Source organism: Pan paniscus, chromosome 2, assembly GCF_029289425.2.
Source record: "Pan paniscus chromosome 2, NHGRI_mPanPan1-v2.0_pri, whole genome shotgun sequence".
NCBI classification, from domain to species: domain Eukaryota; kingdom Metazoa; phylum Chordata; class Mammalia; order Primates; family Hominidae; genus Pan; species Pan paniscus.
Window position 1 is genome coordinate 144,280,213 of NC_085926.1, and position 117,010 is coordinate 144,397,222.

Genomic DNA, 117,010 nt, shown 5'->3' on the forward strand with positions numbered 1-117,010 from the left:
CAACACAATATTCTCTGCTGCTTAAGAATCTTCAGGTTTGAATAAATATAACAAGTTATTTAATTTTATTAACTATGTGAAGTATGTTTAGTAGCTAATTTCCCAAATTATTATCTGGATGTTGGCTATAATCTGAGAAGTAAATTAGTAAGCACCTAAAAATTTTTTAAAAATTATTTTGAGTTTCAAAGTTTTATAAAAAGCAGAAACTGCATTAATGAACATTAATATAACATATTATCTATAATTAGTACCAGATTAGGTCATTGTCCATTTAAATAAAGTTTAATTTTCTCTGTCAATATTCTTTGAGATATTAAATAACAAACTTCTGATACCTTTAAAACTTGCCTTATAAGCTTCATAAACTTGTAGAGCTTTTAAATAAGGACACTGTGAATTAGTAATCCAATTTTTTTAAAAAAGCAAATAGTTACAATATTTTCATAATATTCTTTTATTTATCTTTAATCATATTCATTAATTATATATTATAAAAATCTAATAATTAACTAATTTTAATATGATATTAAAACTTTATTAATTACTTACATTAAAATTTAGATCCCCGAGACAGCTGAAGACCAACCATGGGCCTATAATTTTCATTACCTCCTCCTTATTCTCATTTTTTATTTTGAACTTTGGCAAGAATGGGTGAAAGTATTGATAAACATATCCAATTATTTCACCAGGTGGAGCTTCAACTTTTAGCTACAAAAGATTGAAAATATAATATTGATCCAACTGGATATGTTAGACTTGTAAGTAACACTTTATTTAGTTCTGTACTACCTCTTAAATGAGCTTTTTGTATGTTTTGACAGAACTTTCTGTATTTAAGGGATGCTTCATGTTTGAGAATCAACATAGAAGTGAGAAGACCAGGATTTAGATGTTAGAGCCCCCTGAGCTAAGACCTGACTTCACTGCTTGAAATGTGAACAAATCACTAAAGTCCTGAAATTTACTTTCCATTTGCAAAAGAGGGATAATAATAATTTCCTTTTTAGGCATGTATGAGAATTACTTTTTAAATTGCCATGCCCATGAAACACAACGAAACTTTAATCTCATCCAAAACTGCTTATTACTCAATATGCCAAGCACTTTCATAACTCTTTGCCATGGCAAATATAAATTTTGTCCCAATTTTTATTTAAAGCTCAGTTCATCAGACTCAACAGAGACTTGTTGAATAAATTATGGCATATCCGTATAATGGGTTATTATGCTACCATTTAAAGGAACAAAGAAGTTCTAAACATAGATGTAATCCTCAAATTATACAGTTATGTGTTTAAAAAGTAGAATAATATGCTACTAATTATGTTAAAACACACACACATATACACACATAGCATAAATATGCTGTATTTATGTAATACATTATACAAATATTCACAAAATAACTGTGGGAGAATACATAAGAAACTTATAATAGTAGTTGTATCTAAAAAGGAATGTAGGAGGCTTAGGAAGCAAGCATTTGAGAGAAATTGTTTCTCCTGAATATACTTCCATTATATTCTGTCCTTTTCTATTCTGAAAAGTAGAGAATTCTGGCCTTTCTTTCCTTCCTTCCTTCTTTCCTTCCTTCCTTCTGCTCTCTCCCTTTCTCTCTCTCTCTTTTTTTTTCTTTCTTTCTTGCCTGCTTTCTTGCTTGCTTTCTTCTTTCTCCTTCTTTCCTCCTTCCTTCCTTCCTTCTTTCCTTCCTTCCTTCCTTTCTTCCTTCCCTTTTTCTTACCATATATAAGTATTACCCATTAAAAGGTAAAGGAAGACTGCTAAGTCAATATGGTGGTAATGGTGGTATGGTTTGTAAATCTCCCCAAAAACTCTCATGGAAAAGGACAGAACAAGTATACTAGCAAAACAAAACAAAACCACTGTCAAATTCTTTAGACAAAATTAGATGGCAAAATTACATGGAAAAACAAAGCCTCAAGCCACAAAATATAAGTAGATGTAGTGAAATATGTGACAAGAACAAAATGTTTCTGAGATTTCCAGAATCCAGAGAGTAAATAAATACATACATTCATAAATTTATACATACAAATAAAAAGCATACAGATGACAAAGGAAGAAGTAAAATCTGTATTTTCATATCTATAATTGTAGGAAACTTTAGGAAATCTACAAAAAAGCTACTAGAATTTGTAAGTAATTTTTGGCAAGGTCAGAGTAAAGTGAAGGTATACACAGAGCAATAATTTTCTATATACAATATACTATATACAAGCAACAAAAAAGTAAAGTTTAAATAAAAATACTATTTATAATTGTATCTAGAAATATAAAATAATTAAATTTATTTGTAATATAATATTTGTAAGACCTAAGTACTGAAAATGACTATTACTGGGAGTTATTAAAGAAGATCTAAATAGAAGGAGAAATATGCCATAGTCATTGAGCAGAAGATTCAATATTAATAAGATATCAGTTCTTTTCAAATTAATCCATTGATTAAATACCATCAATATCTCAGCAGAATTTTTTAATATGATAGGTTTTTTTTTGTAAAATTTATATAAAAATGTGAAGGAAGTAAGAAAGCCAAAAAAGCTTTGACAAAAGCAAAACAAAATAAGAAGGCTTGTACTACCTGATATTAAGACTTACTCTACAGCTGGTATTATGCCAATATTATATTGTCCTGACGATCCTAGCTCCGTGTGTGTATATATATTTGTATGTATATACATAGGTAGAATGATGGAAGAGAGTAGACTCTAGATATATGTAAATATATACATTGGCAATTCATTTTCAGAAATGTTGCCAAATCAATCCAGTAGAAAAAGAATAATCTTCTACAAATCATGGTGTTTAAACAACTAAATATTAAAGTGGGAAAAAATGGATCTCAACACTTTCCTCACATGAATACAAGAATTAACTCAAAATGGAAGTAGATTTAAATATAAATATAGAGTTTCTGTAGGAAACACGAGGTAGAGTCTTTGCCACTTTACAATAGGCAAAGATTTCTTAGGTCACAAAAAGCCTTGGATGGATGCTTAGATAGTTTAGAATAGAAAACATCTAAAGATTTTATGACCTTCATTGCCTAGAAAAAATTTGCAATGTTGTGGATGATTCTCACCCTATAGTTATGTGGTACAAAAACACAATTATCTCTCTGACGTTTTCCATTTCAGACAATTCTTTGCAGCCAATCCCAATGTTTAGACTTTATCATACTGTCCGGCATTGAGGCTTTTTTGATATGATGGTATAAATATTTATTTACCTTTGGTAAGCTACATTTCAGAGCCTTATGCAGAGCAAGGACATTTCTACCTACATTATCATAAATTGTCATAGTAAAAGGGCTTGAAAATCCACAAAGGTGTCAAAGGAAGCAATTATTTCTCTCTTCTGCAAAATAAATTCTCTGTCCTTGATTGTTCAAGATTTCATATGTTTTACTAATTTCAAATTTTCTGAGGACTAGAGAATAAAATAATTCATTAATTTGTTAGTAATACTGATGTAAGATGTATGTAAACAGGTATCAAATTACCTTCAAATAGGAAATTATATTGGATAATATACTGCTTGAATTTAGTTAACTAACTTTAACTGGTATCTTAGTCTTCTTATGAAGAAAAATGAGAGATAGGCTAGGTACTCTCTGGCTCCATTTACTGCTAAAATTCTATGCATAGCTTTTTGGTATCCTTTTTGAACTTCAAAGAAGTTGACCCATTACTATTATGTTTTAAGTTATGTTAAATTTTATTCTTCATCTTTTCCTTATTATGGAATTTTTAAAGAATTTCATTAGAACTCCATTCTGGATAGTAGAAATTAAAAAAAATTGTACTTACACTAAATTGAGGGAAGTAGGAAATACTCTCATATATTATTTATACAAGATAATAATCAAATTTACCCCTTTTGCAAGTAAATAAGAATATTATTATCTTTTGTTTTAATAATTTTACTTCTGTTATTATACAAACAAAACAATCCTAAAACTTAAAAAAGAAAGTTTTAGGCATCAAATGTTCACTACTGCACTATTTAGAACAGAAAAAATAAAGTGAAAACAAAGAAAGTGTCCAATAAGAGGCAATACTTATTATCCCCTATTGAGGATTACTATGTAGCTCTTTAAAATGCTGGGTTTTTATGATAAAGAAAAAATAACATTAAGTGACTAAATATGAAAAATCGTGTGGACAGTAATTAAAAGTGATTTTTAAAAAACTCTAACAAAATAATAATTTTAAAAACCTCTTCAGAGGAAATTTATCAGTAGTTGTGCATGGATGACTTTTTTCTCTCACTGCTATTTTTGAAATGAGTATACACTTAATGAGTACATGTTAGTCTAACATACATTAAACATTCTGGTGTTTTGTTTTTTTCTTTTTGAGACGGAGTCTCACTCTGTTGCCCAGGCTGGAGTGCAGTGGCACAGTCTCGGCTCACTACAACCTCCGCCTCCCAGGTTCAAGTGATTCTCCTGCCTCAGCCTCCCGAGTAGCCAAGACTACAGGCGCATGCCACCATACCCAGATAATTTTTTGGTATTTTTAGTAGAGACGCGGTTGCACCATATTGGCCAGGCTGGTCTTGAACTCCTGACCTAATGATCTGCCCACCTCTGCCTCCCAAAGTGCTGGGATTACAGGCATGAGCCACTGTGCCCAGCCTAAACATTCTGTTTTAATGCTAAACTCTGAAACAGGTTGAGTATAGAATTTCTTCATTTTTAATGATTCTGCAGGCATTAAACATAATTATGTTTCTATCCTATGCCAACACATATAAAAGGTACACATTTTCATTTGATATTGAAGACTAAATCATGGTTCATAACTCATTAAAATAATATTTTCTAACTGCTTTAAAAATCAATTTTTAAGTAGAAATTACATATACATGGCACAAATTTTAAAAAAGCAAATGGGAGTATAAAATTAAAAATAATTTCTTCTTCCAGCTCTACCCTATCCCCATCCTTTTCCAATTTCATATGCATCCTTTCAGAGATATACAAAGCAAATAAAAAAATCTTCACATATTGTAAACACACACACACACACACACATGCACACTCCTAACTATATGCTCTACTTTGTAATTGTTGTTTATTCTTAGTGATATACTCTGAAAATATTCCCGGCATATCTGTAGGGCTGTCTAATTCTTTTAACTAACTCACGGTGTTAAATTATATGAAAGTGTCTTCATTTAGAGTGGTAGTTCTCAAATTTAAGCCTGCATCGAGGTCACCCGGAGGGCTTTATAAAGCAAATTATTGACGCCAACCTGTGGATTTTCTGAATCAACAATGGGTCTGTAATGGAGCTTGAGAACTTGCATTTCTAACATGTTCCCAGGTGATGCTGATGCTGCTGTTCCAGGGACCACACCTGGAGAGTCACTGGCTTGGAGAAATTGTTCCCTATTCAAGGATGTTTAGAGTCCCAATATTTTTGCTATTTTTGTGACTTCTTAAATTATGAGTTACTGTGGCTATTTCTCTCCTTTGAATTTCCACAATTAGTTTTTACCTGTCTCATTATTTTTATGACTCTATGCTATATATTTTATTTAAGTATTGTCTTAGTTTTTTTTGTGTCACTATAGCAGAATATCACACATTGAATAATTTATTTAAAAACCCGATTTATTTCTCACAGTTCTAGAGGCTTGGAAGTCCAAAGCTGAGGGGCTGGCATCTGGTAAGGGCCTTCTTACTACATCATGTTAAATATAAATTCTAAATTTCTCTTCAAAGAATTAATATGTCAGTATGTTCAATTCTTTGCCTTCTACTTTTAAACTTAACTTCCTCGTAAAGCAACCTTTTCCTATTACCTGCTCCACCATAACTCATTCTGCACCTTGACTCATTCCGATTACCTACTCCACCCTGACTCATTTCATAACCATTTTTCCCGCCAAACCACTCACCCCGTCACTCTCTTTAAACTAGTCAATTGGAATTAGTTTAGCCTGTGTTCTAACCCTAGCCAATAGAAGAATGGTACAGCAGTAGGGACCACATGCATCAGGGATAAGAACCCCTTTCCCTCCCTTGTCCAAGTGTGTGCTCACCATTGCTCCATCTGTAAGAGCGCACCCTTCTCTATATAGAAGTACCTTGCCTTGCTGAGAATTAAAAAGAAAATTTTATATTTGAGTGCTATTTCTTTTGCAGCACCAAAACTTTATAACAATCATAATATGATGGAAGGCATCATATGGTGAGTGAACATATAAGAGAAGGAAGGAAGGGGTCCAAACTCATCCTTTTATTAGGAATCCACTCCTTCAATAACAAGCATACTCCTGCCATAATGGCAACAATCTATGCATGTAGGAAGAGCCCTCATGACCTAATCACTTCTTAAAGGTCCCACATCACAACACTATCGCATTGAGAATTAAGTTTTCAGCACATGAAGTTTGGGGGATGCATTCAGACCACAGCATTCCACCTCTGGCCACCAAAATTTACATTCTTCTCACATGCAAAATACATTTATTTCACCCAATAGTCTCAAGGTCTTAACTCACTCAAGCATCAACTTAAAAGGTCAACGTCTAGAGTCTCATCTGAATCAGACATTGGTGAGACTCCAGGCACAATTTGTCCCAAGGCAAATTCCTTTCCAGCTACTAGCCTATGAAATTAAGTTATCTACTTCCAAAATACAATGGTGGAATAGGCATAGGACAAACATTTCCCTTTCAAAAGGAAGAAATAGGCAAAAAAAAAAAAAAGTGAGGGGGTTAACTGGTCCCAGGTAAGTCCAAAGTCCAATAGGAAAAATAACATTAAGTCTTAAAGCAGAATAATAATCTCCTTTGATTCTATGTCTTGCATCCTGGACATACTCAGGGTGGGGATGTTTGACCCTTAAGGCCTCAGGCAACCCTATCCCTATGGCTTTACTGGTTTTGTTGTACTTAAGCGAGTTAGAGAAAATGCCACACTCTGAGACGGATTAAGAGTCCGTTTATTTAGCTGGCAGCCAAGAGAAGGCTAACGCTCAAAATTCTCTCAGCCCTGAAGAAGGGGCTAGATTTTCTTTTATACTTTGGTTTAGAAAGGAGAGGGGGGTCTAGTTAAAACAATTTTACAGAAATAAAGTAGGCAAAAAGTTAAAAGGTTAAATGGTTACAGGAAAGTAAACAGTTCCAGGTGCAGGGGCTTTAAGACTATTACAAGGTGATAGACTCGGGGCTTTGGGTGTTATCAATCAGATGAATTCTTGGGAATTGCGGATATAGCTTGCCACAGTATCTTATCAGTTAATTGCATTCTTGGATGTGCTGGGAGTCAGCTTGCACAAGTTAAGTCCTTGAGGAAGGGGCTGCCAGTGAAAGAGCCAATACGGAGTCTGTCTGGCTCTCTTAGCTAAGGGAGAGTCAATTCAGGTGGAAACAAGGCTAGATGATTAAAGGAAAAGGGAGAGTCTAAAAACAGGGTTTGTAAAAACAAGGTTAGGCATTACGTTCCCCACTTGTGTTTTTGGGGAATCAAATCGTTGATTCCTCAGTTATAACAAGGAGATTACATTGAGTCTTAAGATACATAAGTTTGACAGAAGCTATGCATTGTTTTATACATTAAGAAACTAATTTAATATACAAGGCCTAAAAATTAGACTTAATGGTAGGATGGGGAGGGGTCTGGCCAACCTAGTGATTAGAGTAGCTAACCATGAGTTCCAGTTGAACATGCTTTGATACCAGGGGATGTTATTTTCTTGTTTTTGTTGGCACTTATCTAGATTTTTCTCGCACCTTTTAGAGTATATATTTTTTTTATGACTAAGAATGGTGGAGGAACAGTTAAATCAACTTTGTCAGGGTGTTCTGGAACATAGGGTCACCTAGATCAGTTAAAGGCCTGATTGGCTTGGGTGGGCTTCATGAGACCAGGATTTTTTTTGGATGGTGAACATAGTCTTAACATCAAATCTTGGGATATAAAATCTTAATCTCTATGATATGCTATAATACTATTGAGTTGAATTAGGGTCATGGACAGTTATAGTAAGAGGATTACAATTTTTTCTAGTACATAATTTAGGATGAGAAGCACGAGTTATGGAATGAAGATGTGGTTGATCTCTTAGAGCAGGCCGCTAAAGTTACACCTGTCTAATCAGGGCAGAAAAACTGAGAAGTATCTCGACAGCTAGCATCAGGGTGATTTCCAGGACAGAGGTAAAAGTCAACATTTTGGAGTCCTTTTTTCTGCACCTTTGGAGCTTCTACATCTAGTTTGGCTCCTGGAGCATCTAAATCCTGCTGCAAGGTCGATACTTCCTGCTCCTGGGACTGGCAGATTGTGTTGTTCTTCGTGGGTACGGGCTGGCTCTGGGAACAGTACACATAAATCAACTGCAAAGGAGACTTCCTTGGAGGTACTGGCCTTCTAAGTGGTGCTTGTAAATACATGTCCTGTTGTGAAAGAGGTGAGGAGAGGAGTAGGAAGGCGCAGAGGACATAACAGGCAAAAACAAACAAGTGAGGTAGATAAAAAGAATTAATCTAATGGCTTCACCTGACTTAGGTGCAGTTTTAAAGGGGCTTGACCTAGGCCTGGGGACCTATGTTTTTAGGTGGGCTCTGTTGGACTTTTTGATACAGGAGTGATGAATCTAAGCAGGAATGCCACCCACCTTCAGAGCTGTTGGCATTGTGAGGATGATGGTGTGAGGTCTTTTCTAAGCAGGAGTGAGTCCTTCTTTCTGGAACTTTTTAACAAACACTAGGTCTCTTGGCTGGAATGAATGGCAGGACCCCGTCTGGTCAGGAATTGGATTGGGATGGGCTCCTCGAACAAGTGGCAGGATGATGTCTTGTACCTGTTGGGGAGACTGTAGGTACTGTAATAAATTAGCTTGTGATATTTCTGCTAATTGGGCATCTCTTAGCTTAGGCAAGATAGGTGGCACCTTCCTATACATGATTTTAAAAGGTGACAACCTAGCTTAGTAAGGGGTGTATCTTATTCTAAGTAGGGCTAAAAGAAGGAGACTTACCTAATTTTCACCAGTTTTTAAGATTAATTTTGTAAGTGTTTTTTAGGGTGTGGTTTATGCGTTCTACCTACCTAGAGCTCTGGGGTCGATTGGCACAATGGAGCTTCCATTGAATGTTTAACGCCTTACTGACTGACTGAGCTATGGATGAGGTGAAGGCTGGTCTATTATCAGACCTTATGGTAGCAGGCAGCCTATGTCGAGGGATGATTTCATTGAGTAAAAACTTAACTGCTGTGCTGGCAGTTTTGTTTTTGGTAGCAAATGCTTCAGTCTATCCGGAGAAGGTGTCCACTAGTACTAGAAGGTATTTGTACCTAGCCCGGTGTGGTTTTACTTCTGTAAAGTCAATTTCCCAGTTTTCTTCTGGCAAGTTTTCTCGGAGACGGTGGCCTGGGCTGGGTTTAGGACCTTGCTTGGCATTTACCTGGGTGCAGGTTGTGCACTGGAGAGCTGCTTGATCTGTTAGGCTTTGAAAATGGGGCATTCTTCTTTGTTTTTGATTGCCTTTCTTGCTGAGGTGAGTAGCCTGCGTTCCGTACCTGGTGTCAGTGTCAACGTTAATATGTTTATCCTTACCTCATCGGAGAGCCTGAGTGAGGGCGATCAATTCAGCTTTTTGCGCTGAGGTGTTTGCTGGTAAAACCGGAGCCTACAACACATCTGTCTCTGTGGTAACAGCTGCACTCACCTTTCGTACTCCTTGCTCGAGAAAGCTGCTACCATCTGTGAACACGGTGGCATCCGCCTTCTCTAGGGGTACATCTTGAAGGTTGGGTCAGCCAGTTTCGGTGGTTTCTAACAGTTCTTGACAGTCATGGATAGTAGCTGGATTTAAACACCTTGTGGGAGAGAAAGTCAAAGGAGGCTGATCTAACAGTAAACTCTGATACTGCAGGATGCGAGCATTTGACATCCATTCACCAGAAGCACTTTGAAGTAAAGTCTCTACAGCATGAGGAGCCGTAAGGGTTAAATTTTGGCCTAGAGTCAACTTATCAGCCTCTTGGACTAGGCTTGCTGCAGCCGCTACAGCTCGCAGACAACTTGGCCATCCAGAGGCCACAGGATCCAGTCTCTTAGATAAACAGGCCACTGGGCAACTCTAGGGTCTTAAAGTCTGGAGTCTCGAGCCTTTTTAGCAACTCCTTGGCTTTCGTGGACAAACAGGTGAAACGGCTTTGAGATATTAGGGAGGGCTAAAGCAGGGGCTTCAGTTAATGCCTTTTTCAGGTTTTGAAAAGTCTGTTCTTCTGTGTCTGTCCAAATTAACGGGCCATTTCATCCTGCACCTCTTGGATAGCCACCATTTAGATTTTTTTTGTCTTTTGAATGCTTTATCAGCGGCCTTTTCAGCTGCCTGTGTTGCTTGTTTCTGTTTTTTTTTAAAAAACTTTCGATTGTCAGAAACCTTTTGGGCTATTTCTAAAAGCTGACTGATATTCATTCCAGCAAATCCTTCTAGTTTTTGGAGTTTTCTTTTAATATCTGGGGCTGCCTGAGCCACAAATGCCAAATTAAGAGCAAGGCTATTTTCAGGGGCCACCAGGTCAAAAGGGGTGTAAATCCGATAAGCCTCCTGGAGGCGCTCTAAAAAACGCTCCTGGTGACTCATCAGGCCCTTGGACAACTTCGGTCATCTTAGACAAGTTTATGGGTTTCCAAGTGGCTCCCTTAATACCCATGAGGAGATACTGGTGAAAATCATCTAAAGCTCTCCTTCCACTTAAGGAATCTGGGTCTCAGGCCGGGTGGAGGGAAAGACCTCCTCAAGGAGGTCTCTAGCTTCCTCCTCCAGTCTATTGGCTGATGTGAGGAAGTACTTTTTGGCCTCTCTTCAGATACACTTCCTCCCTTCAGAGGTGAAAAAGGGTTGAAAGGAGCTGTTGGCAATCATCCTAGGTGGGCCAGTGAGTCCGGAGTACGGACTCCATCAGAGAGGTCAAAACCTGGGGCTTTTCAGAGAAGGGAGGATTATGGGTTTTCCAATTATACAAGTCAGAAGTAGAAAAAAGGGACATAAACCAAGAAGGGGGCTGAGCGCTCGTCACCTGGAGGGACTTGTGCCTCTCTCAGTGGTAGTAGAGGGGCCATTTCCTCTACAGTCGAGAGGCAATGGGTGGCGAGCCCACAGGGGGTGTCATCGAGGAGATATGGGGTGACCCTAAGGGAGCAGGCTGGTTGTAAGGTGGTGGGACTGGGTGAGGGAGACTCTTCTCTTCTTCAGAGGGAGGCAGTACAGGGGGAGCCGAGCCAGCTGAGGGTGGAGGTGAAAACGCGGCCTGGCTTAGGAGGACTCTGGAGGTAGAATTATGAATGACACATGAGCGGAGCCATGGAGGGGGGCTTCTGACCAAACTCAACCATTGATTAATGTAGGGAAACTGATCAGGGTGGCCGGGAGTTGCGGTAACAACCCGCCACACAGCTTGAACAATTGTAGGATTCAATGACCCTTCAGGGGGCCACCTAACTCCTAACTTTGGCCATTCTATCCCGCAGAGTGTCTGGAGCTTGCCTTTTTTAAGGTGGACTTCATAATTCTCTGAAAAACCGAGAGAAAAATTCTGTAGCATACATTGGAGAGGGCTCCAACTCTTACAAGGCTGGGAGGAAGTGTTTCCTATTTTTATTATTATTATTTTTTAAAAGGCAATTTAACAGAATTTAAGCAGAGATATCAGATCCAACATGGACAGAAAAACTCACTCCCTGGGGGGCTGGAGTATTGGAAAAACAGAATTAACCAGAAAGAACAGAAAAACTACAACAGCTAATACCACTTACCACATTACTGTAGCTTTAAGATTGAGGGAGGAGGACTAGAGGCCAGCCCGAGATCTCCTGGGTCGGTTGGATCTAGGCGTTTTCCCTTCTCATTTTCCTTCTAGACCTGTACTCTAAATACCTTTGATGTCTCCACAACTCAAAGGCAAATAGCTCAAATTCAGCTTTTTTTTTTTTAAGGGTTCAAGGAGTGAGAGCACAGCCAAGTCTTGGAGACGCTGAACTTGCTGTCACACCAGAAAATGAGATGTGTGGGGTAGGGGGCAGGGGCGAGGAGGAAAAGGACTACTTGGATCATCCTTAAGATGAGAGAGTAGCCACGGAGGAACAGAGTAGGAATCTAAATGAAGTAAAGCAGTATGGGTGTAAGTTTCCTTACACAGTGTTCTATTTAAGGGCACAGGAAAATTACAGAATGACAAAAGAGGTGAGCAAGGAAATCTGCAGGGTGGCTGTTTTGAACCTACCACCGGTTTAGTTTAGAGGCGGTCCAATCACTTGGATGTGGGGTATGACAATCTAAATACCTACAATCTTCATGGTGCCAGAAATCCTAATCAGGTGAATGTTTTTCACACTCGTTCCTGTAACAACACCTGACTTGCGTCTGGCAGAAAAGACAGGACTGTGGTGACCAGCCTAAACGACTGATGAGAAATTTAACCTCTTGTGACAAAAAATCAGCACTAAGGACCTTGAAGAAGTTTTTACCTAGACATCTTGGGCAATACCAACGTCTTGACATGCAAAACCTTGACAACCACTAAACAAGACAATAGACACCGAACAAAACAATAAACATAAAACAAACAATTGACCCTAGGGCATCTAAACAGTTATAACAGTTTTCCTGTTTATTTTTTATTAGACAGCCAAGGGGAGGGGGTCCCATGATGGGATCATTCAGATGCCCACCTCGCCGCTCCCCCTGAGGGGACTTGGGCTCCTCTTGGCATTGGCAGGCCGGTATAAACCCCCGGCTCAGATCAAGCTATGCCCGATGCTGCCTTAAGCCTTATGAGGTCGCCACGGAACCGCAGGTGAGGGCCCACTCGAACTCCGTAGCTTTCGCTGTGGAGCTACAAACTGGAGGATAAGTGCAAGCCCTTGTCCTCCCCCATCCACACACCATTCACACAGAATTTATAACAGTTTTTTTTTTTTTTTCTTTCCCGGAGATTCTCCAAGAAACCTGAACAAAAGAAGGATGAGAGATAGAAAAAGGGAGAGAAAGAGAGAGAGACCAGTCTGCCAGAAACTAAGGCTTAGTTCCCCAGCGTCCTGGGACGTGAACTAAGTCAAGGGAGGGCCCCTGTCAGGACCACTTCCCACCCAAACCAAAACACAAAGGCACCTACCAGAAAACCAAGGCTCAAACCTCTAGCGTCCTAGAGTAAGGGGCTGAGTCAAAAGAGGGATGCCCTCATCAGGGCCGCTTCCCTCTTACCAGAATCGAAGTCAAATCTGACCTACCTGACCCCGGGGTCAGAAGCTGAGGACTCAGATGTTGAATTTTAGGGCACCCACATGGTAGTCAATCCGCTCTCCTCCGGAAGACGGTTACTCTTTGGGGACCTGAAAATTCTTAGGTGGCGCTCCCCCTCCGAGCCAGCCGTCCTTCCGGGGGAGCCTGGAGCAAAACCGACTCTTGCCTGGTGGCATTAATATCTCACTGGGGCCTCCAAATGTTGTACTTGAGTGAGTTAGAGAAAACGCCACACTTTGAGAGGAATTGAGAGACCGTTTATTTAGCCAGCGGCCAAGAGACGGCTAATGCTCAAAATTCTCTCGGCCCCGAAGAAGGGGCTAGATTTTCTTTTATACTTTGGTTTAGAAAGGGGAGGGGGGTCTAGTTAAAACAATTTTACAGAAATAAAGTAGGCAAAAAGTTAAAAGGATAAATGGTTACAGGAAAGTAAACAGTTCAGGTGCAGGGGCTTTAAGACTATTACAAGGTGATAGACTCAGGGCTTTGGGAATTATCAATTAGAGGAATTCTTGGGAATTGCGGATATAGCTTGCCACAGTGTCTTATCCGTTAATTGCATTATTAGATGTGCTAGGAGTCAGCTTGCACAAGTTAAGTCCTTGAGGAAGGGGCTGGCAGTGAAAGAGCCAAGATGGAGTCTGTCTGGCTCTCTTAGCTAAGGGAGAGTTAATTCAGGTGGAAACAAGGCTAGATGATTAAAGGAAAAGGGAGAGTCTAAAAACAGGGTTAGTAAAAACAAGGTTGGGCATTACAGTTTCAGTCCACCCAGTAGCTCTCTGGAGTTGCAGTCTCATGCTTGCACCTTTCTCAGGCTGGAGTTGCTTGCTAGTGACCCTACAGTAATGTGGTCTCTGGAGCTGCCCACTTTGACCACTCCACTGAGCATTGCCCTAGTGCAGGCTTTCTGTATTGACTTTGCTCCTGTGACAAGTCTCTCCCTGGGCCCCCAGGTTTTCTATGACATCCTTTGAAATCTACATGGAAGCTTCCATGGCTCCACAGCTCATTTGCTCTGCACATCTGAAGACTAAGCACCATTTGGATGTCACCAGTGCTTACCACTTGTGCCCTCTGGAGTTGCAGCATGAGTTGCACTTGGGCCTCCTCGAGCCATGGCTGAGGTAGCCAACGAGTACTTCAGTGAGGTATGGGGACTAGAGAACTGTTACAAACAAATTTTCGGTGCCACAAACGAAATAGCACTCGAACATAAATTTAATTTTCTCAGCAAGGCAATTTTACTTCTATAGAAGGGTGTGACTCGTGGATAGAGCAATGACAAGAGCACACCTGAACAAGGGAGGGGAAGGGGTTCTTATTCCTGATGCAGATAGCCCCTACTGCTGTGTTGTTCCCCTATTGGCTAGGGTTGGACCGCACAGTCTAAGCTAATTCTGATTGGCTATTTTAAAGAAAGCAAGGGTACGAGCTGGAGTGGTAGGGTGAGTAGTTTGGTGGGAAGGATGGTTACGGAACAGGTGACTCAGGATGATTCAGGTCAGAGCAGATGACCAGGGGAACAGATGTGAACTACTGATTAGAACTGGCAGGAAAGTTGTTTACTGAAATAGAGGCAAGGGGGTGAAGAGAACCAGGAAGTTAAACTTCAAAATGGAGAACAAAGAATAAGAGAGCTGAACATACTAACATACTGATTCTTTGAAGAGAAACATGGAATTCTTATATTTAACAGAACCAAGACAGCCCTGAGCAGTGAGCTTGTGGAGTGTTGTTTGTATCCATCTTCCAAAAACATTTGGTGCTCCTGGAACTCTGGGCCTAGGATGGGAGGGGAAGCCTCAAAGCTCTCTGAAATGCCTTCAAGGCCATTCTCCCATTGTCTTGATGAATAGTACCTGGCTCCCTTGTATTTTTACTAATCTCCTTAGTAAACCACTGCTTGGCTACACTTTTGATTTGTTCTCCTAAACATACCTTTTTACTCTTTATACGGCTACTCTGTGAAATCTCCACATTTTTCCATTCTGTTTCTCTTTTAATTATAAATTCCATTTTAAGTCATTTCTATGCTCTTGTATCTTACTATAAGTGGTTAAAACTAATCATGCAGTTCCTTCAATATTTTGCATAGAAATTCCTTCTGCTAGATATCCTCATTCATTATGCTTAAATTCTGCCTTCCCTAAAGCTCAAGGGCATGGATACGACTCTGCCAAGTTCTCTGCAATTGTGTAATAAGAATGGCCTTCACCCCAGTTTTCAGCACCTTGTTTTTCATTTATATCTACAACTCATCAGAATTGCCTTTAATGTGTATCTTTCTACCAATGCTCTGATCACAGTCACTTAAGTAATTTCTAAGAAGTCTCAGACTTCCTTATAGCTATTCTCTTCTGGGTCCTCACCAGAATCACCCTTAATTTTCCATTGATGGCAATCTAGCCTTTTTCTAGCTTGCTTCTCCAAACTCTTCCAGCCTCTACCCATGACCCAGTTCCAAAGCTGCTTCCACATTTTCATGTATCAATTTTCTGTCTTAGTCTGTTTGGTATTTCAATAAAATAATACCACAGACTGGGTAATATATAAAGAACAGAGATTAATTTCTAAAATTCTGGAGGTGGTGAAGTCCAAGAAGGTGGGGCTGGCACCTGGTGAGAGCCTTCCTGCTCCATCATATGGTAGTGGAAGGCATCACATGGTAAGAATGTTTAAGAGAGAGGGGGAGGAAGGAGATCAGATGCATCCTTTTATCAGGAATCCACTCCCACAACAACTAACCCACTCCTGAGATAAAGGCATTAATTCATACATAAGGGCAGAGCCCTCATGACCTAATCACCTCTTAAAGGTCCAACCTGTCAACACCATTGCACTGATGATTAAGTTTCCAGCACATGAACTTTGGTGAACACATTGAAACCACAGCAAATATATTCCTCACACTTCAGAGGAAGCTCTTCAGTGCAAGCCTGGATCTGACTCTTCCTTGATTCTCTCAAAATGGCTAGCATATACCTTGTTTATTGTAATTACTTATGGTGTTTCTGTAGTAAATGATCTTGCATAAAATAAAATAATTTAGTATAATTCAGCAAGAAAAAAAACAAAGAAAGCATCCTTTTATAATATGCCAAAACGGAAAAGCTTTCATGAGTTAAATAAATCATAAATGCTCATTTTAGTTTTAGAATCGCTAACGCATAAGAAAGCAATGATAGTATTATTTTTTTTGTAACTAGACACTCATTTCCATGCATTTTGGTTCCATCCACATAAAAGAAATACTCATACTAAGTTGAGATAAAAACAGTTAAATTCTAAAGGACAGTTTAATTTTTCAGACTTGGGAGCACAATTGGACTATCCAGAAACTTACCTGCATTCTGCTTCTATTAACAAAATTTCTGAAGAATCTGGAATTATTGCTTCTCTGAAATACCTGTATTTGAGGAAATCAGGGTGGGAAAACCATTTCAAGAGTTATACCTATGTTTAGCATACTAAAAGGGCAGACCAGAATTTTCAGGAATGATCCTGCAGCCAGTAATTTTTTCCTTTCCCGTGAGAAGACTATTGCTGCATTTACCTTCTCATTATCTAAGGACCTTCTACACATTCTCTTCAGGTTTGCAAGGTTTAGCTTTCCTCAGACTTAAGAAACACTTTAATTTATGGGGGTTGATCTAACTACAACAAAACAAGTTATATCTTAAAGAATTAATATATCAGTATGTTTGGTACATACCTCCCAGAGGATCAAAATGTTGACAAACTGTTAACTGATTTATCTATTAGAGTAAAAATAAAGAAGGTGGTTATGAAGTACCCAAATTATATTTAAAGAACATAACACATAACTTAATATTTACATTTAGGATATTTAAAGTAATTGATCCATTGTCAATATCTTTGATTTTTTTCTGTCACTTGTATATCATAGTAGTCTAAAATTAAATTTTATTTTACTTCACCATGGAAACAGGCAAATGAAAAATTATTATTACAGTCTATAAGATGTTTTGTCTTGTCTCTATTGTTAACATACTCAATAATTTGGTTAACAAAAAATTTAAAGTACATATTATAAATATTTTTGAAATTCAGATAATATCTATACTATCATTTGAATATTTTAATATAGTTTTTACCCAAATGCTAAAAGGTTTTGTTATATTTATATCATAATTTATGACAAGTTTATAATTAAGCATTGAAAATGTAAACAACCTTTTCAAGAAGTTACATATATACTATTTTATTTTTAAAGTATTACAAAATAAAATGTGGCCAATGATTACAGACAACTAAATTGTCAAAGTTAATTATTCAAGAGACAATATCACAGGAAATTAAATCAGAATTGAAATCATAAACTTTGATTTAATTGTATTCAATGTAGGACAGAATAAGAGACATTTTCCCAAAATTAGTGTTTATATTTTACATTTTCATACCAGGTTTCTAACGCACAAGCAATAGATGAAGTGAGGATTCTCAAGGTTAATATAAGTTACATTCTCAAAATACAATTTCCTATTTTAAAAGTAGGCATTTATTTATTTTTATTTATTTTATTTTATTTTTGAGACAGAGTCTAGCTCTGTCACCCAGGTTGGAGTGCAGTGGCGCGATCTCGACTCACTGCAACCTCTGTTTCCCGGGTTCACACCATTCTCCTGCCTCAGCCTCTTGAGTAGTTGGGACTACAGGTGCCCACCACCACGCCTGGCTAATTTTTTGTATTTTTAGTAGAGACGGGGTTTCACCGTGTTAGCCAGGATGGTCTCTATCTCCTGACCTCATGATCCGCCCGCCTCAGCCTCCCAAAGTGCTACGATTACAGGCGTGAGCCACTGCATCTGGCCAAAAGTAGGCATTTATTTTTAAATGAGATTCCTAGGAAATAAATTTGTATGTAACAATATTATAATATGTAAAGTGTAAGTTTACTATCTCTATCAAAAATAAAAATTTAAATGTAAATAAAATATAAAAATCTTAATGTTAAAGTCACAGTATTTTAATCCACAGTCAAAATTTTTTATAACAAATTATATTCTGGAATGATCTAAATTCATGTTGTTATGGATCAAGTAAGTTGAGAAACACATTGCCATACCTGATGCAAATACTCTAATCCAGGTGGACAGCTGGTTATTGTCTCTGGTGTAGACAACCAGGGTCGTAGGTCATAAATAGCCATAAACTGGATTATGTAAGTGCTTTTAGAGTATGACAAATTGAAAATATTTAGCCTTTTATGTTTAACATCTAACATTATCAAAACATATTAGCTTGGTTAGAGACAGGAATATACAACTACAGTTTTAGCTTTTCTACATTTAATGGTGTAAACATGATTCATCTTTTATTTTGTAAATTGTTTTTAATATATGTGGTTTTATATATGAAGTCTGTCTCTTATCAAATACCAAAAAGGAATTTTAGGAGTACAAGTACCAGTTAATACAGTCATGATAAACTGAGTGCAAATTGATATTCCCATGTGACTTTAATCTATTTAAACACAATTAAATCTTTATGTTTCAGAATCATTTGAAATGGCTGGATTTTACCTACACCAATCTTGAAGAATGAGCATTGGTAAACATGGCAACATTTTGTCCCAAGTAAAGACAAGATAAATTATCTTAAAATGAGGTTTGAGTAGATCTCTGTCTCCAGCACCATGATTCTAACAAAATTAGAACGAATCTCTATGGAGCCAAATTTTCTAATTGGCCCTAATTAGGATTTTGTTATTCTCTGTGTTTTCCTTAGGTTGCTCAGAATAAAACTTATAAAATAAATCCATCTACAAACCCTGTTTCCAGCTCAAAATTTAAGAGGAGGATTCTAACAGTGCCTGTAAATACATTGAAAATATTGCAGAACTTACATTATTTTGTGGCAAATATTGTGTGAACTACTCTCAAATAGATACAAGAAAAAAATTGAACTTGTAACTAAGAGGCCACAACATGTAGACAAGAGACAAATATTAATGACAAAGAAGAAACATACTTTTGAAAAATGTTTACTGCCAAAAACAAGAGTAAATTTTAAATAGCAGGTTTGCATTCCAAAGATATTGACTATGAAATAAGAGATGAGGTAAAGAGAAGTAAAGAAAGAATCCTAGCAGAAGAGAGGATGATACAAACTTAAGAGTTACTATTATTATTATTTTAGATGGGTCAGTTAACAACTGTATGTTTAAATTTATGAGAAACTGCTAAATGTTTTCCAAAGTGGCTGCTCCATTTTACAAGTTCTAATGTTCAAAAGGAAAGCTGGCTGACTTTAGTTAGCAACATGTATTGTATATTTCAAAGTAGTTAGAAGAGAGGATTTGAAATATTTTCTACATGAAGAAATGATAAATATTCAGGGTGATGGATAATTCCAAATACCCTGGACTTTATCATTACCCATTTTCTGCATTTAACAAATATTCACATGTAGCACCTAAATACATAAAATATTAAGTATCAATTAAAAAAATCAACACAAATGTATAGCTTTACAATTTCTGGTGGTCAGAAGATTGCGATGGGTCCTCAGGGTTGCCTTTGTGCTGGAGGCTGTAGGAATTATATATTTTCTTTCTCTTTTCTAGTTTTACCTTCTGATCTTGTATTCTCTCATTAGGAGCCTTGTAATTACATTCGATCCACTCAGATAACACAGGATAATTTGCCTTGTGTTAAAAGATCTTAAGATCCTTAATGTAATTATGTTTGAAAAATACCTTTTTTCAGCTAGGTAATATATCTACTGGCTTTCTGGATTATGATATAGGTATGTTGGGGAACCATTGTTCTGTCTACAATATTTCTTTCTTGGTTCCCCTAAAGGACTAGCTATCCCACATGCAAAGTGTATAAACCCCATATCAAATCTCCAAAATCTCAACACATTACAGAATCTACTTAAGTCCAAAATCTCAAATAAACCTCATCAGCTGAAACATCCAAAATCTCACCATGTAAATCTTGTATCGGTTGTGACTGTGGGTATGATCCATTATGGGTAAAAATTTCTCTTCAAACTTATATTTGTAAAACAAGAAAACATGTTACTCTTTTCATAACACAATGGTAGGACAGGCATAGTTTCCCTGTTAGAGGCATTTCTGTTCAAAGAGGGAGAATATAGAATGAAAAAAGGAATCATTAATCCAAATAATTTTGAAATCCAGCATGTGAGGCTCTACTAGGTTTTGAGGACTTGAAATAATCCTCTGTGGCTGTCAGTTTCACCTTCTGGCTTCAGGATTCTGCCCTCTTGTCCTGCAGCTCTGCCCTCAGAATCATTCTTCATTTTTCTTAAGGGGAAGCATGTGTTTTCGGCTGAGTAATGTTATTAGGCAGTTTTCACTTGCAATTCTAGTGAATTTCTTTTATTTCTTCCTTCCCTGTCATTTGCTCCTCCATTGATATTTCCTTGATAAGGCCAACTTCATTCCTGGTTTCTGCTTAGAACCAAAAATCACACACCTAAACTCTTCGAAGAGTCCTTTGTGTGATTGAATACTCTGAAATGTTGCTGCTTCAGAAGCACTAGCAAAAGGTTGTCCAGCCATTCCCTTTGCCTTCTCTCCAGAGCACAATTTCCTGACATTGAATGTGCTCATTTTAGTGTCTTGTGCAATCTGGATAAGATGAAAATCTTCTAAATCATCAAGTCCTGATTCCTTTTTCTTAAAATTCTCTCAAGATTTTTTTTCTCTCTCTTCTTTTTTATCTCCCACATTGTGCTATAAGCAAAAGGAAGAAACCAAACCACAATTTCAATACTTTGCTTGGAATCCCAACTAAAAATCAAATTTATCTTTCAAAATAACGTTATGACACAGTTCAGCTAAGCATTCTATCATTATATAAAAAGAATACAGTTTCTTCATGTTTCCTATAACTTCCTTCTGAGCTCTCACATACAGTACTGTTAATAACTATATTTCCACTAACAGTCTTGTAAAGTAATCCAGGGATTTTCTATTATGCTCCTCAAAGTTCTTCCAGCTTAAACCCATTACACAATTCCAAGGCCACTTATGTATTTTTAGGTACTTGCTACAGCAAACAATGCCCCACTTCCAGGTACCAAAACCTGTATTAATTTCCTATTGCTGCTACAACACATCACTACATACTTAGTGGCTTAAAACAACACATGTATGATATTACAGTTATGAAGTTAAGAAATCTAATTTGAATCGGCAGGACTCTATTCTTTCTAGGGGCTCTAAGGAAACAAAAAAATATGTTTTGTTTCAGGTTTTGTTTTGTTTTGTTTTCTGGCCTTATCCATGTTCCAGAGGCTGCCTGTATCCCTTGGTTTGTGGCCTCCTTCCTCCATCTTCACAATCAGCAGTATAGCGTCTCCTTCCCTCTTTTACTTTCTGCCTTTGTCCTATAAGGTCACCTGTGATTATATCAAGGCCTCATAGATAATACAAGATAATTTCTCTGTATTTGGAGCCTTAACTTAATCACATATGCGCAGTAACTTTTGCTGTTCAGGACAACGTAATTATAGGTTTGGGGGATTGTGATACGCACATCCTTGGGGGCCATTATTCTATCAATCACATTATGGCTACTGTAACTTCAAGGTAGTTGAATTTCAAGGCTTCTGTGATGCTGAGGAGAAGGTGATGGAAATAAGGTAAATCAAAATGTCACAAAGCTCACTCTTCTTACTGAGATTTTCCCATTTTTCTTGAATAAATGCTCTTCAGATTGTTGCAAGCCTTTGGTTAATTTTCCAAGTTCTGAAGATTGATGTTGACAAGTTTTACCAGTGTTCTGATTGCTTTTATAGAGGAGTAGATTTTCAGACACCCTCACTCTAAATTTGTGTAAAATAATCAACATATGTAGGGAGACTATTACTAGGAAACAAATCAAAATATAGCATCTATGTGCACTGGTAAATACACAAATATATAAATGACAAATACACTTCTAAAAAATTCCAATTACCTACTTATTAATTTTTCTATATTTTCAATAAATATATTGGTTTTATACAGTGTAATATTGTATATATAGTTGTGTATGTACATATAAATATATGTGTTTTTAATGTTTGCTAAGTAACGCTGTGTTGATTTTTTTAACACTTGTAACCAAGCAAAAAGATATAAAGCAATCATGCTGAATAAATTGGTTGTCTTTCAATTGTTTTCTCAAAGAATCTCAACTTTAAATTGTTGCTGTATTATTGATTATCTCTAGTTTAATAAAGCAATATATTGCTGCTGGTGAACATGAAATACAAACAATTTTTAAACATTGTCATGATGTAAATACTTTCTATATTACAGATCTTCAAACAACAGTGTTGACCACACAATTATATAAAATGGATAATTTACCTGAATCCTTAGAGAAAATAGGCGTATTGTATTATGCTTCAGCCCAATTATAGGTTTGTTAATTCTAGAATAAAATTCTGGCTGAATTCATGAAATCTGATACATACAAAAAAGATTCATAGTTGGTTCAGTGTGGGACCTTATAGATTATTCCTAGTTCAACTCTCATCTCAGTTTAATAGATCAAAAAGATGATCCTTAGAGACGTTGTGTGGTCACTTAGATTTATTAATGAAACAGCTAAAAAGAAAACCCAGATATCCCAAAGAGAAACAGCAGAAGCAGCTGTGATGGGCCATGGAAGGAAAGTGGAGAGTATAGATGGAGAAAATGTATTAGGGCAGGACAAAAGAGGCCTGTACATATATATTTTACAGAAATGTTTAATCATAAATCAGAAGAAAGATGGGGTTGAAGACTTTTTTACTCTGCATCTATGTTGTTTATTTCTGTGTCCCCTAGATACAAACATAAATGTCTGCTTCCTACTTTGTATACTGAAGATCTATGTGGGTCTCTCATATTTATAATATACTAAACCCAGAAACCTAGGCATATTCTACAAAAGAGAGCAGAATTTTATCTCATATTAGATCAGCAGCAATGAAGCATCAGAAAGGTTATAGATTCTTTAGCCTGAAGACTACTATTTCTTGGTGTGAGTTATATAAAATCTCAATTAGATCAGCAATGAAAAGGACTATAGACATAAACAAAGGGCAGTTGTCAGTTATCGACATCAAGATTTGAAACAGAATAGTTTCTGGAAACTACATGTGGAATGGCTACCTGACAGGTAAGTTGAAACAGTTTGGTCCTCTGTCTGGCCCACAACCCACTGTCTCTCAAAGTTGCTGTTAGGAAGAGTCTAAGATGGGCAGATCCAAGCAACCACAACAATAAACATTCCATTCAGAATTTTGAAGGTAATTAGTTCTATGAATACTCCCATGTGTTTATAAGTCATTTGCTTCTGAAAGTAGTGAATGGGTGTGACAACACAATTGGTAGGTTAGTGCAAATGGGGACCTTTGGGCCAAATCAGGCCAGAACAGGTGAGGGCTTAGCCAGAAAAATAGTTTGCGTATTTGTTTTTAATTTGAGAGACATTAGCTGAGCAGCACTTTCAGTGTCCTACCTTTGTTCATTCTTGGCTGTCTTTTAAGACATCTACAGCATCATGTATTTATCTTATTTGCCTGGCCCCAGCAGGCAGTTGAGTCATGAGCCATGGCTAACAGATTCAGTTCTGGTCAATATGAGTCATAAAACAAAGCTCTCAGAGACATACAAGTGCACAGATATAAGATATTGTCTTTAATCTTCTATTGGCATCAGGGTTACCTTGTTCTACCCATTCTGGCTGGCACCTCCATGAGGAGTTTCTCTGAGAGAACCTCATTCACATCATTCATGCCTAGAAGTCAGAGTGTGATCTGGTATGAGTAATATTAAACAAGAAAACAAACAGGAATCTGCAGGAATTGCTTGAGAATTCAAGTCTCCAGGGTGATATTTTAGATTTTGAGTCACAGATTAGAAAACTGGCCCATGAACGTAGCTGATCCAAATCCCACACAAAGTGTTTTTGTGTTATTTTTGTTTTTTCTTTATTTCTTATTTATATAAATTGTAACTCCTTTTTCTCCACCCACCCAGCCTGCAGGTGGCTGAAATTCCTGGTAAATAGAGAGGACAGGGACAGCAACCTAACTGAAGACAGCTATGACTGGTGTTATCACAGTCATCAGAAAATAAACTTTCATCATTCCAGTTTCCGGGTTTCCCATTGATGGAACTGGTTATACATGGTTCCACTTAGCGGACCAAGTTGGAACAGCTATGCACTGCATAATTTATTAGCTACACTGGTTCTGACTTGAGCCAACAAGGGAAACAAGAAGACAGATTCTTAGTGAGCAAGCTGGTCAATGTACTTGACATGTTTCAAATTATTTATTCTCTTTCTTCATTTGTAGAACAAATTTCTCCCAAGACCTTCCTCCAATGGAACACAAATAAGTCTATATGTGGCTGTAACTCTAAATTACTCTTCACTTCAGTGCGTATAATTCTCCAAACATTAACTCCCAAAACCTAGAAGCATAGGGGTAAACCTGGTATAATAATAGGTTTGTGATCTGTGAAATAAAGCAGGACACTGCCACAAATGAAGCCAAAAATAAAAATGGACCACCCTTTAGATAAATCAGAGGTCTATATTTCTTATAGTATTTATAATACTATGATATTATAACATTTTGCTTATTAGGATGTCGGCAGTGTGTATGGGCATCCCATTTGGAGAGTCTGTGGGAAAGAAGTTTGCATATATTCAGCTGTGACTGAGACCTAAGCCCAGATTGGCTAGACTCCCACTACATTCTTATGTCCTTACACTATTGTGGGCTCAAGAATGCAAACATTCTTGATTCTTTGGTTCTGTCTCTTTCCTCTCCTTGCAGTGCCTCTCTCTCTCTCTCTCTCTCTCTCTCTCTCTCTGGCTAGATTCTCACAAGAAACTTAATATTAACTCTACTTAGTTAACAATATTTTAACTTGGAAGTAAAACTGATAACCTTTTCTACTTCTATTCAATATCAGTTATTTCATTTGCCTCAATACTATCTATAACACATTACTTATTTAGGCTCCACTAATGTTAGGTATGACTGTAAAATAAAGATTATGCTACAAGTCACATAAAGTAGTCATTCATTTGGTCCACACAAAAAAATATTCAAGCTTCACCCTTAAAACATCTGCTTTCCATCATTTTTTTCTAGTAAAGAGCTTTAATATCCAATGACTTGTAAATATGATTTGTGCACCTTAAAATATTTTAGATAATGCTAATCAGGTACCCTTAAAATAGGTAGATTATCCTGCATTATTCAGGTGGACCAATGTAATTCCAAGCTTCCTTTAAATGTGGGAGAGGAAAGCAGAAGAATTGAAGTCAGAGAATGGAGATGTTACAGTGGAAACATTTGCTGGTTTTAAAGATGGAAGGAGGCCACAAGTCAAGAAATAGAGGTGGTCTCTAAAAGTTGAAAAGATAAGGAAACAGATTCTTCCCTAGTGCTTCCAGAAATAATGAAACTCTTCCAATAACTTGATGTTAACCCAATGTATTAATCTTCTCAGGCTGCCCAAATAAATTACCACAGACCAGAGAGCTTAAACACAGAAATTTATTTTCTCACAGATCTGGATGTTGGAAGTTCAAGATCACGGTATCCTAATGTAGATGATGGGTTGATGGGTGCAGCAAACCACCATGGCACGTGTATACCTATGTAACAAAACTGCACATTCTGCACGTGTATCCCAGAACTTAAAGTATTAAAAAAAAAAAAAAGATCAAGGTATCAGCATGGTAAGTTTCTGGTGAGAGCTGACTTCTTGATTTATACATGGGCACCTTCTCACTATGTCCTCCCTTGGTCTTTCCTTGGTGCTTGTGCCCAGAAAGTGACAGAGTTCTCTGGTGACTCTGCTTATGAAGACACTAACCCTTTGGGATCAGGGCCCATCCTTATGACCTCATTTAATCTTAATTACTTCCTTATAGGCTCCATCTCCAAATACAGTCACATTGCGGGTTTGGGTTTCAACATATGAATTTTTGGGGGACACCAACATTTAGTCCATCACACCAAGTAAGACTCATTTTAGACTTTTGACCTCAGAAATTATAAGACAATAAATTTGTTTTATTTAAAGCCATGATGTTTGTGGTAGATGGTTATGCAGCAATAAAATCCTAATATAAATCTTGGTATGGGAATCACAGCTTTTCTGCTGTTTTGATTTTTATAGTTTCGGTTACCAGCATGGTCAACTGAGGTCCAAATATATTAAATGAAAAATTCCAGACATAAACAATTCATAAGTTTTAAATTGTATGGCAGTCTGAGTAGTGTGTGAAAATCTTGAGCTGTCCCTGTGGGATGTAAATTACCTCTTTGTCCAGCAGATTCACACTGTCCCCACCACCCTCCCGTAAGACATTTTCATTATCAGTTTGAGTGCACAGTCGTTGTGTTCAAACAACCCTATTTTACTTAATAAGGGCCCTAAAGTGCAAGAGTAGTGATGCTGGCAATACAGATATGATAAAGAGAAGACATAAAGTGCTTCCTTTAAGTGAACAGGTGAAAGTTCTCAACTTAATAAGGAAAGAAATAATATATATGTGTGTCTATATACACACACATATATGCGTGTATATATATACACATATATACACATGTGTGTATATAGACACACATATATACACATGTATATATGTGTGTATATGTATGTGTGTATATATGTATATATACACACATATATACATATATGTGTGTATATATGTACACATATGTGTGTATCTATATATATGGAACTTCAGTATATATATATATACTAAAAACAAATCTTCTATCCATGAAATTATAAGGAAGGAAAAATAAATTTGTGTTTGTTTCACTGCTGCACCACAAACTCTAAAAGTTACAGCCATAGTGCCTGATAAGTGCTTAGTTAAGATAGAAAAGACATTAAATATGTTGCACCAGGAAGCACTGAAACTATGTGAAGACTCCAGCAAGGGATCCCCTGAAATGAATGACATCAAGTCATTTATTGCAAGTAAGAGGCTGTGTCTGCCCATTAAGAAGCTGCTACCACATTTCTGGAAGAGTTAAAGAAGTTAAGGGGAAAGTATACCATCCAAACGCGGCACTTCTGGAAGAAGATGCCCAAAAGAAACTACATTCATAAAAGTGCAAAAAAGGTACCAGGACTTAAACCATGAAAGGACATATTAACTCTGGTACTATGTGGCAAGTCATATGTAGAGTTTGGTACTATCTACTATTTGGGGTTTCCACCATGGGTGTGGCTTGGGTTTCCTGCAGACAAGATGGTGGCAACTGTATCTGGAAGTGGGGTGCTGCAGTTAACAAATATCTTAAAATGTGGAAGTAGCTTTGGAATTTGGCAATGGGCCAGGCTGAAAGGATTCTGGGGAGTATGATAGAAAAAGTATAGATGGCTTAAATAGCTGTTTCATATAAATATGATGTTAATGACTCTGCTAGTCAGTACTCAGAAGAAGTGAGGTTCATGAAAATAAAATAAGTACTATTTTAAATAATACATCATCATGAGCAGACTGATGATAGAAATATGGAGTTAAAGGCACTGAAGGGGTGCGGGCTCAGATAAAGATGAAGAACCTATTATTTGAAACTGGAGGAAAGTGGATTTTTGTTATATAATGGCAGAAAGATGAGCTAAATTTTGTGCTGCATTAAAGTTATCATTTTATTCTTCATAAATTTACAAGTATCTTATTGAGTGCTGCTTTGAGACAATGTAAATACACTTTTACTCCTCAAACTTTCAACCACTGATTATAGAAACCATTTATGATTTCTTGCTAGAATGAAATTGTTGTCATAATGACTGCCAACTGAGAATTTTTTTGAATTCAATCATTTCTTCTACTTCTAATTAGCTTTTCTGCAAACAAAGGAACATTCTATTTTTTCCCTATTCCTCCCTCTCTGTTTCCCCCCTTTATTTTCCTTCCTTCCTCCCTCCCTCCTTCCCTCCTTCCTTCCCTCCCTCCCTCTCTCCCTCCCTCCTTCCTTCCTTCTTTCCTTCCTTCCTTCCTTCCTGGCTTCCTTCCTTCCCTCCTTCCCTCCTTCCTTCCATCAAAATCATATGTGAAAGCGTCTGATTATTCTACCTATTGGACTGGTGGTGATTATTGCTTTCATTGTCAGACAAAGAACTTCAGAGGAAGTCAAGATAGGCATTCTCTTAACTGATCTTCACTTACCCAAATTACTGGGTTGACTTTTTAAACTCTCTATAAAACCTACCCATGATCCCCAAATTACACTGAATGTGTGTGGCTAGTACATGAAATTTGTCCCTTTGATTTTCTAATTGTGAGGGTACATCTACCCTAACAAATTGAGTTCTACACCTACAAAGAGTGATTTGTATTTTTTCTTAAACCAGTTTATGCAAAACATATTCATTAATATTACGGAAAGCAGATAAATATTATTTAGTACTTTAATTAAAGATTAATTTAAAAATATTTTCTACAAGAACCTGAAATCTTTGAAAACACTTATTAAAGCTAGTCGCTAAAGTTGATATGAAACACTAGAAAATGGTAGTAAAAATCTAGTATTCTGCACTTAATTATGTTTTTATGTGTCTTTAAATTCTGGTTCCATGTATACAAAAATAAAATGTGTATCTTTATGGAAGAAAGACAAGGTAGAACAGCAGGTCCAAACTTGGCCTTTGGCCCTACATCCAAAGACTAGAAAATAAATAAATGATATAATAATAATAGTAGTAGTAAACTTCACCCTCAATTCATTTAAAAGAATGCATGCATTTTAAAAATATAATTCTTCACTTTTTATTGACATTTTATTTAAACAACTGCTAAACTCAATATCTTCACATAAATGGACTTTGACAACTTTGAGAACTTTCAAGATTTACAATACACATCAATTCACCCTGTAAATTTGAAAGATGGGTAATTCAACAATTTTAGGCCATATGCTGTGTATCCAGTTTTAGCATGTTCAAAAAGAACTTCTCTAACTGTAGAATCTATACTAGTTCCTAGAGAACAATCAGTCAAGCCATGGTGCTAAAGAAAAAGGTACAATTTCAGACAAGCCTGCCATCAGGATTCCTGGAGACTGAAAGAGAGCTACATGGAGGAGGAAACACTTGATTTGATCTTTCAGGAATGGTTGTAAAGTCTAGGAAAGGCTGTCCAGTCAAGAGAAAGAGCATGGATAAGATGGGTGAACTTCTTAACATGGCTAACAAGGCACTGCATTATCTAGCCTTCCTTCACATGCCGCACCTCCCTCCCTGCACAGCACCTGCAATGCACACAAGAACACAAAGCTAATGGTCCAGCCACATTGCAGAGGACCGATGTGAACTCTGTCCAAGTTCTTTCCTCTGTCTAAAACTGTATTCTCCCCAATTCTCTTGTGCTGAGCAAACTTTCTGTCTTAGTTTAAAAGTCACCACCCACAGGAAGAATTTCATTAAAATTGAGTTCAGCATTCCCAATACTTAGTTTCTATATACCTTGAACTCGATCATAACACTTTTCACATGTATGCCTGTACTTAAGCACCTTGAGGATAATAATTTTGTTCATTATTGAGGCCAATATACCTAACAAAACCAATAGCCCAGAGCAATATCTTTGTATGTATTTATTAATTGGCTGATAATCAACTTTATCTCCTTTAAATCAATCAATTTTATATTTTTATATTGGTTTCCCCCTCAGTTCTCATGGAATAAATGCCACAAATGCATTTATATGAGTGACTATCTTTTTCACACACACACAAAAATTAGATTGCAAAACAAAGGATTTTGCAAACAAATGCACTTCTGCCTGTGATGAGCAACAATGGTGAGAAAATTCTGTCAGTACAATTTAAAAGAAATGTACTTAGCATGTACGTGGTAGATCCAATTTACTCTGTAAAGGGTATCTGAAAGAGAATTTATCTGGATTATCTCTGAATTACTACTGTCTATTGGCAATATTTGATAAAAGTTGAAATGTTTCTTAGAAACTGATTCTCAAGAGAAAATGCAATTTTAGGAAGAAATAAACTGATGTTTGTTTCCTACCTCTGCCAGACAGAAATAACCTCAATATATTAATGACAAGAGGCCAGAATCCACAGGCAGAAACAAATTGCCATTAGTAGGCAAGTAGATTTCAAGTATTGGTTTTCCAAATCTAGTTCATTTCCAAATTAGATAAATTTATAACCTGTCATTAATAGGGTATTTTCAGCCACAGAATAATATTAGATTAAAATTTGACTTCAGTGCTTGGTTTGTGGGAATAGTAAGTTCAGAGCTCTGTGTATTGCTTATCATTCTATAGCCCTCCCACCTTGTAAATCCTGAGTTCAAACCCTATATTGTTCAGCTATGTTTCATCTGGTTTTAGGGTATGAGATTTTTACTCCCCTCAGACAATGGCTTCTGCATTTTGATGCTATGAGGCTAAGAAAAAACAGTCTCTAGCCCAGATGCTAGTCTACACTTCTGTGAGATGAGAATCATTCCTTAGTTTGGCATCTTGCATAAAGACTTATTTTCTCTTCTGAGAGGATAATCAATATTCCTCATGGGGTTCAGAATGGTTTTATATGCCATTAAAAGTTGCAAAACAGAAATTTAATGTAGCCCAAATATTCCACATTGGCTTTGAGCCACCTCCCTGTGTTTTAAAAACTGTTGATCTTTACCAACACACAGTCCTTTTTTCTATGTTTGTTCTACTGCAGGAACCTTCTCATGTCCCTGGACCCGCATTAGATCACTAAATCTTCACACTGACCTTATGAGGTAGTGTATTAATCCATTTTGCATTGCTTTAAAAGAATACCTGAGGCTGAGTAATTTATAAAGAAAAGAGGTTTATTTGGCTCATGGTTCTGCAGGCTGCACATGAAGCATAGTGCCAGCATCTGCTTCTGGTGAGGCCTCAGGAAGCTTACAATCAAGATGAAAGGTGAAGGGAACCAGCATGTCACATGGAAAAGGAGAGGGCAAGAGTTTAAAGGGCTCAGAAGAAGACAAGAAGACAAGGGAAAGTTTGGAACTCCTTAGGGACTTGCTCAGTGGCTGTGACCAAAATGCTGATGGAAATGCAAACAGCAAAGGTCGGGCTGACAAGGTCTCAGAAGGAAATGAGGAATTTATTGGGAACTGGAGCAAAGGTCACCCTTGTTATGCCTTAGAAAAAAGAACTTAGCTGCATGACCCTGGACTTTGTGGAAGGTTGAACTTAAGAGTGATGACTGAGGGTATCTAGTGGAAGAAATTTCTAAGCAGCAAAGCATTCAAGATTTACCCTGGCTGCTTCTAACAGCCTACACAGATGTGGGAGAAAAGAAATAACTTAAAATTGGAATTTATTTATTTTTTGAGATGGAGTCTCGCTCTGTCACACAGGCTGGAGTGCAGTGGCATGATCTCGGCTCACTGCCAGCTCCACCTCCTGGGTTCATGCCATTCTCCTGCCTCAGCCTCCCAAGTAGCTGGGACTATAGGTGCCCGCCACCACACCCAGCTAATTTTTTGTATTTTTAGTAGAGATAGGGTTTCACTGTGTTAGCCAGGATGGTCTCGATCTCCTGACCTTGTGATCCGCCTACCTTGGTCTCCCAAAGTGCTGGGATTACAGTCAAGGATGTTTGACTTCCAGGGAAGGGGTGGGAGCAAAGAGGGGTGAGAGAAAGAAGGGCTGTGTAAAGGAGACACTTTCTGTCCTAGGATAATTAAAGAGACAATACTCTAAGCAGTTTCCCCCTACTAAATTCCACGCCTGGCTGGAATTTATATTTAAAAGGGAGGCAAAGTATAAAAATTTGAAGCATAGCCATGTAGAAAGAAGGAAAAAGCATTTTCAGAAGATGAATAAAAGAGGGCTGTAGAGCCACCACTTGCTAGAGAGATTAGCATGACTAAATGGAAGCCAAAGAAACCTTTTTTTCTTTATAAATTACCCAGGCTCAGGTATTTTTTGTAGCAACACAAACAGACTAATACAGGTAGATACTACTATCAATGACAACTATACTATTGAAAATTGAGGAAAATTAAGGCACAGGGAGAAACACAGAGCTTGAAAGAGATAGGGCCAGGTGCAGGAAGGTTCTAGGAAAGTCAGGAAGCCATTGCATCGTGGGTAATAACAAGGGCAGGAGTAGGGCAGGACTTGGAGAGAACTTCTGTGCACTCTTCTGGCACTTCACAGCATCAGTAGCACTTAATTGTGCCCAGAGCCATTTTAAATCATTCTATCCTTAAATGATAGCAGCAATTCTCTATTGAGTTTTTTCTAATTACACTAATGTTACAGTAGCTCCTTTTGAGCCCAAACTCAGCTAAAACTTTAATACCTAAGCTGTAGAGAGATGTTAATTAACTTGATGCCAGGAGTCCACACAGTGATTTTCTGCAATTTAACTGCCTGTGTGTTCTTTTTTGTTTCTATCCTCAGTCTGGTCTCCAGTTTACACTTTCACTTCCCCCCACCCACAAGTCTCCTCCAAGAGGTATGCAGGTCAGGCAGTCACATCTCTTAGCCTTGTTCTTTCCCTCCCTCTTTATTCTCCCCCTTCCCCACTGATCCATGTGCCCAGAAATTCCTTCCCAATACAAAACACAGCTCCATCCCCCAGCCATCACAACTCTTCCTCCTCAATGTTACTCCAAGTCAGGGAGTAACAATGTTACTTCCATGCACTGTTACAACCACCCCACAGTGACACAGGTCCTAGCATGAGGCAAGCACCCAAACTTCTCCTCTCCTGGGTGTTAGGCCCTCATGGAGCAGGAAAAGAAACTTCTCAGTCATTGCCTTCCCCCTCAGGCCAAGGATGCTTGACTTCCGGGGAAAGGGTGGGAGCAAAGAGGGATTAGAGAAGGAAGGGCTGTGTAAAGGAGGCACTTTCTGTCCTAGGATAATAGTAGAGACAATACTCTAAGCAGTTTCCCCTCACTAAGCCACTTAAGGCAAGGGGCCATGAAAAGGAACTTTCTCAGAACTTTTTTATTCTAGTATGTTTCTATCCAAAATCATTAGATCTGTCTGCTTGTTCATTATATTTTGCCTGAAAGTTTTATCAACTCACTCTTCTCCATCCCACAACTCCCTTGACATAAACATACCCAGACACAACTCAGATTTTTAGCCAGCACTGGCCTCTTAGTGAATGCTTGCTGCATGATGACATGATTAAAGCAGCAAGTTGGCCAAGACCCTACAGTCTCTGACTTCAGGATTACATTGAGTTGGAGTGTGCCTGCTTAAGAGGGAGGCTTAAACCAAAACATCAGGGAATATTCTGTCCCCCATCTCCCACCACCAACTAACTAACAATAATTGAGTGGAAAGAACAGTGAATTACAGGTAAGAATACCACAAGATACAGATTATCTCCAAGGAGCAAACATGTGGTAAAACCCTCTGGCAAAGTAGCCTACATCTTGAACAAAAGTTATCACTAAAAGAATACGAAGACTGGGGTGCAACAAAGGTAACTATACAACATACTTGAAACTAAGCCAAGCTATGAACTGCGTAAACACAATTCACAGGCCAAAAGGTTTACCACAAGGACAGGCAAGCTCATCAAGCATTAAAAAAAAAAAAAAGACTTTATTATCTTCTTTCCTGTACACATCAAGATCTATGTGATGCTGTGTCTTAGTGCATCCTATTAGGTGGTACTTGATTTTCTTTTATCCCATTACTGATGACGTTTACTTTAATTATTTTACTTTAAATTTACTTTAATGGAGTTGGCTGCTAGACATTCTCTAACATGTTACTCATTTTCCCTCTGAAATTAAAATAATTTGAGGGAAAATAAATTGAAACCGTGTATATCATGGTCTTCATCAAACCTTTAATTAATTTATTTACTTATAAGAATATCTGTATGAACTTACCGTGTCCAATTTTATTCAGGAAGTAATAACATTCTTAATTTTGTTGGGGAGAACCCTTTCAAGTTCCTTCCTTTATCTTTTGCCATGTCAGCATCATTACTTGAGCACCTCCTTGAGTTTCCACAAGTTGTACAAAGCTTATCTTACACCTTTCCCTACCAAAATCCTGGGATCAACCATTCTCAAAACAAGCCCAGTTGATTTGAGTGGAAAATAGTATCTAGAAACCAAGATTTAGGACTTGGTGGGCAAAATGGTGGCCTGAGATGTGATACAGTTCCTTTGCTTTTTCAAAGTAAGAAAGATGGGCAAAGTGAGCCACTGTTAGGAATGAGCCTAAGACACCATATCTGTATAAGTCACATCATGCTGAAGGAAAAAATTCCTACAGTGGTAAGGTCTCTACTCAAAGGCAGGTATGGCAAAAAGGAGGGCAAGGACAAAAATACTTTTATAGAATCTACCTTTTCGTTCTAAATCCTTTGGTTCTTTTAAATGCCTGCTATTAAAGTGTGCTAAATTTGATTAAATGCTGCTGGTGAGGTAGAAAATATAATAAACTAGAATGTGGGTATATCATGGAAGTTAAGCCACAGAAACTATTCTATTACTACCTAAAAAGTCTTCCATATATTAGCCATGTAATAATGTTTTTTGAAAAATAATCATAAGTATGTCATTTTCATTCATTTTTGTCTGCTTTATGGTAAATCCATTAATTTAAAGACTATAGTATGTCTTGATTGCAAATAAATTTTTTTACATTAACAATATATTTTCTTGCCTCCAACTGATTTCTCCTTCTGGAATTCTTATTGTGCATGAATTGAAATTGACATATTTTTTTGCTAGGTCTTAACTTTTTTCTTTATATTCAGTGTTTAATCTTACTTCTGGGAGAACTTCCAAAACCTATTTTTTAATTTATTGTGTTAGCTATCTATTTTATGCAATCTGTTGTTCTGGTGCCTCCATCATACTTTAAAATAGGGTCATCATATTTTTCAATTTTATTAAAATTTGGCACATCAGAATGTTCTTTTTTCTGTATGCCTGTTTCAGAAACAAATACACACCATTCTCTCAAATCTCACTAAAATTCAAATTAAGCCTTTTTTGCAATACCTAGTATTTTTATTAATTAACTTGATAATTGTTGATGTTTGATGATTTTTCTCCATGTAAATATTCAATGCGAAATGTTTATCTAGTATTTGAATTTAAATGAGTTCCACAGATAGTGTGCGAGTTTTTCCTCACATCTTCCTTGCACAGTAGAAGAAGGAAGGAACCGTTTAGATCAGTTATAGTTTCATTTTGCCTAGCCAAAGATCCGGAATCCTATGCAGAGAGAGAGAAGAAAGGAAAGTAAGACATGGTTGTAAAAGAGATAATGTCAGTACCTCTAATCCTCATTTTGGGTTGGTTTTGCATCTGACTGCCATATTTGCAAGCCCTCCCCTTCTCTAATTGGCACAACTAAAGCCACATACAAATACCTCCACATGACTTGGCATACTGTCTGTACTAAGCATATGCTAGAGATGAGTGCCCTGGGTACCCTTCATCATTCGAATCTGGCATCTGATGAATTATTTAGGCTGCTGGGAGGTCATCTAGACATTGCTTTTTCTGTAGCTCCACTGCTATACCAATGTTCTCATCCATCATTTGCCATTTGGGGTTATTGGCTTTGGTAGAGTTCTGCTGGTGGTAACACTTATGGGGAGAGTGGCTGTTGGAGGAGTTTGCTGAAGCTGAAAGGGATACCCTTATTTCCTAAGCATACTTTTCTTTGCATGAAGTAAATTGTGGGTTGGCTGTCCCCTCTCTCAATTCAATCTTCCCTACAAAACAAATTACAAATGCCTTTAAGTTTCTGACAGCTGGAAATCCTAGTTTCTAACACTGGTACAGTTTTTACTACAAAATATTATATGTCTTCCCTTTCTTTTTTAATGCTGAACTTTATTGAAAATGAGATAATAAAACATCTAACTATGTCAGGATAACATATCTCACTGTATTGGAAACCACACAAAAATATAATAATATATACCTGAATGGCTCTGGGCAACTGAACACTGTTCTAAATTGCTGATGGGAATTCATAGATAAATAAATTCTATGAAGGATAATTTGAACAGATATTCCACTTTTCAAATCACTTCTAAATATGCACTAGGAAAAATATAAAATATGTATGCCTGTTTATTCATGAAAGCTTACTTGGAATCATAAAAAATTTCAAGGAAAATGAAAGTCCAATTGTAGGGAATTGTTTGAAGAAACCATGACATAGCCACTTAATGACATACTATGCAACTAGTAAAAGGAATGAAAACATCTCTATGTACTTACGTAGACTTTTATATATATATGATATAATTTTGCCCTGAAAATTTATAGATCCTTAATATATACAAAAATAAAATTAGAAGAGAAAATTCAATCCCTAAAAATTAAGAACAAATGGAAACAAATGATTTTATTTATTTTTACAAGATAGTCATTTCATTTTGTTTTATTTCCAATAGTGATTTAGTTATTCAATTTTTCTTTTGCTGTGCTCTTTTTAAAGGTGATTTTATTTATCTATTTACTTTTATTATTATGCTTTAAGTTCTAGGGTACATGTGCACAATGTGCAGGTTTGTTACATATGTATACATGAGCCATGTTGGTGTGCTGCACCCATTAACTTGTCATTTACATTAGGTATATCTCCTAATGCTATCCCTCCCTCCTCCCCCCACCCCATGACAGGCCCTGGTGTGTGATGTTCCCCATCCTGTGTCCAAGTGTTCTCATTGTTCAATTCCCAACTATGAGTGAGAACATGTGGTGTTTGGTTTTCTGTCCTTGCTATAGTTTGCTGAGAATGATGGTTTCCAGCTTCATCCATGTCCCTACAAAGGACATGAACTCATCCTTTTTTATGGCTGCATAGTATTCCATGGTGTATATGTGCCACATTTTCTTAATCCAGTCTATCATTGATGGATATTTGGGTTGGTTCCAAGTCTTTGCTATTATGAATAGTGCTGCAATAAACATATGTGTGCATGTGTCTTTATAGCAGCATGATTTATAATCCTTTGGGTATATACCCAGTAATGGGATGGCTGGGTCAAATGGTATTTCTAGTTCTAGATCCTTGAGGAATTGCCACACTGTCTTCCACAATGGTTGAACTAGTTTACAGTCCCACCAACAGTGTAAAAGTGTTCCTATTTCTCTACATCCTCTCCAGCATCTGTTGTTTCCTGACTTTTTAATGACTGCTGTTCTAACTGGTGTGAGATGGTATCTCATTGTGGTTTTGATTTGCATTTCTCTGATGGCCAGAGATGATGAGCATTTTTTCATGTGTCTGTTGGCTGCATAAATGTCTTCTTTTGAGAAGTGTCTGTTCATATCCTTCGCCCACTTTTTGATGGGATTGTTTGATTTTTTCTTGTAAATTTGTTTAAGTTCTTTGTAGATTCTGGACATTAGCCTTTTGTCAGATGGGTAGATTGTAAAAATTTTCTCCCATTCTGTAGGTTGCCTGTTCACTCTGATAGTAGTTTCTTTTGCTGTGCAGAAGCTCTTTAGTTTAATTAGATCCCATTTGTCAATTTTGTCTTTTGTTGCCATTGCTTTTGGTGTTTTAGTCATGAAGTACTTGCCCATGCCTATGTCCTGAATGGTATTGCCTAGGTTTTCTCCTAGGGTTTTTACAGTTTTAGGTCTAACATTTAAATCTTTAATCCATCTTGAATTAATTTCTGTATAAGGTGTAAGGAAGGGGTCCAGTTTCAGCTTTCTACATATGGCTAGCCAGTATTTCCAGCACCATTTATTTAATAGGGACTCCTTTCCCCATTTCTTGTTTCTGTCAGGTTTGTCAAAGATCAGATGGTTGTACATGTGTGGTATTATTTCTGAGGGCTCTGTTCTGTTCCATTGGTCTATATCTCTGTTTTGGTACCAGTACCATGCTGTTTTGGTTACTGTAGCCTTGTAGTATAGTTTCAAGTCAGGTAGCATGATACCTCCAGCTTTGTTCTTTTTGCTTACGATTGTCTTGGCAATATGGGCTCTTTTTTGGTTCCATATGAACTTTAAAGTAGTTTTTTCCAATTCTGTGAAGAAAGTTCATTGGTAGCTTGATGGGGATGACATTGAATCTATAAATTACCTTGGGCAGTATGGCCATTTTCATGATACTGATTCTTCCTGTCCATGAGCATGAAATGTTCTTCCATTTGTTTGTGTCCTCTTTTATTTCGTTGCGAAGTGGTTTGTAGTTCTCCTTGAAGAGGTCCTTCACATCTCTTGTAAGTTGTATTCCCAGGTATTTTATTCTCTTTGAAGCAATTGTGAATGGGAGTTCACTCATGATTTGGCTCTCTGTTTGTCTGTTATTGGTGTATAGGAATGCTTGTGATTTTTGCACATTGATTTTGTATCCTGAGACTTTGCTGAAGTTGCTTATCAGCTTAAGGAGATTTTGGGCTGAGATGATGGGGTTTTCTAAATATACAATCATGTCAATTGCAAACAGGGACAATTTGACTTCCTCTTTTCCTAATGGAATACTCTTTATTTCTTTCTCTTGCCTGATTGCCCTGGCCAGAACTTCCAACACTATATTGAATAGGAGTGGTGAGAGAGGGCATCCTTGTCTTGTGCCAGTTTTCAAAGGGAATGCTTCCAATTTTTGCCCATTCAGTACGATATTGGCTGTGGGTTTGTGATAAATAGCTCTCATTATTTTGAGATATGTCCCATCAATACCTAGTTTATTGAGACTTTTTAGCATGAAGCACTGTTGAATTTTGTCAAAGGCCTTTTCTGTATCTATTGAGATAATCATGTGGTTTTTGTCTTTGGTTCTGTTTATATGATGGATTACATTTATTGATTTGTGTTATGTTGAACCAGCCTTGTATCCCAGGAATGAAGCCCACTAGATCATGGTGGATAAGCTTTTTGATGTGCTGCTGGATTTGGTTTGCCAGTATTTCATTGAGGATTTTTGCACTGATGTTCATCAGGGATATTGGTCTAAAATTCTCTTTTTTTGTTGTGTCTCTGCCAGGCTTTGGTATCAGGATGATGCTGGCCTCATAAAATGGGTTAGGGAGGATTCCCTCTTTTTCTATTGATTGCAATAGTTTCAAAAGGAATGGTACCAGCTCCTCTTTGTACGTCTGGTAGACTTCGGCTGTGAATCTGGTCCTGGACTTTTTTTGGTTGGTAGGCTATTAATTATTGCTTCAATTTCAGAACCTGTTATTGGTCTATTCGGGGATTCAACTTCTTCCTGGTTTAGTCTTAGGAGGGTGTTTGTGTCCAGGAATTTATCCATTTCTTGTAGATTTTCTAGTTTATTTGCATAGAGGTGTTTATAGTATTCTCTGATGGTAGTTTGTATTTCTGTGGGATCAGTGGTGATATCCCCTTTATCATTTTTTATTGCATCTATTTGATTCTTCTCTCTTTTCTTCTTTATTAGTCTTGGTAGTCATCTATCAATTTTGTTGATTTTTTCAAAAATCCACCTCCTGGATTCATTAATTTTTTTGAAGGGTTTTTTGTGTCTCTATCTCCTTCACTTCTGCTCTGATCTTAGTTATTTCTTGCCTTCTGTTAGCTTTTGAATGTGTTTGCTTTTGCTTCTCTAGTTCTTTTAATTGTGATGTTAGGGTGTCAATTTTAGATCTTTCCTGCTTTCTCTTGTGGGCATTTAGTGCTATAAATTTCCCTCTACCCACTGCATTAAATGTGTCCCAGAGATTCTAGTATGTTGTGTCTTTGTTCTCATTGGTTTCAAAGAACATCTTTATTTCTGCCTTTATTTCGTTATGTACCCAGTAGTCATTCAGGAGCAGGTTGTCCAGTTTCCATATAATTGAGCAGTTTTGAGTGAGTTTCTTAATCCTTAGTTCTAGTTTGATTGCACTGTGGTCTGAGAGACAGTTTGTTATAATTTCTGTTCTTTTACATTTGCTGAGGAGTGCTTTACTTCCAACTATGTGGTCAATTTTGGAATAAGTGTGATGTGGTGCTGAGAAGAAAGTATACTCTGTTGATCTGGGGTGGAGAGTTCTGTAGATGTCTATCAGGTCTGCTTGGTGCAGAGCTGAGTTCAATTCCTGGACATCTTTGTTAACTTTCTGTCTCCTTGATCTGTCTAATGTTGACAGTGGGGTGTTAAAGTCTCCCACTATTATTGTGTGGGAGTCTAAGTCTCTTTGTAGGTCTCTAAGGACTTGCTTTATGAATCTGGATTCTCCTGTATTGGATGCATATATATTTAGGATAGTTAGCTCTTCTTGTTGAATGGATCCCTTTACCATTATGTAATGGCCTTCTTTGTCTCTTTTGATCTTTGTTGGTTTAAAGTCTGTTTTATCAGAGTCTAGGATTGCAAACCCTGCTTTTTTTTTGTTTTCCATTTGCTTGGTAGATCTTCCTGCATCCCTTTATTTTGAGCCTATGTGTGTCTCTGTATGTGAGATGGGTCTCCTGAATACAGCATACTGATGGGTCTTGACTCTTTATCCAATTTGCCAGTCTGTGTCTTTTAATTGGAGCATTTAGCCCATTTACATTTAAGGTTAATATTGTTATGTGTGAATTTGAACCTGTCATTATGATGTTAGCTGGTTATTTTGCTCATTAGTTGATACAGTTTCTTCCTAGTATCAATGGTCTTTACAATTTGGCATGTTTTTGCAGTGGCTGGTACCGGTTGTTCCTTTCAATGTTTAGTGCTTCCTTCAGGAGCTCTTGTAAGGCAGGCCTGGTGGTGACAAAATCTCTCAGCATTTTCTTGTCTGTAAAGTATTTTATTTCTACTTCACTTATGAAGCTTAATTTGGCTGGATATGAAATACTGGGTTGAAAATTCTTTTCTTTAAGAATGTTGAATATTGGCCCCCACTCTCTTCTGGCTTGTAGAGTTTCTGCCGAGAGATCCGCTGGTAGTCTGATGGGCTTCCCTTTGTGGGTAACCCGACCTTTCTCTCTGGCTGCCCTTAACATTTTTTCCTTCATTTCAACTTTGGTGAACCTGACAACTATGTGTCTTGGAGTTGCTCCTCTCGAGGAGTATCTTTGTGGCATTCTCTGTATTTCCTGAATTTGAATGCTGGCCTGCCTTGCTAGGTTGGGGAAGTACTCCTGGATAATATCCTGAAGTGTGTTTTCCAACTTGGTTCCATTCTCCCCGTCACTTTCTGATTGGTACACCAATCAGACGTGGATTTGGTCTTTTCACATAGCCCCATATTTCTTGGAGGCTTTGTTCATTTCTTTTTGCTCTTTTTCTCTAAACTTCTCTTCTCTCTTCATTTCATTCATTTGATCTTCAATCACTGATACCCTTTCTTCTACTTGATCAAATTGGGTACTGTGTGCATGCATCACGTAGTTCTTGTGCCATGGTTTTCAACTCTATCAGGTTATGTAAGGTCTTCTCTATGCTGTTTATTCTAGTTAGCCATTCATCTAATCTTTTTTCAAAGTTTTTAGCTTCTTTCCGATGGGTTCGAACATCCTCCTTTAGCTCGGAGAAGTTTGTTATTACCGATTATCTGAAGCCTTCTTCTCTCAACTTGTCAAAGTCATTCCCCGTCCAGCTTTGTTCCATTGCTGGCGAGGAGCTGCATTCCTTTGGAGGAGAAGAGGCCCTCTGATTTCTAGAATTTTCAGCTTTTCTGCTCTGGTTTCTTCCCATCTTTGTGGTTTTATCTACCCTTGGTCTTTGATGATGGTGACGTACAGATGGGGTTTTGGTGTGGATGTCCTTTCTGTTTGTTAGTTTTCCTTCTAACAGTCAGGACCTTTACCTGCAGGTCTGTTGGAGTTTGCTCGAAGTCCACTCCAGACCCTGTTTGCCTGGGTATCACCAGTGGAGGCTGCAGAACAGCAAATATTTCAGAATGGCAAATGTTGCTGCCTGATCCTTCCTCTGGAAGCTTCTTCTCAGAGGGGTCCCTGGCTATATAAGGTGTCAATTGGCCCCTACTGGGAGGCGCCTCCCAGTTGGGCTACTCAGGGGTCAGGGACCTACTTGAGGAGGCAGTCTGTCCATTCTCAGATCTCAAACTCTGTGCTGGGAGAACAACTACTCTCTTCAAAGCTGTCAGACAGGGACATTTAAATCCACAAAAGTTTCTGCTGCCTTTTCTTCAGCTATTCCCTGCTTCCAGAGGTGGAGTCTACAGAGGCAGATGGGGCTCCTTGAGCTGCAGTGGGCTCCACCCAGTTTGAGCTTCTTGGCTGCTTTGTTTACCTACTCAAGCCTCAGCAATGGCAGACGCCCTTTCCCCAGCCTCGCTGCCACCTTGCAGTTTGATCTCAGACTGCTGTGCTAGCAGCAAGCGAGGCTCCATGGGCATGGGACCCTCTGAGACAGGTGTGGGATGTAATCTCCTGGTGTGCCATTTGCTCAGTTGGAAAAGCTGAAATCATCCATCTTCTGGGTTGCTCATGCTGGGAGCTGTAGACTGCAGCTGTTCCTATTCGGCCATCTTGGAACCTCCTCCTTAAAGGTGATTTTAAAGGAGGTAAACGTGTAGGATCATAATGCCACCTGAATGGGTTATCCAGTTTTTTTTTATAACAAAAATAAAATATTCAAAAACTATATCAATAAATTTTACTTTAGGAATTTGATTTTTGGCATAAAATAACCTAAGACCACTAATGAAGTATGCTTTGTAAAGATACACATATTTTTTATTTCATTTACACCTGATTAATCTTGTAACTAACATATTCTGGGAATGATAGAATACAGGAGCTAACCATTCCATGTGGTAATAAACAACTTCAAAAGTGATAACAATACCAAATTTTAGAATGAGTCTGTCTTTTGGATAGACTCACACAGTCATGTCTTTCTTTATTTACTGAAAACCATAAAAAATTGCTAATTTATCATGTAGTCATTATGAAAACCTTATTTATAGTACTAGGTTAGCTGATAGGAGAAGGTAAATATAGTGTGCTTTTCTGAAGATTAAAAAATACTCCAACCTGGGTGACAGAGCTAGACTCCATCTCAAAAACAAAAAAAATTCACATTTACTTTTGCTTGAGAATATGCATATTAAATATTTAGCATGGTAAAAGAAACTGAAATTGTGTCAATTTTTAAGTTGTTTTCTGAGTACACAGTATTTGCATATTAATTTTTACATAAAATAAATTATAACTAGCTTTAAAAAATAAAATATAATGATACATTAAGACTCCTTTAATAAGGCTTTAATTTTTGCTTATAAAATGGAAACCCAGACTATAATTCAAGTAGTCTTTCAAAGGAAGTTTTGTATCTAAATTTAAAAATTCCTATATTCTTTTCCCCATATATACAAGGAATAATCTAATAAAGTATATAAAACATTTATAACCCAGTTATAAATAAAATAAATATTAGAATTTGAAAAGTGAAATTATATACTCAGAGCTACAAGCATCACAGCTTAACTCACACAGGTGTAAATAATTTAAATAAAGAAAAGAAAAAAACACTGAATTTTTCTTTTAGATAATCCTAATCAACACAGACTTCAAATTTTCTGAGGAGACTTACATTAATCCACTCCCACACTCTGACAGTCCAGTCATTACCTAGTTCTTTCAAAAAACATGTAGTCCTGGATAAAAACAAAAATACAGAAATGAATTCTCAGAAACCAAACAGAGATCAGATGCAGAAATGCTAAGGGATCTGATGAAACACAGTTAATTGTCTGTTAAATAAGAAAAATTAACTATAATAAGTAATGTGAGAAAAGTCTACAGGTATAAGATCTCTACCTTCAGCTATCTATTTTAATAGAAATTAAATCCTATAATCCTATTTATTTATTGACACCTGCATTAATTTAATTAATCCTATGGCAATTTCTGTAAATGTCACTTTTATCCTCCTGAAATCATCCTTTTTCAATCTTTCTTATTTAATGTTTTGCAGTCCTTCTCTAGTAATATAACTCTTCTTGTAATTTGAATTCATTCCATGTACAACAAATTAAGAAAACAATTCCATTTACAACAGCATCGAAAAATATTAAATACTAAGGAATACATTTAACCAAAAAGGCAAACATTCTGTATACTGAAAACTGTAAGACAAACTGAAAAAGGCACAAATAAATGGAAAGATATTCTGTGTTTCTGGATTAGAATAATTAATATTGCCAAGATGTCCATACTACTGAAAGGGAACTACAGATTCAATGTCATCTCTCTCAAAATACCAGTGAATTTTTCACAGATATAGAAAAAATAATCATAAAATTTGTATGGAATCACAAAAGACCCCAAATAGCCAAACAATCTTTAGCAAGAGAAACAAAGCTGGAGGCATCATACTACCTTATTTCAAAATATATTACAAAGATATAGTAATCAAAACAGCTTCGTACTGGCATAGAAAGAGACACACTGACCAATGAAACAGGAAGGAAAGCACAGAAATAAACCCAAACATTTGTAATCAATTGATTTTTGACAAAGGTACCACCACCACACAATGAGGAAAGGACAGTACCCTTAAATAATGGTGTTTTGAAGACCAAATATATATACAGAAGAATGGATTTTGACCCTCATTTCACACCATATACAAAAGTAAAATTAAAATGGATTAAAGACTTAAATGTAAAACCTGTACTGTAAAATGACTAGAAGAAAATATAGGGGAAATCTCCATGATATTGGTTTGAGAAATGATTTCTTGGATATGACCTAAAAAGCACAGACAGCAAAAGCAAAAAGAGACAAAGGGAATTGCCTCAAGTTAACAAGCTTTTGCACAGCAAAGGAAGCAATAAACACAGTAAGGAGACAGCCCATGGATTGGGGGAAAATATTTGCAAACCATGTACCTGATAAGTGGCTATATCCAAAATGTATGTTGAACCCTTTTTGCTTCTCTGTGATAAATCCCACTCACTCATGATGAATTATCTTTTTGATGTATTGTTGATTTTGACTTGCTAGTATTTTGTTAAGGATTTTTGGATCAATGTTCATCAGGCATATTAACCTGTAGTTTTCTTTTTTAAATATGTCTTTGTTTGGTTTTGGTATCAGAGAAATACTGGCCTCATAGAATAAGTTTGCACGTATTCCTCCCCCCTCTATTTTTCAGTAGCTTGAGTAGGATTGGTATTCATTCTTTAAATGTTTGGTAAAATTCAGCACTGAAGCCATTGGGTCTTGGGCTTTTCTTTGCTGGGAGACTTTTTATTATGGCTTTGATCTTATTACTTATTGACTGTTCAGGTTTTAGATTTTTTCATGGTTCAATCTTGGTAGACAATATGTGTCTAGAAATTTATCCATTTCTTTTAGGTTTTCCAGCTTATTGGCATACAGTTGCTGACAGTAGTCTTTAACGATCCTTTGAATTTCTGCAGTATCAATTAAAGCATCTCCTTTTTCATCTCTGATGTTATTTATTTGGGTCTTCTCTCTGTTTTCTTAGTTGGTCAGGCTAAAGGTTTGTTGATTTTGTTTATCTTTCCAAAAAACCAATTTTTACTTGTTGATCTTTTTGTATTTTTTTATTTCAATTTTATTTATTTATTTTTGCTCTGAACTTTATTATTTCTTTTCTTGAACTAATTTTGAGTTCAATTTGCTCTTGTTTTTCTAACACTTTAAGATTCGTTGTTAGGTTATTTATTTGAACTTTTTTCTACTTTTTTGATATGGGGGCTTAATGCTATAAACTTTCTTCTTAGTACTGCTTTTGCTGTATCCCATGGCTTTTGGTATGTTCTGTTTCCATTACCATTTGTTTCAATTAACTTGTTAATTTCCTTCTTGGTTTCTTCATTTACCCACTGGTAATTTAGGAGCATATTGTTTAATTTCCATGTGTTTGTATAGTTTCCAAAGTTCCTCTTGTTATTGATTTCTAGTTTTATTCCATTGTGGTCAGAGGAGATATTTAATATAATTTCATATTTTTAAAGAATCTTTAAGACTTTTTTTGTGGCCTAACATATAGTTTATCCTTGAGAATGAGCCATATGCTAATGAGATGAATGTGTATTCTATAAACGTTGGATTAACTGTTCTGAAAATATCTATTGGGTCCATTTGGTTTATAGTGCAGATTCAATTTGATGTTTATTGTTGATTTTCTGTCTGGAAGATCTGTCCAATGCTGAAAAGTAGGGTGTTGAAGTCTCCAGCTGTTATTGTATTGGGGTCTATTTCTCCCTTTACCTCTAATAATATTTGCTTTCTATATCTGGGTGCTCCAGTATTGGGTGCATATATATTTACAATTGTTACATCTTCTTGCAAAATTGACCCCTGTATCATTACATAATGACTTTGTTGCCTCTTTTTACAGTTTTTGCCTTGAAATATGTATTGTCTAGTATAAGTATAGCTAGTCCTGCTCTTCATTTTCATGGAATTTTTTTCCATCTTTTTATTTTCAGTCTATGCATGTCTTTAGAGGTGAAGTGTGTTTCTTGAGGGCAACAGGTAGGTTGGGTCTTGTTTTTTTTTTCCATTCAATCATTCTATGTCTTTTGATTGGAGAGTTTAGTCCATTTATATTCAATGCCATTATTGATAAGCAAGGACTTACTCCTGTCATTTTGTTATTTTGTTTTCTGGTTATTTTTGTGATCTTCTCTTCCTTCTTTCCTTCCTTCCTGTCATCCTTTTAGAGAAAGGGATTTTCTCTGGTGGAGTGTTTTAATTTCTTGCTTTTGATTCTGTATGTATCTTTTCTACGTTTTTGATTTAAGATTACTCTGAGGCTGGCAGATAATATCCTACAACCCACTATTTTAAACTCATGGAAACTTAACACTGATTGCATGAACAAACAAACAAAGAGAAAAGTAATAAAAAATCTACACTTTAATTTCATTGTCCCATTTTACAATTTGTTGTTGTTTCTATTTATGTTATTATACTATGTCTTTAAGAGTTGTTGCAGTTTTTAAATAGGCTCATCTTCTAGTCTTTCTACTTAGCATATGAGTAGTTTGCACACTACAATCACAGTGTTATAATATTCTGTGTTTATCTGTGTACTTACTATTACCAGTGAGTTTTGCACCTTCAGATGATTTCTTGTTGCTCATTAACATCTGCTTTCAGATTGAAGAACTCCCTTTAGTATTTCTTGTAGGACAGGTCTGGTATTAATGAAATTCCTCAGCTTTTGTTTGCCTGGAAAATCTGTATTTCTCCTTCATGTTCAAAAGATAATTTTGTTGGATATACTATTCTATGATCAACTTTTTTTTTCCTTCAGCACTTTAAATATGCCAAGCCACTCTCTTCTGACCTGAGAAGTCTGCTGCCAGATGTATTGGATCTTGCTTTTATGTTATTTTTTTTTCTCTTGCTGCTTTTAGGATCCTTTCTTTATCATTAACATTTGGGAGTTTGAATACAAAATGCCTTGAGGTAGTTTTCTTTGGGTTAAATATGCTTGGAGTTCTTTAACCTTCTTGTATTTGAATATTTATATCTTTCTCCAGGTTTGAAAAGTTCTCTGTTATTATCCCCTTGAATAAACTTTCTACCCTTGTCTCTTTCTCTACCTCCTCTTTAGGACAAATAACTCTTAGATTTGCCCTTTTGAGGCTGTTTTCTGGATCTTGCAGGCAAGCTTCATTGTTTTTTATTTTTTATTTTTGTCTCCTCTGTCTATTTTCAAATATCCTGTCTTTAAGCCCACTCATTATTTATTCTGCTCCATCAGCTCTACTGTTTAGAGACTCTGATGCATTCTTCATTACATCAATTGCATTATTCAACTCCAGAATTTCTGCTTGTTTCTTTTTAGCTATTTCAATCTATCTGTTAAAGTTATCGGATAGGATTCTGAATTCCCCCTCTGTGTTAACTTATGTTTTGAATTCTCTGTCCATAAGTTCACATATCTCTGCCTCCCTGTGATTGGTCCCTGGTGCCTTATTTAGTTCATTTGGTGAGGTCATGTTTTCCCGGATGGTCTTGATGTTTGTGGATGTTTATTCATGTTTGGGCATTGAAGAGTTAGGTGTTTATTGCAGTCTTTGCAGTCTGGGCTTGTTTGTACCTGTCCTTCTTGGGAAGGCTTTCCAGGTATTCAAAAGAACTTGGGTGTTTTGATCTAAGTTTTTGGTTACTGCAGCCACATATACTTTAGTGGATACCCCAAGCCTAGTAATGCTGTGGCTCTTGGAGACTCATAGAGGTAATCCCTTGGCAGTCTTGGGTAAAATCCAGAAGCATTCCCTGCAATACCAGGCAGACTCTTGTTCTCTTCCCTGACTTTCCCCCAACAAGGAGCGTCTCTGTGCTGAGCTGCCTAGATCTGGGGGAAGGGTGACACAAAAACCCCTGTGACCACCACCACTAGAACTGAACTGGGTCAGACTCAAAGCCAGCACAGCACTGGATTTGTCTAAGTCCTGCAATGACCACTATCTGGCTACCACCTATGTTCACTCAAGTCCCAAGAGCTCTACTATTGGCAAGTGTCAAATCCAGTCACGATTGTATCCTTCCTTTCAGGGCATCAAGTTCCCTCATGGTCCTGGGTAGGTCCAGAGATACTGTCCAGGAGCCTGGGCCCAGAGTTGGGAACCTTAGGAATCTACTTGCTGCTCTATTCTGTGGCTGAGCTAGAACCCAAGTTGCAACGAAAAAATCTTCCCATGCTTTTCTTCCACTTCCTTAAGAAAAAGTGTCTTTCTCATTGGCCACCACCACCCCAGGCCCATAATACATACTGTTTAGCTACCATTGATGTTAAGTATTACCTAGCTTATACTTATGTTCACTGATGCTCACTCAAGGCCCAAGTGCTCTTCGGTCAGCTTGTGGTGAATTATGCCAGTCCTGAATATCTCCCTTCATGGCAGCGGACTCCCCCCTGGCCCAGCACAGGTCCATAAATGCCATCCAGGAGCCACGGCCTGGAACATGGACTCTAGAGCCCACTTGATGTTCTCTCCCACTGTGGCCAAGCTGGTATACAAGCTGCAAGACAAAATCTTCTCTCCTCTTCCCTCTCCTTTCCTCAAGTAGGAGGGTTATCTCCCCATATCTGCCACAGCTGGGAATGTGCTGGGCCACACCTGAAGCAAGCATGTCTCAGAGTTTCCCCTAATGCCCATGGCAAGTACTGCCTGGCTATCAATAGGACAGACATTAGGACCCAAGGGCTCTTTAGTCAGCAGGTGATAAATCCTAGCAGGACTGGGTCCTTCTCTTCAAGGCAGCAGGTTCCCTTCTGGCCAGCAGTGTCTTTAGAAACATTGTCTGGGTGCTAGGGCCTCGAATGGGGGCCTCAGGACTCTGTTTAATGTCCTATTCTACTGTAGGGGGGTGGTATCCAAGTTGCAAGAAAAAGACCTCTTTACTCTCTCCTCTCTCCTCATGAAGATGGAAGGAGTCTCTACTGGAGCTGCAAGCTGTGCTGCCTGGAGTTGGGGAAGGGGTGATGCAAGCACTCCTTGGGCTGCCCTGGCTGGTGTCTCACTAGGTTATATACACCATAAGTCCAGAGGCTCCATGCCCAGCACAGCACTGGGAGTTGCCCTGGAATTGTGGTCCTTGTGACTTAGAGTGCCTTTCAAGTTTATTTAGAACCCTAGAGCACTTTAGCTCATGGTAGCGAGGTTTGCCAGAACTCAGGTTCTGAATGCTGGGATGGGCAATGCCCCTCTGGCTAAGGCTGGTTTATATGCTGTCTCCATGAGAGCCATGCCACTTGTTACTTTCTGTTATGACAGGGAAGCACAGAGTTCCAATGCAAAGTCCCACAATCACTGTGTTCTCCCTCCCCCAACCACACAGATTTTCTCTCTCCACCAGAAAGCCACTGCCGGGTATGGGGGAGGAGTGATTTAGGTGATTCAAGACTGTCTTTCCTACCCTCCTCAGTGCCTCTTTTTTTAATGTGATCTTTAAACTAGGTACTCCTCAGTGGCTCTTTTTTTAATGTGATCTTTAAACTAGGTACAATGATCATTTGACTGATTTTCAGTTCTTATGAAATTGCTTTCTGTTGTGTGGACAGTTGTTCAATTTGGAATTCCTGCAATGGGGATAATTCTCAGAGCCTTCTATTCAGCCATCTTCATCAGCTTCCCCTGTTTAATCTTTATCCCATTATTTTCATTGCCATTTACTTGTTGAAGCAGCTGGGTCCTTTTTGCTGTATATTATCTGTTAAGGTTTTCTGATTATTTCACCAAATTAATGTTTAAGATCTCTATCTGGTGTGTCAAACCTTGATTGCATATTGGAATCACCTGGGAGCTTTAAACAGCTTGAAGTCTTCATCCCAACTCCAGAGATTTTGGTTTAATAAATTTGGATGGACATGAGGAGTTTGAAAGTTACCCAGGTGTTTCTACTGTGTAGCTAAGGTTGAAGACCATTTCTCTGTTTCCATAAACCTCAACTTTGGCTGCATGTTCGTATCATCTGGGGCACTACACAAACTTCTGACTCTGAGCTTCTTGTTTAGTTGAAGTGGGGAATGGCCTGATACTTGAGGGTTTTAAAAAAGTTTCTAGATAATTCTAATATAAATATACATTCAGAATCACTGCTTTACCCATGTATTTCCTGTAAATTGATAGTTAGCTCTAGAGGCTTGATTGAATGTATACTCTTATTGCACTTTATAATCCCATGTTAGATGTTTTCATTTAATGAGTTAGGATGAAATTTCTGTGTTTCACTGAGTTTTATTCCATGTAAGACTAGCTTCACATTTTTCTCCTAATAACATATTTGATTTTTTAATAACCCTACTCCAAACCAGAGCTTCTCCTTAGCATATAAAGTTATTCTCTTGCCATTTGAAAGTGTGTAGACTCTTCAGACGTAAACTAACCACCTATAAATCCAGAGTATCAGAATCAAATAGAATTTCAGTGCTGGGATTAAATGAGAACATTTTATAAAACCTTTACACTTTAAATGGTAATCTTAAAATGTATAATTTATTGAATTATTTCAGAATGATTCTAGAGAAGCCATCTGTCACCAAGATTAGCAGGAATAGACTTACAATGAGGAAACAGGCACCAATCATCACGGCTTTCATTTTAACATCAAGGTCTCTAGGGAATTGGATCCCAAAGTTGTCAGCATCTGTAAATGCCTCTCTTAAAAACCCAGACCAGTGCTTAGAAATCCTGCCAACCACAATTTGTTCATCAAGAGATGTAATCTAAATTGCAAAAAAAAAAAAAAAAAAAAACTTAAAAAGTTCTAGAAAACTTACAGCAAAATTACTTTTAACACTGGAGTAAAAGGAAGCAAATATTATATTACATTTATGCACCATACATAATTATGAGTATACAGTTAATATGTTATATTAGATGCATATAGGCTCCTGTATATTTATAGATACATTTAAAAAACTGTTTTATTGTGTAGAAAACTTACATAAAAGTAGTTCTACTGAAATTTTTAACATTTTCTACTTTATATTAAGATAGACATTAATATATGTTTTATTTATTTGAATTTAACCCAAACAAAATTTAAGCAGAAAGGGATATAAATTTGAAGTATTTCTTTGATATAATTTCTAGAAGCCATCAGGAAGGAAATAAATGAAACTCCTATTAGACTTCTGCTTTTTAGAGGTGCACAGAGAGTTTACACAGCTGAATGTTTAAATATGAAGAGAGGCCTCACTACCCCCGCTGTCAGTAGGAAAACATAAAATGCTAAGAGCCTAGAAAAGAAGACAGTTTGAGTGAAGAAAAGCAACCAGTAAGTAACTTGATGGGATGCCTCAAGTCAAGGGTGTGGGCAAGACCAGCTAACTAGTGGGGTGTGAAGAATAAAAAAAGAATAGGTAGAAAAGATCTCCAATGTAAAACTTTTCCATTTTTGTGAAAAAAAATAAAGGTTGTAAAAATTCTGCTGAGGAAAACTGAGGGTCATTATATAGCATTGAAAAGTGTGTGCTCAGACAAAAACACCTCACCAGATGGTCAGGTAGTGGCGGAATATAACTAACATTCACCAAACTACATGTAAGAGTTATGTCAACCCAAGTCAGGAATGTCATTTTCAAATTTGAACACAGGATCAGAAATATAAATAATGACCTACATATACAGGTCACATGTGTCAGCAACACCCTTTGAAGCCATTGCCTCTGGTTGTGACCATCTAGATAAATGTAGGGAAACTGAAAACATTTGATTCATTTTAGAGTGTTGGTGAAAAGGTTCTTTTTAAAAAGTGAAATAAATGTCTAATATAAAACTGTGATTGCTATGGATTACTCTTCATCAAATATTCATTTCATTTTTCCTCCCATTGTAGTCTGAAGCATTTTCCTATTTCTTCATAATTAGGCTTTGCCTTGTGGCTTGTTTGACCAATGGAATATTAGCAGCTGTAACATGGGCAGTGATCTTACATATGGGTAAGTGGTTTGCTCTGACTCTTGGTCTCAGGTAAATAGCTACTAGAAAAGCATCATCTAGGTAGCCTCTGCTGCTACATATCAAGAGTGAACATATATCATCTAAGCATTTGAGACTATTAATGAGAACTTTATATTTTTATTTTAAAAATCATTCAAATTTTGAAATATTTACAAAATAAAAAATGCTGAAGGTAACTTACTAGCTACCATAAACCTACTACTAGACTTAACATATTTCTCCATTTTGATGGCTATAGCAAGAAATTAAAAAATTCACCAAATTTATGCAAGAAGTAGAAAATAAAATTTTAATGGAGGATCAGAAATATAAATAATGACGTGCATATACAGATCATTATAAAGTCTAGATAATTTTTATGAAAAAAATTTATAAAGTATAGATAATTTTAGCTAAATTCTGTATAACATTTTAAAAACAAAACAAAAAAATATGGTAAAATTACTTCAACCTCTGGAAATAATACATTGGTATTTACAACATCATAAGAAGTATATATTAAGTTTTCTTTTTTTCTTTTTTTTTTTTTTTTGAGACAAAGTCTTGCTCTTGTCCCCCAGGCTGGAGTGCAATGGTGCGATCTCCGCTCACTGCAACCTCCTGTTCCCGGGTTCAAGGGATTCTCTTGCCTTAGCTTCCCAAGTAGCTGGGATTACAGGCGCCTGCCACCATGCCTGGCTAATTTTTGTATTTTTAGTAGAGACGGGGTTTCACCATGTTGGCCAGGCTGGTCTCGAAATCCTGACTTCGGGTGATCCGCCCGCCTCGGCCTCCCAAAGTGCTGGGATTACATAAGCCACCGTGCCCGGCCTACAATTAAGTTTTTATCCCTGCTTCCTGACACAGAATTTCTAAAATGCTCATAACTTTCTAAGTGATAGGGGTAATAGGAGAGTCTTGTTTTAATATTTGGTCTTTGTCCCAGATTGCTGGCACGCAGCTTCAAAATCCTTAGACTCTTCTAAGCAATAAATCTTTTATATACTAAGATGACTGGTGGTTGGTGGTTGGGGTGCCTGATAGCTTCAGTATCAGGCTGGACACCAGAAAAACCAAGCAATGCTTAGAGGATTGAATCATTCAGTCCTGTCCCCATCCTCCGGAGATGAGAGTAAGGACAGAGTTTGAGTTATTCACCAATAGCCAATGGTTTAAATCAGTCATGCCTACATAATGCAACTTCCTAAGAACTCTAAACAACAGGTTCAAAGGCTTTCTGGATTGGTGAACTCACTTGCCATGAAGGTGGCTTACCCCAGTTCCACAGGGACAGATCCCCCTTTGCTCAGAACTCTTCCAGAATTCATTCTACTAACCTCTTCATCTGGCTATCCATCTGTATCATTTATAATAAATCAGTAAACATAAATAAAATATGTTCCTAAATTTTGTAAATAGTTTTAACAAATTGTCAAACCCATGGAGGAGGTTGTGTGAATCCTGCTTTATAGCCAGTTGGTTAGACGTACAGGAGGTCTTGCATTTGTGGTTGGAATTTGAAATAGGGAACAGTTTTGTGGGACTGAGACCTTAAACTGTGGTGTCTGCATTAACTACAGGTGAGTGAGTGTCAGAATTGAACTGAGTTGTAGGGAACCCAGTTGATGTCTGTAGAGAAGGAGAATTGGTTGACATGGGGAAAAAATATCCACACATTTGGTATCAGAAGTATGAGTAAAAAAAAAAGAATTGTAGTGTATTATATTAGCATGAAATTTATAAATCTGTAAATTTAATACTAATAATTGGTAAAGATAGTCTAAAAAACTAAATATTTATTTGCAGTGTAAATATAAATGCAAAAAATGCAAATAGGCCACTAGCACATAGAACCTAGGTAAACATCAAAAGAATATATTAAAATAATGTGTAAGATACTAGAGGAGCACTATATAATTCAAAACATATAACTTATGAATGGTTACTGAAAAGGTATTTTTAAATTCAAACTCAGCATTTGTATAAAATTTGCTACATGCATTATTTTCCTGCATTCTCTAATCGTATGACTATTAGTTACTCTTAGAATCTGGTGTCTGCAGACAGAGAGAATTGAAGAGCTACTGAATGAAATCTAAATTTTTAGTATTAAGAATGTTTCACAATTTTTTAGTGATTTACTCATTTCTTAGGAATAAATTATATTCCAATTAGACTTTTATTAATATCATTCCTAGAAGGAGAAATAATCTTTCACTTGTCTGGATTTTTATGGGCATGAAAAGAAAACTATTATTATACATATCCCTACATAAAGTTCCTATACATACATATTACACACTCACATACCCACACACTCATATACACCCACACACATATGTATATATCCAATGCATATTATCATATATTTTATATACACATATATAATAATATATTTTATATACACATATATAATAATATATTTTATATACATATATGTATCCCTTTATAAGAGCATTTTAAAAGTCTTTACAACACATGTGTTTTCTTAGAATTTCCCATCTCTGTCATCAGATTATAAAGTTGAAAACGGGAAGCATTCATTTTTATATAACCAAATTCTAATAGAGAAATTAAAAATCATATTATTAGAGAAGGAAGGATGCAACAGAATGAAACTGGATAGTGCTAAACCTTAGGAAGATGTGGGGACACTGTCAGAGTTCCCACATTTTATCATAAGTGAGGTAGCCCTACTCAACTTTAGGATTTTTATTCCTCATTTTGTGGAATTGTTGGCCCAGTTTACTAAATTTTCTGATTTTCCAAGAGAATCAGGAAATCAAGATTAAGTTACAAAACCTTCTGATGGTTAAACATTTGCAACTAAATGATTTGATTATACGGCTAGGCTATCTGTTGGAGAACTGCTGTAATGAAATTTCTGCAGGAATTAAATATAGAGACATATGGTGGTTTCCAATGACCTAATTTAATACAGGGTTAAAGAAGAGACCACAGAGAAGTATAATTGGGTAATACATATTACACTGATTTTCTCAAAACCATCTTTGCCAAATTGGGCTTTCTGTAGGAACTCAAAGATGTCAGAACTTCTGGACATGGCCTGGAGCACTGGCAGCCTATATTTTAGATTAAGGAAGGATCCATATGCTTTGGCAATCAGATGACGAGGTTAAAGTTTTCTTTATAATGGATAATATATAGTGTCACCACACAGAACCCAACATGTTTAAGTGTTAGATGATGTGCTTATTTTTATTTGACTACAGAGCTCTGCTTCTCTTTTATCCATTTATCATTATCAATATTGACCTTTAGTCAGTAATAACCTCCACTCTGACCAAAGTTAAATATATGGGAATATTATCTTGCTATTGAGACATCAGTACACAATACTAATTTAAGGCATTCATAATATTCTGCAAAATTATATTCTTCTTATATTAAAAAAGCAAATCCTATAAACATTATGACATCTCTTACCTCAAAATCAACACCCGCAATACAGCTGCACACGATACATGGACCACTAATTTTTAGTACATCCTCTCTTTTCTGATTTTTAATTGTAAACTTTGTTAGACATGGGTGCCAGGTCTGAGTAACATAACCTACTGGTACACCAGGAGGAGCTTGGATTTCTATCTACAAAAGTAAAATATGTGTGAACGTAATAAATCATCATAATAAAAATATCTAATAATAGCTCTAATTTACTGAGCATTTCCTAAGTGCCAGACATTGTAAGTGAGGACTTCCTAGGACTTTTTTTTAAAGATTGAATAAGGTAACGTATTTTAATGTGCTATTCAAATTACAGAGCATTTCCCATCAAACTGTCAGTTTTTCCTCAGATATTCTTACAAATATATAATTATACCTAACCTAAATGGCATGGAAAACAAAGCAATTCATTATAAATAACTTCAGTTATCCTCTCAAAATAAGTGCAGTATTAGACTTTAACTCTATGCCTTTATGTCTATCTGTATGATGTTCTCACAGCAATCTGTATGGAAGACTAAGTTACCCAGGCAGATATGGTGTTGGGCCAATGGGATCCTGGAAAAGGCCAACTTTCCTAAAACATCTCTGAACCCTAGTGTCTTCTCTGAAATCATATTCTCTAGGAGTAGGTTGCCATGCAATATGAAACAGAGACATCTGGTCTCTACAGAGCTGAAGATACTCCCATTTAGGATATCCCTTTTGCAGATGACATAGATATGTAAGTTTTTATTTTGAAAAGGAGAAATGAAAAACAAAGGAGACAAGACTTTGTTCTAGGTTTGTCCTTTACTAGGTTGGCCAAAATTATGAGATGAATACATCTGTTCTTTCCTTCATTCTTTTGTCCCCATGATCCTAGAATGCTATTTTAGGATATTTTCAATGGTGCAACTCTGCTGATTTCGACCATGCCTCTTACAGTCATCTCTAAAAAATGATTTGAAAAAGGTGCCCTATCTGATCTTTCCTTTAATATCAAGAACTCTCATTTCTGAGCAGTTGCTCAACCCCATGAGGCAGACTGCTGCGGGACACGAGGCTAACTATTCCCTGTTGTTTACTTGCCTTCCTTCTTATACAATTGATTTGGAAGCCCAAACATATAGCTCATGGAGCCATATTCATTTAAATCTCATTTGATTATACAGATTCAATAAAAGGGTGGAAATCCTTGCTGAACTACTTTATGAAAAGCTCTAGTAATTGCTCACATACCTCCTGAAGGCAGCAGGGGCAACAACAACAGTTACATCTTAGTGGTCTTTCCAGAGTTATGACTTCTCGACCCACATTATCAGTAATCCTCAAGGTAAAAGGTCTAGACCGCCCACAGCAATTTCGGATACAGAAATTAGTATCTTCTGCTGCAAAATAAATCCTCTGCCCAAAGCTGTTCTTGATTTCATACACGTTACTACTTTCAAAACTGAAAAGAACTAAAAATGAAAATAAAATCAGTTGCCTTTATGTTAAAATGATTGAACCTATCTTAAGATATTATATCTAGCTAGTTTTAGATGATGCTCCAAGTATCATAGAAAGAACAAAAAGGAATGGTATTTAGAGTTGATCAGGCAGAGGAAAAAGGCAAAGGAAAAAGAGGAAGTTAGGCTATTAATGCATGGAGAAATTGATTCCTTATGTGAGATATGGAAAACAAAGCAGGTCATATTTTCCTAATCCCATAGGCTCCTGTGAGAAGAGAGACTTTGCTGCTGAGGGTTGGGGCAATGCTGCCAGTAAGCACAGTGGTGCTAGGTGTATGGATAAAATGTCCATTTATTTGGTATAGTTTTCATATATTATGGAGAGGAATATAGGATGATTGCAAAAAATACGATATTAAATCAATTGGTTTAAGATTTCCTTTTGTAAGTCATGCTTATGTCTTCTTTGTTTGCACTGTTTGATGAAAGGCAGTAAGAGGGCTAACTCTCAAGGCACATGCATAAAAAGTGAGAGGCAAAAATGGAAGGAAATTAGAAGATCACATCGGACTCAGGGCACCCTTATTTAGCTCAGCAGTAATTTGAAAGTAAGAGATGAATATTAAACAAATGGGGAAGGTGCTTGGCAATCAGGGCTTCAACTCAGAATATCTAGACCACGAGCATCCTAAGTGAGCTCTGCACCTTAGATAGGCTAACCTCTTCATGAGGGAAACAGAGGAATGCAAAATGCTGATGCTCACATGGTATCTTACCAAGGACTTCCATATTGAACCACACATTGGAAACCTCTCCTTGTTTAAAGCCATGAAGGAGCAATGAATTGTCCCACTATCCACAGAAGGACATCATACAGAAATGTTCCTCACAAGTCCTATTACCATAAACTTCCTTAAGAGTCTACGGTGGGACTCAAACAAGGCCTGGACTCTGCCTATATAGGAACTGCACTTGACCTCAACATCTGCCATAGACAAAAGTTTGTGAAAAAATTTAAAATCGAATTTAAAAAAATTGATTCATCTGTGGTCATCTATTATCCAACTAATTGTTTAATTATGTAACTTACTTGCGAAAATCTTAAGCTGTTTATCTATAAAATGACATCAATGGGGTTACAAAATCTTGAAGTTTCCTTCAAGTTACTTGAAAAATGGAGACAAAAGATTGCAACAATTATATTTTTAGCATCTATTAACTTTTCAGTCGTGGTAAGGTATAAGTATTTGTCATAGTCTCAGGTGCTAAAAATAAACTGAGTAATCATCTTTTTATATGCCTCGATGTTAGCAAACAATATAGACTTTCAATTTGAGAAAAAAGAAAAGAAAATTAAAAATGTCTTTTTTAAAAAACTAAAAACTGGTAAATGTGGAACTTTGTATTTTTCAATGAAGCACATATATTGTGCAAATATATGTAAAGCTTATAAATCTAAAAAATATAAATATAATGTTGTATAATGTATAGTGTCTGGCCTTTTGGATTTTATAATCTTAATTATATATTCCATAAAATAAAACATTTAAAATAATTCAGAATACAAATTATTACAGAACAAAGTGCTCCTTTCCAGAGCAAACATAATTTAGCGAAACTACAAAAAACCGAGAACATTATAAATATCTAATCACATACTTTAAAAGCAGTTTAAATGTAATAGGTAACAATTGTATATGTTAATGAAATTCATTACTCTGCTTGTACAATTCAAGTTATAATTTCAACCAGTTAAAGAAACTGCAGTATGCAAAAATGAATTTATTATAACAGATATATTCTAAAAACCAGCAGTTTTTATAATAAATAGAAGAAGTAACTTTATTATATCAGAAGGAAGACGCTGTGATTCATAACTCTACCTAGGCTCTCATTCCCCCGGCAGCTGTTCTGAAGCATCTAGAGGCTTACTAAATTTATTCTTGCACCTAGGAAGCACTGGACCCAAGAACATAACTGGTGGCATCAGGAACATTCAGCAGGAGCAGGAGTGCTCTTCTAAGAAGCCAGGCTGGAGGCCTGCTGGTCAGCATCCTCCAACACTGCAGTGCCCCTGCACCCTGGCTAGTAATCTACAGCACGTGGAACAAAGATTCTACTGGGTTCATCTGAACTCCCAAGAGAAACTGTGGGCAGGAACAGCAATTTTCCAAAACACTCCCATCCAAATTCAAAAAGTTTACTCACTTGGAAATGTACTAAGGTAACTAAAATATTGGATGTGGCTCTGTGCCATTCTAAAGGTGATCACAAATTGGAGAGAAAAGAGCTGAAGTGGTAGAAGTCAGGTAAAGTGAGTGAATCCCTTAATGTTATTTGCAAAAGAGAGCAAAAGTAAGTCTTGGCTGTATTCCTTCTACATTAGAGTTTATAACATTAGGACAGATGCTTATCATAATAGTGCAGTCATCCCACAGTATTCGTAGGAGATTGGTTCTAGGACCTCCTGTGAATACCAAAATCCTAGGCTACTCAAGTCCCTGATATAAAATGGCGTGGTGTTTGTATAGAACTTATGAACCTCCTCCCGTATTATTTAAATCATCTCTAGATTACTTATAATACACAAACACAAGGTAAATGCTATGTAAAGAGTTGTTACATTGTATTGCTTAGGAAATAGTGACAAGGAAAAAGAAGTCTGCAAATGCTCGGTACAGGTACAATTTCTAAAAATATGTTTTTGATCCATGATTGATTGAATTCACACAGGTAGAACCCACGGATAGGAAGGGCCAACTGTATTTTACCATTTCACTTCTGATGTTCAGAAATAGACTACTGATTTCATTATTGTAAAGACAGACATTCGTAAATAGTCAGTTTTACCGTCCCACATCACTCGAAATGCTATATTTATAGTTTTTGATGTATCTTTATTTGCATAAACTTCTTCTCTTTTTAGAACTATGAACAATACAATTAATACATACCTTCCAGAAGTTCAATTTGCTGATGAATTAGTATCATATCTATCTATTATAGTAAAAAGAAAATGAAGTTGTATGTCAAATATTTTATAGAGAACTAATTACTATTCATGTTTTTATTTAATACTGCATATAATCAGTTATCGACATTTATCAATATCAAATTTTAATAAGTTTGCTACCTTTTACTGTAAAACTAAAGTTAACATATTTTTAATTAAAAATGCTGTATGTTTATTGAAAGCATTCACTATTATAGTTGTAAATTTAGGTAAAATAAACTAATATAGTGGAATCCCTATAAAAGTTAGAAAACAATGTTCTTCCTAAATGAGGCTTAAACATATAAAGACTTTTTTATTGATTTAAATAAGCTTTTACTGTAAGTCTCAGTTATTCATTTTACATCTACTTCATATAATCATTTTGTAGTAAGTGATAATTTCTTCTATATATTTTTGAGACTGATTAAAAAAACTGTAGGGCATTTCTTGGAGAAATATGAACTACTAAACATTCTTATAATATTCACTGTGCAAGTGCATTGTGGAAAATTAAGTTATTATAAAGAGTACAAGAGAGATAATTCATTTACTGAAAACTCATTGACTATCATAGAAATATTTGTTTATAGATTGGAGATATAAAACTTTATATTCCTATTTTACCAATCTGATCTCTAAGACAAAACAAACATTAAACCTCACTTTGCTGAGGTAAACTATCATGTAGTACAGCAAAATCCAGGACATTTTTTTTCCTTATTGGCGACATTTGTAAAATTGGGTCTTCCAAAGAAAAAAAGCATCATAAAAATGTAATTTTACTAATTGTAAGAAAAAATGAGTCAAATCCCACACAAAAATATTAAGTCATTTTTGGTACTGCTTACTAAAACTCAACTCTAAACTTTACATGTCTTTTAAATGTCAAGAAAATTATTCAGTATTGGAATTAAAAAGCGCAGAATCCAGAATCAGGGTACCAGCCCCTGACTGGTGATGAACAGTGTACCCCCAGTTCATTAGGTTTTTAATCCTTGGTAATTTATATAACTGCTCTGGACCTCAGTTTCCTCTTGTGTAGGGTAGTGATGATTACAACGCTTACACATCATAGGGATTCTGTAAAGATTAAGTGAGGTAATACATGTATTATGCTTAGAACAAAACCTAGAAAATAGTGCCTAATAAATGTTTACTTTGGACTATTATCACATTATATAAAAGATCATAGAAAACAATCACCTGTGACATTCATATTTTGATTTAACAATGAATCGAACCCAAAAGAACTAGTGATTTGTTAACAGAATGTGCTGTTTACCATTTCTGACTTTAATTAATAAGCAGTAAATAAATATCACTTAACCATAATTACTATGGTTCATAAACCAGAGAGTTTTTTTTTTTTTCTGAGTATTTTACGTATTTGAAATTACCTGACTTAAGTATTCCAATCCTGGCGGACAGTTTAATGGTGGTGGTGGTGCTGGCATCCATGGTACCCCTGCAGGTCTACCTGGCTGATTTTGAACAGGAATGCCAGCTGTGCCAGCAGGTGGGACTAGGTAGTCATGCTGACGTCCTGGGTAGAAGGCCTGGGAGCCCAGTTGGCCAGCCTGTTTCCCAATGTGTCCAGCCTGGTGCTTAGGGTAGACAATATGTCCAGGAGGTCCTGAAATAGGAGCAAGTAAAATAATTTGTAGCTGCCCAGAAAAGTCATCAATCCTTTTTAGAACAACCCCAGTTATCTACAAACTGACCTCTCAGCTCAGAAGTCCTATATCTGTGAAGCTTGAGGTATGTTTTTATCTTCAGATATGTTTTAATGAAATATCCGTGGTTTCACATTCACTTCTATTTTGAGGGTGGTTCACTGTGAATAGAGTCGGCCTAGAGCTTTACCTTTACTATGTAAAACTCAGATAGAAAATATGCTTTTATACCTGTGAAAGTGAAAGTAAATCCACCATGATCTAAAGTGATCTATATGAAGATTGTGGCATGCCTTCATGGAAAAGAGAGATGAAATTGGGAAAAAAAAAAAAAAGCCAAAAATAATGGCTATGTGTCATCATTCCCAGAGCCAAAAGCACCCTGTGAAAAATTTTAATTGTGGAATTATAACAAATGACATATCCTATATGTATAGAAGTCAATGGGGAGATGGGGTTGACCCCTGAAGGGGTATCTGTCAAGGTTTGGATCCATTTTTAGTTGTCGCAACTGGAGGACAGACTGATATTGTCAGCTGGTTGATAGAAGCCAGGGATGCCGCTAAACATCCTAAAATGCCCAGAACATCCTCCTGAAAACAAATAATTATCCACCCCAAAATACTACAGTGTTGAGAAACCCTAATATAGATGTAAAATCATGTCGTCCCTCCTAGTACTTTTCAGATGCTTGTCTGGGCCAATGGGTTACAAGGAGTTTTAATCTACAGCGTGTTCCTCTCCTGTTTCCCTTGATATTGTTCTTAAAACATCAATTATGATATTGCGGTTACAAAATTAAATTTCACAATTTGTCACTCTTAGATCTTTAGAACACATAATTTGAGAAAATTAAACAAAACAGAAGGGAAAAAATCAACAGAGTTTGAGAAAGAAAAGCAAAATATTTAACAGATGAAAAATTCTAAAGTAGCAGAATAGAGGAAGAAATTTAATAAGTATAATCTTTATATTACACGTAAATGTACATTGCAATGATGCTTCATAAGCTTATTTGTATAGTCCACAGTGTAGTGATTCCATAGGAATGAAAAATAATTTCAAGGGACTATGTTCCTCAATATTTTAAATAAATAATTAATGCCACATAAAATATAATACTTAGAATAGGCAATACATTTAAGTGGAACACTGGTGACAGGCTCATATACTAATAAAAAATAAGGGTTAGCAAACAGATTTAACCTAGTACTAATGCACTGTAAATATAGCTTTTATAATTTATTCCTCCTACGATTAATGAATATAGATGACTCGTGATTGGCACTGTTGTGGAATCAGGGGATACAGCTATCAAAAAGTCAATATGCTGTCAATGAGCTTACAGTTAACTTCTGGAAGAAATAAAATAATTTTTTATAAAAGACTTCATATTGGTATGATGGGGAAAACATGGGAGAAAGGACAGAGGATAAGGAAGTTACTTTAGATGGATATAATTTATGTTGAAATCGAAAAGATGAGAAGGGGAAAATTTTACGTGACGATCTACCGAGAAATGCTATAGGAGGAAGGAAAAGCAAATGTAAAAACGCTGACTTTGTAAGGAATTTAGCATGTTCTTGAGAGAGGAGAGTCATAAGAAAGGAGGAGTATGCATGGCTGTCACCAAAGCAATAGGAAGAAGTCCATCTAGGGAGACCCTTAGTAAGGAGTTTGGATTTTATCCCAGGTGTCATTGATAATTACTGGAGGAATTTAAGCAGAAGAGTGAGTTCCACGATCTCATATATATCTTGCGAAGTTTTCAGGAGTGCCCAGTACTGGAATTTACAAGGGAAAACACAACTACAAATAATATCCTTTCATAAGCTAAAAAAAAATGACAAAGAACAAGTCAACAACACATTTAGTATTATAGGGAGGAAATTAAACACTTAGTAAGTTACTTTTATTGTTCATGGATTGAAATAGTTCTGAAAAAGACCTGATATTAATATGCTGTCTATACATTTGTAGGTCCAATACAACTGTTGGAACAAGATATTCTAAAACAATACAGTCACATTCATGGGATATTTCTCTTTATTCATCTAGTAGAGCCTTATCTGGCCATTTAAATCCTTTGGGCTTGACCTCATTCCCCTTCCTGTTTTCACAGTAGAATTTATTATTATTTTCTATGGAGACAAGGTCTCATTATGTTGCCCAGGCTGGTCTCAAACTCCTGGACTCAAGTGATCCTCCTGTCTCGCCCTCCCAAAGTCTTGGGATTACAGGCATAAACCGCTGCATGTGGCCTTGGTGGGAATTTAGAAATTGTTGGTCAGCCCACGACGATGAACACTTTCTTTTTTCTTTTTCTTTTCTTTTCTTTTTTTTTTTTTTTTGGAGATGGAGTCTCGCTCTGTCACCAAGCTGGAGTGTAGTGGCATGATCTTGGCTCCCTGCAACCTCTGCCTCCTGCGTTCAAGCGATTCTCGTGCCTCAGCCTCCCGAGTAGCTGGGATTACAGGCACACGCCACCATACCCAGCTAATTTTTGTATTTTTTAGTAGAGACGGGGTTTCACCATGTTGGCCAGGCTGGTCTTGAACTCCTGACCTCGTGATCTGCCCACCGCGGCCTCCCAAAGTGCTGGGATTATAGTCGTGAGTCACTGCGCTCGGCCGATGGTGAACACTTTCTAAAAGCCTTTAGGAAGAGGGTCTAATCAGGAGGAAAGCCATGAAGAAATGCTGTGAGCTAAGACCCCAAAGGGTAATTGAGCTAAAACTTCAGCCTTCACAACCTGCACAATCTAAATGAAGTGTGTGGTTCATTTCCAAGCCTCTGGGCTTGGGCTCCAGGAATGGTTCAGCTAAAGAGCAAGAAAGGTTAATTATCAGATCACACTACTGCAATTATCTCGGAAAATTTCAGGTCCTGTGGACCTGTCATGCCAATCCTGACCAGCAAATTTGGGAAGTTCTGACACTACTCTGTTCATTAAGAGATGTATTTATTTATTTATTTTTTATCAGAGAACCCACTCTCAGGAGTTGTCACAGCCATAGCATCCTGACCACCAAGTGAAACTTTGTACTTGGTATTTCTTTTTTTTCTTTTTTGAGACGGAGTCTCGCTCTGTCGTAGTGCAGTGGCGAGATCTGGGCTCACTGCAAGCTCTGCCTCCCGGATTCACGCCATTCTCCTGTCTCGGACTCCGGAGTAGCTGGGACTGCAGGCACCCGCCACCACGCCCGGCTAATTTTTTTTGTCCGTGTTAGCCAGGATGTTCTTGATCTCCTGACCTCGTGATCTGCCCGCGTCGGCCTCCCAGAGTTCTGGGATTACAGGTGTGAGCCACCGCGCCCTGCCTATACTTGGTATTTCTACAGAAACATAAATGACAGCAAATATTCTACTCAGTAATTCTGCCTTCTGTTGCCTTGACCCCATCCTAGTCTTTCCCACTGCTATCCAGTCACTGTTTTCTCCATCTACTGTAGATCCCAGTGCTTTTCATGGCTGTTAATTACAATGAACACATCAGGCAAAAACTCCATTACCCAAAATTTTTATCTTGGACCCATGCACGCTAATACAAACTGCCCTCCTACTTCTCAGGCCCACTCCGGTGTTGGCTTCCCTTTTACCAACTCCTCCTACTGTGCAATCCTAAGTGGTAAATAAGTCAACTGATCCCTCCACATCCTCAACTAAAATCTAGAATTCTCAAGAAGAAACCACCTCCTTACCTGCCATTTCAAAATTATTTTTTATGATTACCAACTTTAAGCACACATTTTCATAATATAGTGAAACTCTTAAGAATTCTCCAATTATAGTCACCTCTTAGTTACATCTACTCAAGAAGTTCAGCAAAGGTTGAATAATTCCAAGTGGGTTTATTTGGCCCTGAAATAAATCAAAAGATGTATTTGTGTTACTGATTTAATTTCCTGGATTTTCTTAGAACAATCGGAATCCAGTTTGCATTAACTGGTCAGAAATCAATGCTGTGGACCTCATCAAGTCAGAAGAGTAGAAATATTAAAACTTACATTTTTCTGCAGTTAATCTATAAGGTGAACAATAAGCTAGTAAACATGTCTAACTAGGGTAGACTAACTAGGGTAACTAGACTAACTAGGGTAGACCACTAGTTTTCCTGGTCTCCAGTTTACAGACTTCTAATGTGGTGGGACTTTTCAGCATACAAAATTGCATGAGCCAATTTCTTATAATACATCTCTTCATATATATATATATATGTCTCCATCCTACTGCTCTGTTTCTTTAGAGAATTCTGACTAATATGATGAGTCTATTCCAAGAAATAACATGACTCAGTTTAGGAAATGATTGGGCTGTGTTCTGACTAAATTAGCTAGTTAATCTAACATGATAACTTTAAATCATTGCTTCCACCACTCTTACTAAAAAGTAAATTCTAGAAATAACTTCAGAGAAAGAGAAAATCATATTTTTATGCTGTACTAAAACAAAGCAAAAGTTTGTAATAAAGTCATATTATATATTATACCATTTGAATTATAGTTACTCCAAAACAAACACAGAACTTCAAGTTACAATCTGATTACTACACACTTCTTTCTAACTCTCTGTTAAGTGATAAATTTGGAGTAAATTGAGGCAGCATATACTATATACACATTAGTACATCTCTTTTAAAGTAATTCTATCAGAAATCATGTCTTCATTGCTGCTCTGGACTATTTGATAATTATAAACTTCTGCACTCAGGGAGAGGGAGAAATAGCACAGAGGATTTCCAGTTCTGACTTCATAATTTGTATTACAGTTGTTAAATATTAACAGCTGTATAGGAGGACATCCATTTGGTTTGAGCTCCTGCACTAGGCTTCAACAGATCAAATCAAAATGGAGTAACTAATGCTAAAGTTCCACATTACCAAACTGAAACTAAGTTGTTTATTTGACCTTCCAAGAAATCAGGAGAGAAATGAAAGCCCAGACTCCAAACAGGCCAGTTTTAGCCTGCATAATAAAGAAGTTCCCACTACTTTAGTCCTTATAAAGAGAGTAACCTGAACTAATCTACCGTTAACTAATCCACTTTTTGTATTATGCTATTTCCTCATTCCTGCTCAAGGTACCTTATAAAAACTGACTATTCTGCAATGCCGCATGTAGCATCTCTCTATTTTTAGATAAGATGCTGTCATATTCATGAATTCCTAATATAAGCTAATTACACTTTAAATTTGTTGTAATTTATCTTTTGACACAGCTAAAGCCTTTTGACCCATTTCTTAAGGTCCTGAAAATTTTTTGTTTTACTGCTTTCAAACATAACTAAAGTAAAACCTGGAACTCACAGGGAAATCATACTTAATTCTGGAAGATCCTAAAATTACTATGCCTGCAACATAGACAATTAACAAATAAATTCAGATTAATAACCTAAACCTAGTTATGCCTAAGAACAACTCTCTCCCGCCACACTCACCCTCCACAAAAAAAAAAAAAAAAAAAAAAAAAAAAATCACAATGTAAAACAGTTCATATTCTTCTCAAGCCCCAAGCAGAGACATAGGTTCTGAATTATTTTAGGAAAACTCTACCATTCTGAAAACAATCACAAGAATTCTAGGTGCCTAACTTCCTACCAATAAGTAAGAATGAGACATTATGCTATGCCAGAGGGGAACTGTGAATAGCCCAGGGAGAAGGCAACATTTATTGAGGTAACTCACAAATTAAATAGCTTTCACATCATTCAGTTACATGATATGTAAATTTTATGCACTTAAAAGATTTGGTTACCATCTAAGAAGACAAACATTTCATCCCTTGAATTGTGGTTTCAGTCAAAGTAAAGCAGAGCAAGCACAGATGCATTTTTACACATGTGTGGGGCAAGAAGATGGTGAGCCTTTGAGTACAAAGCACACCATATCTGTGAGGTATGAGATTGAAGTAGGGTGACTGAGGCCAGTTATTAATGCAAAGCACCTTGTAACCGGGAGTTTTACTATAAAAATCCACTTCAGCATCTAGGCTCAAGAAAACAAAACACATATGCTTAGAACCAATGTAAGATAGCCTTTTACAGTTTTGTTTGTTTGTTAGTCTTTTGGTTTTATTGAGACAGAGTCTTGCTCTGTTGCCCAGGCTGAAGGCCAGTGGCATGATCTCAGCTCACTGCAACCTCTGCCTCCTAGGTTCAAGCAATTCTCGTGCCTCAGCCACCAGCATAGCTGAGATTACAGGCATATGCCCCCACACCTGGGTAATTTTTGTATTCTTAGTAGAAACGGGATTTTCCCATGTTGGCCAGGCTGGTGTCAAACTCCTGGTCTCGTTATCTGCCCACCTCAGCCTCCCAAAGCGCTGGGATTACAGGTGTGGACCACCACACCTGGCCTATAGAATTTTATATTAAACCTTGAATTAAAATGTAGATAATATATCAACTAGACCCAACTGAAATTGTAGTAGTAAAGTGTTCTACAAAACTAACAAGTAAACCAAGGAGACAAAAGCAACAAAAATGAGTCTTAAAGTCACTTATTCTCATTTGATTGCTTTATTACTGCTCAAAAACCTTTCCTAACAACCCAGACCTCCCTCACAAATTGGAGTTTTCCTTTCTTCTTCATAAATGAGAAAACTAAGCCCATAAAGTGTTTACTTAATGCTGTACAGCTCAGTAACTAGCTGAACTGAAATTATTCATGATTCATGTCCATTGCATTCGTGTTCCTATTTCATTGAATAAAAGACAAACAAAAACCCCCACATTCTCCCAATGTGCCAAATTTCAGTGAAAGTTGTTAGAGGTTATCTTTAAGGTATCTTTCTTACGTAAGATAGAAATATCTTGAATTTCAATTTAGTCTCATGACCAATTAGTTTTTAACTAGGATAGGCAAAACTTTTTTAAAAAGCAGTTTTAAACAACAAATTTTGGGAAATGAAAAGCACAGTTGTTACTACTGATTAACTAAAGTGCTTTGGCTTTTAAATTTAGCACTGTTCAAGGCAGTGCTATGGAGTATGTGTATAGGTACACATATGTGTACATACATGTATCCACATATATGTACACATGTATAAATGTATAAGTACATAAATACTCACTTAACATAAAGCTTATTTTGTTTTTCAAGGAATATTGATCAACTAGACCCAACTGAAATTGTAGTAGTAAAGTGTTCTACAAAACTAACAAGTAAACCAAGGAGACAAAAGAAACAAAAATGAGTCTTAAAGTCAGTTATTCTCATTTGATTGCTTTATCACTGCTCAAAAACTTTTCCCAACAACCCAGACCTCCCTTGAATATTAATCTAGTTAAATAATATATTTACATGATATGTAAATTTTATGCACTTAAAAGATTTGGTTACCATCTAATTACTACCATTTGATTAATATTCAAGGAATATTAACCAAAGGCATAGAGCATGAAAGGCACTATACAGGCACTAAAAAATGGAGGAGACAGGCAGTTAATAAAATTAAATATATTCCAGCATATTATATTAATTAAATTTATTATAAATATATTATGGATAACACATATATAACAATACAAATGTATTTGTATATATACAAATACATTAAGCACTATGAATACAAATAATGGTACAATAAAAAGGGTATGGAGTCACTGATTTAGTTGGAGTAGTGGTGGCGTTGTCAGGAAGGTCAGAGCGGAGAGTTGAAAAAAGTCTAGAATCAGCCAGGCCATAGGGATGTATGAGGGGCGTGGTAGGGCATTATAGACAGAGGGAAGCTCACTAGTAGAAGTCCTAAGCTGCAGGAAACTGGGCTTATTCGGGAAATGAAAATTTATGAAATTACAGAGCAAAAGATGGACAGACCCTTAGAGATGAGGATGGAAAGGTGCACAAGGGCCAGTTCACAAATGTTTAAAGTCGCTCTTCCTGCACTTTAAGACCTCAAAGGCCAGAGCTTGGTTTGTCTTATCCAAGACAAGCCACTTAATCTGTGTTTGTTAATTCAGCAATGAGTGTACAGTATTATTTTGCTCTTTTCAGTCAGTAAGAATAGTTCCCTTACAGATCTGAAGGCTGCTTGATGTACAGTGAGACCCAGGTATTTTACACTTGTCTATCCAACTGCAGCAATCCACTCATTTTCCTTTGTATGTGTTTTTCATTTCCTTGTGCTTGTTCATTGCTCAAAACCCTTCTATTGTAAACACCAGGGTGGCAATAAGAGAAAGGTTTGCTCTTAGGAAAAGTTCAAGAAAGAAAGGAGCCCCCAAACCGCCTGACACTTCTAAGTGTCACTGGTACTAACCATGTATCTCAATGTCATAAGCGGGAAGAAACAACGACTGCCTGTTCCTGCAACTGGCAAGTGGCCATGCCAAGACTTCCAGAAATAACAGTGAATGAATGAAACCACATGGGAACCAGAGAGTCAGCTTGGAGAAGCAGGGACTTTGTCAAATATTTAAAATAATAAAAGCTAACTTTCACTGAGTACTTTCTGTAGTGCCAGGCACTGCTCTAAGAACTTTACATTAACACACATTAATTACTGCTCAAAAACCTTTCCTAACAACCCAGACCTCCCTCACAAATAGCTTTCCTTTCTTCTTTATAAATGAGAAAACTAAGCCCATAAAGATAAAATGTTTACTTAATGCTGTACAGCTCAGTAACTAGCTGAATTGAAATTATTCATGATTCATGTCCGTTGCATTTATGTTCCTATTTCGTTGAAAAACAAACAAAAAATCTCACATTCTCCCAATGTGCCAAATTTCAGTGTAATACTCTGTAGCTCATTTAATACTTACACAGTTTCAGAAATGAGGCAATGGAAAGAACATATATGAAGAAAGTGGCTGACAGTCCACAGATGTGAAGCAGTAGAGGCCGAATTTAAAGTCGGGGAGCCTGACTGGAGCTAATGGTCTTAGGAACCGTGCTAGATACCGCCACTATCTTTCCTAAGCTGGTATTGTAGAGGGCCTAGCATAGACGTGGGCTCCTGGCGGACTTCATTGAATACTTACTGATAAATGACAGCTTGCAGACATATTAACCGTCCCCTCTAATAGCCCCACTACGCTGGCACATGCTCCTGAGCCCAGCCTCCGCCCAGGATTCAGGGCCGCTCTCTACCTGTAAAGCAGTGTAGCTAAGGGGAAGCTGAGCCCCGCAAGGCGTTTTCAGGCAGGACACCCCTTGTCATTCGAACGGTTCTGGTGTGAGCCAGGGTACCGCTGGGCCGCCTGGGGCCCCTTGCCGAGTTTCCGTTCCACTTCAGGTGTCGCTTCCGGAGGCCCATCGGGCCCTTGCCCCGCCCTCTGACGCAAACACAATTATGGGCGGAGCATCGTCCCCACTAGCCAGGCACACCCCAGTCCCACAGGGAGGCGACTGAGAAAGCCGCCCCCTTACCCGTGGCTGCAGCTGCTCCCGCACAGCCCTGAGCGAGCCGAGGTCCTAGCGTGGCTTCCTCCCGTCTGCCCCTTGACTGCCAGGCACACCTGTTGCACAGCCCTCCCGGAAGTCGGCGGAAAAGGGGCCTGGACCAGCCTCAGAGTCTACACCTGCAGCAGCCCCTAGTTTAGGTTTCTGGACCCCAAGGGTACAACAAGGCTTCCCTCCCCTCGTCCCTGCGCGGGCTCAGAGGATCCGGCTTTGCTGCTGGAGCGCGGCCGAGCTGGGGGTGCGACTGCACCCACACCCCCCCGTGTGCGACGTGCAGCTGCCGCCCAGCCCGTCCCGTCTCCCTCTCCCCATCCCCGTCCCCTCTTTTGCTCTTTGCAGAGACTCCGGAAACGTTTCTCCGGTGGTTAAGGGCACAGATGAACTGGGACGTCGACACCAGCTGGAACTGGAAAATCATCAGGTGGGGAGTGGCCTACCCCGGGAACTTCCTTAACTCAGGTCTTGACCTCCATCCCTTAGAAGCCTGTAGCTTTTCAAGGTGAGGCAGCTTAGACTACAAATGAGGAGCGGTCGAGATTATTTTATCTCTAGCCCTTGCCCTTCTCCCTTTTCTTTCCATCAAAAGGCATTTTTAAGTTAAGAGTGAAAATGATGAGGTGTGTAGAATGTTTAATTTTTCAGGACGCGCCTTTGATTTTTCAGGGTGTGCCTGCAACTGGCACACCCTCATGCAATAAATAAATACATATTGCACTGACGTTTCTACTGATTTTTTAAAAATTTATTTACACGCCTGTAACCCTAGCATTTTGGGAGGCCGAGGCAGGCGGATCACCTGAGGCCAGGAGTTCAAGACCAGCCTGGACAACATGGTGAAACCCCGTCTCTACTAAAAATACAAAAATGAGCCAGGTGTGGTGGTGTGCCCCTGTAATCCCATCTACTGGGGAGGCTGAGGCAGGAGAAAAATCGCTTGAACCCGGAAGGCAGAGGTTGCAGTGAGTCGAGATCCAGCCACTACACTCCAGCCTGGGAGAGAGAGCAAGACTCGTCTCAAACAAACAAACAAACAAAAACACATGATCTTCCAAACAATAACGCCATATATGGAGAAAAATGAAACCTCACCCTCTCCATTCCCGGTGCTGTTCTCCCGATTACCCTGCTAACCAAGGTTGACACAAACATTTGAAGACATACTAAGAGAGGTGGGGGGAGGGAAGAAAAAAGGGAATGGAAGGGAGGAAGGTGGAGAAAGAAATTGAGAAAATAAGATAGAAAAAGGAAGAAGGAAAATCGAGCTACCTGAGTTTGAATTCTTTCTTTTTTACTTCCTGTGCCTGTGACTTGTGAAAATTACTTGACAATCTCTTTGCCTGTTTTCTAATCGGTAAAATGAGAGTAGTAATGGTATCTACCACAGAGGATTTTTATGATGATTAAGGAAGTTAAAATATATAAAGAATTTAGAATGATGTTTGCCATAGAGTAAGGGCTCAGTAAATGTTATATACATACAAATAAGTATATACACGGCTACACAGTGTTTTTGTTTTTGTTTTTGTTTACATAAAGAGGATTATTTTATACAGCTCTTCTCTGATGTGTTTTTCACCTAACAGTGCATCTTGGAAATCTCTATCCCTCTAATACAGAACTGTGTCATTGATCTAATAATCTAGGTACTGTTTCCAAGTTTTATCAATTATAAATTGTGCTGTAGTCATCATCTTTGCACATATCTTTCTGTATACAATACAAAAAAACATTTTATTCTTTTACCAATAAGTCATGGGATTTCTAATTTTTCCACACCTCTTCGATTCTAGAATACCAATTCTAAATGTTTCCTACTGTGAATGGCAAGCATTATCTTATTTTTTGTTTGTTGATTCTGATTGTTAATGAGATTGAGGACTTTTTCATATGATTACTAATTATTTTACAGTTTTATTCTGTGATTTGTCTGAAATATAATGCTCATTTTGTTATTGTTGTTGGATTGGGATTTTTTCCCTCTTGCTGATTTGTTAGTGGTCTTTATATATTGTGGGTATGTTAAATAAGATACAATTCTTTTTTTTTTTTTTTGAGACAGAGTTTCACTCTGTTGCCCCGACTGGAGTGCAGTGGCACGATCTCAGCTCACTGCACACTCCACCCTCCGGGTTAAAGAAATTCTCTTGCCTCAGCCTCCCAAGTAGCTGGGATTACAGGCATATGCCACTATGCCCTGCTAATTTTTGTATTTTTACTAGAGATGGGGTTTCCCCATGTTGGCCAGGCTGGTCTCAAACTCCTCACCTCAGATCCACCCACCTTGGCCTCCCAAAGTGCTGGGATTGCAGGCGTGAGCCACCATGCCCGGCCAAGATACAATTCTTTTGCCTACTGAGTCTCTGGCTTGAAACTTATTTGAGGTTGCTTTCACCACACAGAAATTTTTATTTTCAGTGATTTTTACTTTTATTTTTTCATTTTGACTTCTGGTCTTTGAATCTTATTTTAAACTGCCTCTTGTACCCAGGACATTTTTATGATTTCTTCCTTTACGTCTATTCCCTTATTTCCAAGCAGTTGGGAATGTCTAGTTGTCTTTTTATTATTTGTAATTTTATTGTAGTGCAAGCACAAGCTGTGTATGGTTACAGTCATTTGAAATTTTTAAGACTTACATTATGACCTTCTGGTTCACAGCCAATTTTTATAAATATTTTGTACGAGAAATAGGTGTATTCTGCAGTTGTGTACAAGTGATGTATTTTCATTCTAATTGGCTGTGTCAGTTAGTTTTGCTGTTGCTTTAGCTAATATTTGGTTTGATTAATCTATCAATTATTCAAAGAGGTATTAAAATTGAGAAAGTATCTATTTACATTTAGACTTCTTTTCATGTAGTTCATTAGGGCAACTAAAAGAAAATACCATAGTCTGGGTAGCTTATAAACAACAGAAAGTTATTTCTCATAGTCCTGGAGGCTGACAAATCCAACACCAAGGTGCCAGGAGATTCAGTGTCTGCAGAAGGGCCTACATTCTGACCCACACATGGCATCTTCTCACCGGGTCCTCACAAAGTGGAAGGGACGAGGGATCTCTCTAAGATTGTATTTTTCTTTCTTTTTTTTTTTTTAAAGGGTATTAATCCCATTTATGAGAGTTCCATTCTCGTGACCTAATCTCACAAAGACCCCACCTCCTAATATGTCACATTGGTGATTAGGCTTCAACATATAAATTTTGAGTGGACACAAACATTCAGACAATAGCAACATCTGTCTTAGCTCCTGTTGCAACAGCAAAATGGCATAGTCTGGGTGACTTAAACAGCAGACATTTATTTCTCACAGTTCTAGAATTTGAGAAGTCCAAGGACAGGGAACCAGTAAAATCATCATCTGTTGAAGCCTCTCTGGCTTGCAGACAGTCCCTTTCTTGCTGTGGCCTCACATGGCAGAGAGAGGAAGAGCTCTGGTTCTTCTTCCTCTCCTTATAAGGACACTGATTCCATCATAGAATTTTTAACCTTTCCTTAATTTGGCATCACCAATCCCTCCTTTTCTCTGGGGTACTGTAGAAATAAATTGGATCTCCTTATTATATCTGTCTAGACACCCTTTGTGACTTCCTGTGTCTTGCAAAATGATTTGCCACATCTGCTTTTTTTCATATTCTCAAATTTGTTGAAATCTTATGCCCTGCTATATAATCTCATCTTTTTTTCATCCTTGGCTTATTACAGCTTTGGGTTTTGTTTGTTTTGACTATCTTCACTTTTATTGTATTATAGTCCTGAAGAAAAGTACTATCTTTTTTTTTTTTTTTTTTTTTTTAAGACAGAGTCTTGCTCTGTCGCCCAGGCTGGAGTGCAATGGCACGATCTCGGCTCACTGCAGCAACCTCCACCTCCCAGGTTCAAGCAATTCTCCTACCTCAGCCTCCCATAGTTGGGATAACAGGCACCTGCTACCACGCCTAACTAATTTTTGGATTTTTAGTAGAGATGGGGTTTCACCATGTTGGTCAGGCTGGTCTCGAACCCCTGACATCAGGTGATCCACCCACCTCGACCTCCCAAAATGCTGCGATTACAGGCATGAGCCACTGCGCCTGGCTGAAAAGTACTATCTTAAATTAGAAAACATCTAGGTATAACATAAACACACTGTTGGTTAACTAATCAAAACTCAGTTATCTGCTCTTACATGGTAAAATAGTGGTTTTCAAATTTTAGTATCCCTCAGATTCACCTGGAAATCTTGTTAAAACTCAATATGTGTTTCCCACATCCAGAGTTTCTAATTCAATATATTTGGAATGGGGCTTGAGAATTTGCTTTTCTAATAAATTCCCATGTGACGCTCATGATGGTTTTCCAGGGACTTCACTTTAAGAACCATTGCTAAGTGTTCTATTTTGCTCAGTTCTTGAAGAACAATATGTTCATAAAAGGAATGTCCTAACCCAAAGAACAAATATTGGTTAGTTGTCAATCATAATGAATCCAGCCTCCTTTCTCTGTTATTGGTATGCATTTGGTTATATTACTTAGATTTGGCTAAAGAAGAGTCATATTGAGAACTTCTAGGAAAGAGTTTCCTGCTTAATTTTGTATATGTATATGAATGTATTAATATGTATCTGTGATGTGCATAAATACATGTACACACACAGCCCATATATACACTTATGTGAAGACTGACTTGTGGTTATAGAATCTATGAGGATATTTATTTTTGTTCTTTCCACAATTTCTTACTCAAAACATGCTATCTTTTTTTATTGTTGTCCTCTTCTGCATGGAGGGTTTTATTTCTTTTCAATAGCTCCAAGATTTCCACAGCACCAAGGGGGAAAAGGTATAACACAGCTTTATGGGAAACAGTAGCAGAAGACGATTTCACTTTGCATCATGGTTCTAACATGTGGGTTAAAATTCTGGGTTGGAAATTCTTTTTTTTAAGAATGTTGAATATTGGCTCCCACTCTCTTCTGGCTTGTAGAGTTTCTGCTGAGAGGTCTGTTTTTATCTGATGGGCTTCCCGTTGCAGGAGACCATGCTGTTCTCTCTGGTTGCCCTTAGTAGTTTTTCCTTCGTTTCAGCCTGGGAGAATCTGATGATTATATGTCTTGGGGTTGATCTTCTCGTGGAGTATCTTAATGGTGTTCTCTGTATTTCCTTAATTTTCATGTTGGCTTGTTTTGCTAAGTTGGGGAAATTCTCCTGGATGATGATATCGTGAAGTGTGTTTTCCAACTTCTTTTCTTTCTCCCTGTCTCCTCCTGGTACTCCAATCAATCTTAGATTCAGTCTTTTTATGAAGTCCCATATTTCTTGGAGGCTTTGTTCATTCCTTTTCACTCATTTTTTTCTCTATTCTCGTCTGCCCGTCTTATTTCAGTAAGGTGGATTTCAAACTCTGATATCCTTTCTTCTGCTTGGTAGATTTGACTATTGATACTTGTGTATGCTTCGTGAAGTTCTTGTGCTGTGTTTTTCAGCTCCATCAGGTGGTTTTTGTTCCTCTCTACACTGGTTATTCTAGTTAGCAATTCCTCTAATCTTTTATCAAGGTTCTTAGCTTCTTTGCATTGGGTTAGAACATGCTCCTTTAGCTCAGTGTAGTTTTCTTTACTCATCTTCTGAAGCCTGCTCCTGTCAATTCATCCATCTGATCCTTTGTCCAGTTCTGTGCCCTTGACGGAGAGATGTTGCAATCATTTGGGGGAGAAGAGGCACTCTGGCCTTTTGGGTTTTCAGCATTTTTTCACTGATTCTTTCTCATTTTCATGAGTTTGCCTAGTTTCAGTCTTTGAGGCTGCTGACCATTGCATGGGGTTTTTGTGGGGGCCATTTTGTGGGGGCCATTTTTGCGGGGGTCATTTTTGTTGTTGTCAGGTCCCTTTTCTGTAGGGCTGCTGCAGTTTTCTGGGGGTTCACTTCAGGCCCTATTCATCTTACATTCCTACTTCTTTACATGCTTCATAACTTGTTGAAAACCATATATTTAGAATAATATAATATGACAACTCCGGAAACTGTATTTGCCTCTTCCCCAGGCTTTGTTGCTGGTGGTGTTTTTCCTATTGTGCATTTGTTTGGTTACTTTCCTCAACTAATTATATTAATCTATATTCTTCATTATGTGTGACCACTGATGTCTATTCAGTTAGCATAGTAGTCATTCAATAAATTGATATAGTTTTCCTTAAATATGCTGCATAAGTGTATCTCCCAGCTTTTTCCAAAAGGTCCTTTTTGTGTTTGGGGACACTATTTCAAAGATCCAATAGATGATTTATGGTATTGGCTTAGCTTTCTCTCACTGCTTGCACAGAAACTTAAGGTCAGCCAGACGAGAGAGATTATTTCTTTTTCAGGTCTTTTCTGGGTATGTGCACAGTTCTGTACATGCACATTTCCTTCTAAATTTTCAGGAGTATGTCAGAACTTTTAAAAGCCCCTATTAATATCTCATTACCCAGATTTTCTTTTTAAGAGATTTTGGTCAGCTTCTTCTATGCCCCAACTATTATTAAGGCCTCAGTCAATTGTCATGTTAAACAATTACCACTAATTATTTCCCAAAACTGTTATATAGCGGGGGCGCCGGGGGGTGCACTTGGCCAAGAAGGCTGACAAGAAGCAGCTGCAATTAAAGGCTCCCACCAAGAAGAACCAAGACAGTGTGTGAATCCTGCACTGGGAACCGAGGTATCCTCAGGTTCCATCAGGACTGACTAGGCAGTTGGTGTGACTCACAGAGAGTAAGGAAATGCAGTGTGGTGCATCGCCTCACCTGAGAGCCACATGGGGCGGGGGGAGCTCCCATTCCCCAGCCAAGGGAGGCGCTGAGTGATCATGCTACCCAGCCTGGGAATCTGTGCTTTTTCCATGGATCTGTGCAACCCATGGATCATGAGATCCCACTCGTGAGCCCATGCCACCAGGGCCTTGGGTCCCAACCACAGAGCTGCATAGATTCTCAACAGTTACTCAGTTGGCATCTGCCTAGGACTACTGAGCTCCCTGGGGGAGGGGAAGCCTTCATCACTGCAGCTGCCTGCTGCCTAAGACAACTGAGCTCCCCAGGAAAAGGACAGCAGCCCTCACTGCAGCTGCCAGCTACCTAAAATGCTGAACTACTGGGAGGAAAGGGTGGTAGCCATCACTACAGCTCCAGCCCACTGTATTTCCCCTTCTGGTGCCTGGGAGACTCAAAAGGCACTCCCCATAGTACAGCACACCAGCTGTGGCAGATCACGACCAGACTACCTCTTTAGGGCAGACCCTGATGCATCCCTCCTTACTGGGTGGGGCCTCCCTGCAGAAACTTCAGCGACTCTAGCAAGGGGCTTAGGGCCAAAATTCTGGTCTCCCTGGGCCTGAGCCCCTAGGGGGAAGGATAGTCATGGTCTCCATGGACCAGCTGACTTAAGTCTTTCCCCTTGCTAGCTCTGAGGAATCCAGGCAGCCCAGATGAGTGGGATTCCCCTAAGAACAGCACACCTGTTGGACCAAGGGACAGCCAGGGTACTTTGTTAAATGGGTCTCGGATCTCATGCCTCCCAGCTGGGTGAGACCTCCCCCAAACAGAGGTCACCAGACACCTTATACCAGAGTGTTGCTGGAGTTCTGTTCCAAGATGGCCAAATAGGAACAGCTCTGGTCTGCAGCTCTCAGTGTGATCGATGCAGAAGATTGGGGATTTCTGCATTTTCAACTGAGGGACCTGGTTCATCTCATTGGGACTGGTTGGACAATGGGTGCAGCCCACGGAGGGTGACCCAAAGCAGGGCAGGGCGTTGCCTCACCTGGGAAGCACAAAGGGTGGGGGGATTTCCCTTTCCTAGCCAAGGAAGCCGTGACAGACTGTACCTGGAAAAAGGGACACTGTGGTCCAAATACTGCACTTTTCCTATGGTCTTAGCAACCAGCAGACTAGGAAATTCTCTCCCGTGCCTGGCTCAGCAGGTCCCACACCCACGGAGCCTTGCTCACTGCTAGTGCAGCAGTCTGAGATTGACCTGTGAGGCAGCAGCCTGGCTAGGGGAGTGGTGTCAGCCATTGCTGAGGCTTGACTAGGTAAACAAAGTGGCCAGGAAGCTTGAACTGGACGGAGCCCACCGCAGCTCAGCAAGGCCTACAGCCTCTATAGACTTCACCTCTGTGGGCAGGGCATAGCTGAACAAAAGACAGCAGAAACTTCTGCAGACTTAAACACCCTGTCTGACAGTTCTGAAGAGAGCAGTGGTTCTCCCAGCACAGCATTTGAGCTCTGAGAATGGGCAGACTGCCTCCGCAAGTGAGTCTCTGACCCTCGTGTAGCCTAACTGGGAGACACCTCCCAGTAGGGGCTGACACAGACCTCATACAGGCAGGTGCCCCTCTGGGACGAAGCTTCCAGAGGAAGGATCAGGCAGTAATATTTGCTGTTCTGCAATATTTACTGTTCTGCTGCCTCCACTGGTAATACCCAGGCAAACAGCATCTGGAGTGGACCTCCAGCAAACTCCAACAGACCTGCAGCTGAGGGACCTGACTGTTAGAAGGAAAACTAACAAACTGAAAGGAATAGCATCAACATCAACAAAAAGGACATCTACACCAAAACCCCATCTGTAGGTCACCAACATCAAAGACCAACGCAAAGATAGGGAGAAACCAAAGCAGAAAATTCTAAAAACCAGAGCACCCCTTCTCCCCCAAAGGATCGCAACCGCTCGCCAGCAATGGAACAAAGCTGGATGGAGAATTACTTTGACAAGATGACAGAAATAGGCTTCAGAAGGTCAGTAATAACAAACTTCTCTGAGCTAAAGGAGCATGTTCTAACCCATCGCAAGGAAGCTAATAAAAACCTTGAAAAAAGGTTAGATGAATGGCTAACTAGAAAAAACAGTGTAGAGAAAACCCTAAATGAACTGATGGAGGTAAAAACCATGGCACGAGAACTTCATGATGCATGCACAAGCTTCAGTAGCTGATTCGATCAAGTGGAAGAAAGGGTATTGGTGATTGAAGATCAAATTAATGAAATAAAGTGTGAATAGGATTTTAGAGAAAAAAGAGTAAAAAGAAACTAACAAAGCCTCCAAGAAATATGGAGCTATGTGAAAAGACTAAATCTACATCTGATTGGTGTCCCTGAAAGTGACGAGGAGAATTGAACCAAGTTAGAAAACACTCTTCAGGATATTATCCAGGAGAACTTCCCCAACCCAGCAAGGCAGGCCAACATCCAAATTCAGGAAACATAGAGAACACCACAAAGATACTCCTCGAGAGGAGCAACCCCAAGACACATAATTGTCAGATTCACCAAGGTTGAAATGAAGGAAAAAATGTTAAGGGCAGCCAGAGACAAAGGTCGGGTTACCCACAAAGGGAAGCCCATCAGACTAAAAGTGGATCTCTCGGCAGAAACTCTACAAGCCAGAAAAGAGTGGGGGCCGATATTCAACATTCTTAAAGTAAAGAATTTTCAACCCAGAATTTCATATCCAGCCAAACTAAGCTTCATAAGTAAAGGAGAAATAAAATCGTTTACAGACAAACAAATCTTGAGAGATTTTGTCACCACCAGGCCTACCTTACAAGAGCTCCTGAAGGAAGCACTAAACATGGAAAGGAAAACCGGTACCAGCTGCTGCAAAACATGCCAAATTGTAAAGACCATCGATGCTAGGAAGACACTTCATCAATTAATGGGCAAAATAACCAGCTAACATTATCACGACAGGATCAAATTCACACATAACAATATTAACCTTAAATGTAGATGGACTAAATGCCCCAATTAAAAGACACAGACTGGCAAATTGGATAAAGAGTCAAGACCCATCAGCGTGCTGTGTCAGGAGACCCATCTCACGTGCAGAGACACACATAGGCTCAAAATAAAGGGATGGAGGAAGATGTACCAAGCAAATGAAAAGCAAAACAAAGCAGGGGTTGGAATCCTACTCTCTGGTAAAACAGAATTTAAACCATCAAAGATCAAAAGAGACAAAGAAAGCCATTACATAATGGTAAAGGGATCAATTCAACAAGAAGAGCTAACTATCCTAAATATATATGCACCCAATACAGAAGCATTCATAAAGCAAGTCCTTAGAGATCTACAAAGAGACTTAGACTCCCACACAATAATAATGGGAGACTTCAACACTCCACTATTAATATTAGACAGATCAATGAGACAGAATGTTAGCAAGGATATCCAGGACTTGAACTCAGCTCTGCACCAAGCAGATCTAATAGACATCTACAGAACTCTCCACCCCAAATCAACAGAATATACATTCTTCTCAGCACCACATTGCACTTATTCTAAAATTGACCACATAGTTGGAAGTAAAGCACTCCTCCGCAAATGTAAAAGAAGAGAAATAACAACCAACTGTCTCTCAGACCACAGTACAATCAAATTAGAACTTAGGATTAAGAAACTCACTCAAAACTGCTCAATTACATGGAAACTGAACAACCTGCTCCTGAATGACTACTGGGTAAATAACAAAATGAAGGCAAAAATAAAGATGTTCTTTGAAACCAATGAGAACAAAGACAAAGTGTACCAGAATTTCTGGGACACATTCAAAGCAGTATGTAGAGGGAAATTTATAGCACTAAATGCCTGCAAGACAAAGCAGGAAAGATCTAAAATTAACACGCTAACATCACAATTAAAAGAACTAGAGAAGCAAGAGCAAACACATTCAAAAGCTAGCAGAAGGCAAGAAATAACTAAGATCAGAGCAGAACTGAAGGAGATAGAGACACAAAAAACCCTTCAAAAAATCAGTGAATCCAGGAGCTGGCTTTTTGAAAAGATCAACAAAACTGATAGACCACTAGCAAGACTAATAAAGAAGAAAAGAGAGAAGAATCAAACAGACGCAATAAAGAAATCATAAAGGGGATATCACCACCAACCCCACAGAAATACAAACTACCATAAGAGAAAACTATAAACACCTCTGCGCAAATAAACTAGAAAATCTGGAAGAAATGGATAAATTCCTGGACACATACAACCTCCCAAGACTAAACCAGGAAGAAGTTGAATCTCTGAATAGACCAATAACAGGCTCTGAAATTGAGGCAATAATTAATAGCCTACCAACCAAAAAGAGTCCAGGACCAGATGGATTCACAGCTGAATTCTACCAGAGGTACAAAGAGGAGATGGCACCATTCCTTCTGAAACTATTCCAATCAATAGAAAAAGAGGGAATCCTCCCTAACTCATTTTATAAGGCCAGCATCATCCTAATACCAAAGCCTGGCAGAGACACAACAAAAAGATAAAATTTTAGACCAAAATCCCTGATGATCATTGATGTGAAAATCCTCAATAAAATACTGGCAAACTGAATCTAGCAGCACATCAAAAAGCTTATCCACCATGATCAAGTCAGCTTCATACCTGGGATGCAAGGGTGGTTCAACATATGCAAATCAATAAACATAATCCATCACATAAACAGAACCAATGACAAAAAACACATGATTAGCTCAATAGATGAAGAAAAGGCCTTCAAAAAATTCAACAGCTCCTCATATTAAAAACTCTCAATAAACTAGGTATTGATGGTACGTATCTCAAAATAATAAGAGCTATTTAGGACAAACCCACAGCCAATATCATACTGAATGGGCAAAAACTGGGAGCATTCCCTTTGAAAACTGGCACAAGACAATGATGCCCTCTCTCACCACTCCTATTCAACATAGTGTTGGAAGTTCTGGCCAGGGCAATCAGGCAAGAGAAAGGAATAAAGGGTATTCAATTAGGAAAATAGGAAGTCAAATTATCTCTGTTTGCAGATGACATGATTGTATATTTGGAAAACCCCATCATCTCAGCCCAAAATCTCCAAGCTGATAAGCAACTTCAGCAAAGTCTCAGGATACAAAATCAATGTGCAAAAATCACAAGCATTCCTATACACCAATAACAGACAAACAGACAGCCAAGTCATCAGTGAACTCCCATTCACAATTGCTACAAACAGAATAAAATACCTGGGAATTGAACTTACAAAGGATGTGAAGGACCTCTTCAAGGAGAACTACAAACCACTGCTCAAGGAAATAAGAGAGGACACAAACAAATGGAAGAACATTCCATGCTCATGGATAGGAAGAATCAGTATTGTGAAAATGGCCATACTGCCCAAGGTAATTTATAGATTCAATGCCATTCCCATCAAGCTACCAATGACTTTCTTCACAGAGTTGGAAAAAACTACTTTAAAGTCCATATGGAACCAAAAAAGAGACCGCATTGTGAAGACAATCCTAAGCAAAAAGAACAAAGCTGGAGGCATCACACTACCTGACTTCAAACTATACTACAAGGTTACAGTAACCAAAACAGCATGGTACTGGTACAAAAACAGATATATAGACCAATGGAACAGAACAGAGGCTTCAGAAATAACACCACACATCTACAACCATCTGATCTTTGACAAACCTGACAAGAACAAAAAATGAAGAAAGGATTTCCTATTTAATAAATGGTGCTTGGAAAACTGGCTAGCCATATGTAGAAAGCAGAAGCTGGATCCCTTCCTTACACCTTATACAAAAATTAATTCAAGATGGATTAATGACTTAAATTTTAGACCTAAACCATAAAAACCCTAGGAGAAAACCTAGGCAATACCATTCAGGACATAGGCATGGGCAAGTACTTCATGACTAAAACACCAAAAACAATGACAACAAAAGCCAAAATAGACAAATTGGATCTAATTAAACTAAAGAGCTTCTGTATGGCAAAAGAAACTACCATCAGAGTGAGCAGGCAACCTACAGAATGGGAGAAAATTTTTGCAATCTACCCATCTGACAAAGGGCTGATATCCAGAATCTACAAAGAGCTTAAACAAATTTACAAGAAAAAAACAACCCCATCAAAAAGTGAGCAAAGGATATGAACAGACACTTCTCAAAAGAAGACATTTATGCAGCCAACAGACACATGAAAAAATGCTCATCATCACTGGTCATCAGAGAAATGCAAATCAAAACCACAATGAGATACAATCTCATGCCAGCTAGAATGGTGATCATTAAAAAGTCAGGAAACAACAGATGCTGGATAGGATGTGGAGAAATAGGAACACTTTTACACTGTTGGTGGGACTGTGAATTAGTTCAACCATTGTGGAAGACAGTGTGGCAATTCCTCAAGGATCTAGAACTAGAAATACCATTTGACCCAGCCATCCCATTACTGGGTATATACCCAAAGATGATAAATCATGCTGCTATAAAGACACATGCACACGTATGTTTATTGCGGCACTATTCACAATAGCAAAGACTTGGAACCAACCCAAATGTCCATCAGTGATAGACTGGATTAAGAAAATGTGGCATATACACACCATGGAATACTATGCAGCCATAAAAAAGGATGAGTTCATGTCCTTTGCAGGGACATGGATGAAGCTGGAAACCATCATTCTCAGAAAACTATCACAAGGACAGAAAATCAAACACCATAGTGTTGGAAGTTCTGGCCAGGGCAATCAGGCAAGAGAAAGAAATAAAGGATATTCCATTAGGAAAGGAGGAAGTCAAATTGTCCCTGTTTGCAGATGACATGATTGTATATTTAGAAAACCCCATCATCTTAGCAATCTACCCATCTGACAAAGGGCTAATATCCAGAATCTACAAAGAACTTAAACAAATTTACAAGAAAAAAAATGAACAACCCCATCAAAAAGTGAGCAAAGGATATGAACAGACACTTCGTAGGTGGGAATTGAACAATGAAGGCGGTGAACATCACACACCAGGGCCTATCGGTGGGTGGGGGGCTGGGGGAGGGATAGCATTAGGAGAAATACCAAATGTAAATGACGAGTCGATGGGTGCAGCAAACCAACATGGCACATGTATACCTATGTAATAAACCTGCATGTTGTGCACATGTACCCTAGAACTTAAACTTAAAATGTATATATATATATATATATATATATAAAAGTGTTACTACTGGTATCAGGTTGGTACCCTTCAAGGACAAAGATTCCCTGAGGAAGGAGCAGGCACCCATCTTTGCTGTTTGCTGTTCTCCAGCCTCTTCGGGTGATGTATCTAAGTGAGGGAGGAACCCAGGTGAATAGGGCCTGAAGTAAACCCCTAGCAAACTTCAGCAGCCCAAGAGAAGAGGGGCCTGACTGTTGAAAGAAAAGCAAACAAGCAGGAAGCAGTAACAACAGCATCAACAAAAAAATACCCACAAAAACCCCATCTAAAGGTCAGCAGCCTCAAAAATCAAAACTACACAAATTCATGAAGACGAGAAAGAATCAAAGAAAAAACGCTAAAAATGCAAATGGCCAGAGTGCCTCTTCTCCTCCAAATGATTACAACATCTCTCCAGCAAGAGGCCAGAACTCAGTGAAGGCAAAGATGGATCAATTGACAGAAGTAGGCTTCAGAAGATGGGTAATAACAAACTTCACTGAGCTAAAGAAGCATGTTCTAACCCAATCTAAAGAAGCTAAGAACCATGATAGAAGGTTATAGGAGCTGCTAACTGGAATAACTAGTTTAGAGAGGAAGATAAATGACCTGATGGAGCTGAAAAACACAGCACAAGAACTTTGTGATGCAAACACAAGTAAAATAGCCAAATCGATGAAGCAGAAAATAAAATATCAGAGCTTGAAAACTATCTTGCTGAAATAAGGCAGGCAGACAAGATTAGAGAAAAAAGAATGAAAAGGAATGAACAAAACCTCCAACGACTATGGGACTATGAAAAAAGACTGAACCTATGGCTGACTGGAGTACCTGAAAAAGACAGAGAGAATGGAAATAAGTTGGAAAACACACTTCAGGATATCATCCAGAAGAGCTTCCCCAACCTAGCAAGACAGGCCAACATGCAAATTTGGCAAATGCAGAGAACACCATTAAGATGCTTTATGAAAAGATCAACTCCAAGACAAATAATCGTCAGATTCTCCAAGGTTGAAATGAAGGAAATACTGTTAAGGGCAGCCAGAGAGAAAGGCCTGGTTTCCTACAAAGGGAAGCCCATCAGACTAACAACAGACCTCTCAACAGAAACCCTACAAGCCAGAAGAGAGTGGTGGCTGATATTCAACATTCTTAAAGAAAAGAATTTCCAACACAGAATTTTATTTCTGGCCAAACTAAGCTTCATAAACAAAGGAGAAATAAAATTCCTTTCAGAGAAGCAAATGCTGAGAGATATCATTTCCACCAGTCCTGCCCTGCAAGAGTTCCTGAAAAAAGCACTAAATATGACATGGAAAAACTGGTATTAGCTACTGCAAAGACACACCAAAAGATAAAGACCAATGACACTATGAGGAAACTGCAACTAGTGTCTAATATAACCAAATAGCATCATGATGACAGGATCAAATTCACACATAACAATACTAACCTTAAACGTAAATGGGCTAAATGCCCCAATTAAAAGACACAGACTGGCAAATTGGATAAGGAGTTGAGACCCATTGGTGTGCTGTATTCAGGAGACCCATCTTCTGTACAAAGACACACACAGGCTCAAAATAAAGGGATGGAGGAAAGTTCATCAAGCAACTGGAAAGAAAAACAAACAAAAAAAAGCAGGGGTTGAGGGGTTGCAATCCTAGTCTCTGACAAAACAGACTTTAAACCAACAAAGATCAAAACAGACAAAGGAGGACATTACATAATAGTAAAGAGATGAATTCAACAAAAAGCACTAACAATTCTAAATATATATGCACCCAATACAGGAGAACACAGATTCATAAAACAAGTTCTTTGAGACCTACAAAGAGACTTAGACTCCCACATAATAATGTGGGAGACTTTAACACCCCACTGTAAATATTAGACAGATCATCAGAACATAAAATTAACAAGAATATCTAATACTTGAACTCAGCTCTGGATCAAGTGGACTCTGATGGATATCTACAGAACTCTCCACCCCAAGGCAACAGAATATTCATTCTTCTTAGTGCCACATGACTCTTACTCTAAGATTAATCACATAACTGGAAGTAGAACACTGCTCAGCAAATGCAAAAGAACTAAAATCATAACAAACAGTCTATCAGACCACAGCACAATCAAATTAAAACTCAAGATTAAGAAACTCACTCAAAACCATACAGCTATCTGAAAATTGAACAACCTACTCCTGAATGACTCCTGGGTAAATGCATTCATCTGTTTTCATGCTGCTGATAAAGACATACCCAATACTGGGCAATTTATAAAAGAGGTTTAATTGGACTTACAGTTCCATGTGGCTGGGGAAGCCTCACAATCATGGCGGAAGGCAAGGAGGAGCAAGTCACATCTTACATGAATGGCAGCAGGGAAAAAGAGAGCTAGTGCAGAGAAGCTCCCATTTTTAAAACCATCAGATCTTGTGAGACCCATTCACTATCATGAGAACAGCATGGGAAAGACCCACCCCCATGATTCAATCATCTCTTATGGTCTCTCCCACAACATGTGGAAATTATGGGTGCTACAAGATGAGATTTGGGTGGAGACACAGAGCCAAACTGTATCAGTAAATAATGAAATTAAGGCAGAAATCAAGAAGTTATTTGAAACCAATGAGAACAAAGAGACAATGTACCCAAATCTCTGGGACACAGCTAAAGCCGTGTTAAGAGGGAAATTTATAGCACTAAATGCCCACATCACAAAGCTAGAAAGATCTCAAATTGACACCCTAACATCACAACTAAAAGAACTAGAGAAGCAAGAACAAATAAATCTAAAAGCTAGTGGAAAACAAGAAATAACCAAGATCAGAGTGGAACTGAAGGAGATAGAGACATGAAAATCCCTTCAAAAAAAATCAATGAATCCAGGAGCTGTTTTTTTTTGAAAATATTAATAAAATATAGACTGCTAGCTAGACTAATAAAGAAGAAAAGAGAGAAGAATCAAATAGACACAATAAAAAATGATAAAGGGGATATCACCAATGACTCCACAGAAATACAACAAACCATCAGAGAATATTATAAACACCTCTATACAAATAAACTAGAAAATATAGAAGAAATGGATAAATTCCTGGACATATACACCATCCCAAGACTAAACCAGGAAGAAGTTGAATCCTTGAATAGACCAATAACAATTTCTACTATTGAGGCAGTAATAAATTGCCTACCAAAAAAAAGCCCAGGACAAGATAGATTTACAGCTGAATTCTACCAGAAATACAAAGAGGGACTGGTACCATTCGTTCTGAAACTATTCCAAACAACTGAAAGGAAGGACTCCTCCTTAATTCATTTTAGGAGGCAGCATAACCCTGATACCAAAACTTGGCAGAGATACAACAAAAAAAGAAAACTTCAGGCAAATATTCCTGATGAACATCGAGGCTAAAATCCTCAATAAAATACTGGCAAACTGAATCCAGCAGCCCATCAAAAAGTTTATCCACCACGATCAAGTCAGCTTCATACCTGGGATGCAAGGCTGGTTCAACATATGCAAATCAATAAACATAATTCATCACATAAACAGAACTAATGACAAAACCTACATGATTATTTCAATAGACATAGAAAAGGCCTTCAATACCATTCAACATCCCTTCATGTCAATAACTCTCAATAAATTAAGTACTGATGGAACATATCTCAAAATAATAAGAGCCATTTATGATGAACCCACAGCCAATATCATACTGAATGGGCAACAGCTGGAAGGATTCCCTTTGAAAACCAGCACAAGACAAGGATACTCTCTCTCACTACTCCTGTATAACATAGTATTGGAAGTTCTGGCCAGGGAAATCAGGCAAGAGATAGAAATAAAGGGTATTCAAATAGGAAGAGAGGAAGTCAAATTGTCTCTGTTTGCAAATGACATGATCCTATATTTAGAAAACCCCATTATCTCAACCCCAAAGCTTCTTAAGCTGATAAGCAAATTCAGCAAAATTTCAGGATACAAAATCAAGCAATGTGTAAAAATCATAAGCATTCCTATAGACCAAAGAATAGACAAGCAGAGAGCCAGATCATGAATGAACTCCCATTTACAATTGCTACAAAGAGAATAAAATACCTAGAAATACAACTAACAAGGGATGTGAAGGACATCTTCAAGAAGAACTACAAACCATTGCTCAAGGAAATAAGAGAAGACACAAACAAATGGAAAAACATTCCATGCTTGTGAACAGGAAGAATCAATATCATAAAAATGGCCAAACTGCCCAAAATAATTTATAAATTTAATGCTACTTCCATTAAACTACCATTGACATTCTTCACAGAATTAGAAAAAAAACTGCTTTAAATTTCATATGGAACCAAAAAAGAGCCCTTATAGCCAAGACAATCCTAAGCAAAAAGAACAAAGCTGGAGGCATCATGCTACATGACCTCAAACTATTTTACAAGGCTATAGTAACCAAAACAGCAAGGTACTGGTACCAAAACAGACATACAGATGAATGGAATGGAATAGAGATCTCAGAAATAAGACCAGACATCTACAACCATCTGATCTTTGACAAACCTGACAAAAACAAGAAATGGGGGAAAAAAAATTATTCCCTATTTAATAAAAATAAATGGGAAAACTGGCTAGCCATATGCAGAATATTGAAATTGGACCCCTTCCTTATATTTTACACAAAAATTAACTCAAGATGGATTAAAGACTTAAATGTAAAAACAAAAACTATAAAAACCCATGAAGAAAATCTAGGCAATGCCATTTAGGACAAGAATGAGAAAATATTTCATGACAAATACATCAAAAGCAATTGCAACAAAAGTAAAAATTAACAAATGGGACTTAATTAAACTAAGGAGCTTCTGGACAGCAAAAGAAATTAGCATCAGAGTGAACAGATAACCTAATGAGTGGGAGAAAAGTTTTGCAGTCTTTCTATCTTACAAATGTCTAATATCCAGAATCTACAAGGAACTTAAACAAATTTACAAGAAAAAAACCAACCCCATCAAAAAGTGGGCAAAGGACATGAACAGCCACTTCTCAAAATAAGACATTTATGTGGCCAGCAAACATGAAAAAAAGCTCAACATCACTGATCACTAGAGAAATGCAAATCAAAACCACAATGAGATACCATCTCGTGCCAGTCAGAATGATTACTGAAAAGTCAAGAAACAATGGATGCTGCGAGGCTGTGGAGAAATAGGAATGCTTTTACACTGTCGGTGGGAATCTAAACTAAACCATTGTGGAAGACAGTGTGGTGATTCCTCAAGGATCTGGAACCAGAAATACCATTCGACCCACCTATCCCATTACTGGGTATATAACCAAAGGAATATGAATCATTCTATTATAAAGATAAATGCACATGTATGTTAATTGCAGCACTATTCACAATAGCAAAGACACGGAATCAACCCAAATGCTCATCAATGATAGACTGGATAAAAAGAATATGGTATATATACACCATGGAATACTACGCAGCCATAAAAAGGAATGAGATCATGTCCTTTGCAGGACATGGATGGAGCTGGAAGCCATCATTCTCAGCAAACAAACACAGGAGCAGAAAAGCTAACACAGCTTGTTCTCACTCATAAGTGGGAGCTCAACAATGAGAGCACATAGACACAGGGAGTGGAGCAACATACACTGGGGCATGTTGGGGCAGTAGTAGGGGAGATAGCATCAGGATAAATAGCTAATGCATGTGGGGCTTAATACCTAGGTGATGGCTTGATGGTTGCAGCAAACCACCATGGCACACATTTACCTATGTAACAAACCTGCATGTCCTGCACATGTATCCCAGAACTTAAAATAAAATAAAATATATATTAAAAACATCTATTTGGGGAAATGTTATTTCTTTTCACTGACTGAGCTCAGAGTTAGGTCAAATAAAGACAAGCTCTGCAAATGGATTTTCAAGGGAACTTGTAGACCAGTAAAATGGCAGCAATTCTTAGAGGATAAAAATTTTAGAGAGGTCCAATCATGTTCTGTTCCCTCCAGTGACTGATTGCTTGGCTGCTAGTTTTCACATTTACTAATTTCTCTCTTTCTCTCTGTTGTAACAAATTAACACAAACAGTAGTTTAAAGGAATACAAGTGTATTGTCTTTCATTTCTGGAGGTCCGAAGTCTTAAATGATTCCTCACAATTATTGTTCCAGAAACTATAGAAAGAATACTTGTTTGCCTTTTCGATCTTCTAATCTTCTGACCTTGTGATCTCTCATAAGGACCTTTGCCGTTACAGAAGACCCACCCAGATGGTGTGGAATAATCTCCCATCTAGAGATCCTTCAATTAGTCATGATTGACGCTACCTTTCTCCATGTAGGCAATACATTTATGATTTCCAGGGAGTATAATATGAACATGCTGGGAACTATTTTTCTCTCTACTATATTTCTCCCGCTTGCTTCAAAAGATTCATAGCCATCTCACATGCAAGGCACATTTACCCCATTCCGGGTCTCCAAAACCTCAACACATTACAGCATCTACTCAAGTCCAAAAATCTCAGCATAAAAGTCCCGGATCTTTTCATGTAGACCATATGTTGATAATAACTTTGAGAATGATCCATCTGGGTCAAAATTTCTCTCTTACTGTGGACTTCTGAAACTGGAAGAGTAGTTAGTGCTCCCAAAACACAATAATGGGACATGTATAGGATACCTATTACAGATGTTTGTATTCAAAAGGGGGAAAAAATAGAAGAAAAAGAGGAACCACCATTTGGAGGAAATTTGAAATTCAGCAAAGCAAACTCCATTAGCTCTCAAGGCCTGAGAATATTCCTTTATGGTTGTCAGCTCCATTCTCTGGGCTGAGAGCTCTCTGCATTCTGGGCTGACAACTCTGCCATGAGAATACTTCCTTCCTTCTTTGAAAATGAAGCATGCCTCATAGATCTGTTTGACACTGTCAATGAGATGTTGAAGACTCCCCCTATTATTGTGATTATCTAATTGTGGTTATCTAAGTCTCTTTGCAGAACTCTAAGAACTTGTTTTATGAATCTGGGTGTTCCAGTGTTGGGTTTACATATATTTAGGATAGTTAAGTCTTTTTGTTGAATTGAACACTTTCTTGTTATGTAATGCTTTGACTTTTTAGGTTATTTACAGTCTGCTTGATCTGAAATAAGAATATCAATTCCTGCTGTTTTTCGTTTTCCATTTGCTTAATAGATATTTCTCCATCCCTCTACCTTGAGCCTGTGGGTGTCATTACAGTTGAGATGGGTCTCTTGAAGACAGTATATGGTTGGGTCTTGCTTCTTTATTCAGCTTGCCACTCTCTGCCTTTTAGGTAGGGCATTTAGCCCATCTACATTCAAGATCAATATCGATATGTGAGAATTTGATGCTGTCATCATGTTGTTAGCTGGTTATTATGTAGACCTGATTGTATAGTTGCTTTATAGTGTCAGTGGGCTATGCACTTAAGTATGTTTTTGTGGTGACAGCTATAGTTCTTTTGATTCCATGTTTAGCACTCCCTTAAAGACTTCTTGTAAGGCAGGCCTACTGGTAACAAATTCCTTAGAATTTGCTTGCCTAAAAAAGATATCATTTCTTCTTCACATTTGAAGCTCAACTTGGGTGAATATAAAATTCTTGGTTGGAATTTCTTTTCTTTAATAATGCTGAATGTAGCTCCCCAATCTCTTCTGGCTTGTGTGGTTTCTTCTAAAAGTTCTGCTGTTAGACTACTAGGGTTCCTTTTTTAGGTGATCTGCCCCTTCTCTCTAGTTGCCTTTAAGATTTTTTTGTTGGTTTGTTTGCATTGACTTAGAAAACCTGATAACTATGTGTCTCGGGGATGTTTTTCTTGTACAGTATCTTACAGGGTTCTCTGAATTTCTTAAATTTTCACATTGAAAATTCTCTAGTGGAGTTGGGGAAATTTTCTTGGACAATATCTTCAACAATGTTTTCCAAGTGCTTGCTCTTTCTCCATCATTTTCAAGAATGCCAATGAGTCATAAGCTTGTTCTGTTTACATAATCCCTTATTTCTCAGATGTGTTCTTCATTTAAAAAAATATTAAATTTTGTCTGCCTGCATTGAGTCAAACGAATGTTCTTCAAGCTCTGAGATTCTTACTTCAGTTCATTCTACTCTGTTGTTAATGCTTCCAATTGCATTATTAAATTCCTGAAGTGAATTTTTTAGTTCCAGAAGCTATTTTGGTGCTTCCTTAAAATGACTATGCCACTTTTCAACTCTTGGATCATTTTATTAGTTTTCTTGAATTGGGTTTCAAACTTCTTCTGTATCTTTGAGGTTCCTTGCTATCCATACTCTGAATTCTATGTCTGTCACTTCAGCCATTTCAGTGTGACCAAGAACCAGGAGCTACTGCAGTTGATTGGAGGTAAGAAGACACTCTGGCTTTAAGAGTTTTCAGAGTTCCTGCACTGTCTTTTCCTCATCTGTGTGGACTGGTGTTCATTTAATCTTTGAGGTTGCTGTCCTTTGGATGGGTCTTTGTGTTTTTGTATCCTTTGATGCCCTGAAGGATTTGACTGCGTTATAAGTTGGGTTTAGTCAATTGGCTTCATTTCTGAATGCTTACATGGCTCTGAGGCTCAGATCAGCACTTCTCAGCTGTATGTTCCGACCCTACTGACCTGGAAACAGGCCTTCAGTTGTATGTGCTGGCCCCTTGAGATCAAATACTCACTGCATTGGAGAGGCTGAGGTGTTCCCAGTCCACTGGCAACAATACTCTGCAGAAAACTAATGAAGCTATTCAGGACTTAAACTCAACACTTGACCAAACAGATGTAACAGACATCTATAGAATAATCCACACAACAATGACAGGTATACATTCTTCTCATCTCCACACAGCACATACTCTAAGATCAACCACATACTTGTGCATAAAGCAATTCACAAAAAATTTAAAAAAAAATCATACTCATCACAGTCTTGGACTACAGTGCAATAAAAATATAAATCAATACTAAGGAGATATATCCAAACCATACAATTACATGGAAATTAAACAGCTTGCTCCTGAATGACTTTTGGGTAAAGAATAAAATTAAGTCAGATCAAAAAAAATTTGAAACTAATGAAAACAAAGATAAAACACACCAGAATTTCTGGGACACAACTAAAGAAGTAGGAAGGGGAAAGTTTATAGTGCCAAACATGTACATCAAGAAGTTAGAAAGTACTCAAATTAACAAGCTAACATCACACCTGGAGGAATTTTTTTAAAAAGAGAAGAGGAAACCAAACCCAATGCTCACAGAAGAAAAGAAATGACCAAAACCAGAGCTAATTGAATGAATATGAGATGTGAAAAACCATACAAAAGATTAACTTAGACCAAAACTTGGTTTTTTAAAAGAAAAATCAAGCTTGCTTTGATAGACCACTAGCTAGATGAATAAAGAAAAAAAGAGAAAATCCAAATAAACATAATCATAAATGACAAAGGAGACATTACTATGGACCCCACAGAAATACAAAAAAAAAGTCTCAAAGACCGTTACAAACACTTCTATGTACACATACTAGAAAATCTAGAAGAAATAAATAAATTTCTGGAAATACATGACCTCCCAACATTAAACCAGGAAGAAATTGAAATCCTGAACAGACCAAAAACAAGATCCAAAACTGAATGAGTAATAAAAAACCTACCAACAAGAAAAAGCCTTGGACTAGGCTATTTCTACAAGATATACAACTAAGAGATGATAACAGTCCTACTGGAACTATTGCAAAAAATTGAGGAGGAGGGACTATCTTCTAACTCATTTTAGGAGGCCAGCATTATTCTCATACCAAAATCTGGCAGAAACACTACAAATGAAAATCTTCAGAACAATATCCCTGTTGTAAAACCCCTCAACAAAATATGCAAACCAAATCCAGTAGCACATCAAAAAGCTAATCCATCATGATTGAGTAGGCTTTAATCCTGTAATGCGAGATTGGTTCAGCATATGCAATTCATGAAATGTGATTCATCACATAAACAGAACTAAGAACAAAAACCACATGATCATTTCAATAGATATAGAAAAGGCTTTTGATAAAAATTCAATATTCCTTCATGTTAAAAACACTCAACAGCTAGGCAGTGAAAGAATATATCTCAAAATAATAAGAGCCATCTATGACAAACAAAAAAAGGTAAGCATGTGTTTTCAGCTGAGTAATTTTATTAGGCAATATTCTGTTTATAGCATTTCAGGAGTCCAGCAAATTTCTTTGATTTATTCTTTCTGTTTTTCTCTTTCAGTCCAAGGTGGCATTTTTTTTTTTTTTTTGCAAGTGTAAAAACTTTGAGAACATTGTGTCTCTAAAGTATATGTCACTGGATTCATTCCATAGACATTATGTTGACATTAATAATGTGTAAGATAATATGTTTATGGTTTTGGGGAATATGACATACACATCTTTAGGTGGAATTTTTCTGTTGACTACATCATGGCTACTGTGACTACAGAGCTGTTGGTTTGCAAATCTTCTGTGAATCTGGGGATTGGAGGATGGAAATAGAACAAGTTGAAATTCCACAGCTCACTGTTCTATGATAGTTTCACATTTTTTAAGATGACCTTTAGATTGAGGTCATTGGTTAATGTTCGGAGTTCTAAAATTTTGGTTTTGACCATTTTTACCTGGGTTCTGACTGCTTTCTTTGAGGCACAGATTTTTGGAGCCCTTACTCTGAATTGTTTTGTGCATATGAAATCGTACATAGAGACTATTATTTGAAATTAAAACAAATAAGAACTATGTCACATCTATGTATAATGGTAAGTACATAAATATTTCATATACATGAATGGCAATGTACTTAATTTAAAAATCCCAAATATGCATGTATTTATTAATTTTTATGTTTTATTAAGTATATTACTGTTTTTCGTATTGTCTACATGTGTGCATATATAGTGCATATGTGTATATATGTTTTAATACTTGCTAATAAGTATAACTATATTGATTTTTAAACAAACATGTCACCAGACAAAATATTTAATTATGCCAGACAAACTGGTGGTCTTCCAGTTGTTTTGTCAAAGAATCTCAGTGTTACATTGTTGTATTATTCTTAAGTCTATTTAATTTGATAAAGTAATATATTGCTGTCAGTGAACCTAAAATACAGTTTTTAAATGCTCATGGTTTAAATACTTTCTAAATCACAGATCTTCAAAGAATAGTAATAATCACACAATTATATTAGTTGGAAAGTTCTCCTGAAGTCTTAGAAGGAATATGCATTTTGCATTATGCTTCACCCAAATATATAGGTTTCTTAATTTTGAAAGAAAATTCAGACTTTCCATCATGAGGTCTCATACTTATGAAACACTCTTATCTCTAGAAGTGTTTCCTAGTGGGTTCACTGTAGAAACTTGCAGATCATTTGTAGGTCAACTCTGATCCCAGTTTTATGGATCAAAATATGAGCCTCAGAGATGTGTTATCCATTAGATTTATACATGGAAGAGTTATAAAGTGAATCTAGGTATCCTAAAGAAGAGGAATGGCAGGAACAGTTGACATAAATAATGGATTGGGAAAGAGGAGTATCAATTAGAGTAGGAGAGAAGAGGTTCATTCAGGGTCAGACATATTTCATATACATGGTGATTTTCAAGTTAGATGTAAGATGAAGTTGGAGGCTTTGTTACACTCCAACTATGGCATTCGTTTTTCTTCTCTCTAGAGAAGAACATAAATGTCTTCTTCCTATTTTTGGACACTTTGTACTGAGTGGAACCTCAGAGATTTGTCCCAAACCTGGAATCCTAGGCAATGTCTCTAAAAATACATCACAATATTCTTTTATATTATATGGGCAACAATGAAGCATCAGCAAAGTAATAAATTCTGACTACTACAGTTTCCCAGTCCAATGGACTGAATATATCTTTCTGAAATTAATATGTTAAAGTCCTAACTCCCAGAGGTTTTAGGAATTAGGGCTTTTGGAAGATGATTAGGCCACAAGGGAGGAGTTCTCAGAATTGGGAGCAATGCCCTTATAGAAATAGACCCCAGAAAGATCCCTCCCCGCTTCTGCCCTGTGAGGTTACAGTGAGAAGTTCGCCATCTGTGAGGAAGTGAACCCTCATCAGACACCAAATCTGTTTAATTCTGGGCTTCCCAGCCTCTGGAAGTACAGAAACCAGTTTCTGTTATTATAAGTCACCCAGTCTATGGTATTTGTTACAGCAGTTCACACTGTTTAAGATACCTAGTATGAGTTTAAGGTCCCCATTAGGTAGTTCGTGAATAGGAACATATGCATAAACAAAAGGGAGTATGTAGTAGTTATAGAGACCAACATTTGAAGCACGTTAGTCTCTGGAAACTACATGCCATTGGCTACCTGGGAGGTGAATTTGAAAAGGCTTCATTCTCCATTCGGCCCACAGTCCAGAGTCTCTCAAAATTATTGCTAGGAAGAATCTAAGATGGGCAGATACAAGCAACCACAACAATAGACATTCCATTTAGAACTTTGAAGCTAACTAGTTCTATGAATAATTGTACGCATACCAGGATATAAAGCTTGTAATTCTCCCATGGTGTTGGAATGGCAGCAAAGGCTCAAAGCAGTGGTCATGCCTCCTGCAAGCAGTGTGCCACCTCAAAGCAGTGGTCACACCTCAAAGCAGTATGTCACACCTCCTATATTCCAATAATTGATCAAGTGGGGCCAGTTCCACATGAAGTTTCTGATACCTAAGGCTTTACCACTACATGTTAAACAATAAAATGGAACAATAAAATAATTACATGATGGTGCATAAAATGGTTTCAGAGCATTGTACATTGTTCTCTGTTGTACTAGTTTCATTACTTTGCACTTTGTGCAAGAGCACACTGTTATTGGGAGATCTTCTCAGTCATATAAAAAGAGAGAAAGCCTAAGTGGAATGTAAATTAGAACATTATGTTTTGTAGTAGGATTTGAGTAAGAGGAAAAGTATCTCTTTGGTATCTCAGAACAGAAAGGAAAAGTATTCACAATGTATGAGAGATGAAACAACCTGGATACACATTTCAATTACAGGATCTAGAAGCAGAATGTTAAGGATACTATGGTAAGTGACTCTCTTGTGTGGGCCCATTTGCCAAGCTTAGCTATGGACAACACAATAGCCTCGGGTGTCTGTAATCCCCTCTGAACAAAGTGAAGGGATTTGGACTCTTGTGAAGGTACATGGGCATGAAGTTACTTCTTCCACTGACTATGATGTCAATGAATCCCAGGGTGGTGGTGGGGGTGGGGTTGCATTTCCTGTGAATAAGGGCACAGGTTTAGCACCTCACAGCAGCAGCTGGTCAAGACAGATAAGAACCTACTGGCATTAATCAGTGGAAACAATACAGGATAAAGGCTGCCACTTTATGAAAGATGAGCTTGGCCTGTCCAAAATAAATTGTGTAACTTCCCCATGGAGAAGACAAGAGAGGCTAAATGGGTCACAAGCAAATAGTCTCATAAGCCCTCAGCCAGATTAGCACGTTGAAAACCTCCCCTTTATCTGGGCCACTAAGGAGCAACTTAGCCTCCCAGAATGGCCCTCTTGGACCCACTAACCTAGATCGTAGTGACAGGTGACAGCGTTCTGGCAGCCCTCGCTCACTCTCGGCGCCTCCTCAGCCTCGGTGCCCAATCTGGCTATGCTTGAGGAGCCCTTCAGCCCACTGCTGCACTGTGGGAGCCCCTTTCTGGGCTGGCCGAGGCCAGAGCTGGCTCCCTCTGCTTGCGGGAAGGTGTGGAGGGAGAGGCACGGGAAGGAACCGGGGCTGCATGCAGCGCTTGCAGGCCAGCCCAAGTTCTGGGTGGGCGTGGGCTTGGCGGGCCCACACTGGGAGCAGCTGGCCGGCCCCGCCGGCTCTGGGCAGTGAGGGGCTTAGCACCCGGGCCAGCAGCTCTGGAGGGTGCACTGGGTCCCCCAGCAGTGCTGGCCCACCAGGGCTGTGCTCAATTTCTCTCTGGGCCTTAGCTGCCTCCCCGTGGGGCAGGGCTCAGGACCTGCAGCCTGCCATGCCTGAGCCTCCCCACTCTGCCATGGGCTCCTGCGAAGTGCACCCGAACACAGCCCCCTGCTCCACGAAGCCCAGTCCCATCAACTGCTCAAGGACTGGGGAGTGCAAGGGCAAGGCGCCAGACTGGCAGGCAGCTCCACCTGCGGCCCTTGCAGGATCCACTGGGTGAAGCCAGCTGGGCTCCTGAGTCTAGTGGGGACTTGGAGAACCTTTATATCTAGCTAAGGGATTGTAAATACACCAATCAGCACTCTGTATCTAGCTCAAGGTTTGTAAATGCACCAATCAGCACTCTGTGTCTAGCTCAGGGTTTGTAAATATACCAATCAGCACTCTGTATCTAGCTAATCCAGTGGGGACGTGGAGAACGTTTGTGTCTAGCTCAGGGATTGTAAACGCACCAATCAGCACCCTGTCAAAATGGACCAATCAGCTCTCTGTAAAACAGACCAATAGGCTCTCTGTAAAATGGACCAATCAGGAGGATGTGGGTGGGGCCAGATAAGAGAATAAAAGCAGGCTGCCAGAGCTAGCAGTGGTAACTGGTTTGGGTCCCGTTGCACAGTGTGGAAGCTTTGTTCTTTTGCTCTTTGCAATAAATCTTGCTGGTGTTTACTCTTTGGGTCCATACTGCCTTTATGAGCTGTAACACTCACCCCAAAGGTCTGCAGCCTCACTCCTGAAGCCAGCTAGACCACGAACCCACCGTGAGGAAGGAACAGCTAAAGATGCTCAGCCGTAAGAGCTGTAACACCGCAAAGATCTGCAGCTTCACTCCTGAGCCAGCGAGACCACGAACCCACCAGAAGGAAGAAACGCCGAACACATCTGAACATCAAAAGGAACAAACACCAGACAACACCACCTTTAAAAACGGTAACACTCACTGCGAGGGTCTGTGGCTTCATTCTTGAAGTCAGTGAGACCAAGAACCCACCAATTCTGGACACAATAGGTTACAGAACACTGACATAAAAGTGATGAAACAAAATATGGAAACAACAGTGTTTCACTCCAACATCTAGTATATTCAGATGTTTGAAAGAGAACAGTGCCTCAAAACCTTGTTTACCCGGAACTGAATTTCCTCTTTTTTCAGTCACTGATTCAATGTTCTCTGTTTTTACCAGAATCATGAGGTAATATAGACACCTCAAAACCCAGAATCTCTAAGGAGTAATACTAATATAATGAGCTTTAACATTAACTTAGTAACATTAAAACCTCAGTTTTTGTATTTATAAATTATACTGGAGGGTTTCTTCTGGTAATAAAATTCCCCGGTAGTGCATATATTCTCAAACACTGTTATTTGAATTCTAAAGGAAGTGATCATATCTTGATATATAGATATTATGCTGAATTAAAATTATAAGTTTACAAGTTTAGACAAAATAAAACTAAAATTTGGAAATCTAAAATTGGAAAACAAACTGAGGTATGTGTCCGTTGTTAAGTATGTAGATACACACACAAATACATACTTTTCTTTACATATCAAGACCTGAAATTACGTCAGACACATATACCAGTGTTGAAGAAAGCACTTAATTCCTCAGGAGGAAAATGCTAGATTAGATATATCCAATACCAAGGATGAATAGACAATCATTCTTTTAAAAATTTAATCAGATTACTACCTACATCATATGAAATTAATAAAAAATGGTTTGCAGCATAATGTCATCTAAGTAGAATTGAAAATGGTGCATTAATAAAAATAATAATGGTAGAACATGTTTACTTTATCCTAATAAAAACTTTAAAATGAAGAAGTTATTATCCTAATTTTAGAGGTAAGAAAACCAAAGCTTAGATAACCATTACTGTTTTTGTTCAAATTGACTGAGCTACAAAGTTCAGGTGCCTGAAATCAAATCCTTGTCATATTTGGATTTCAGAAGCAACAATGATTTACTTCTTATGGTTGATAATATAATTGAATTTAATTATCCAGCACTTACTTTTGCTACAGATGGATGAAATCAATCTATTACTAGAAGAGTAGTTTGATTAATAATTTTCAAAATGCCATTTAGAGGCAAGGAGGTGAACTGGGTACTTATTTTTTCAACTGGGAAAGCTGGATCAGTTACAGACTTCACATGAGCTTTGTGACCTGTACAATAAAACAGAACAGTGCCCGAAACCAAGAAACTAACAAAAATGGACCACCTTTTAGATTAATTGGGCTTCAGAGTTCTGTTTCTTTAAAGCTGATACCCTGTGATCTTGAATGGGAGATGTGAGAACACTGTCACTTGGCAGAATCCTAGAACATATTGTTTTACAATTTGTCCACATGGAAATACCTAGATTATTTTATGTCCTGAGACATTGTATACATTAACAGTGAAAAGCATACATTCTTTCTCTTAAGAATGTAATTGCTTCAATAAAACACACCTATATTTTCAGCAAGTTAAGAAAATGTAATAAAATCAGGTGGGTTTAAATCAGGCAATAGCTTGAATCACCCAGTTTTTCAAAGTTCAAACACTAGTTCCCTCTCACATTTATAAAAGAAATAATAGCTGGGCGCAGTGGCTCACACCTGTCATCCCAGCACTTTGGGAGGCCGGGGCGGGTGGATCACCTGAGGTGGGGAGTTAGAGACTAGCCTGACCAACATGGAGAAACCCTGTCTCTACTGAAAATACAAAATTAGCCAGACATGGTGGTGCATGCCTGCAATCCCAGCTGCTCGGGAGGCTGAGGCAGGAGAATCGCTTGAACCCGGGAGATGGAGGTTGGGGTGGGCCAAGATTGCGCCGTTGCACTTCAGTCTGGGCAACAAGAGTGAAACTCCATCTCAAAAAAAAAAAAAAAAAAAAAAAAGAAAGACTAAATACTGGGCACAAAAAAATCACCATCTATGGTAAAATTGGAGCATTATGTCCTTGGATATGAGTTCGTCACTGCCAGTTTTACCACAGACGGAAGTTCAAATAAATCTTTCACATGTTATCTTGCATTTTAAATTATGCACATCTATATGTAAGAAAAACTCAGTTACAAAATAGAAGCTCGCTCATTAATGTTTTGATTGGCCCTCCTTTTCCTTACATTATTTACTATTACTATGTCACTAGTAGTTATTAAAAATTCCATATTACATACCTTTATATTCTTTCTAATTATACTTTGTTAAAAGAAAATACCGTTCATTAAAATAAAATCTCAAAATCTCATATACATACAGAATCATGTGCCTGGAAGCCAGAAAAGTTTTCTGTTTATTCATTATTTTATTTTTTTTCCCAGACCTTTACCAAGGTGAGCAGGGGCCAGGAATGGGCCTGAAAGGAGGTCATCGAGGAAGCCTTCCTGCCCCAAATGAGCAGTGATTATATCTGTCAGACAACGATGAATGAGCTGATTAGTAGTTTGAAGAAATTAAAAATCCCATGTTTATGAAATATTTTTTAAAACATGCCAATGATGGCAATTTAGAAATGTTACAGGAATATTAAACATCCTACATATTCATACTACATGATTATTTAATATCTTACTTTTTAAATACATAGTAAATGATAATTTTATATATCAAATTATAAATGTGAATGTGGATGCATGTATATATACACACACAGAGGAGTAAATTTACTGTTTACATTTTCAAAATTCTTTACCAAACAAACATTGGACGTCATTTGCTAAGACAATGGTTCTCAAGTCTGGTCCCCAGATCAGCAGAATCAGTATCACATTAGAAATTGTTAAAATGCAAATAAATTCTCTGGGAAAGTCTGATATCTACTCAATCAGAAACTCTGTGGATGAGCCTAGCAATCTTTATTTTATCAAGTTATCCAGGAAATTTATATACATTCTAAAATATGACAACAATCACTGTGCCAAAAGATCCCTAGCTAATAGGTTATGTGTAGTGGATATACCTGCTCCAAAGTTTAACTAGAAATGATATTTTAAAATAAGTTTTAAAGGCAAGTGTTAAAGGATTTCAGAATAACTGAACTCTGCGTCTTAATTTGTTTGGTGTTGCTATAACAGAATGCCACACACTGGGTAATTTATAAGCAATAGAAATGATTTCTCATAGTTCTGGAGTCAGAGAAGTCCAAGATCAGTGCATTGGCAGGTTTGCTGTCTGGTAAGGGCCTGGTCTCTACTTCCAAGATGGTGCCTTGAACACTGCATAATCTGGAGGGGAGGAATGCTGATTCTTATGAGACAAAAGAACAGGAGAGAAAATCTGTTCCCACAATCTTTTGTATAACAGCATTAATTCGTTCATGAGAGCTCCATCCTCATGACCTAAACACTTTCTAGTAGGCCCCACTTTCTAACACTGTTGTACTAGGGGTTAAGTTTCAATATGAGTTTTCAAGGGGACAAAAACATTCAGACCATAACACTATGCAAGTATGATACTCAGATATCAAACAGACTTTCACTATAAAGGGGAAAAGTGAGTAACATAATAATAGGTAATGCCATTGTGCTGCTTGCTATCAACATGCCAGACATGGCTCAACGAAGATTTCATATCAAAACTCATAAAATTCTTAAAACAACCCTTTGAACTGTATTGAAACTATTTAGAAGTGTGGCCACAGGTGGACTGGTTGGTTCCCCCTGTTAATAGGCCTATTTTACAGATGGGAATATTAAGGCATGGAAAAGTTATATGACTTACCCAAAGCTCAAAACTGCTCAGAGGAAACTGAGGCACAGAGCTTAAATGTGGCACAGCTGGGATACTAACTCTAATGGGACATTTCCATGGTCTCCACTTTTAATCATGAGAAAATGCTGATGTTTATAATAAATCATTTTAAATACTTAAATTTTATTCAATTACTATTTTCTTCTGAGGAGTATTTTATGGATATGACAAAACTACTGGTAGGTGGGTGCAAATGGAGACATTTAGGGCTAATTAGGCCAGACTACATTTGAGAATTTGGCCAGCAAAGTAGCCTGCTTGTGTGTTTTTAATTTGAGAGACATTAGCTGGGCTGCAGTTTTGGTTCTCTACTGATATGGTTTGGAAGTATGTCTTCTCTCAATCTTATATTAAAATGTGACCTTCAATATTGGAGGCGGGCCCAGTGCAGGGTGTTTGGATCATGAAGGCAGATCCCTCTTGAATGGCTTTGTGCTGTCCTCATGGTAATGAGTGAGTTGTCACTCCATTAATTCACATGAAGGCTGGTTGTTTTTTATGCCACCTTCTCCCCTCTCTCTCTTGCTCCCTCTCTTAACATGTGACATACCTACTCCCTCTCTGCCCTCCACCATGAGTAGAAATTTCCAGAGGCCTCACCAGAAGCTGAGCAGATACTGGTGCCATGTTTGTACAGCCTGAAGAACTGTGAGCCAAACAAATCTCTTTTCTTTACAAATTACCCAGTCTCAGGCATTTCTTTATAGCAATGTAAAACAGACAAACACACCTACCTTCCCTCATTGCTGGATGTCTTACACCTGTAGCACTATGCATTTATCTTACTTGTCTGGCCCAAGCAGGCGGTTGAGTCATGAGTCTTGGTTATCAGGTTTAGTCCTAGTCAACATGAGTCCTAAAACAAAGCTCACAAAGACATACAAGTACATGATGGGATATATCTCCTTTATTTTTTTACTGACATGGGATTACTTTGTTCTCTTCTGGCCCCTACCTATATGAGGAGTTTCTCTGTGGGAACTTCACATCATTCTCCTTAGAAGTCAGAGTGTAATCTCCTATGAGTTATGGCAAACAAGAAAACAAACAGAAATCTGTAGGAGTTGCCTGATGATAATTCAAATTCCCAGGGTATATATTTTCCATTTGAGTCACAGATCAGAAAATGATTCAATAAATATAGTTGAGGCAAATCTCAGACAGGTTTTTTTTTTTTTCTTTTTTAATGGTCTACTATTCTTTGTTAACTGAGACTCCCTGTTCTCCAACTACCCAACCGATAGGTGGCCTGCAGCACCTGGTAAACAGAAAGGATAGATTTAATTGAAGGACTCCTTTTATTGCAAGGCAATTGACAAATGTTACCAGAAAATAAACTCCCACCATTCCCAAGTGAACGGATTTCAATCTGGTGGAACAGGCTAGACTACACGGAACTACACTGATTCTGACATGAGTCTGCAGAGGGAACAAAAGGACTGAGATACTTAGAAACTCTGGTGAGTAGGCAAAGTCAAGGTGCTTTACATATCTCAAATTCTTTTTTTACTTTCTCTCCCTTCATTTGTGAAACAAATTTCTCCTAAGACCTTTCTCTAGTGGGGCACCAGTAAGTCCACAGGTGGCTACAACTGTAAATACTCTTGAATTCAGTGCACATGGATTTTCCTTATTATAACATCAGCAGTGTTTGGTTGGTGACTCATTTGCAGAGTCTGCGGGAGTGCAGGGGCTTGTGCAGATTCAGCTGTAACTGAAACTTAAGCCCAGCTTGGCCAGACACCCACTACATTCTTACCTCCCTGCACTCTTGTGGGCTCAAGACTGAGTCTCTCTCTCTCGCCCAGGCTGGAGTGCAGTGGCGCCATCTCGGCTCATTGCAAGCTCTGCCTCCCAGGTTCACGCCATTCTCCTGCCTCAGCCTCCCGGGTAGCTGGCACTACAGGAGCCCGCCACCACACCCGGCTAATTTTTTTGTATTTTTAGTAGAGACGGGGTTTCACCGTGTTAGCCAGGATGGTGGCGATCTCCTGACCTCGTGATCCGCACCGCCTCAGCCTCCCAAAGTGCTGGGATTACAGGCGTGAGCCAACGAGCCCGGCAGAATGCAAACATTCTTGATTCTCCTTCATTTCCCTCCTTGTTTTTTGTCTCTCTGACTGTATTCTCTTTGATAGTGTATTTAATATTTACTCAGTTGAATTAAGCTTATTTTAATTTACTTGTATGTTAAGTTGATAACTTTCCCTAGTTTTGTTACTGGAAAGGGGTCCTGATCTAGACCCCAGGAGAAGAGTTCTTGGACCTCACTCAAAAAAGAATTAGAGGCAAGCCTATAGACTAAAGTGAAAGCAAGTTTATTAAGAAAGTAAAGGAATAAAACAATGGCTACTCCATAGATAGAGCAATGGCATGGGCTACTTGACTTAGTATGCTTATAGTTATTTATCAATTATATCTCAACAAGGGGTGGATTATTCATGAGTTTCCTGGGAAAGAGGCGGGTAACTCCCAGAACTGAGAGTTCCTTCCCTTTTTTTATCATATAGGGTAACTTCCAGACATTTCCATGGCATTTGTAAACTGTCATGGTGCTGGTGGGGTCTTTTAGTATGCTAATGCATTATAATTAGCATATAATGAGCAGTGAGGAAGGCCAGAGATCACTTTCCTTGACATCTTGGTTTTGGTGGGTTTTGGCTGGCGTCTTTACCACCTGTTTTATGATCAAGGTCTTTGTGACCTGTGTCTTGAGCTACCTCCTGTGTCTTCCTTTGACTAAGAATGCCTAACCTCCTGGGAATGCAGCCCTGTAGGTCTCAGACTTACTTTATCCAGCCCCTATTCAAGATAGAGTTGCTCTGGTTCAAATGCCTCTGACAGTCTCATATCACAGTGACTCTCCCACCTGCATCAATTCGTTCTATAAAGCATTACTTATTTAGGCACCACTTATATTAGGTAAGTATGTAAAATAAAAAAGTATTCTACAAATTATATAAACCAGTCATTTGTTAGGCCCACAAAACTTCAATACTTAACACTTACCCTTACAACTTCAGCTTTGTATCTTTTTTTTTCTATTAAAAAGCTTTAAAATCAAGTGGTTTTAAAACATGCACAGTGTATCCTAAAATATTTTACATAAAATTAAAAAAATGTTGAGTAGGAAATGTATTTTAATTACAAAATTAGATACATCTTTAAAGTCTTATTTTGACTCCCATATTTTTTCTTTACCACAATATAACTTCCTTGTTTACAAACAAAACCAAAATTACTAAATAAATAATATATAGCTGTTAAAATACTAAAGGCTGATCTATTTTATCAGGATATTAAACGAACTCTGTGTCTTGCTCCTTCCTTTTGCCTGTTTTATGTTCCATCAATAAATTGCAGCTGTTTAAAGGGACCAGACCAGAATAACATTCAAGAGGAAATAAGCTGTCAGGAATATTTGAAGGGAATTGTTTATACAAAAATATTGAGCAACAGAATAGGAGAGTAAGCTTGGAAACAGATCCATTAATCTATGAAAAGTGGATGGCTGGCAAAAGTAGCAATACAAATCAGTAGAAAAGATGAACTCTTTGCTGATATTGGAGCAATTAGCTGTTTGTATACAATAAAATTAGATATCTACTCATATATTAAAAAGTTCCAAATGGAGTAATGACCTATCTATGAAAAATAAACTTGCAAAACAAAAGAAAAAAAATACAAACCTTGAAAAAATGATAAATATGATGATTTAAAATTTCTCTAGACAACAAAAATATTATTTCACAAATAAAGTGAATTAAAAGCCATATCCTGAGAGAAGATATTTACAATGCATACAAACTCATAAAAGATTTGGTTGCATAAAAAGAAACTTCTACAAATTAATAAGAAAGTTGACAGCAAACATACAAAAATTACTAAAGTGTGCAAAAGGATGATTCACATTAGAGGAAACATGAACATCTAATTTTAACAAATGAAAACATACTCAACCTCACAATTTCATGCAGATGAAAACAAGAATGAGATTCCCAATTAAAAATATTGGGAATTCACCAAAACAAAACATAACCCAACAATACCAGATCTGATGGGGGATGTAAAGCTGTAGTGATGGTCATACACTGGTGTTTAGACAATAAATTGGTATGATTTATTTGGAGAGCAATATTACAATATTTCATAATGATGTTTAGACCCTTAGAAGCAGCAATTTTACTCATAAGGATAATCATAAATGCTTTTTTTGACATGAGCACAAGGATACATGTACAGAAATATTCATTGAAGTTGATTATAGAGGAAAGAGGAAAGTTGGCATATTATTCAGTGTTCTCCAGAGAAAGAGAACCAATAGGGGAAAAAAAAGTGAATATATACCGTGTGTGTGTGTGTGTGTGTGTGTGTGTGTAAACAAAAATTGTGGGAGGTCATTGTTTTGGAGTGAGCTCACGCACTAGACTCCAACAAACCAGATTAAACCACAATAGAGTCACTCATGCCAAATGTTACACAATCATACTGAAACTTTAAGGAAGCAGACAGATCCCAAGCAGACCATTTTTTTTTCCCTGAAAACAGGAAGTTTCAATCTGATTGAGTCAGCATAATAAGGAAGTCCCTCTGCTTTAACCCTTACAAAAAAGTAATCTGAAGTAACCTGATGTTAACCAATCATTTTTTTTTAATTGTGCCATTTCCTCGTTCCCACCTTACAAGGCCCATTGTTCTTTTATTGTCTAGTCAATGAGAATGATGAGACTTTATTTCCTGGTGATATTTGTAAGTTGGCCTACAATAAGAGGAGTCACAACAGCCTTCAATTACATTGCTATCCTTTCTGTTTACCAGGAGCCACAGGCCACCTGTGGATTGAGTAGCTGGAGAACAAGGAGTCTCAGTTAACATAGATTAGTTGATTATTTAAAAAAGAAAAAAAAAACTGCATGAGATTTGCATCAAGTATATTCATTGACTCATTTTCTAATCTGTGACTCCACTGGAACTTACTTCATTTTCTGGAGCCAATGTTTCTCTAATGATCATTCCAAACTTTTTGCTAGAATAAATTCTTCAAGACTGAATTCTGATTCTTTTGATTATTTCAGATTGACAGAGCTAAAGACAATGGAAACAGTTTCAATAGAAAGAAGCTACAGGACTTCTTACAGCCCACAGTACCAGAACATCAAGCTATTTGGCTGCAGATGTGTACTGCTCTTCAAGATAAGAAAAGCAGTAATCCTGAGGGCAATTCAGAGGTCATCAGGTCTGTCTCCTTGGTTTTCAATGGGGGAGAGAGCCATTGCCTTGGTTTCAACAGGCTAGACAGTGGCAGCCTGGAGCCTGGAGAATGAGAATTCACTCAGCTGAGCCTTGGGGGTGGATGTGACTCTCACATTGCAGAGCTTTGAGGGCACAACCCCCACCCAAAAAAGCCTTGCAGGACATGGGTCTCAAAGACAGAGCATCAAACTAAAAAGATTTATTCTTGAGCCTCAAGATCTAATGGCATTTGTTTGCTAGGTTTTGAACTTGATTTGGACATGTTACTCCTCTCTTCCTCCCAACTTCTCCATTTTGTAATGGGAAAGTCTATTCTATGCCTGTCCCACTATTGAAATTTGGAAGTACATAACTTATCTGGTTTCACAGGCTCACAGCTGGAAAGAAATTTTGCCTCAGGATGAATTGTACCTTGAGTCTCATTCATATCTGATTTAGATGTTTCTTAAATGAGACTTAGAAGTCCAGAGTTGATGAGAGAATGAGTTATGGATTTTGCTACTATTGGGATAGAATTAATACATTTTACATGCAAGAAAGACATGAATGATGGGGGGCCAGGGGTGGAATGTTATGAACTAAATGTTTGTGTACCTCTCCTGCCAAATTCATATGTTGAAACTCTCACCCCTAATGTGGTGGTATTTGGAGTCAAGGCCTCTGGAAGTCAATTAGGTTTATAAAGGTGGGGGTCTCATAATGGGATGAGTGTCCTTATAAGAGGAGGAAGAGAGACCAGGGCTTGGACTCTCTGCCATGTGAGAACACAATAAGAAGGTGGCTCTCTCCAAGACAGAAGGAGGTCCCTCACCAGAAACCAGATCTGCTGGTACTTTGATTTTGAACTTCCCAGGCTCCAGAACTGAGAATTAAACATCTCCTGTTTAAGACAGCTTATGATATTTTGTTCTAACAGCCTGTGCCAACTAAGACAAGATTGAAGAGAGATGGATGTTAATGACTGATAAGTATACAAAAGGAAGTGAGGAGCATGGTATGTATTTTCTCTAAGAAAATGTTGATCATCTTAGAGAAGATTTACATCAACATGAAGAGACCGATGGTAGAAATACAGAATTAAATGCACTTCAGGTGAAGGTTCAGATGAGTGGAAAAAACTTGTTATTGGAAACTGGAGGAATGGAGATCTTTTTCATATCATGGCAGGCAGCTCAGCTGAATTGTATCATGCAGTAAATGTAAAGTTACTTACTATTTTATTTTTTGAAATTAATAAGTATCTTATAAGAAGCTACTTTGAGACAATGTAAGTACTGCATATTGCTTTTCCTTAAATGTTCATCAGTAATTTTAGCAGCCACTGATGTTTCCTTGCTGGAATAAAATTATTGTGATGATGACTGTCAAATGGTCATTTCCTACCTTCGTCATTTCTTCTATATTTTTTAGTTGACTTCTAATGAAACAAACAAACAAAAACCCCTTTTCTTTCTTCTTTCCTTTTCATTTAATCCCTTCCTTTCTTCTTTCCTGCTTTCTCCTTTACTTTTTGGAGCAGATAAGTTCTTGAGGGAGCCATGAATCGTATAAAAAGGTGTCATATTATTTTACCTACTGGATTGATGGTGACTATTGTTTTCCTTGTCAGAAAATAATTATTAAAGAAAGTCAATATAGATACTCTCTTAACTGATCTTAATTTACCCAACTCCTTGGGTTGACATTTCCTATTCTCTCTGTAAAACCTAATTATTAGCTCAAATTATGCTGAATACACTTGACTATTACATTAAGAGGGTCCCTATTGACTCTCTAGTTCTAGGGTACATCTAGTCTCTCAAAAGTTCTACACCAACTAAAAGTGATTTGTATTTATTTGTAAATCAGTTTATACAAAAGATTATTGTAGTTACAGAAAGTAAATATTTTTACTTGCTTTGATTAAATATTAATATAAAAGATTGTTTCTATGTAAGTTAATCTGAATTCCTTTAAAATGCTTATTAAGTCTACTCAGTAAAGTTGATTGCTACTGAGTTAGTAAAGGGTGAGCCAAATATGAATGACTGAAAAATCATGGTAAAAATTTACTGTTCTACACTAAGATACCTTTGAAAGTGTCTTAGAATTCTGGCTCTATTGAAACAAAAATAAACTGTGTATTTTTACACAAGAAAGACAATGCAGAATAGTAGACCCACACTTGGCCCTTGCCCCTACTTAAAAGATTGATAAATAAATAAATGATATGATAATAATAACAAAATAATAAAATTCACCCTTTATTTTAAATATATTCATCTTTTTTACAGATATGCTTCATCTTTTATTGACTTTTTTACTTACACAACTAATTAATACCATCTCCTCAGATAAATGGACTTTGGTTATTTTGATAGCTTTCAGGACCTGAAACGTAAATCGATTCACACTGTAAATTTGAAAGATAGATAATTCAACAATTTTAGGCCATCTACCATGTATCCAGGTTTTGGTGATGAGGGAGATACCAAATCACCATGAGAAAACTTCTGTGTAGACAAAGTAACTTTCTCATCTGAAAAGGCTAGACTAGTTCCTAGAGAACAATCAGGCAAGCCATGCTGCTTGGGAAAAAAAAAAAAAAAGTGCAGCTTTAGAGAAGTCCACCACCTAATTCCTAGAGACTGAGAGAGAACTATGTGTAGGAAAGGACACTTGATCTTTCCTACCCCCTCCCACCTCAGCCTCTCAAAGTGGTGGGTTTACTGGTGTCAACCACCATGTCTGGCCCCAACCTGAACTTCTTAATGTGGCTAAGGCACTGTATGATCTAACCACTCTTTAGATGTCCCACCCCCTGCATGTCTTTCACTCATGAAGGAACACAAAACCAGTGGCCTAGCCACATTTCAGACCCCTGAGGTGACTTCTGTTTATGTTCTTTCCTTTGCCTGAAATAATCTCACTTGCCTTTTGTCCAGCAAACTTTCTTAGTTTAAAAGTTACTTCCCCTAATTTCCTGACCATTAAAACTGAGTTCAGTGTCCCTACTACCCCTCTCCATAGTACTCTGGATCCTATAATCAAACATTCCATATGTATAATTGACCTTAAGCATCTTGTAGAAAATAATTTTTGTTGCTTATTGAGACCATCGTACCTAGCATAACTACTGGCCCAGTGTAGAAGCTCCGTATGTACTTGTTAAATAATTGATGAGCAGTTTCAGTGCCCTTAAATCAATCAACTTTTTTTTAAATATTCATTTCCTCCTCAGGTATAACGTTTACAAATACATTTATGTGAATTATTTGAGTGAATCTGTCTTTATTCATAAAAACTGAAATAGATTTGCAAAAAAAATAATTTTGCGAGTAAATTATCTTCTGCTTGTGACTTGCAATAACGGGGAGAGAATTCAGGCAGTATGATTTAACAGAAATGTGCTTAGTAGGAGCCATGGTTTAAAGGTATGTGTGTCCCCAAATTCATTTGTTGGAAACTAAGACCCATTTTGACAGTATTCAGATATGGGGCCTTTAAGATGTGATTAAGTCATGAAGGCACCATTCTCATGAATTGGATTGGTGACCTTTTAAAAGGGCTCGGTTGGGTCCCTGTTGACCTTCTGCCTTCCACCATGTGAGAATGCAGCCACAGGGTGCCATCTTAGAAACAGAGAGCAGCCCTCACTAGACACCAGAATCTGTTGGTGACTTGATCTTGGACTTCTCAGCTTCGTGAACTATAATTAACAAATTTTAGTCCTTTATAATTACACTGTCCCTGTCTAAGGTGTTTTGGTATAGAAGCCCGAGTGGACCAGGTGGTAGACTAAGATCCAATTAACTCTATAAAGTCAATATAACCGAGAATTTCTCTAAGATATTTTCAGGTGGTTGCAGTCTATTGGCAATACCTGACTAAAGTTGAAATGTTTCCTAGCAACTAACTCCTTTGCTGAAATAAATAGGCCAATGTTTGTTCCCTATCACTGCCAGACAGAATAACCTCAATGTGTTAATGATGGAAAACCCCCAGAATCCACAGGCAGAAACAAATTGTACTTAGTAGGCAAGCAGATCAGTTTTCCAAATCTAGTCAGAATTCAATGTGGGTAGATTTATAATCTGCATTTTGGCATAAATCTGATGTTTTCTACCATATAAACATTAACAGTAGGTTAACGTTTAACTTGAATGCTTGGTGTGTGTGTATGTGTGTGGAGGGTTGTTAAGTGCAGAGCTCTGTGACCAGTTGTACTTGTTGCTTATCATTCCATGGCCCTCTTAGTTTGTAAATCATGAGTTCAAACTCTGTATTGTCAGTTGTTTCATCTGGTTTCAGGGGCCCAGATTATTGTTCCTCTCTCTCTCTCTTTTCTTTTTCTTGAGAAGCAGTTTCACTCTTGTCACCCAGGCTGGAGTGCAATGGTACAATCTCGGCTCATTGCAACCTCCGCCTCCCAGGTTCAATCAATTCTCCTGCCTCATCCTTCCCAGTAGCTGGGATTACAGATGCCTGCCACCATGCCCAGCTAATTTTTGTATTTTTAATAGAAACAGGGTTTCACCATTTTGGCCAGGCTGGTCTTGAACTCCTGACCTCAGGTGATCCACCCGTCTTGGCCTCCCAAAGTGCTGGGATTACAGGCATGAGCTACTGCGCCCAGCTATTGTTCCTCTCTTAAAATAGCTTGCCACATTTTGACACTATAAAGCTAAGATTAAAAAAGGCTCTAACGCAGAAGCCAGAGACTGTGTTCCTCCCTGTGCCTTAATTTCCCTTAATCTACACTTCTGTGAGATGAGCATCATTCCCTAGCTTGGCATCTTGCATGGACTTTTTTTTTTTTTTTTTGAGGAGATAGTATTCTTGCTAGGGTTTAAATGGGTTTTACTTGCTATTCAAATCACAATACAGAAATTTACTTTAGGCCAAATATTCCTCACTGGCTTTGAGACACTTCTCTGTGTTCTGAAAACCATTGATCTTTACCAACACATAGCCCTTTTCATTTTTTACACTGGTTCTACTGCAGGAACCTGCTCAGGTCTCTGAACCTGCATTAGAACACTGAATCTTCATACTGACCTTATGAGGTAGATAACATAATCAATTGACAATGATACTATTGACAACTAAGGGAAATTAAGGCACAAGGAGGAACACACAGCTTGAAGGAGACAGTACCAGGTGCAGGAACATGGCCCTAGAAACTCAGGCGGTGTATGCTGGGCTAGAGACAGTAAAGGAGAGAGGCAGGACATGGAGGGAAACCCTGTACACTTTTCTGGCACTTTAAGCTCTAGGAGCACTTCATTGTGCCCAGAGACATTTTAAATCATTCCATTCTTAACTGATGGCAGCGATTCTCTACAGAGGCTTTTCTAGTTACCCTAAAGTTACAGTTGTTGTTTTTGAGCCCAAATGCAATTAAAGCTTTAGTACTTATGCATAGAGTAGCTAGCTAACTTGATGCCGGGAGCCCAGACGCTGACTTTCTGGCAATTTAATTGCCTGTGGCTGGTGCTTTTTGTTTTTTCCTCTCCCAGCCTTGTCTCTACTTTCACTTACACTCCCCTCACTCCTCAACCCTCCCCCAAGAGGTACATAGGAGAGGTACTGACATCCCTTAATCTTGTCTTCCTCCCCTCCCTCCCCTTCCTCCCTCCTTCTCCCCCCTTCCTCCTCCCTCCTTCTCCCCCTTCCTCACTGACCACCTACCTAGAACTTCCTTCCCAAGATCAAAAATATACCTCCATGCCCCATCCATTGCAGCTTTTCCTCCTGAATATTTTCCCTAGTCAGGGACATGCAGTGACTTTCCATTCACTGTTATAACTCACATGGTAGAAATAAAAAAATATGCAACATTTCCTCAAATCTCATTGAGATTACAAATTAAACTTTGAAAAACAATTCCTGGTATTTTCTTAATTAAATATCGAATTTTTCATGTGTGATTATTTTCTGTATGTAATTATGTAATAAGAAGATATTTGTCTAGTATTTAAATAGGTTCTGCAGAAGATACGTGGGGTTTTGCTCAGATCTTCTTTGCAGAGTTGAAGAAAGAAAGAAATGTTTAGATCAGTTTAGTTTCATTTTGCTTAACCAAAGATCCAGAATCCTGTTGAGAGAGAGAGAAATAATGAAAGTAAAATTTAGCTGTCACAGAGATAATGTCAGTACTCTAAGCCTTATTTTGGGTTAGTTTTGGCACATTATGGCCAGTTTGGAAATCCTATGCCCACCCTCTTCTGTAACTGGCATAACAATGCCATTGGGATTCAGCTATGCAAGTACCTCCACTTTTCTTGGCATGCCATCTGTACCAAGCACATGCTCTAAGTGAGTTCCATGGGTACACTTCATCACTGGAACTTGGCATCTGGTGAATTGTTTAGACTTGTGGGAGATCATCTAGACTTGACTTTTCCTGAAGATCTCCTGCATACTAATGTTCTCACCGCTTGCCATTTGGAGCTATTGAGGTCTAGGGCACTAACACCATGAGGAGAGCTGCTGTTACAAGAATTGTGCTGAATATGAAAGAGGGACTCTTCCACATGCCCTTATTGCTTAAGCATACTTTTCCATTGCATGAAGAATATTGTGGGTTGTTCATGTCATCTTTCAACTCAATCTTCATTACAAAAGAGATTAACTAAATTCTTATAAGCTTCTGACAGGTGGAAATCCTAGTTTCCAACACTGGTACAGATTTTACTACAAAGTGTCATGTACCTTTGCTCATTTTTAAAGGAGATTTGAAAGGAAAAGTCAGTTAAATATGATGGAGACAGGAGGCAGAGAAATTCTAGGTAGAAAAGGGTGAGTCCCCAGTGAAAACCCTACCCTCAAGCTGAAATGCCTGAAACCCCAGCCCAAAGTGAGAATTTATATCCCTGTTTTCCGCTTGAATGTTGCCTTTTCCTAAACTGCCCATGGCCCGCCCTGCCTGCAATCCTGTGCCTATAAAGACCCAAGACTTAGTCAGAGAGGAGTGGAGACTATGGCTGGACATTGGAGAGAAGCAGCTTGACTTCAGAGGGACAGCTTGACAGTGTAACTTCAGAGAAGAATCCAGCTGGAGATGGCCAGACTTCAGGGGAAGATCACCTACCCCACTGTCCCCTTTTCAGCTCCCTTTCTCACTGAGAGCCACTTTCATCGGCAATAAAATCCCCCGCATTTACCATCCTTCAGTTTGTTTTTGTGACCACATTTTTCCTGGACACCGGACAAGAGCCTGGGAGCCATGAGTGCCGATATAAAAGGCTCTCACATTCGCCATTTGCCCTTGCTGGTGGAGGGCAGCTGTCCCACATGACAAGGCAAAGGGCCCACTGAGCTATTAACACTTAAGCCATCCACAGACAGCAGAGCTAAAAGAGCACTGTTAACACATCTTCTGGGGCTTCAGGAATCGCAGGCAACCCCACATGGATGCTACCACAGGGCCTGCACAGAGTTTGTTCCTGCCCATGCCAAAGCGGCCAGCCAGT

At 37.9% G+C, this 117,010-nt stretch overlaps 1 protein-coding gene across 6 annotated transcripts; it reads right to left on the reverse strand.

Moving 5' to 3' along the window:
- Positions 1 to 16,639: 16,639 nt before the first annotated feature.
- Positions 16,640 to 98,051, reverse strand: PLSCR2 (phospholipid scramblase 2). Of its 6 annotated transcripts, XR_008624902.1 has the most exons (10): positions 97,941 to 98,023; positions 61,908 to 62,143; positions 60,470 to 60,512; positions 57,304 to 57,524; positions 56,062 to 56,223; positions 51,234 to 51,395; positions 43,770 to 43,833; positions 20,249 to 21,022; positions 17,009 to 17,051; positions 16,640 to 16,702 (listed from the first exon to the last, which is right to left on the reverse strand). XR_008624902.1 is itself a non-coding variant. In XM_055110593.2 (9 exons), the coding sequence occupies exons 2-8, from the start codon at positions 65,889 to 65,891 to the stop codon at positions 43,804 to 43,806; spliced, it is 861 nt and encodes a 286-aa protein (XP_054966568.1). In that variant the 5' UTR covers positions 65,892 to 66,044; positions 71,276 to 71,977; the 3' UTR covers positions 34,974 to 35,518; positions 43,770 to 43,803. The 6 variants fall into 6 exon arrangements, 5 of the variants coding, with proteins under 5 accessions (XP_063459039.1, XP_054966568.1, XP_054966569.1 ...); XM_055110593.2 differs by lacking the exons at positions 16,640 to 16,702; positions 17,009 to 17,051; positions 20,249 to 21,022; positions 97,941 to 98,023 and adding exons at positions 34,974 to 35,518; positions 65,885 to 66,044; positions 71,276 to 71,977; XM_055110594.3 differs by lacking the exons at positions 16,640 to 16,702; positions 17,009 to 17,051; positions 20,249 to 21,022; positions 97,941 to 98,023 and adding exons at positions 34,974 to 35,518; positions 65,885 to 66,044; positions 70,948 to 71,977.
- Positions 98,052 to 117,010: the final 18,959 nt, after the last annotated feature.

What these genes read in the sequence shown, in the direction of transcription:
- PLSCR2 (XM_063602969.1), bottom strand. Translation starts at nt 63,933, where the DNA reads ATGAGATCGTGGAACTCACTCTTCTGCTTAAATTCCTCCA. An exon ending in GCAAATTGAACTTCTGGAAG is followed by an intron (nt 57,525 to 60,469) that starts GTATGTATTAAT and finishes TTTCATTTTTAG; the next exon opens with TTCTTTTCAGTTTTGAAAGT. An exon ending in TTGGTGCCTGTTTCCTCATT is followed by an intron (nt 43,834 to 51,233) that starts GTAAGTCTATTC and finishes GTTTTTATCCAG; the next exon opens with GACTACATGTTTTTTGAAAG.